We start from the raw sequence: 144,179 nt of genomic DNA, 5'->3' as shown, positions 1-144,179 counted from the left end.
GAAAATACGGATGTATATTTAATTGATGTGATAAATTTTAGAACTTCATTTCAAAATAAAGGATTTTCTCCCTCATGCATAGCTCTTGTGCTTACACGAATTTGACTCCACTTTTTTGGCACACCGTTTTTCCCTATAATAGTTCTAAAACTTCATTGTTATTTCGGATTTCAAACATTTCGGTTGAGCATCACTGAAGAGACATTATTTGTCGAAATGCGCATCTGGTGCATCAAAATTGGTACCGTATAAAATTTTATATTACCCTACCCCTCTTTCTATTGTCAAACAACCAGCCATCATGTTTCTTTGTGTTTTTTATTTCCAAATTATGACGTCATGATGACATCAAAGATTGTCAGCCATGTATAGTGTCATAGTCGGGTCATTGATGTCCTTAGTTACCGTCTCCAAGGAACCATCCGTCATCCGTACCTCGCACACTGTCCCGGTGCCTTAAATAGATTGTAAATACGGGGCATTATTTTCAGGTATTCCGTGTACCGCAATTCCTATAGCTATGAGGATTTTTGCTGTAATTCTTATAGCTATGAGGATTTTTGTTGCAATTCTTATAGCTATGATGATTTTTGCTGTAATTCTTATAGCTATGAGATTTTTTGCGTTTTCAACAGGAGTTTGCAGATTCAAAGTGAAGCACGGTTATATCGAATCATTATTGCATCATTATACCTTAGTATGTATCATAATTTTGTAACTGACCTGTGTGTAATATGTATACATTTTGTAGCCCTTCACCAGCAATGGCGACGTTTCCAATACACACCCACGCACGCATGCACACAGAAACACACATACATACACACACGCACGCACACATACGGGCGTATACACGCACACGTATGTATGTATGCACGCACACACATACGGAATGAAACAGTTTGTGTATAAACAAAACGTGTAGAAGAGCGAACAGTGAAACACAGGGGGAAACTTATCCCGCATGTGCAGTTGTTTTATCTTACTAAAGTCATTGCAATGAGCATACCTGAACTGTTTGGTACAATGCTTTGTACTATGCCTATATGTCGCTCATTGTTCTCCTCTATAATCTTGACCAAATCACCGACATTGTAACTGGCCTGTAATATTCCATTTTATATTCTTACTTTAAATTCTCGCACAAAATTTAAGATTTCACATAGAACGTGTTTACTTACCCAGACTCCTGAAATAGTATTTAAAAAGAACATAACTAATATCACATAAGTGAAAGGATCATTGCGCTCTCTGTTCATGTCTGTCAGTTATAACCCAGACTGAGCACACACTTCTCTATATCTGTCAGTTATAACCCACACTAAGCACACACTTCTCCACAATTGACTGTTCGGTTGACCCGGGAACTGACTAACAAACAAAATCGGATTAATCAAACATACATGAGTTTTGCGTGTCCTAGTTTGTCAATATATGCGATTTTACTTTGCTAAACAAACTCTCATTCAACACCACATACCACTACCTACAAGGCAAAATATGTATGTGTGTAAGCTTATAAATTGTTCAATACTATTTGATATATGTTTTTTCTTTCCCAAATGACTTATTAGTAAGGGATGAACATTTAAATGACTTATTAGTAAGGGATGAATATTTAGATGACTTACTAATAAGGGGTGGACATTTAGATGACTCATTAGTAAGGGATGGACATTTAGATGACTCATTAGTAAGGGGTGAACATTTAGATGACTTACAAATGTATTAGTAAGGGGTGAACATTAAGTTGACTTATTAGTAAGAGGTGGACATTTAACATACTTATTAGTAAGGGATGGATATTTAAATGACTTATTAATAAGTGATGAGCATTTAAATCACTTATTATTATGGGATGGACATTTAGATGACTTATTAGTAAGGAATGAAGATTTAGATGACTTATTAGTAAGGGGTGGAAAATTAGATGACTTATTGGTAAGGGATGAACATTTAGATCACTTATTAGTAAGGGATGAACTTCAGCCCCCTCTCTGGCCATAGATAGCCTTTGAACCACTGCACTCACTGTAGATTGTCCTATTCAGGACGTACAGTGAGCACAGCAGCTTGGGCGATGATCCGTTCAGTCATTGCATGCATATACTTCAACGATACTATTTTTACACCCTAAAGAATAAATAAAAGCCATTTATTAGATAACTGATATACAATTTTCACATACAACAATCACAGTGAAGACTTGGTGATCGTCCTGAAACATGTTTCAGTGAGATTAAAGAAAAATAATAATAAAAAAACTAGAAATATATTCATAAAACATGAATAAAGGACATCACAGAGTCGTCCACTTCTGCTTTATACTTAGATATCTTATTGAAAGTAGACATTAACGGTAAACTGACAACTCAACTCTAAGACAAACGGAATGATTTCAGCGTAATAGTCAGTTTTTAAATCGAGGTAAGCTACTGACAAACAAGTTGACAGTACTGGGATTTCAACAGTCTCAATTTAAATCAGCATTTCGCAACTTATATGGTCGTTATAACGATCTAGTTCGTGAATACGACCTATCATTGGGTCAAATGCTGTCTGACGTGTTTCATACCGATTGTTAAGCCGTTCTTGGCACACTGGTTTTGACTGCGGATAACTCCGTTTACCTGATCAGGATATATGACTCACGGCGGGTGTAACCGGTCGACAGGGGATGCTTACTCCTCCTAGGCACCTGATTCCACATCTGGTATGTCCAGGGGTCCGTGTTTGCCCAACTATCTATTTTGTATTGCTTATAGGAGTGATGAGATTGATCACTGATTGTTATCTTCACCTTGAATGAATACCCTATCCAATGTGGAATTTGTAATGCAGTATGAAAAAAAAAAACCCGAGGGATTTATTGGTACATTCTCATGGCCCGATATTCTGCTCCATTCACAATTGAAAATAGGTAGATCTCCCCCCCATTTTATGGAAAGCAAGAAATGTTTGTAAAACATATTATCCATGGTGCAAAATTGAAAAAGGGTAATGCACAAGCATCATTTAATAGATAGTAGTGCAAATCAATTCAAAATATTGAGCAGACAATATTTTCCTATATCAAGAGTGGATTGATCATATGACCTAAAAATCAATGGGGGTAATCTACTCCTGATGCTGTATCAAGATTGGTGTCAATCAAGCAAATGATTTTTAAAATATAGGAGATAATGCATACCCCTTACCGTTGACCATGTAGACCCAAATTGTATAAAGGTCATCTACTCCTTATGATGTACCAGTCTGCCAAGTTTGATGTCTCAAGTAAAGGGTTCTGAAAATACTGAATGGACAGTATATTCACATGTCCAGTTTGACCCTTGACCTTCAAACATATGACCTCAAAATTGAATGGAAACATCTACTCCTGAAGATGTACCAGTGTACCATGTTTGATATTTGTCAAGCAAAGGATTCTCAAGATACTGAGCAGACAATATAGCCCTATGTCCAGCGCAGATTGACCCTTGACCTTTGGTCAAAGCAAAGCAATATGCCCCTCTTCTTCTAAAGAGGGGGTACATACAAATTAGAATACTGAACCTCCCCTTTTATAAAAAAAATAATGCAGGTTAAAGGTGACCATAGGGGGCGATTGAGGGAAAATGTCTCCTTCATGTAAAAAACTGTATAGCTTTTCAATGGAGAGAAAAAGTTGTTGCATACTTTTTTATTCATCTTATAAATGAATTATAACAGATATGCACTGATTTCTCAATAAGGAATTCACTTTGTTGTGTTAGTATCAGGGTTTAAACCTTTATTGAGACTGGTGTAGGGGTAGCTTTTTATATACAGGTAAATCTGAATTGTGTTCCTGCATATCAAAATGTATACAAAATAAAGAAAACCTTCGAAACGCCCTTTACTATTGTTATTTATTCTAAAAGTTTTAATACAGTTAATATCACACAAAAATTAAAAGAAAACCATTCAAACACTGTTCCTTATCAAAATAATGCATTATTTCTATAGTAAAGTGAACTGTTCTAATTAAATCATGTAACATTTTCTCAAAATTTTTCTTTTATCTTTAACCTTGTTGATTAAATATCATCCATTAATTTCACTCTGAATATCATTCAAATGTACCAAAATTGTAAGAAAATTGTTCCAAAGACTATCAATTTTGCATCGGTTAAATGCTGCCTAGCTATAAATAGAAAGGTTATCATTATCCAAAATTATCTTTAAAAAAATTATCTTCGCATGGAAGGCAGATTCTCATCTCTATACGTGGGTATCACAAACGGATATAATAATAATGATAATAATAATAATAAATACAATTTATAAAACGCCTTACATAGAACATATTACTCTAGGGCGCTTTACAAGGGTAGCGGCAAAGAAAGCAACAGTAATAAAAAAACCCAGAAAAACCCCGTTAAATGAAATTAAACGAGAGTATGACATACAATCTTACATCTATAAAACTGTTAAAATAAAACATTATTAAGATCGATAGCTAAAGATTTTTTTTTTGGTAGAACATAATGCTAAGTATATAGAATAATTATAAAATGTTAAGTCAAAAGCTAACATACTATTGACATAAATGTTCTAAGTAAAAAGTAATAAATACAAATAAAACAGAATCACAGATCACACACTAAAAGCAAGACGAAAATTGGTGGGTCTTTAAGTTTCTTTTAAAACAGTCGAATTTCTTTACATTTCTAAGTCCACATGGCAGACCGTTCCAGAATGTCGCTGCCGACATGTCAAAACTCCTCTCTCCATAAGTCTTACAGGGACTGTAACACGACAGGCTGAGTCCGATCTTAGCGATCTCGCCGGTGTGTATGGTGTTATCAGTTCTGACAAATATCTAGGAGCCAGGTTGTGAAGACACTTGTAAACATACAACAGAATTTCGACAAACATTATATTTCCCGGCCATATTCAGAGTTAGGCAAAACAACTTCATTAACTAATTTGAAACTAGGCTAATCGCCAAATATGGAAAAACGAGGTCAAGGGAACATCAATGTCAAAACATAATGTCACAAAAGAATAGTTACAACTATGTATCAGTGTAAGAAATTTCATAAAAATATTTCAGTGGTTGCTTTGATACTGAGCTAAACAGTAAATAGGGAAAAGTAAGGTCAAGGTGGAAGGAAAGGTCAAGGCCAAAACATATTGATGCAGTTAAATATATGTCATCAATATGCATCAGTATACTAGGTTTGATAAAAATATCAAAATATATTGAATAGTTACTTTGAAAGTGAGCTTGATGCAAAGTGTAATAGAAGGACAGACGGAAGGACGGACAGACGACGGACAATAGGCGATCACAAAAGCTAACGCGACCTTTCACTCAGGTGAGCTAACAAGAGGCCCACAGGCTTTATCAGTCGCCTGAGTACTAGTGAAAAAGTATCACTACTCTCAAGGGCCATGAAATCTAGGGAAAAAATCCGGTTCTGAATACCTATGCTAAATGTTCAGCAAAAGTATAAAACAAAATGTGTTCTTAAAACTTCAATGCCTTCAAAAGTGCATACACTGATGAAAGGCTTTACATAATATAATAGGTGTCTTAACATTAGAAGATATGACTGATTTGGACCCATCCTAAAGTCAAAACCCTGGATTGTGAAATTCACCATTTTTTGCACATCCTTTTCCGCTATTCCTAAGTATGCATTTAGATTTTATACAGTATCAGCAGACTTGTACATAAATACTTTATACTAGTTTTGGCCCCACCATGGGATCTATAGCCCTACTCCAGGGATCATAGAATTTACAATTGTGGTAAAAGACTTCCTGCCCTTTTTAAATATTCATTTAGTTTCAATTTAGTATCAATAACACTAACGGAGATATTATCTAAGTGTTTTACACTGTGTACTAAGTTTCGCCCCACTTTGGGGTCAGAACCTCTGCCCCGGGGATCATGAAATTTACAAGTTTGGTAGAGGCCGTCCTGCTCTATATCACTATGCATTTAGTTTTTCTTACATGTCTGCGGTTCTTGAAAAGATTTTTGAAATTTGGTCAATTTTGATCAGTTTTTGCCCGGCTCCTAGGGCCCAATGGGTGCTGGAGTTTTGAAATTTAAAATCCATGTCCCCCTTGTCCTAAAGATGCTTCATACCAAATTTGAAAAGAATTGGAATAATAGTTATGAAAAAGTTAAAAAGTGTTCAATAGTTACTGCACGACACGTCGCACAACGACAGATGACAACCAATTGCAATATAGGTCATGTGAGTAAACTCAGGTGACCTAATAAAAGATAAAATACATGTTTGCCTCATCAAAAATTGAAAATTTTGGCCTTAGAACCTACTTATAATTTTTGTTGGCCTTATATAAAATAAACGTTTGGCTTCTTTACCTCATACCCTATCATTATCAATCTGTTGTATAACTATATAAAGAGCGTAGAACAATATCTTTAAATGAAAGATTTTAAGGTCATGTTTATAAAGTATTATTAAAGGAAAAGTATTGCTGGGTTTATGATACTTTCCGGTTAAGATGTCTTTAGAAAATAACAACCACATCTAACAGTTAAAGTATTTGTTAAAGACTCTTTACGAGAATACACACCTGGTTAGATAGCAGAGACGCATTGTTTCTGACAACAGTAACAAAATAAATTCAAACAAGACTTGATTTATACGTGGTGATATTATATTCTGGTGTAACAGTCTTTAAACAATGCAATGTTAAATAACATCTTTACAAGAAACCGGAGATCCAAGTGTATCAAAATTTCTCATACAAACATCGAGCTAAATGCACTACATAAACAAAATGTAGTAATATAAAAAACTATTGACACAAACATCAAACTAAATGTAGTACTATACAAAACTTACGATACAAGCATCAAACAAAATGTTGTGAAATACAAAATTTCTGACAAACATCAAACTAAATTTAGTAATATACAAAACTTCTGATATAAAACTCAAACTAAATGTAGTACTATACAAAGTCCTGATACAATTATCACACTAAATGCAGTACTATACAAAGTCCTGATACAGTTATCAAACTAAATGTAGTACTATACAAAGTCCTGATACAATTATCAAACTAAATGTAGTACTATACAAAGTCCTGATACAATTATCAAACTAAATGTAGTACTATACAAAGTCCTGATACAATTATCACACTAAATGTAGTACTATACAAAGTCCTGATACAATTATCACACTAAATGTAGTACTATACAAAGTCCTGATACAATTATCAAACTAAATGTAATACTATACAAAGTCCTGATACAGTTATCAAACTAAATGTAGTACTATACAAAGTCCTGATACAATTATCAGACTAAATGTAGTACTATACAAAGTCCTGATACAGTTATCACACTAAATGTAGTACTATGCAAAGTCCTGATACAATTATCAGACTAAATGTAGTACTATACAAAGTCCTGATACAATTATCAAACTAAATGTAGTACTATACAAAGTCCTGATACAATTATCAGACTAAATGTAGTACTATACAAAGTCCTGATACAGTTATCAAACTAAATGTAGTACTATACAAAGTCCTGATACAGTTATCAAACTAAATGTAGTACTATACAAAGTCCTGATACAATTATCAAACTAAATGTAGTACTATACAAAGTCCTGATACAATTATCAGACTAAATGTAGTACTATACAAAGTCCTGATACAGTTATCAAACTAAATGTAGTACTATACAAAGTCCTGATACAGTTATCAAACTAAATGTAGTACTATACAAAGTCCTGATACAGTTATCAAACTAAATGTAGTACTATACAAAGTCCTGATACAATTATCAAACTAAATGTAGTACTATACAAAGTCCTGATACAATTATCAAACTAAATGCAGTAATATAAGAAAAATTCTGATACAAACATGAAAGTTAATGTAGTAATATACAAAATGTCTGATACAAAAATCAAACTAAATATAGCATAATACAAAATTTCTGATGCAAGCATGAAACTTAATGTCTATACAAATTACAATAAAAACATAATTGCAAAACTAAAACTGTATATTAAACAGTGGTTTTGTTTTCCTTACTCTCATCAACATACACTAAAGACGATTATGGTTGTGAAGTCTGACCCATGTCCATAAATAGATTTTCTCAACTTAAAATAAAATTCCAAACAGAAATCTGTTGTCTGCCCGTACTACATAGCAATGTTAAAGTCCAAAGCTTTTGCCCTTTCAGTTTATGATAGGACATCATTTTCTTTTATGGTTCATGATGAATTTTGGGACACAGGTGGAGAGAAGAACATTATATGACGACGAAGTGGTGGTGGTCTGTTAACATCAATATCTCAGTTGTAAATGTCAGAGGTGGAGAATGGAACATTATATGACGACGAGGTGGTGGTGGTCTGTTAACATCAATATCTTAGTTGTAAATGTCAGAGGTGGAGAATGGAACATTATATGACGACGAGGTGGTGGTGGTCTGTTAACATCAATATCTCAGTTGTAAATGTCAGAGGTGGAGATTGGAACATTATATGACGATGAGGTGGTAGTGGTCTGTTAACATCAATATCCCAGTTGTAAATGTCAGAGGTGGAGAGTGGAACATTATATGATGACAAGGTGATGGTGAACCATTAACATACTTTTCACAGCCATCTCCTTGTTGATGATAGTAATTGTGAAATTTACAAAACAAGGACAAACTATCACATGTCTGTTTTGATTCAAGAAACAGCAGTATCACCTACTCCATAAAACACATTGAAGAAAAATCACGACCTTCATTACATAAAATTCTAAAAGAGAAATACACTATTGATTTCAGTTTCTGACTAAGTGAATTTGAAATTACTGTATCTGATAGACAGAAAATAATGCTTGAATTTCAGGACCAGTAATGACACTTATTGGACCTTGTCCATTTCTTCTGACCGATCTGTATTATCTCACTGGAATTACCCAAACACATTTAATTCAGCTTCATTCTCACTGATCTCTGAATTTTCATCATCACTGTTTTCCTCTACATCATTATCTTCTGGTCCCTGATTCAGGATTGTCGTCGTCATCAGGGTCAGATTCCTCGCTGCTATCCTCAGACTTCAGATTTTCGCTGTTTTCTTCAGACTCGTACTCTTCACTGATTCCCAGCTCTCTTCCAGATTCCTGAACCTCCTCATAATTTGAGGATTCTGTGATCTCTTCATCTCCGTCTGGGTTATCTGAAGTTTTAATAGAACAAGGAGGGTGATCAATCAATCATAGATCCTACATCAAAATAAGCCTTAATATGGACAATGAAGCTTTTTATCTAGTGTACGTAGAAGTTTGAACCAGTTGTACAGCATAGAAGTCTCTAGAAGTGGACCTAGTCTACCACACTGAGTTCTGTATGCTTGTAACATTGATTGTAAATGACATGCATTACGTGATTTGAAAGACTTTACAAGATACCCATTTCACTAAAGTGGGCCAAGTCTGTTACACATAATAACATTAGTTCTAAATACCCATTGTATGAATTGCCACTTGATATGTCAACTGATTATGTATATCTCTGAGAGGGAGGACCGACACAATTTTAGGAAAACACCTGTATTCATATCATAAAAAGACTCACAAAACAAAAACAATATTTTCCGACTATGTGACACTACGATCTTGAGCTTTGACCTTGACAAATAGTAAACATCCTCCGCTTGAGATAAGATACATGTGAACTAATTTTAACGGTCCTAGTGTCAAAGGTACAGTCTGTATCCTGCCTACAAGGTTTTCTTATTAGGTGATACTGCAACCTTGACCTTTGACATTGAAGAACAAAAGGTTTCCACCACTTGACATGAGGAGTATGTGTACCTATTTTGACGGACCAAGTCCAATTAGTTTGGTCTGTGTTCTGCCTACATAGATTTTTATTAACTGATACAACAACTTTGACCTTGAAAAGCAATACACATCTTCTCCCGTCATGGTGATTAAATACACTACTAAGTTGGAAGATCCTAACTCCAACAGTTTGATCTGTATTCTATAGATTTACAAGCTTATGGATTGATAATATGACTTTGACCTTTGACCTCTGACATTGGAAAAAAACAATAGGTTCATCAAGGTGATGAAACGTACAAAGTCATAAGATCCTGGAGCTTACGGTTCATTTTGACGATGATATATCACGCATCTGGTGCATCAAAACTGGTACCGTATAAGTTTTACATACCATGGTACACGGTCTTTGACCGGTGTATAAAAATGTAACAGTGACATTTATTCCCGATCCAGGAAATCGTTTTCCAGTTTGCAATATTTTGGACAAAGACAAGAAATGTAGAACAACTATGGCAATGTCAGTATCAGACGTTTTTCTAGGGTGACACCCCTTTGATCATAAAACATCTTTTTCACTACTTCGTGAAAAATGGTCCCAACGTTGAAACTGAGTTTATTCCGAATTTTTCTCATAAAACACTGAACAATCATTAAATATTCTACATAATATTACACTAGTAACTAGTGTCATCCATTTTCAATGTGAAAGAAGAAGAAGAAAAACATAAGAGTTTTGAAACAGTTAATTCATGACTTATTGATACTTCATTGATATTTTATTTGTAAAAGATAAATTATGATTCTTAATGTAAATAGAGTTAGACTATAAACCAAACAAATTAACAAGCATTAACACTGGTGTTTGATGTCGGGGTACACTCACTCCTTTCACTCTCAACACAAATTTACATGAATAAGCAACTGGCAATATAGATATCTGATACGTTGTAAACAGTTCTTTTTAAAAGTTCGATAGTGCGTATTAACTTTTCAAGTTAAAACAATATTCAAAAGTAGTATAATTTAGAAAAAGTTCCAATATTCAATTCTCCTGTTCTGTGATATAATATTCTTTGGTTTTGTTTCTAAATTTCGAGTTACTTTAACTTTATAATGTAACTAATCTTCACTCTGAAGACAACTGTTCCGGTTTCCCTCCAAGTTGCGATAAGCACACCCAGAACGGAAAACTACCCACCACCATGCAAGCCTTGCACGAGCTATCGTCAATTCCTGACAATACACCAGGGTTCCGATGCCTCCCAAGTATCGGGTTATTCTCTACGGAGCTACAGCACGCCCTTCCATATTGTAGCACAATATCTGCATGGACCTCTGTATATCTGAATCCCGCAACTCTCTGCCTGCCTTCGGGTTGAAACTGGTTTTGTTAAACACCCATGTACATGTACTAGTTATATTTCTCCCAATGTCCTACATAAAATATGACAGGAAAATAGCCATCCCCTGAACTTCTAGGACCTGTCAACGTGGCACCCAGCTGATGTCGTCACCGTGCCCTATTTAACTTACAGCCAGCCAAACCGGTCTCTTTTATACTAGCAACTAAAAATAACTCACACCCGACTCACTCTTACGATAACCCATTCGCATCAAAATCAAAACAAACGAAAAATACAAAACGCTAAATCAGCAAAACTGAATCAACTTCATTACACCCACATTATTATAACTACACACTACCTTTAATCACCATCCATATCTTGATAAAATCACAACTCCTCCAGTTATAATCCGTGTTGGAATTAGAAATAATTACTAGTTCTTGTTCAAAACCAACATTGTACTCAAAATAAAAAAATACCTCTGAGCATAGCCCACATCGCAATAGAAACAAACATTGTAATTCTTCCTGTAATTATAACTTATGCTGTAATTTGAATTAGTCCCTAGCTCTAATTATAACTCACATTTTAATTAGAATTATTCCCTAGCTCTAATTATAACTCACATTGTAATTAGAATTAATCCCTAGCTCCAATTATAACTCACATTGTTATTAGAATTAATCCCTAGTTACATCTATAGCTCACACTGTTATTAGAATTAATCCCTAGCTCCACTTAAAACTCACATTGCAATTATAATTAATCCCTAGCTCCAGTTATAACTCACATTGTTAGAATTAATCCCTAGCTCCAATTAAAACGCACGTTGTAATTAGAATTTATTCCTAGCTCTAATTATAACTCACATTGTAATAAGAATTAATCCCTAGCTCTAAGTATAACTCACATTGTAATTATGATTGATCCCTAGTTCCAATTGTAACTCACATTTTAATTAGAATTGATCCAAGTTCTTTATTATCCTTGAGTCAAACGGCTCATCAGAAGCAGAATATCATAAATATGGTATATACAGACATCACACAGGAGAGTATACATAAATAGAACAAAAGCTAAATTAAACATCTCTTTTTAAACATGCTAAATACAAGTATTTACCTAAATTAATCATTCTTTGACATTTTGAACACTTAGTAATTAAAACAGTTTGAAAGAACTTGGTCTTTGATAACAATATATTTTTATATATTTTGATCTCAGTTCATAAAAGAATGGACATTGAAGAATGAAATGGAATTCGTCTTCCACAACAGACAAGCTACATGTTTCACAAAACCTATTGTTTTTGCAATGCCATAATGTCTTCCCTTTTCAATATTTAGATTATGAGATGAAGTTCTGAATTTAGTTAAATATTTCTTATATTTGCTATCGATAGGTTTACCCAGGTAATATTTAATATGGAAAGTGTCAATCAGGTGTTGATATAAAAAAAAACCTTTAGACATTTTACAAATAGCATTAACTATATGTTGTTTTGTAGTTTTTGTTCAATAATAGAATATATAATTTTATCAGGCATACCACTTTCAAACATATGATTTAATCCCAAACTACTTAATCATTTTTAATATTTACAACCCATTCATCATTATCTGACAACATATCTTCGTAACGTGACTTAATAATACAATTATCGCTTCTTCTGATTTTCAACAAATATTTAAAAATCCTGAATAGCTTATAAATTGTCGGTGGGAATCTCCCCAATTCACAAAAAGTTACAAGTGGATTTTTTAACACCCAGCAAATATTTTACAAAATATTAAATGTAGTTTTTCAATTTCCGGGGCCTTATGAAAACCCCAAACTTCTGATTTGTAGGACAGAATACTTTTTAACATATGTATCAAAAAACAGACAATTGTGTTGTTACATTGAAGTTATGGTTATTTAATGTTGACGTTAACGCAAACAATGCCTTTCTACCCTGATCTGCAACATGTTTCTGAGTTTGACTAAATTTACCAGTGTAAGATACAGGCATGCCCAGGTAATTGAACCCTAGTTCTAATTATAACTCACATTGTAATTAAAATTAATCCCTAGCTCTAATTATAACTCACCTTGTAATTAGAATTAATCCCTAGCCCTAATTATAGCTCACATTGTACATGCTGCTATTAAAACTAAACATTACCGATAATTCTAACCAACTTTTAATGAAAAATTAACTCCTCTCCTAGATATAACCCGCATTGTAATTAAAATCAATCACTACCTCTAATTATAGCCACACTGTAATTAAAATTAAATCTTACCTCTAATCATCACCCACATTGTAATTGAAACATCACTATCATAATATCATAGCATAAAACTGAATTATAATGTATCCCTGTGTAGAATTTGATGCTATTTGTAATGACTAATAGAGTCCAATAAACTACAGTACTACTAATATTTGTAATGACTGATATAGTACAATGAAGTACAATATTACTAGTGCTTACCAGTCAGAGAGTACCTCATCTGCATATACCTGATATAGTACAATAAACTACAGTACTACTAGTACATACCAGTCAGAAAGTACTCCCTCTGTATATATCTGATATAGTATAATAAACTACAGTACTACTAGTACTTACCAGTCAGAAAATACCTCCTCTGTATATATCTGATATAGTACAATAAACTACATTACTACTAATACTTACAAATCAGAGAGTACCTCTTCTGTACATTTCTGATATAGTACAATAAACTACAATACTACTAGTAGTTACCAGTGAAAAAGTACGTATTCTGTATATTTCTGATTTAATACAATAAACTACACTACTACTAGTACTTACCAGTCAGAGAGTACCTCCTCTGTAGATATCTGTATACAGACACTGTGTTGGTGTACCGTGATCCTACGCGGAGGAGGTGAGTTTTGTCGTCATAGTTCAGGCTGTGTGGTCTGTTTATCCCGTGTTGTGGTGTCAGTAACAGAGACAGGAAGTGACCGTCCTTGTCAATCATCTGTACTGTGTCGGTTTTACGATCACACACCAGAATGTGTGACAGCGCGTCTGTACAGATTCCACGTGCATATAGTGATGATCCTGATGGAGGTCCTTTGTAGGAGAATCGATGTCTCCCCCCGCGCTCTGTCACAACTACACGGTCCAAGTTAGACACAATCACATCACCGTTCTTGTTCTCTGTGATATAACAAGGCTTACTATACAGCGTGTTACGTTTGTTGCCGTCTTGTATGGTCAGGATGCGTTGACCACTACTGGTGTACCGGGTAACCTTGCCTGTCTTTGTATCAGTGTTAAACATCCCGACCATCAGATCTCCACTGGACGGGGAGCAGTATACACATTGTTGTCTCCATGGTGATGTTCTGTGCAACAATGTGGTGACCGTTTTATTATCCGCAGACAGTTTATTGATGTTAAGTTTCCTGTCTATATAAATCAGTTCACCAGAACAGTTCACTGTGTGTCTTCCTTCTTCATACAATGTTGGTATATCTGTCACACGATGTATAGTGTCTCCTGTTTTGTCTGTCAAGATGAGATTGTCTTCATCAGAGACCCAGACCCGATCTAACATCACACCAGATATGTGTCTTGCACAGCTAACACCTATCACACGGACAGACGTGTGTAATACAGGTGTGGACATCAATTTCAAACACTCGTCTATTCCTATTTGTCGTTTTCCTGTTGTCATTTGGATTTCTGGGATTCCCCTCAATAAGTGATTGACAGCCTCCATGTTGAATCCCTCAGTCAGGAACAGCAGCAGATGTTGTGGAAGATTAGGGGTGTCCTTTATCTGAGGGACACGACTGGTCTTTATAAACAATAGGAATTGTACCGCTCTTTTTTGTGATTGTTCATATATGTCTTCATAGTTCTGTAAATGGGTGATGTGTCTGTTCATTTTTCTCTTCTGTTCTTGTATTCTATCAATCAATAAACCTTTGTATCTTGTTTTAACATCACATACCGTAGTGTCAATCAGATCCTTTAGTCTCTGGGCTTTTGCTGACATCTGTGATTGGCGGTGACAGATTTGCGGGGAACAAGTTTGGATATCAGTTTGGATTCCTGAAAGGAGAACACGACGGTTATAGAGAGTCTCACTTCTGATGTTGTCAATGATTTCTCTGTGTTGTTGTCGCTTTGTTTGATAAGCTGTTCTAAGATCCACCAGCACATGTGTTCTATGGTCTGTACAGCGCTTACACACGGAATAGTTACACTGATCACAGAACATTCTGTATTTTCTGTTTGGATGTCTGACACAGGTTGCTCGTAAAGGGACACGTTTAAACTTCTCACGGTAAACCACAACATCATGGTGCTTGGTATCTAGATCAATGACATGTTTCTCTTTACACTGTAAACACATATCACGTGTACATGTGCTACAGTAAAACTCAGTGTTCCCCTGACATCGGGAACATTGTCGAACTTTTAGCTGAGTGCTGGGTCCTAGTGTGTCCATGATATGGAAGGTCTTGGTCTTTAAGAACACAATCTACAGAAATGAAACAGACAATATTATGTCAAATCACCAGGAATGTTGCATGCATTAAACCTAAATATATTTCTTTATCTACAAAGGTTTATATCATTTTAAATATCGACATATTCACAAGATACAATTAGTGGTATTTGAGAAGATGTCTCGATATATTTCTATATAAAACTTTCATCCCCGATTATGGTCCCACCCTACTCCCAGAGGTTATGCTTTTAACAAAATGGAATCTGCACTATATCCGAAAGCTTTCATGTAAATTTGAACAAATCTGGTCTAGTTATTCTTCAAAGAAAAGATTTAAATATTTTCCCTATATATTCCCACGTAAAACTTTGATCCTTTATTGTGGCCCAACCTACCCCCAGGAGCCATGATTTCAAAAACTTGAATCTGTAGTATGTCAGGAAGCTTTCATGTAAATTTGAACGTCCAGTCGTTCTTGAGAAGAAAATTTGTAAAGATTTTCAGCTCAGTTAAGGCTCTCCGAGAAAAATCCCAATACTGTTATAAATGTACTTCTGTGCACTTTGCACCATATGACGTCACAATGAAAAAATCCGTCAAAACGTACAGGTTGTTTTAGTTATATCGCAGGGAAAGTATCATAATATTTTATTGTTATTTAATACCGTTATCACTCATGATTATAATACATTTTAATATGGAAGCCCTTAATCTAGTTGCGTTTTCCCTTTATATTTCTATGTAAAAATATAACACCCTATTGTAACCCCACGTTAACCTTGGGAACCTTAAATTAAAAAACCTTGAAACTGTACTATGTCAAAACGTTGCTAGTCAAATTTGAACTTTCCTGGACCAGTGGTTCTTGGGAAGAAGGTTTTTAAAGAGTTCCCCATTAAATTCTGATCGAAAGCTTTTATTCCCTACTGTGCCCCCACCAAACCCCCCGGGATCATGATTTTAACAAACCTGAATTAGCGTTATGTCAGAAAGCTGCTATGGAAATTTGAACTTTCCTGGCACAGGAGTTCTTGAGATGAAGAGTTTTAAAGATTCCCCGATATATTTGTATGTAAAACTTTAATCCCATATTGTGATTCAATCCTACCCCCGGGGACCACGGCTTTAACAATTTTAAATTTGCACTATGGAAGAAATACGTCTGAATAAGAACTGAATGAGCTTCAAATTTGATGATCAATCATCACACATCTGTTCGAAAGCCATGTTTGTCATGTTTTTTATTGTCTTTTTATAACAAAGTTGTCCACTAGATACAAAGTAGGAGAGATGGACAGAAGATGGCTGTATAGACATACACGGTGATTTTTGCATACCATCTAAACATAACGTGCAGGGGATAATTCTTTGAACTTCATTTTGTTTATTCTATGTTCAGTTTGAAAGATAAAAGAAATAGTAATAATTTGTTTTTTAACTAAAGTTGTTTGCTGCCTAGATTGTATGTCAATAATTTTATTGAAGAAACACTGCACATTTAATATACAAAACAGCTCTATCCTAATACCCAAGTTCCTGAACCCAAAAATGAATGGTGGAAGATTCACTCCTCAATATCAACGATCACGGTAGCTCAGTGGTAGAATATTCACACTGTGATCCGTAGACCAGAGCGTGACAAGGAGGTCGTTGGTTTGAGTCTCACTCGTACCATAACCACGTTAAACTGAAGGCGTAAACATAAGTAGGGATTGCTCTTTTCTCAAACACTCTTGTGAGGTAGGAGTTATTCCAATTTCCAGATATGATCTTAAAAACGGAGATCCCGTGTTGTGATATACATTGACATATTAAAGAATCATTACTGCCACAGCAATTAAATATACATCCGTATTTTCTAGCTAATAACGAAGTACTTAGCTACTGTGCTGTAGAGACCTCTGGGGACTAACACTCCACCAGCAGAGGCCTCGACCCAGGGGTCATAATGTAAAAAATACAGGGTACCAATTTTGATGCACCAGATGCACATTTCGACAAATAGTGTCTCTTCAGTTATGCTCAACAGAAATGTTTGAAATCCAAAATAACAATGAAGTTTTAGAGCTATCTTAGGGGAAAACAGCGCATTTCGACAAATTATGTTTCTGCAGTTTAAACTCTGGATATTTTACTCACAAACTGGTTAAAAGTGCACTTTTATGTTAAATTTTTGAGTAAAATGTCCTGAGTTTACAAATCGATAAATTCATCAAAATGAATGTTTGATTCTTATAATTCCAATTCGTTCCCTGCATTATCAATTTCAAAAATTTAAATAGTTTCCGTACTTAGCCTAATCTTTGTCCAATCAATAAATAACATGGGAATTATACAAACGTATTGTGTAACAACACAGATGTTACACAAAGTGCTTTGTGACTTGGCGAAGAGAGATGGAGGTGGTGAGGGGTGCACAAAGGTAACTTTCTCACACTGTTAAAATGAGCATCTTACACTGAAAAAAAAGAGAGAATAAAACACGAAGAATTAAAGACATGTTAGATGATGATAGACTGTAAATGAATTCAGGTGTCAATATCATTAAAACAGAGGAAACGGTAGAAATGAAGTATCATGTTAGTACCATACTATGTAGAATACATTCGTCAACGTTACAAGTAAGCTTTGAAAGACCACTGCAGTAAATATCCAATCAAAGTGAACTTCGTCAGTCTTGAATTCATGTATTATGCGCTGTTTTTCTCTTTTCACTGATTTCTTTCTTTTTTAATTGCTGTACCCCTGATTAGGAAATTTTTGGCAATTTGTAGAAATAACCAATTATCTACATGGGAACTTTTGGATGTTAATAACTTGAGGTACTTTCTGAGGTGCACATCAGGCTGTTTACACACATATGATAAACACTTGTACTTCAGGGGAGTCTTGTTTGCTGTTTAAAATTAGAAATAGCTAAGTAGAGTGCTGTTTTCAGGCGTCGACAGACAAGACAGGTAATCTAAAATGTCTCAGAGTGCGTTATTGGGCATCAATTCACCAAACCGATTTTAATGATTCTTATCTATCGGTATGATGCCAATACTATTATTAATGTTTTAATATTGTATTGCACATATGAGTAATGAAGTTTGAACAATAACTTACCTTAAATAGTTATATACATCGCTCCAGTACCTTAGTGTTTCATTGTCATTGTATTAAAACATGTCATAAATTGATCACAGCAAATATTGATTGCTCTTTAAATTGATTTAAATGAAACAGCTGGGTTTTTTTTCCTGCATACACATAGTTTTATCCATTCAATACAGTCAAAAATCAGTGTTTTGAGATTTTCATTTCTTGCAAATAAACCTATCGTTCTGGGATATTTCTAAATAATTATTTATATGTGCTGAAAAGACGTCATTTAATATCTCATAATGAAAATGATCAAGTCAAATACTGGCCTGTGTAATCAATACAGAGTGAAAATCAGTTTTTTGTAAGTTTCGCGTTACTTCTACCAAAGGAAACCTATTGTGGATTAAAGTTTTGAAATAAGATTTAAACAATATGTTATGATCAGAAGAAAGAATCGATACATACCTTAGAATGGCGATGTTTAAATCAATAGAAAAATTCTACCATCTTTAAGCGTTGTAGTGTGATTACTATTGTTCTCTGTTTAGTTTATGCATTTGGGAATCGTCCTTGAATTACACATATAAAGAATAATGTCCTTACAATGAAAAATGAATAGTTGGCATTAAAATGAATTTCATTTGAAATATACATGTGTATACATAGTATATGTTATGATGCAATATAGTGTTCATTCATTTTGTTTTCATTTCCACTTTATTTGAATGTTTAAAAATCGCCTTCACTCTTCGATACGTTTGTACCATTTAAAAGGTGATATGATAATTAGATATTATTTTCATTAGGATTTATAGTTTTATGGAGAATTCGTTAGGACAAATAATCCATAGTAACTGCCGTTTTGTGCAAATGTTGAATGCGAAGAAGTTTTTGAGAGAAGTTCATTATAGGATTAAGCTTTCTTTTTTGAAGAATTTACAGATGTGTAAACTCTAGAAATTTTACTCACAAACTGGATAAAAGTGCACCTTTATGGTACATTTGTGAGTAAAATGTCCAGAGTTTACAAATCGATAAATTCCTCAAAAAGAATGTTTGATTCTAATAATTCCACTCCGTTCCCTGTATTACCAATTTCAAAAATTTAAATAGCTTCCGCGCACTATGTTATATGTTTTTAGGCGTGTCTGTATACATAGCGGTTTTGGATTTATTGATGTGTAACATTGTTGCTTAGCTTCATCTTTGTCCAATCAATAAATAACTTGGGTATTATACAAACGTATTGTGTAACAAAACAGATGTTACAGAAAGTGCTTTGTGACTTGGCGAAGAGAGATTGAGGTGGAAACGGGTGCACAAAAGTAACTTTCTCACACTTTTAAAATGAACATCTTACACTGAAAAAAAAAGAGAGATAATAAAACACGAAGACCTAAGAACATTTTAGATGATTATAAATTGTAAACGAATTCAGGTGTCAATATCATTAAAACAAGGAAACTGTAAAAAGGGAAAATTCATATCGTAGTACCATACTATGTAGAAGATATTCGTCAACATTACACGTGAGCTTTATAAGATCACTGCAGTGAATATCCAATCAAAGTGAACTTAGTCAGTCTTGAATCCATGTAATCTAACACTTTTTATGCGCTGTTTTTATCTTTTCCCTTACTTTTTTTTAAAAATTGCTCTACCCCTGATTAGAAATTAATTTTGCGTTGGAATTTTTGAATGTTGATAACTTGAGGTGCTTCTTGAAGTGCACATCAGGATCCGGGGTCATACAACTTAGCTAGCTCACTTCTGAGATCAAAATCTGAGACCGTCTCAGATTTCGGTCACAGTCTCAAGTTTGGTGTGCCATAAAACTTCTCATCTCAGTCTCTGATTTCTAGTTTAGTCTCACTTTTGATCTCAGAAAGCTAGATCGCTAGAAAAGTGTCTAACTCCGTAATTTTTTGCTCACTTCCAATACGGCTTCCGCAATTCCTCAACTGAATCGGTACATCACCTTCCATAGCAAAAGGAAAGTACTTCAGTCCCAGATTTTTCAGAACAAGTTCAATTCTCTAGAGGATTTGGAAGAGGACAAAGTTTCATTTTATGAATTGTTGACTTGGTGTCCAATGAGGCACATACAGAAGGAGCGGAATTGTTCCCTCCCCCAAAAGTATGTTTTCTTGAAATGACACAATGCAAGGACTTTTCACGACGGAAAAATTAGTAAGCCTATTTTGTTACCAACGAAATATACAATGCACATTAACCCTCCCCCCCGTATATTTTTTCTCGTTAGAATAATCCACATTGTAAAGTATGTACAATGCACAGTATTTCGAAACATGATTGCATTATAATATAAATTTCATTGATAACTTGATCATCTGATAGGAATAAATACATTTCAGTGAGAATGAGGTGCCAAAGTGTGCCACAATGAACATTACGCACTACTAGGTTAGTGTGACGTCAGCATTACTGTAGATAATGATTCCGATATTTTATGTTAGGCGGATCTTTGTGTTTTTCGATGAGAAACTAGTGTTCTATGAAAAAAATGTATCCGATCTTATCAACTCTTGAATTTCTACAATGTATCTTCAATATCGCTATTTTTTCTTTTTTGGAATTTTCTTTCTTTCGTGCAAACTAAAACACAGCGCGGTATGTGTGTGTGTTTGGGGGGGGGGGGGGTAATCGTATAATAACACATAAAAATCAATAATATCAATCTGACTTTGGTTTTGGGACATATATTTCCTATAACATAATATCTTATTGTGGTATTTATTTCCTTAATTTATTTTTCATGAATTGATTGTTATCCTGTTTTGGAAAACTTTGAAGATAAAACAATATTATGTCATTGGAATTAGGCTATATTGCAATTTCATGACAAACAAAGTAATGTGTAATTTTTGGTTGAGTTTACGACGATAGGCGATATCGTTTTCAAATGAAACCACGTAATTTAGTAAAAACCGTAAACTCTGACGCAACAATAAAAAAGTTATAAAAGAAAAACAGCAAAGTATTTTGTTTGTGCAGGATGTTTTAAAATTCTCCATGCATTGCGCAATATTTAGTGGGCGTGCCATTGCAAAAAAAAATAATGCAAACAAAACATCCCATATTTCAACTCATTTCCTGCTCAGTTTCCATGGTTTTGGTCTCAGTTTCTTTCTTAAGTTAGAAAATGCTAAATGATGGCACACCAAAAGTTAGACGGTCCAAGTTGAGTTTAGAAAGTGAGATTTTTTTTTAAAAAACTCAAATGTGAGCTAGCTAAGTTTTATGACCCCGGAGCCAGGTTGTTACACATATATGATAAACACTTGTACTTCAGGGGAGTCTTGTTTGCTGGTTAAAAATAGAAATAGCTACGTAGAGTGCTGTTTACAGGCATCGGCAGACAAGAAAGTAACCTAAAATGCCTCATTGTGCGTTATTGGGCATTAATTAACCAAACCGATTTTAATGATTCTTATCTATCGGCATGATGACAATATTATTATTAATGTGTTAATATTGTACTGCACATATGAGTGATGAAGTTTGAACAATAACTTACCTTAAATAGTTACATACATCGCTCCAACACATTAGTGTTTCATTGTCATTGTATTAAAACATGTCATAATTTGATCACAGCGAATATTGATTGCTCTTCAAATTGATTTAAATGAAACACCCGTTTTTCTCCTACAGACACATTGTTATATCCAATCAATACACATTCACGAATCAGTGTTCTGAGATTATCATTTCTTTCAAATAAACCTATCGTTTTGAGAGGTTTCTAAATAATGATTTATATATTCTGAAAATACGTCATTTAATATCTCATAATGAAAATGATCAAGTCAAACACTGGCCTGTGTAATCAATACAGAGTGAAGAATCAGTTTTTTTTAAAAGTTTCGCGTTACTTTTACCAAATGAAACCTATTGTGCATGGAGGTTTTGAAATAAGATTTAATTAACATGATAAGGTCAGAAGAAAGAATATATACATACCTTACAATGGCGATGTTTAAATCAATAACATAATTATACTATCTTTCTGGGTTGTAGTGGAATCTCTACTGTACTCTGTTTAGTATATGTATTTGGAAATCGTCCTTGAATTACACATAAAAAGAACAATGTCCTTACAATGAAAAATGAATGGCTTGCATTAAAATATATTTCATTTGAAATATGCATACAGAGCATAGGTTATGATGTAATATAGTGTTTTATTCACTTTGTGGGGGCCTCCGTGGCCGAGTGGTTAGAGCATTGCGCTCAACATCACACGGCCTCTCACCTCTGTCGGGGCTGGTTCGAATCCTGCTCGCGCCGGTAAGTGAAAATGTTTCCCAGTTTACTTTCGGAAGGTCGGTGGTCTCTTCCCAGGTGCATTGTATCTGGGTTCTCTCTTCCACCAACAAAAGCTGGGCGCCACAATATAGCTGACAAATTGTTGAGTGTGGCGGAAAAAACATCAAAATCAAATCGAATCCTTTACTTTGTTTTCATTTCTACTTTATTTGAATGTTTAAATATCTCTTTCACTATGCCATATGTTTTGTCTCATTTAAAAGGTGCTATGATAATTAGATATTATTTTCATTAGGATTTATAGTTAAAAGCTATGTGTGGTTTTCAACGAAGTGAATTTAGTTAATTACTGATAACGCTATCCCGACAATTGCCCGGAAGTACGATTTCACGTTATTTCTCGCGAGTAACATGAAGAGACTTTCCGATCCTATAAACATGTTGTTAAATATGTTCAAACATTTCGGTTGAGCATCACTGACTAGACATTATTTGTCGAAATGCGCATCTGGTAGATCAAAATTGGTACCGCATAACTTTTACATTATGACCCCTGGTTCGAGGCCTGTGCTGGTGGACTAATAGTCCCCGATGGTCTCTACAGTCCAGTAGCTAAATACTTCGTTACTAGCTTGAAAATACGGATGTATATTTAATTGCTGTTATAAAATTTAGAAATTCATTTCAAAATTAAGGATTATCTCCCTCACGCATAGCTCTTATCCTTAAACGAATTTGACTCCATTTTTTGGCACACTGTTTTCCCCTATTATAGCTTGAAACCTCCATTGCTATTCTGGATTTCAAACATGTCGGTTGAGCATCACTGAAGAGGCATTATTTGTCGAAATGCGCATCTGGTAGATCAAAATTGGTACTATACAAGTTTTACATTATGGTCCCTGGGTCGAGGCCTCTGCTGGTGGACTGTTAGATCCCGAGGGTCTCCGCAGCTCAGTAGTTAAGTACTCCGTTGCTAGGTTGGAAATACGGATGTATATTTAATTGCTGTTATAAAATTTAGAAATTAATTTCAAAATTAAGGATTATATACTAGTATGTGATACAGTTACTGTATTGAAACATATACATATAGGTGTATATTTCATTTCTGTTATAAAATTTAGAAATTGATTTCAAAATTAAGGATTATCTCCCTCACACATAGCTCTTATCCTTAAACGAATTTGACTCCACCTTTTGGCACACTGTTTTTGCCTATAATAGCTCTAAAATTCCATTGTTATTTCGGATTTCAAACATTTCGGTTGAGCATCACTGAAGAGACATAATTTGTCGAAATGCGCATCTGGTGCATCAAAATTGGCACCGTATAAGTTTTACATTTAACAGAGAGAGTTACAATGCAAGGACAGTCTTTGAAAATCCCTGGAGACTGATGCCCGTGACTTGGTAAAGTTAGGAGCAGAGACGTGAAACTTGCATATTCACAAGTCCAAGCAGACAATTACTTTGATTAAACAATTGTCTGTGATGTTTCTTTTTTGTTCGATACAATAAGTTCATACAAACGATGGATGCACCTACCTGAAGTGCATGTGTTAAAACAAGAGACCGTGGGCCACATCGTTCACCTGAGTCACCTTGGCTTATATCTAAATTTATTTCCTGTATAATGGCATGTAAAACTCTGATCCCTATTGCGGCCCCAACCTACTCCCGGGGGTATGGTTTTTACAAACTTGAATCTGCACTATGTCATGAAGCTTTCATGTAAATGTAAACGTTTCTGCCCAGTGACTTTTCAGATGAAGATTTTTAATGATTATTCCTATAAAGTATGTAAAAGTTTGATCCCCATTTTACCACTTGAGACCATGGTTTTTACAAACTTGAATATGCATTATGTCAGAAAGATGTCGTGCAAATGTAAACTTCTTTAGTCCATTGGTTTTTATGAAGAGATATTTTAAAGATTTTTATTTATTTATTAGTTATGTAAAACGTTGATCCCCCTATCCTGGCCCCATTCTAGCCCCAGGGGTCGTGAGTTTAACAAAGCTTGAATCTGCACTATGTCAGAAAATGTTCGTGTTAATCTCAGTGATTCTTGAGAAGATGTTTAAAGATTTCCCCTATATCTGTGTATGTAAAACTTTGATCCACTATTGTAGCTTCATCTTACTCCCAGGGGCCATTATTTTAACAAACTTGAATATGCACTGTGTCAGCAAGTTTTCATGTAAATATAAGCTTTTCTAGCTTAGTGGTTTTTAAGAAGATTTTTACTATATATTTGTATGTAAAACTTTGACCCCATGTTGTAGCCGAATCCTACCCCCGGGGCCATGATTTTAACAAACTTAAATCTACACTATGTCAGAAAGTGTTCATCTAAATTTCAGCTCTTCTGGCCCAGTGATTTGTGATATTTTTAAATGATCCAACCATTTTTTGCATTTTGTGATTATACCCCCCTTAGAAGGGGGCATGTTACATGTTACACCCAAAATCGTCGCCCCATCTCAAATCGTCGTCCCGGCCAGGATTTGGGATAAGATTGCACTATAGTGTACCCCAAATTGCGACAGCTAGCTCTTCATAGCTGTGTCTCACAGCAGGGTGGTCCAACAATGTTATTTGTGAATTTAAGAAGATGGTATGTATTCTTTGCACTCTGTGACAGCGGTACAATGTGTTGAGAACATTATATTCTAACCAAAACACAGTCATATCTACGTAACATAATACATCCTACGCGTCCTATTATTAGCAATGGCGTGATCTAATAACAAACTCACGCAGACGCAATGCACCTTGTTGGTTTTAACATAGCATTAAATCATTTAAGCAGACACGCATCCACAAATTGGCATTGACCGTAAAATAGCACAAATTAATAATCACGAACCTGGGCAAACACAGCTACAAACAAAACGTCGCTGGTTTAACAAAAAATAACTTATAATTAACACAAAATCATGCTGACACAGATATACTCAAGTCGCCGGTGGTCTAACAAGAACATAAAAATATCCAAAATGTAAGTCAAGCTCACACACCTGAAATCAACAATTAATGTCACTCAGTAAACAACACACCTACGGTACAATAGTCTATGTTCCATGGTTTAACATCACTCAGTAAAATACACTTTAACAGTACTACATTCAACGCTCTTTGGTTTATTATCACTGAAAGCAACACGCTATCGATACTACACATACCACTACATGGTTTAATGGTACTGTAAACCACACGCAAATGGTACTACACTCAACATCCCATGGTTTAACATTACTCAGTAAACAACACGTTAACGGTACTAAACACAACACTACATGGTTTAATAAAATTGTAAACAGCACGCTTACGGTACTACACGAATCGCTCCAATGTTTAACGTAACTCAGTAAATAACACGCTACCAGTACCACACACAACACTCCATGGTTGAACGTCACACAGTGACGGTACAAAACACCCAATGGGCTATTATCACCCTAAACAACACGCTAACGGTATCACACACAGCACTACATGGCTTAACGTTACTGTAAACAACACGCTAATGGCACTGCATAAAATGTGTCATAGTTTAGCAGAACCCAGTAAACAACATGTTAACAATTTTACACACAACGTTCCATTATTTCACACCCCATGGTTTAATCTAACTGTAAACAACACGCTAACAGTACTACAAACAACTGTCCATAGTTTATTGTCATTGTAAACAACACGATAACGTTATTGCACACAACACTCCATGGCTTATCTTAACTCTAAACAGCACTAACACAATTCCATACAACATACAGTCGTTTAACGTTACTCTAAAAAACATTCAGGTACGCGCATTAAAAATACCTAGCACAGTCACGCTAATGCAGCTTCACATACGTAACATAGCATGCAGTAGCTAATGTCATTTACGAAGTCGTTGACCTAACACAGCACGTTTTAGACAGTACACAAAATCATACAACCGACACATCCATACGTTCTCATTACACCAACGACAATTTGTGTTTCCTAAAGTAAATAATTAGAAAATATGGCATGCAATAATGCTATCCTGATTTCAACAGTCCGAATATATGACCCAACAATGATTCTACGAAGTATATTTGATGCGCATTAAAGTTTGAAAATTTTAATTCAAAATATGAATTAAAACCGCTGTTTGAACAAGGCATAAGTATCATTTTAAAGTTACATATGTACGCAAGTATCTTTGCTAGATATGATGTTCAAAAAGATTAATCAGTTTTTTTAATTACTGATTAGATCACCTGAGTGGGTATAAGGATTGATAAACTAAGATTTTGAATTTTTAAAAAAGCTAACAGACAGATGAAAGAGCTTGATAAATACCATAATACAGTCCATCATAACATGGGTGCATGAAAATCAGGTTCTAGAGCAGATATTAATATATTAGGTAGAACATTGATGATACGTCTTATCTGGTATATGTAAGTTGTAACACCCTCTTCATTAATACTGTGCATTTTGACAAAATAGTATATGAAGTCCAGTGGTTCCATTGAATTTGAACATATGTTGAATAAATATATAGTTAGTAGTGGTAGGGAACAGGTATTGCTTGAATGTGTCTACTAGATTTCTTGTTAAATAACCTTCACTTTAATTTCAGTCAAACATAATTTTGCATCAAAGAGAAAAAGTGGCTTTGATATAACCTAGAAAATACAATATTCATTAAAAAGAGCATGGCACCAGGATAGCTAGATGCCCATATTCCCAGCAAAATGAGCCAGTCCTAAAGATAGTCCACTAGAGATGAAATAAAACTCATTAAAATGTATTGAGAAAAGGTATATATATATATATATATATATATATATATATATATATATATATATATATATATACAAGTTTTGATTTGCACCTTAAGAGTATATTGATAATTTGTATTTTGACAGCCTCCAACTGAAATACAGTGAAAATATTGCTGCAGTACTGTAATTATGTCTCCCCTCTTTCAGGGGAGACATATTGTTTTTGTACTTTCTGTCCGTCTGCCACAAAATCTTGTGAACACTTCTCCTATATGGCTTATCGGATAGACTTGAGACTGTGTACAATGCTTCATTGCCATTTGTAGATGTGTATATTGGGGGGACGGAAGGATCCAATTATTTTCCTAAAAGTTAATAGTAGATCTAAGAGGGGTGGAGGATGTAAAATACCTTGTCAACACTTCTCCTCCTATATGGCTTATTGGATAGATTTGAAACTTTGTACAATGGTTCATTGCCATTTGTAGATGTGCATATTGTCGGGACAGGAGGGTCCAATTATTTTTCTAAAAGTTAATAGTAGATCTAAGAAGTGTGGAGGATGTTAAAATAGCTTGTGAATACTTCTCCTATACGGCTTATCCGATAGACTTGAAATTTTGTAGAATACTTCAATGCCATTTGCGATGTGCATATTGCAGGGACAGATCAAAGATCCAAATGTTGTCCCTAATATAGTGGATTGTAGGGGTGGAGGGTGTAAAATAGTTTGTGAACCCTTTTCCTATGTGGCTTAATTATTGGAGTTCATAATGTCTATGTTCCTGCTCATGCTTTATATTCCATACCATGCAGTACATTAAGGGGTTGGAGGTTTCATTTGGAGCACTTCCAATTTGGGGAGCTGGGGATACATTTGTTTTTCATAAAAACAATCTGAAGTTATGATATATTTGTCATAAAATGTTTCTGATATCTGTATCACATTGAAGCTTTAAAAATGATAATTGATATGTGAATTAATATTTACAGCTGATCATTTGATAAACACTTACTTTGTAGAAATAGAAATTATGATTTTGATCTAGTTGTACATTTCTTGCTACCTTTTACGAAGACCTTTTACTAATCACTTCTCTAAATATTTTTGCAGATTTGTCAGAATGTTATGCATCATGATCAACAGAAAAGAACTTCACAGGTAGACCAAAGCTGACATGGGATGAGATCATAAAACGAGACCTAGAGTTTAGAGGATTGGATAGGATCAATCCACTGGGTCGTCAAGTGTGGAAGTACAAACTTCAACCTCGACAGGACAGGCAGGCCTCACCCTTGCAAAAATATTAATTTGGCCTGGATAGTCAAAATGAGTGAGGATGATGATGATGATATCAAAGTCTGACACTGTAAGCTCAGTAAGGGTAGATGCTGGCAATGGAGCTGTTTTTTAAGGAATACAACAAACAGGTTTAACATTGAACATGTTTATATACTTTTTTAGCTCACCTGAGCCAAAGGCCCAAATGAGCTTTTCCGATCACCTTTGCCTGTCGTCTGTCTCTCTGTAAACTTTTCACATTTCCATTTTCTTCTCCAGAGTGAACCACTGGGCCAGTTTCAATCAAACTTGGTATGCATTATAAATAGATAAAGGGTATGCAAAAATAGGGTGGGATCATTTAAAAAACCTTTTCAAGAACCACTGGACCAGGAAAGTTGAATTCACATAAAAGGTTCCTGTTTTGTGCAAATCATGGTATCCGGGGGTAGGGTGAGGTCACAATCGAGGATCAAAGTTTGACATTCATATATAGTACAGATTCAAGTTTGTTAAAGGTCATGGCTAACAGGGGTAGAGTGGGGTCACAATAGGGGATCTAAGTTTTATATGTGAAATATATACAAGGACAATCTTTTAAAATCTTCTCCTAAAAAACTAGATGCAGAACTAAACCCAAAATCGTAGCTCTTTGAGAAGATATTGGGGAAAGTCAGAGCGCTAGAGCTTCAGATGAACCCCTTATTAAAAATCTTCAATTTACGGCACAGAAAAAAAGCGCATGGTTAAGTCCCTCTATCACTGCATTCCTGCATCGCTGTCTCATGAATTTAATATTAAATAATTCCTAACATATTTTCCCACTATACTTGTTTCCAAGCATACTTTCAAATATTCCTTAAATCCACATATAACCTAAAAACTCACAGCTTCAAGTGATTTTCTTTGTTGATGTAGCCATGTTAGGTATACGTAGCCAGTCAGTTTGAACCCCAGTTCATTTCCATACTCGTACTCATTTTGAAACATAATGTCTGTGTGAACTAATATCCCCACAAATATTTTTAGTGAAATATTTTGGATGAAATCATCCCAGTTGGGTTAAATACTTATTATTCAAAACCTGTAGGTTTGAATATTGAACTAATCTCACAGTTTTCTCAAGTTTGGTCCCCATCCACTCCAGTCTGTTTTTTACGCTTAACTATTGAAATGGAGTGTAAGGGATCAGACTAGGCTTTAATAGCATTATCAATTTTCAAAAGCTTTAGAAAAATTATACAATTTTAGGTCACTTGAGTAAACTCATATGACATATTGCTATTGGTCTGCGTCCGTTGTAGTCCGTCGATGTTAACAATTGAATATTTTTAACTAAATTCTATAACTGAAAGGTGAAGATAACGAACAGCGATCAATCTACGATTCGAATAACAGAATTCTTTTCAAATTTAGTATGAAGCACACAAATTTACATTAAACCTTCCTGACATAGTGCATATTCAAGTTTGTTAAAATCATTTCCCGGGAGGTATGGTGTGGTAACAATAGGGGATCAAAGTTTTATATGCTGATATATTTAAAGGAAACATCTTTAAAGATATCTCTTGAACTATTTAAGCTAGAGCTTTCATATATTGAATATACAATTTTTATGGCAAACAAATCTGACCTATTCAGTGTGTCCTGAACTACATTGTGTTTAAGGTAAAACTTATACGGTACCAATTTTGATGCACCAGATGTGCATTTCGACAAATAATGTCTTTTCAGTGGTTGGCGTGGGTTCGAATCCTGCTTGCACCGGTAAGTGAGAAAGTTTCCTAGTTTACTCTCGGAAGGTCGGTGGTCTCTTCCCAGGTACATTGTATCTGGGTTCTCTCTTCCACCAATAAAAACTGAGTACCATCAGATAACTGAAAAATTGTTGAGTGTGGTGGAAAACATTAAACCAATCAATCATATTATGTTCTTTGACCTTGTGACCCTGAACTCTGAGTTTGACCTACTTTTAAGAAAGTATAACTTATTAAGTATATCCAGGACTATTTTAAATAGGGCTTTCATGTATTGTATATAGATTACTTATGGCAAGGTCTTTCATATCATACCAAGACCTATGACTTCATACCTTGGTCTTATCCAGAACAGCAATATCATGCTTGTCATATCTTTGTGTTATATGATTTCATTTTAGTAATGTTGTGTTCTTTAGAGCTAGGTTTGGGTCACATTATTCATGAGAATAAAGATTGATAAAAAAGCATTTAAAAATCAAAACAGCAGGGCCAAGGTGACTCAGGTGAGCGATGTGGCCCCTGGGCCTCTTGTTGATTTTGATATTTGTACAGATATCATTTGTATGAGAAATGGAACTCTTTTTTTCTTCTTTTACAAATACATGTATTATCATATGGATCCATCTGTGTTGATTATTTAATCAAAGGACTACATGCAATGTATTAAATGCAAATTTATTGATATGTTTGTGGTTGAATTACTCATGTATGTATACATTTTTTGGCACATGCAATTACATATATAATATATATATATATATATATATATATATATATATATATATATATATATATATACTAATTGTACATATAATATCCCCTGTAATATAATAAAATATATGACTGAGAATAAAAGACCTGCTGTTTCCATTGGTACCATGAAACATTAAAAGATTAGAATAATTCAAATATCTTAATGAATTCTGTAATATATGAATTTGATATTTGTATACAATTGCCTCACTGGTGTTGAATGTGAACTTTGGTTTATCATTTCAGTTTGCTCTTTATATCAAATCAAAATTTAAGACAAATAAGGAATTATTTCCGAAATTGGTTAATATGGTACATTGTAGTAAAATAATCAAAAGTTTATTCATATGAAATAGCTAAATTCCACATGGATAACCAGTGACTGATTCTTAATTGTCAACATTTTCACCAAACAGTTTAGAAATTACCCCGGTACATACTATTAGGGGATTATAAAATTCCTTAAAAAGTGACATATTTTTAAATATCACCTTTTCAAGGAGAAAAATCCCTTTAAGTATATGAATCCTATGAAGAAATTAAAAGAGAGGTGGCTATAGGTATATGCGACCCACCTGATCTTTATTTTTCTGCAACATATTCAAGTGTGTTTTTATCACTTGTATGGTGAGATTCATTTGTGGCAAGAGCTGTTATGATGTCTCGAGTCAGAAAGCACCAGAATCCACTAGGAATAGTTTTAGATCTATGGAGCGCCAAATTAACAAACTCAAATATTTGAAGATATCTTTAATTATTTGAAGATATTATCAATTCATTTCATGCACGCAACATTGCAATCAAAGATCTCTTCAAATAATTAATATCTTCAATTCTGCATTATATATATATATTGCGAGCATGAATTGAATTATTGATATCATTATTTATTCTGCTGAATTGATGCACGCAATAATTTAATTGTTGCTCTACTCAAATGAATTATAATTTAATGATACCAACAATAGAATTAATGCATGCTACAATTCAACTAAAGAGAGCAATAATTCATTAATGCTAACATCACTTAATGTGCACAATAATTGAATTATTGCTCTCTTCTATTGAATTAATGATATCATTAATTAAATTGATGCGTGGAATAATTATTTTAGAGAGATTATCTAATTGAGATATAATCTTCAATTCAAGATATCCACAATTGAATGATTTCTTTAATTGAATTGTTGCTCTTTTTAAAAAAAATGATGCGCGCATTAATTGCTTATGAAATAGCCTTGTATATATAATTAAAAAGATCCTTCATTGAATTAAAAGAGATAATCAAGTCATTCATACAGAGCTCTAAATTAATTTTTGCGAGCAATATTTCCACCACATGGATGTGCGCATCAATTGAATTAATGAGAGCGATAATTGATTTGATGCGCGTATATTATTGGACTTCAATTTGAGCTTATGTAAAACATTAATAAGATTTTAAAAATCAACCTGGTGAATTTGTATTATAAAGGTCATAAGAGGACACGTCCAGTTTTTGAACAAAAACAGAAGGTAATATATTCCCTTGAATTTGCAATTGGTCATCTCTGTCCTCAGATCGGCAGGGAAAGGAGTGGGGGTCCAAATCACTTTTATGAGGGAGATTATTTCTCATTCGAAGGCGCGAATTGCCAATGTTCAGGGAATATTTTAAATATCTACTTGCCTTTCGAGACTGAACTAAGTTCATCAATAAAACTTACAAATATGTAACTTGAATTTTACCTTTCGTTATAATAGTTCGATTTATGTGCAATTTACCAGGTTCAATTGTCGGTGTGTTTCATACGTGGTTAATGAGGGGGGGGGTGTCCAACACGTAACACGTTTAGGGAAGGGCGTAATGAGTGCCAAAGGCACGAAATCTCTAAACAAAAATATCTAAGATGAAGCAAAATCGTGATTTTTGGGGGTTCTCTATTACAATTTTGTCCTCATATTTCAAGGTGAGATGATAGTCAAAATTGACATAATGTGCGTGTACATATCATAAACATGTAGATATGTGTGTAACAGTATACATAAGGGAACCGGGAACAAATCCTGATTCTGAAGTTATGTTATATAAACTGGTGTTATAAACCGGATTTTCAAAGAATTTATGGTTTTTGCAACGTTTGATTACAGTTTTCTGTAAGGTCACATCTATGTAGTTACATATATAAACATAATGTTCATGAAAATGTTCCCTTTTAGAGTGGAATTAAGATATCGCGTAACATTTCTTTACAAAGATATCTAATTTTTATCTATGTCAAAAGTCAACAAAAAAATTAAAGTGATACAAAAAATGTATATAATTATGAATACTTGTTTTAGATCCTTTAGGCACTGTATTACAGCATTTTGATTTTATTTATCATACTATTTGGTCGAATTACTACAGAGTCTGGCCCGTACAGCATGCATTGGCAAACGAGGGAGTCTATAATCATAGAAGTATATATATATATAATAATGATGATTATCCTAAGTTATTATTACATTAAAAGTCATCATTATGGACACTACTACCCCTCCCCCCGACCGGTCGCGGTAGCTCAATGGTAGAGCGTTCGCTTCGTAGCCGGGAGGTCGTGAGTTCAAGAATTGTTCAGGCGTCAAACCTAAGACGTTAGAATTGGTAGTGTTAATTGCTCCTTCGCCAAACGCTCGACATTTAGAAGTGAGAATCACGGATCTTTTGGATGTGACCTTATAAACGTATATCCCTTGTCGTACATGTAGTAGGTGTTGGCACGATATTTCAAAGAACCCTCACTGCTACGACCCTGAACCCTATGGATACATTGGATAGGTCTAAATTCGTGGTACTCCGCTTAAAGCTGGTTACGTCTCAATATGAACAAAATATTCTCGACGGGACGTAAAATATATAATCAATCATCCAATCAATACTACCCCCCCTTTTTATTTTCTTGCGGCGATAATTTCAACGAAATGTGTGGATTCCCTGTCTATCCCATCCCAATTTCGATTTATGTCATCGTTTCACGCTTTTTTGTAAGCTTTAGAGATTTGGCCTTATTTATTTAGCGTGGTGAGAATGATTGTTTGGATGTTTCAGTATGTTTGATTGCCCGTGTGTATCAGAGTGTTTAACTGGCTGCGTGTATCAGAGTATTTAATTGGCCATGTGCGTCAGAGTGTTCAATTACACGTGTGTGTCAGAGTGTTCATTTGCCCGTGTGTGCCAGAGTGTTCAATTACACGTGTGTAAAGGAAAGTGTTAAATTGACCGTGTATAAAGGAAAGTGTTCAATTGCCTGTGTGTAAAGGAAAGTGTTCAATTGCCTGTGTGTAAAGGAAAGTGTTCAATTGCCCGTGTGTAAAGGAAAGTGTTCAATTGCCTGTGTGTAAAGGAAAGTGTTCAATTGACCGTGTGTAAAGGAAAGTGTTCAATTGCCCGTGTGTAAAGGAAAGTGTTCAATTGACCGTGTGTAAAGGAAAGTGTTCACTTGATAAGCAAAAATTCAAGGAGTGAATAAAACGATATTTCACAAATTTTGACCGCAGCAATGTCTTCTATGTTGTTTTTAGTACCAAATAGTAAATTTTCGTACTAAAATGCCAATAACTGTAGAAGTGTTCAGTTGCAGGTGGGAAGTTAAGGTGTTCATTTGACACGCGTTACACGTATGTGTGTGTGTGTGTGTGTGTGTGTGTGTGTGTGTGTTTAATTCTTGTAAGTTATTAACTGAACTTTTCGCTTTCCATTCTATTTTCATTTAATCACTTATATATGTGTATGAAGGTTGCATAAATTTGATTAGATGTTTTATCTATATGGTATCAGAAAACAAACAAGACAAATATTCTATATATAAATAACAAGAAGATCACCGCATGTGTCAGAAAAGAGGCATATATGAAGGGCGGATCCAGGAATCGCGGTTAAGGGGTGGGTGCAACTTTATGAAGCAGGGGGTCTGGGAGCCGCCTTGAGTCCCCCAGTAGGTCAAGCGCGAATCCCTTGTTGGGACCTATAGGGCAAAGACCCCGGAAACTCCTGTATTTTACAGATTTCATAGCGCTTGAAATATGTCTCTTATGTAGTAATTTTTTGTTATAATTTCTGTCATTTTTACTGAAATTAATAAAATGGCGCAAATGTTAGGGATTTTTGGAAAAATGCAAGTTCTCCTAATAAAAGCAATTCAATAAATCAAAGATTTTTTCATATATATTTCCGAGAGTGGAAGAAATTATTGCTTCTTTTGCTATCCTTATGGACTTGTCTAAGGCTTTTGACTGTCTCCCTCACAACCTCATTCTGCTCAAACTAAAATATTATGGTCTCTCTCCACCTGCCGTAGATCTATCACAAAGCTACCTATTTAGTAGGAAACAGTCTGTCAAAATTGGTAAAAATATAAGTTCCTTTCTTGATATTTTCAAAGGGGTACCGCAGGGTTCTCTACTCGGACCAGTAATGTTTAATATTTTCATAAATGGTATTTTTTATTTTGTCAAAGACTCAGCTTTGTACCACTATGAGGATGACAACACTCTATCCCATTCTGATTTTGTTTTAGACAATGTTATAAATACACTTCAAAGGGAAAGTGGCATTCTCATGGACTGGTTTTCAGAAAACAAAATGCAGGCGAACCCAGAAAAATTTCAAGCAATCTCTCTTGGTAGAAAGGCACATGATAAAAACATAACTTTTAACTTAAATGGTACAACTATTGCCTGCGTGGAAGAAGCGAAGTTGCATTGTGTCACTATTGATTTGAATATGAATTTTAATTCCAATATTTCAAATATTTGTAAGAAAACATCTTGTCAATTAAATGTAATAAAACGTATAGGGAAACATCTTTGTAGGTTGGGCGAACTCATTATCTACCATTCCTTTATCATGTCAAACTTTAGTTATTGTCCTCTGGTATGGTACTTTTGTAGTGAAAAAAATTGTAAAAAAAAAATTTAAAAAATTCAAGAACGAGCCCTATGATTTATTTATGAAGACCATACTAGTACATATAATCAACTATTAGATAAATCAAATCTCCCCTCACTGAAAACCAGGCGTATGAGAGCCATAACCCTTGAATTTTTTTAAATTATAAAGAAACAAAGTCCATTCTTCCTACAAGACTTGGTCCAGCTAAGAAACGTGAGGTATAATTTCAGATACCAAAAGACATTGGAACTTCCAAGACCAAGAACAACTAGGTACGGTAAAAGTTCTTTCAGCTATGCAGCCGCCACACTGTGGAACTCTTTATCCAACCACATAATGGAAATCTCCTTCAATTAATTTAGAACTTTTATAGACGCATGGAGGGGGAAAAGCTGCAGATGCAGCTCCTGTCGAGTACATGGTGTGGAGGTGCATGGCTGAATGAAAATCTGTTTTCAATATATTATATACTGTTTTAGTTTGCTGTTTCCTTTTATGTAAATTGTACAGTCTTTCATCTGCATTACCCCTAATTTTAATGTTTATGTTTGTTGTTGTCTTTTGAAATATTCATTTTTATTTCATCTTTTTAAACCTGTTTTGTTTGTATACCTTGTAACTTATTTACTGTAGACTGCTATATATATATATATATATATATATATATATATATATATATATATATATATATATATATATATATATATATTATTTATTTTATTATCATATGTTTCCTTATTTTACATTTAACAGTTATAGTGCTTCTTAACAGGTTTGAATTTAATGCTTAAATTTTGCAGTGAAAAAACGTTTGTTTGATTTGTATTTAATTCTTAACTTCTGAAACTGTCTGACTATAAAGTATGCGTGTAAATATGTATATATGTGTTGTTATTTTTTGCATGCTTACCTTGTGATATTTTATTTTCTCTGTGATAGTCAGTTTAAGAGCTCTGTAGAGCTCATGTTATTTGTTGATATTGTATACAGTGCCGACTTTAAATAAAATGTACCTACTTACTTACTTTTGTCGTTTACATTTTTCTAAACAAGAGACCCCAATTTACCTTAAATTTGAAACTTCTAGCCCCCACTCCCCTAAATCAACCACTGGATATATTTTTAGATGCATGTGTCAAGATAAATAATACAGTGTAAATCAGCCTTAACGTTGCACAGTTGCATTATATGCTTGTATGTATAATCTACTCCTTGTCGCTTTCAAATAAACACATCTATGAATAAGCTAGCTCTCTCGAATACTTGGAGTACAAGACTGCCAGTCTGATTGAGATGGCAAAGGCACCGTCCCCTGGTACCCCCTGTATTCGTGACAACATTTTATAATATTGTTTTATTTTTCTACCCATGTAACATCCTTGTTAGTAGTATAGGCGTCTGTATAGGAGGTTAAACAAAAGAATGATGACGTCATTCATGGTTCTCGGTGACCTAATTTACGGGTTTATTGTTTACCTGGGTTTTTCCATCTATTTTTAGATATTATATTGTTCTCGAGAATAATAGAAGGGGTCATATTACATCCTTGACCTACTTAAAGGATCGATGGATCGAAGATCAAAGGGGTCATATAGGGGGACTAAACAATAGAGCTGTTGTTCTGGTAACATTAAACCGAAATCATTACGAGTAGTGTATTGGTAGAAATTCATTATGAATTTTAATCAGATTATGTAGTTCTGTAACAAAGGATCCGAGTCTGGACTTTCCGAGTCAGAAAGGATATACGAAAAAACCTGACAAGGGCATCGTAAAATTCAATGAGACATTGTTATGATATGCGAATGGCGTATTTGCAATGGTAAAGACAACGGGGTTACGATAAAGTGTATGCTATTTTTCACGGAATGACAAAAGCTTTCAGTTTCGTAATTTAATGCGCTCAGAGGCACCGATAGATGTAACTTAATATACCTTGGCGCATCGATGGACCAGTCTCTATTCAATCCAATTAACTCCGACTGAAGAAACTTAATACTTACTTCACCTTTATGCATCGATGGATATACCTGTATTTTGCAGATAGTTTAAATGAAAGAAGTAGGTACAGTTTCTACAGTCATCTGGCCCAAAATATTGATGATTTGACTTGGAGCTCAAATCCTGGCATTCAATTAAGGAGTAGTTTAGCAAACCCAAAATTCACTCAGTTTGATCAGCAAAATGACTTGTGTCATATGACGAGAGCTTGAAGTTGGCATAAAATTGCAAAAATGCCATTTTCAATGAAAATATCCACAAATTCAGGTGGTTTTCCTTTTAGAAAACATACAGCGCATGCGTCGAGCAAATTCATATTGAAGCATGTTTTTCATCTCAAAATAATACACAATATATATCATTTTCATTTTGCTCGACAAATGCGCACATCTTTTCCTGAGCAATAATTTGTATGACATTTGACAGTTTTCGGGCTTATTTTGAGAAAAAGGCGGGAAATGTCTTATTCATGATGTCATAATGCTATCCATTTAAAACTATCATTCTGATTTTGTTGACATAGTATACCTGGCATTTATTTTACTTTCTTAAAACGCTGATTAAGGTTAATTCCAGACACATTTTATAGAGAGAAATTTTTTGGGCCTTTTTATGTATACAACCGTACCTTGTTCTTTACCATACTTTTAGCCGGGACAGTGGGAATAAGGTTGACCATAGTTAAAGCTTTTCTATATCATCGTTTAAAATAATTCTTTTTTAATCACCTAAAACCTAAATTTACTATAAAACTTTGGTTAAGTGGGAGTACAGTTACGTTTGAATTTCATCAGTACAGGTACAATAAAAAGATCATTGAATGTATTACTTGACTTCATAACTTCCATAAGGAATACAAATTTAAGAGTTGGGCATGCACGCACGACCCCACCCCCTGGATACACCAAAGGATGGGATCAGGTGCCAAGGAGGAGTAAGCATCTCTCTTCGACAGGTTACACCTACCGTGAACCCTATATCTTGATCAGGTAAACAGAGTAACCCGTAATCAAAATCAGTAATAATGCTTTGTTGCAAAGTCGATTTTTCATTCTGATGGGTTTTTTCACATGTATCATCGAGTCATGTCATGGATTTTCTCATGGACAAACTGTTATGGTTTCTTTAGGTATACATTCATGAACACAAGAAAGATTTTCGGATCTGACATTTTCTGTTGCCAATTCTAAAGTATCTGCTCCGTTGATGATGTTCACCCAGTTACAATTGTCGATTGATAAAGTCATTGATTTCCATAAACACATACTGTACGAGTGTATCAATTTTGTCACATGACAAAATGCACATGAGGTTTCAATATAAGTTTTAATCTTAAATTGCATTACTACCATGGTAGTACAGGACGTACTCATTTGATCTGTTGTACTATTTGCGATTTTGTATCTCTTTCTTCTTCCATACCCGTTCGCTTAAATCTTATATTCAAACCTGATGTGCATTTTGTCATGCGACCAAATTAATATATTTCAGATCTTTAGAAATACATGTACTAGTAGGTAAACCCTTAGCAGTAAACATTTTTAATGATTACAGCCACTTATTTTCAAAGTATATGTGTACCACAAACCAAATAATGGGTGACTCAAGTGGACATTAATGGGATGTAATCGGTCTTTTCTACTCATCAGGCGGGGTATTTACGAAAAACCAGCATCTATTGTGTTGCCATTTACATGTACTGTGCATTTCCTCGCGCATATTTTAAAACTACTCACTCACTGTGTGAAATTCATTAAGCTTAGATATGTGTTTATCAAGTCTTACGTTCATTTTGTGTTGCACATTTCCTTTTGTTAGTTCGCAGCGATGAAGAAATGAGTCCGGGTCCTACTATTGAAAATGCCCTTGACATTTTGCATATAAATATCATAAGCATCAATCACCAATCAGGTCATTTAAATTTTCTAGTTCATGAGATCGATATTTTGTTTTACTGAAACTCATCTAGATAATTCCGTGAGCAACGATAGCTTACTTATTGATGACTTTAATGATATAATCCGTAAATATAGAAATTGTTTTGTAGGTGGTGTTATGATAGGCGAATATAACGACCAGTGAAGGAAATCGTAACTCGCGCAAGGAATACAAAATCAAGAGTCGGGCAAACACGGACTCCTGGACATACCAGCGGTGTGATCAGGTGCCTAGGAGGAGTAAGCATCCCCTGTCGACCGGTCACACCCGACGTGAGCGCTATGTCTTGATGTATATGTCAACTGATGTATATGTCCTCTTTTTGTAAAGGAAGACCCATCGATAGTATCTAATTATAGACATGTCTTGCTGTTATGATGCATTAGTAAAATTATGGAGATACTCGTTTTCAAAACATGTATATAATTATTTCATAGCAATGATTTATTTCATCGATATGAAGACGAATTCTGAACAGAATATTTTACCGTTTATTAATTATTAGAAATGTATCATGTGAGTCGCAGTATCGTACACGGTATTGACGAAGAAAAAAATCATGGTATGATATTCTGTGACCTTTCAAAAGCACTTGATAGAATATGACGTAATGGTTTCATTTTTAAATTACAAACGTATTTTCAAAATTGTAAATAACTGTATCAGGCTCCCACTTTACAAATGTTTTACTATATATAGTAAATTATACTTTTTGAGTAATAAAAGAAAATTAAATCGTATAATTTCAAACAATAATATAGAAGTGATTTCGGTAAAAGAGATTTCCACTGCTCAGACTACTAGAATAGGAAATGTTTCAAAATATCTACTGAAATTGAATAACAATTTAAGAATAAAAACATTTACATAAAAGTTCACAGGTTATTTTTAGATTCATCGCTTAGGTATTTTACATTGTGATGTGATATTTTTTTAAGTCTTTTTTTTTTAACGCAAAAGACGATTTCATTTAACCTAAAAAATTGCATCCGAGGAAAAACATGGTCTTGTTTTTGTGCTCCATAGAATATGACACTGATACATGTCATTTAATTATTCAAGTAAAGAATTGCAAGATTCGATAGAGTAAACCTAATATACGATAGGTAAATTTAAAAGACCTTTCACACATTTTGTATACAGTAAATGATACTGAATTGAGTTTAACAATGAGCAACAATTGCGAAAAAGACCTTTAAATTCTGCTCGACCCAATGAATAATAAATCAAAAACAAGTTGAAACATGTCTTTAAAAAATGAACACGGGTATTTAAATATATACATGCATTCTGACTCTTTCAGTCAAATAATACATATGCGAGATATTCAATCATCTTTTTGTTGTACCTGTACTGATGCAATTCAAACGTAACTATACTCCCACTTAACCGAAATTTTATAGGAAATTTAGGTTTTATGTGATTAAAAAAGAATTATTTTAAACGATGATATAGAAAAGCTTTAACTATGGTAAACCATATTTCCACTGTCCCGGCTAAAAGTATGGTGAATTTCATTTAAACTATCTGCAAAATACAGGTATATCCATCGATGCATAAAGGTGACGTAAGTATTAAGTTTCCTCAGTCGGAGTCAATTTGATTGAATAGAGACTGGTGCATCGATGCGCCAAGGTCTATTAAGTTACATCTCTCGGTGCCTCTGAACGCATTGAATTACGGAAGTGAAAGCTTTTGTCATTCCGTGAACAATAACATTCACTTTATCGTAACTCCGTTGTCTTTATCATTGCAAATATGCCACTCGCATATCATGACAATATCTCACTGAATTTTACGATGCCCTTGTCAGGTTTTTTCGTATATCCTTTCTGACTCGGAAAGTCCTGGCTCGGATCCTTAATTACGGAAATACATAATCTGATTAAAATTCATAATGAATTTCTACCAATACACTACTCGTAATGATTTCGGTTTAATGTTACCGGAATTTTACAAAGACCGTGTCAGGTGTTTCCGTATACCAATATTCACTCGGAATTTCCAGACTCGGGTCCCTTGTTATTTGAGAATAATAGCTCTATTGTTTACCCCCTTCCCCCTTATACAATTCCTTGATCTTCAATCCCATTCGTATACCCTTATTCACTCGAAATTTCCAGACTCGGGTCCTTCATTATCTGCGAACAATAGCTCTATTGTTTAGTCCCCCTATATGACCCCTTTGATCTTCGATCCATCAATCCTTTAAGTAGGTCAAGGATGTAATATTCCCGCTTCTTTTATTCTCGAGAACAATACAATATCTAAAAATAGATGGAAAAACCCATAACGTCATCATTATTTTGTTTACCCCCCCCCCTATACAGACGCCTATACTAATCTTGTTGTACATCGCAATTTCAATCAGTACTATAAGCCAACTCAAGACCAACATCAATGTAGAAATGGTGTACATCTGTATATCGTATTGTGTAGTTTTATTTAATTGTATACAATACTCAAGTAGGCTGTCTTGAATATATAACATCTGTATATGGTATGTATGTGTACATATTGTGGAATCATGTATTTATTTTGTGTATACTATAAATAAGCTATCTTAAACACTTAGGGTACATGACTGCCAGTCTGATAGACTTGGCTCAGTCACCATTCCTTGGTACCCCTGTGCTTGTGACAAAATTTTATAATATTGTTTTACTTTACTTCCCATATAGCTCACTTATTGTACAGTACATTCCCAATCAGTATTGTGATGAGAATCCAGTACCTATGTCAATGTAGAAACCCTTAACGTGTATATGGTACACATGTGTAAATTGTATCATGTAGTTATAATGTTTAATTGTTAATTTGTATATGCCCCCAGAGGGCCCTTGATTGGTGAATAAATAAATATATAGAATGTCACAGGTATTTATAGAGCGTCATAATCTTGATCACGTGACATCTTCCTACCTGGAATCGAGTAATCATGGTGGAATGTTTGAATTTTAAAGGAAAGCACAAGATGTTTACCTGTTGGAATTTTTTCTTTCTTTTGGTTGGAATTTCGAATTTTGGTGAGTTTTATTCATATTTTACGTCTGCTGTTGTTGTTTGTTCTACATGGGATAAAGCTAGAGCTTGCAATATTTACATGTGGTAACACAGGTACGCGGACTGCGAGGTGTGGAACGGAAGTAAAGAAGCCAATAGAAGAAATGGTGATATAAACGTTACATTTGTTACTTATGTAATTCGAAAATTCACTTTCCTGGGTAGTTTTAATTTAATGACCCACAATACGTGTTGATCACTTAAAATATACGTGAATAATAATATTAGCCCCGGCATATGAACATATACTTACAGTAGCGAGAGACACTGAGATGAGAAATATAGTGATATATATATATATATATATATATATATATATATATATATATATATATATATCTGCTTTCAGCATTAGGCAGGCACATCCATAAAATCATACTTAGGCTGACATATATAGTCCATGTTTAAACTTCAATATTTTTCATCATGCATTCGATCATTTTGTTTAGCTATCACCCTATTTGTAATTTTCAAATCAATTAAAGATAATATACCAAGAATGAAAGATATACAATTTATGATGTCTGCCTAAGTTTTCAGATATCCGTAGTAATCCTTAGGCAGACATTGTATATAATTTTATACAATTCCATTGTAAGGTAGACAATATATTTTATATGCGCAGTAGGCCTTGGACAGACATTGTATATTCGTATAAATTTATACAATTCCACCAGAAGGTGGACAGTATTTTCCAAATCAGCTGAAGACTTTAGAGAGACGGCATTTAAACTACAATTATGCAAAAACTGCATGCGATTGATTTCCAGCACAGATGAAATACCGGTCAATTTTCCAAACATCTATAACCTTTGTGTGACTACTGTTTTTTGGGACAACCTATCTTGGAATACGATTTAATTATTCAAGTTTGCTATCACTGAAATTATACCTGACAATGCATATCCATTCAATTTCCACAAAAAGTTGTAGAACATTTGCCTCTGATAAATCTCTTTATCTATTCAACCAGCTTTACTGCAGCAATTTTGACTAATTTATAATCTTTACAGAGTCCAACAAATTATCCATAGCAATAGTAATTAACTTTGATCATGTTATTCGCATTCATTTAAATAACCACCATCTGCACTGTACACGAATACTGTTATACAAAATAATTACTTTCAAAACAGTACATAAAAGACAATTTAAAAGTTAACTTTAACATGAAATTTATTCATTATATAATTGTTACTTTGTAACAAAAACTGGCATGTCATACAAATCATTTTCAAGTATGGTTGCTGGTCAAATATTAATAAAACATACAGGATTTTCATCCATTTCATGAAAAATTACAAAAGACATATCAATCAGAATTTAATGCATTTCATGAAATAAAAGGACCACAGGCCTTATTGGGTACATGATAATTAATTAAAAGTATCACTAGCCCCAAGGATTATGAAATCTTGAGAAAAATTCCTGTTCTGCATACCTAAATTAAATCCTAACATACAAAACAGAATAAAACAAGATGTTTTCATAAAACTTAAATGCCCTGAAAGTGTCTATACAGTCCAGATGATTGATTGTGTATTGTTTAACGTCCCTCTCGAGAATATTTCACTAATAAGGAGACGTTATATATACAACATTAAATAATATGACTACTTTGGACCTGTGTACAGTCAAAACCCTGGGGTTGTGTAAATCACCACTTTGGTATATCCTGTTCTGCTTCTAATAAGCATGCATTTAGTTATTTACCATATCACAATAAAGACAATAGTTGCTACTATAATCTTGGCCTTATCCTGGAAACTAAACCCTTGTCCAGGAAATCATGTATTTTACAATTTTGGTTAAGGACTACCACATATTAATTTAGTTTCATGTTAATATCAACCTTTAAACAAGAGGCCCATGGGCCACATCGCTCACCTGAGTTATCATATATTTACTCATAGGAAATACGGTTTCCCTTATTGTGGCAAAACCTGACACCCCGGGGGCCATGATTTCAACAAACTTTAATTTGAACTATGTCATAAAGCTTCAAACTTGAATCTGAACTATGTCAGGAAACTTCCATGTAAAGTTGAACTCTTCTGGCTCAATGGTTCTTGAGAAGAAGATTTTAAAAGATATTTCCTATATAAACACATATAAAATATGGTTTCCCCTATTGTGGCCCCACCCGACCCCTGGGGGCCATGATATGAACAACTTGAATCTGCATTATGTCAGGAAGCTTCCATGTAAATTTGAACTATACTGGCACAGTGGTTCATGAGAAGAAGATTTTTAAATGACCCCACCCTATTTTTACACTTTTGTGATTATCTCCCCTTTGAAGAAAACCTGGCCCTTAATTTGAACAATTTTGAATTCCCTTCAACTAAGGATGATTTGCATTAAGTTTGAATGAAATTGGCTTACTGGTTCTGGAGAAGAAGAATTTTAAAAATTTTCAGTGTGTTTTTACTGATTTACTATTATCTCCCCTTGGATAAGGGGGTTGGCCCTCATTTGAAAAATTTTGATTCCACTTCACCCAAGGATGATTTGTGCCAACATTGGTTAAAATTGGCCCAGTGGTTTTGGAGAAGAAGTTGAAAATGTAAATGTTTAACAGACAGACGACGGATAAAAGCGATCAGAAAAGCTCACTTGATCTTTCAGCTCAAGTGAGCTAAAAAGATATTTTATAATTGTGTAACGTAGTTCCACTCTCCTGTGATGTCATAAGATTTCGCAAAGTCAATGATTTGATAAGATTTATGCATGATGGGAACATAAATTTTGTTGAAGTCTTTTTCAATAGTTATTGTAAAATATCTTGTTAACCATAAGATATTTCAAAAGTCACGTATGAGTTTCGAAATACCGAATCCAAGGGTAATAACTCCTTTTTCATTAAATTATTTATCAATTTTTTATGCATAGATATCTTTTACTTTTCACAAACATATTGTATATTTTTTTTAAGAAACAGTTTCATGAAATTGTTATGAATACCATTATATCGTGATAATGAAATGTATTTAATGACAATTGTAATTTTCTGACATCAATAACAGGTATATGCGTGCTAATTGATAAATCTTTTTATCAATGCTGCAACATACTTATCTTATCATTTTTATTTGTTACTAAGATAATCATTAATCAAATATAAGATTAAACCTATAATTCTACAGGGGTGGAATTACCTTAAAGGCATAGGGTCTAAGATATTGGTGAAATGTTGCATGTTCCAAAAAGGTGGCGAAATTTAAGATCATATTAACTAGAAAATCACACAAAGTTCTTCAGAATGTTTACAAACACATTGGATAACGATAGTAATTACAAAATAATTCCTTGTTCTCATTTGCATAAATTGGTACCCTGTTGATTTCGCATCTCTTATGTTTGTGTGTAGCCAACAATCAGCGGGGTACCAGTTTAATATATTGTCCTCCTGACAAAAATTTTAAATAGGGCTAAAACGTCAAAATGACTTAAATTTCAAAGCGCTGCAGCTATAGATAACTCATAATTAATACTACAAATTTGTTTTTTGGAGTTCTTGCAAAATATTGTGATGTCATTTTTGAGATACAAGATAGATCCTATGCCTTTAACACATATGCACTATGTATACCAAGTTTGGTCTTACCCCAGAGTCAGAAACCCTACCCCAAGGATTACAACATCTACATTTTTAGTAAAGGCCTTCCTCCTCTACCTGACTATGCATACGTTTTTCTTACAAAATGTTCAATTGTTACCTGAATTTACTCAGAAGACAGGTCACCAGAGATTACCTATATGACCTAAAATTCTTATCAAAAACCAAAATTGTAACCAAATAAAAACATTCGGGTAAGACATCAATGTACATTTGAATTACTGGTGCATTACTACCCTAACAAGTATAGCATTGCCTCATTATTATCAAAAAATATATTTCAATACATTTGAAAATGAATACACTATAGGTCCAACAATTATGCCTTAAAGCAGCATCATTAAGTCAAAGAGCACAATATATTATCTCAATAAGACAAAACGCAAGAGAACATTCTGAACTCAGATAATATACATATGAATCAAACTGTAGTGGTCATTTATCAACATATTTTCAAAACAATTATATTTAAAGAGAAAATATCATAGGCAGTAATGCTCACATGAGATAGTCATAAACACTAAACGAAAATCCTTTAACAATACACAGTTTAAACAACAGAGCACTTAGTTCTATTGCATGGCATATATTATGAACATGGTAAACCAGGATTTACCTTTTATATGTATACCAAAACCAATGACAGTGTATATTTTGTGATCATTTGAACTACATTTCTCTGAACAAAATTCTAAACAAAACATGTCAATAGAACATACTAGGTTATGAATATTCAAAATGGTAATGGATTCGTTTGTACCTTCCAGTTTCAGACCAATTTTTAAATTTGGTAATTATGAAAGGCTTTAAACAAGAGGCCCAAGGGCCACATCACTCACCTGAGTCACCTTAGCTCATATTTAAAGATTTTCCCTATATATTTGTAAGTAAAACTTTGATCCCCCTTGTGACCCCATCCTACCCTGGGGTCCATGATTTTAACAAACTGAAATCTGAAATATATGTCGGAGAGCTTTCATGTAAATCTCAGCTTTTCTGGCTCAGTGGTTCTTGAGAAGAAGATTTTCCTTATATATTCGTATGTAAAATTTTGATCCCCTAATGTGGCCCCATCATACCCCCAGGGGCCATGATTTGAACAAACTTGAATCTGCATTATGTCAGGAAGCTTTCATGTAAATCTAAGCTTTTCTGGCCCAGTGGTTCTTAAGAAGAACAATTTTAAACATTTTTCCTATATATTTGCATGTAAAACTTTGATCCCCAATTGCGACCCCATCATACCCCAGGGGCCATGATTTGAACAATCTTTAATTTGCATTCTGTCAGATAGCTTTCATGTAAATCTCAGCTTTTCTGGCTCAGTAGTTCTTGAGAAGAAAAATTTTAAAGATTTATCCTATATATCAGTATGTAAAACTTTAATCCCCTATTGTGGCCCCATCCAATCCCCGGGGGCCATGATTTGAACAAACTTGAATCTGCACTATATCAGGAAGCTTTCATGTAAATTTCAGCTTTTCTGGTCCAGTGGTTCTTGACAAGAAGATTTTTAAATGACCCCACCCTATTTTGGCATTTTTGTGATTATCTTCCCTTTGAACGGGACATGGCCCTTAATTTGAACAAACTTGAAAGTCCTTCACCCAAGGATGCTTTGTGACAAATTTGGTTGAAATTGGCCAGCGGTTCTTGAGAAGAAGTCGAAAACGTGAAAAGTTTACGACAACGACAGACAACGGACAAATTTTGATCAGAAAAGCTTACTTGAGCTTTTGGCTCAGGTGAGCTAAAACCTGTGTAAAAAATATCATCTGTTTACAGAAATTCCATGATATAAGCACTACATCTGTCTTTTCTATTCATTGTGTGACCCAACAAAAATGGTTTTATTTACTTCAGATATATATTGCTTTTGAAAAAATATAGGGTCCTTGGGGTAATTTATCAAAAATGTATACATGTGTTGGAGATTTAATTTGCCTGAAAAATCACAAAAGACTAGATTTATCAAGATATTGGACTAAGCAGTAAGCATTTTTAAAGTGTAAAATAACCAACATTTGAATTTCCAATTTTCTATATTCACAAGAATCGATCCTGAGGCAACCAGAATGGATGGATATCATAGCTCCTGTGTCCAAACACACTGAAAATTTCATAAATTTCCAAAAATGTTCTCTCTCCTTTGTTCTTGTCTTTGCCAGATGTCTTTCTTCCTGTAATATTATATACATGTACTACATTTATCACACCTAAGTGGCTGTACAATATGCTTAGCACTTTCAAAAAGATGACTTTCCCGAAATCTGAATTGATATAACTACATTACATAATCTATACATGTATGTTATTAAAAGGTAAATATGGGATATCAGAACTAGAAAATTTTGGAACTCTTCAGAAAAAGAAGTTACGAAAATTATACGTCACTTGGGAAACTGTTGTATACAAATTAGTGATGGCTAAAGACAACTCATTTCTGATATAAAAATATATGCCTGGTTTAAAAATTATTTTTCAGAATGTTGCAAGTGAATGTCCTTGTACTAAAACATGAGTTATTGGATTAAATTCTGATGTTTGGTAGCAGAGATAAACACAAAAGAAAAAGTCTATTTCCTACACCGTATGCACTTGTATGGATATTTACTTTATAAGATTTTCTTGAGTTATAACAACCAACCGTTATGAAATGATATAATAAATCACAATAAATTATTTATAAATATATCTCCAGAAATGTACATATACATGCAGCAACATGTAGCCCCCCCCCTCCCCCGTTTTCCTGAGATTGCGTTAAATTATCACATACAATATTAAAGTTTGTTATTAGTACATGCAAAGATCGATTCATTAGCTGGTCACTTGATATAGTAGCAGTGAATAGTACTGGAAATGTAAGGCTAGATTGATTTCAACTCATGAACAGAAGAATACCCCCCCTCCCTTGAACTGTGATTAAATACATTGGTATCATGTCACAAAGGGTGCAACGATTAACCAAGACACGGTATATCACTGTAATATTATGCAACGGTTCGATTCACGATATTTTACACTATACTGCATTTTGGTATTCTCTATCTGGATTAATTTGAACTGTCCAATTTGGCTTTAAGATTACATGTATGTTGTAACAAGAGTACCACCAATGGTTCATAATATGCCCGTGAAAAGCTAATATAAGGTGTTTCCTTACATTATGATTTGTAGAACATGGCTTCAAGTAGTATCAACAATCATTGTCAGGGTGTGACATACTTTCTTTCCATCATAAAAACAGATCAATCATGTACTCTCTATGTAATATTTTCATTTGGCATAAGGTGTATGTGTACCAAGTTTGATGGTACCAGCTCCAATGGTTCAGTCTTTATCCTGCTACTACTATCTTGACCTTTGATCTTGAGAAACAATCGACATTCTCCACTTGGCAAAAGGTGTATGTGTACCAAGTTTGAGTCTTAGCCCCAACAGTTCAGTTTGTATACTGCCTACAAGGTTTTCCTACTAAGTGATACTGTGAACTTGACCTTGAAAAACAATAGACATCTTCTTCTCATCATGGTGATCGAATGTACTAAGTTGCAATATCCTGGAGTTTATGGTTTGGTCTGTATCCTGCCCACAAAGTTTTCCTACTTAGTGATACTACGACCTTAACCTTTGATTTCTGACCTTGAAAAATGTTAGGCATCTTCCTCTCATTATGGTGATCAAATGTACCAAGTTGCAAAATCCTAGATGTTACGGTTCAGTATGTATCTTGCCCAAAAGGTCTGGACAGACAAATGGACGATGGTTACCATAATACACCCTGTCCAAATAAAGATGCTTTCCGGAAATGGAAAAATGTGGTGCCAGTGAATTATTTCTCACCCTGTGAACCATTAATCCCAAATACAGGAGCATTTTGGACATGCAGTTGTAATAGTAAGGTGCAATTAAATGATACCAAAACCAGTGTCATTGTTCATTAGTTATCATTCATATTGATACACTTGTAGCATGTTAAAAGTATCGTGATACGTATTGTATTGTCAAGTCTGTATCATACAACGTATCGTATCATGAGGCAAGCATATCGTTGCACCCCTACATGTTACCATGTTTAATACCAGTATTGAATATTAGTATAATAGTTTGATCTTTCACAGTTCATACAGTTGTCTCATATAGTTTTTTTTAAAGGAATAAAATAATCTTATTCAAAACTCTATAATTTTCAGACCTCTCTCACCGAGTACAGAAAAATACTTGTGTGATTAACAGATTTCATTCATATTTTTAAGGCTTTCCATCTTTCTGTTGAAAGTCCTATTGTCATTGTTCTGTTTATTATTTTCCTACCGTCAATTTTTTTTTCATCTTCAGACTTATCGAAAACTTTAAAGTTCATGATATAGCACTTTTTGAGAAACGAATACATTTCAACCTGCGTCATGGAACTTTGACCCCTTACGGAGTTATCTGACCTTTGGCAGAAATCATTGTTATCGCTACTACTTTTTAACTGTAAATGATAGGAGGATGAAACCTTTACAGGTCAATTAGTAGAATCGAAGAACTTAAAATGAAGGGATTAGCTGACCGTTAAAAGGAGTTAATGCCCCCTTATGTTTCGTGATTTCTACCTAAAAAATTGACGACTCCTAAAGTATTCGTCATAGAGAGACGGAACACACTGGAATGGGTTGTGTGACCTTGACCTTGAAAAGTAGGTCAAGGGTCAAAGGTCATCCAGAATGGCGAGAAAATGGCACTTTTTATACTCTCTTTCCCTCTTCAGATAGCATCGAAATATCACATGGGTCAGCAAGGAATTCTCGATTGGTCTCGATATCATGAATTACAACTCTAAAACTTTGACCACACTGCGAATGTCGACGACTCGCATCGAAAACCCTGTTATCACTACTCTTACTAGACCGAAAGTCGTGGGGATGCGAGACCTTCACCGACGAATTCACAATAAAACACTCCCCCACAGAGAAGTTGACACAGGGAAACCGAGAACCCTGAAGCACAGTTCTCGCCCCGAAAGTCTCTGACGTTGTCATTCGAGCCCACAACTTTTTCACGGATCTAGATAGAGACGTGGGACCACTTGTGCGAAGCCCCGTGACCTATCTGACCTTCAAAATGAGGTCAAGGTCAACCTTTCCCTCTCATGGAGTTTTCGAGGTTTGACCTTGAAAGTGGGTCAAGTTCAAAGGTCAAAGCCACACATCAAGGGGCCAGTCTCCACGAGCAAGGCAAACCCACACATCACGCCTATCGTCCCAAAGGAAGAAATTCCCAACCCTTCAAGTGATCTGTATGTTAGATCAGCTGTTTACACCATTTTGACCGGTCACATGCCCAACAACAGGATTCTAGCTAATCTGACCTACACATACACATCTGACCTACACCCATTTTCTCCATTTCTTGACTGTCTTGTAAATCAAATATTTCCATTTGCATTCATGAAAAAACATGTGCCAGATTCCATTAATGTCTGCCTGCATCAACATAAAGACTAAGTTAAGTTTTTTTTTTATGATGATGATGCAACGGTACTCGACAATTGAACTCCTTGACATTCCATCCCGACTGTCATTGTAAGCAAATAAACACTTACCTGCAGGGTCAGATGGGATGCAGTATTCCTATTCTCCGTTCAGATCCTACACTCAGAAACTTTATCTAATTCACCAGCCGCCATTTTGTTTGGGGTTCTTTTTCACAGCCTAAATCCATATGCATGCCTCCTTGGGTGAAATGACTGAAAGACATTGTCTCCATGAATTAGAACACATAGGATGAGCAATTACAAACTGTATATCAAATTCCACAATCCATAACACACATGGTAAAATCCAGTGCACATACTCCTACCATCTTCTCAACATGAGGCTCATAGTCCCAGCATGCATGAGCAGAGTTTCAGTACTACATGTGTAATCTCTGAAAATGTAACTTCCGGTTTCTTTACACCTCCAAATATCATATCTAACAGGTCTAAAGTCACCCCCAAACACCTGCACAAGTCCTATTACACTTTTATCCGATATGTGCCGGCTATCCAACACCCACACCCCTTTTTTTCAAATATTTGACCGGTACTATCGTGCAAAACCAAGGCCTCAATCTCCAACACTTCAACACTCAAGGCGGCAAATTTGAATTTCTTTTCTATCCAAATCAAATTGTCTAGCATTTGAACACTACTGAAAAACCGGTAGAAGGTGGGAAGCCCTCTAATTGTTCGTGAACAATTAGGATCACTAGTTATTGATATTTTCCTTTTGCGATTAATGAATTTGAAATGTGGAATTAATTAAAAGATTATTTACGCAACCCCAGCCTCGATCTATTCAGATGTCCTACTTTTACAGCCTTTCTATTGGAACACATCCCAATCTTGATCAATACAAAGACATAACAATATAAAAATTAATTTCTTTCACAATTATGCATCAAACGATATGAAACTTGAACTCAATCTGTAGTTATTGCACTACAAGTTTCAATGAATTCTCACAAGCATTATGCAAAAATATCTGGAAAACCAATGGGACAGACTGATTGACAGAGAGACGGACAGAGAGGAAACCTAAAATCCACTTGACTTTCGTTTTATAAACCGGTAGGGGACTAATAACTGGAATTAGTCTTTGAACTTTATATGGTTATTTTCCTTGATTTTTTTTAATTTTTAAAATATTTCTTTTCAAGCTGTCTGTTGTGATGTAATGGTGATATGTGATATATAACCTTTTAGATGTAAATTATGTTCCCTACCTGTTCTGCCTCTAACTCTTCCATTTCAACTAATGATGTTCATGATTGTTCCTCCTAGAAACAAAATTTTACACATCAAACACATACATGTACATAATGCATTATACAGGTTTTAACACAGTAATGTTACAATGATAAGCAAGAGCCTTGGCTACTATCTCCTAAAACATACAAGATTTAATCAAAAGTTATTTTAGTTTTTGTCTCTGTGTCATATTCTCCACTTTATCTTATATGTTACCCCTCTTAGGAGGACCTCATTTTATTTTGTATGTATATATGTTACCCCACTTAGGAGGACAATATACACTTGCACACATACAATTACAGACCACTTTCTTACAGACCCTGAAACGTGCTACTACACCTTAAAAACGAACCGAACCGTTCCGTGCAAGAAACGAACCGTACCGTTCAAGAAACGTACCGTACCGTGCAAAAAACGAACCGTACCGTTCAAGAAACGTACTGTCCCGTTCAAGAAACGAACCGTATCGTTCAAAAAGCGTACCGTACCGTGCAGAAAGCGTGCAGGATAATATTATGCAAACCCCGCCCCCAAAAGCCCGAAAGCGTACCGTACCGTGCAGAAAGCGTGCAATTTATGTCACGTGACCCACTTTTTCAGCCAGTATTTCAACAATATATAGAAAAGGTATATGAAACATTTTTATTGCAAACTATACACTTGCCTTACTTTTCTGTTAATTTTTTTTAATTCAATTTTCAGTGATCAAAAATAAAGTCAGGGAAATGAAAATCGGACTTCGCGTGATAAAGGATAGGAATATATATGTATTATCATCATTTTATTTGATTCAAAGACAAATGCAACAGATATCTAACATTATTAATTATGAATGACTGAATGCTGACAAAAAAGGACGTACAAACTTCACGTGCAGATATCCTGGATCTTTCATAATGCCGATGATAAATCACAATAAATGTGAAGTGCAGAAAATAATCATTGTGTCATTTGCGACAAATCCTGCAGCCAATAATCAAAGAGTCGAATAAGACCGATCGAGTGAAAACAAACTATCGAAACGTACAATTTATACGAAGTCAAAGCGTTCAGGCCACGCCCACCTCATTAATAAAACGTGCAAACCGTTCACAAAGCGTGCAGCTATTTTTAGCAAACCGTACCGTGCAAGAAGCGAACCGTACCGTTCAAGAAGCGTACCGTACCGTGTAAGAAACGAACCATACCGTTCAAGAAACGAACCGTACCGTTCAGAAAACGAACCGTACCGTTCATAAAGCGTACCCAACCGTACCGTGCAACTGGTGTAGTAGCACGTTTCAGGGTCTGTAATATCATCAACCTATTTTTTCAATGCCATATTTTTCATCTTCCAAAACATACATGCTTATAATATGTATGCATATATACATGTATATACATTTTCTACTTTAGGTAGACTTGTCATTGATCCCCAATTGTCACTTCTGATTGATTTCAAAGAGACTGTTGCAATGTGATGGTGAGGTATAATCTTAGATAAAAATTATGTTCCCTACCTGTTCTGCCTCTAACTCTTCCATTTCCACAAATGATGTGCAGGATTGTTCCTCCTAGAGACAAAATTTTACAAATCAAACACATACTTGTACATAATGCATACTACAGGTTTTAACACAGTAATGTTGCAATGATATGCAAGAGTTTGGGCTACAATCCCCAAAAACACACAAGATTTAAAGTCCTGTTTGTCTTTGTCTCCATGTCATATTCTCCATTTTATTTTACATGTATATATGTTACCCCTCTTAGGAGGACAATATACATTTGTACACACACATGTACACAGATGCTGTTTGTGCCCTTAGTACTTTCAACATTGTCACTTTTTCTTAGCCAATAATTTTTTTTTAATTTATCAACATTTTATTTGTGAATTCCATTTCAATCATCTACCAAAACATATCCAAGCATCTGCATTTTCCATTTTTGGAGGCCCGGCTATGTACATGTGTGTGTTTGTTAACTATTATAAAACGGTTTTTTTTTTAAATTAATTATTCTGTAAGTACATGCATACTTTAGACAAGATTTTATGTAAAACAGACACTAGGAAAACATAAAGACAGCAATCACAACCTGAACACGAAACAAGAAATCAGTGGAATGTATACCTGCATACTGCATGTTTAATACCATTTATGCAGATTCAAGGTAGCTCTACCCTTATGCGACTTATCAATATTAATGGTTGAAAGTGGAAACACTGTATTAATTTCCACTCGGTATAGTTTGATTTTATTAATAACCAAAGCAAATGTATGTGTTGCCACCTTTTTTAAGATGTCAAACATATAAGAACAGAAGTATAGGTCAACATAAAAAAACACACATTTTCGTAAAGCAGAGTAATAAAACATGAGAAAAATGTGTTAAAATGACAAATTTTTAATGTCAACAGTATAGACAAAGTTTATTTATAAATAGTTGACCTATTGAGTGCCCCTACCACCCCTAAACCCCCCCAGGGCCTTTTTCAACTCTCAAAAATTAAGCCCCCCCCCTTGAAATACAGTACTACTCACCTTTCTGATAACAGAATTTTTGTTTTTAATCTTTCTAGCAATCTCTTGGTTCCGCACTGAATTTAATAATACATGGTATCTCTAGTTCACCAATACCGGTATCTTAGGAGTAGTGATAGTCTCCATTTACAATGCATTTCAAAGCCCCCCCCCCCCTCCAATGTTGTTAAAAAGAATGCTACAACTTTACTTATTTTTCGAGGCACGTGTCCAACTACTGCACCGTCCTTTACAACAGCAATCGCATATTTATGCATAGGATTGTTGATTTCTATTTTTTAAGAGTTTCTCCCTGGAATGGATCCCAGATTATAGATATCTCTGTAAACATGAAATTTCCTAAACTATATTCATACTCGGCCATATTTGTGCTGCGAAAGTGAAACCGAAAGTTTAGTAAATCGTACGTGGTATTAGTCTATGACACAAACGGTTTCAAGTGAAATTGAAAATAATAGCTACTACTGTATATTTTAATGTAGACAAGAATGGATTAATTATTAGTGTTAGAAGAAATGAAATAAAATTTATGTGTATATCTAATGGGAATATTTCAGCATAGAGTACTAAATAACCACCACCCCCCTCCAATTTTCTAAGCACCCGGGTTGCTCAATAGGACGAATATGGTATGTATAAACTGTTAGTTGATATTAGGGGAATCTTTGTATAATAGACACACAGTAGAGGAATTCCAGCATAGGAGTTATCGCCCTTTACCAACTGGGCTATCGGGCCATCGGTGAGCAGCCCGATTGACTGCTGCTGGATATTGTACATGTGTTTTCTATCCTGAAGCCTTCACAAGGACAAAAAATAAAAACAAACAACTTGTTGGATAAAAACCAATCACAAATTATGGAAGATCTTTTTTAAACATTTTTATCTACTCCTACAGTTTTTATTCAAATGTTGCTGAAATCTTTCTACTTTCCTTTACTATGTTTATCCAACATAATATGTAAACAATAATAAGCTTCAAGAAATAGTATAGCAAATAAGAAATGAAATGTGCCTTTTTTTTTTTTTAAATGAATCCATTTAATTCATGAAAAGAAAATCTTTAAAAACAGATAAAATTTCTTTGAATTTTAATTATAACAAGAGAAAATTAAAACAGTTCATCATTTCATATGATTGTGATAGCATCAGTTATCTGATCCAATATTTCAAAGATTGCACATGGAATTTTTTAAAGGCAGATTTTGAACAGTCATGGACACAATGATTTTGGGATGGTTACATGCACATTTCTATACCTCAGGATGTTCCTACTGTAATTTGAGATGCTAATTCATATTTCTTCTGCAATTTGTTTCAAATCGACAGTATATGATTAATCAAAATGTAAATGATCACAGGTCGATCCTTACAGTATATGACTACAGTATATGCATTTTAATGCAACCCATATTTCTACACTTCTTTCTAAATCTAGGTAATTTATTATAAAATATAACAATACTAAATAGTTCATGATATCCATAATATAATCAATAGATAGATTATTATAGGTCATGTTTTGATTGCATTTTGTATCACTCTAGAATAAATATATAATTTATCATATCATTCACTAAAAACCCATGCATGTACCCAGTGTTAAAATAAATCAGAATGGTATATTTTAATCATTTACTATCTATTATCAATTATAGGAACTCAATATGCTTACCATTGTATTTTGAAATGTGTCCAACAGAAAGGCCACTTTTGTACAGATCAGTCTTAACCCAATCGACACTTTCCTCCTCTAAAACAATAAAATATATGTACATGCAATCATTTTGGATGCAGAAAAAAAATGTCATAAATTCTTATTACACGATTTGTTTTATTTCATAAATCTCTAAGAGCAATAATTACTCCTACTCCTTGAAGATTAATTGTATATTGTTTAATGCCCCTCTCAATAATTTTTCACTCATATGGAGACATGCATCACCATTGCCGGTAAAGGGCTGCAGAATTTAAAGGCCTATGCTTGGTGCTTACGGCCTTTGAGCTTTAACGTGCCACACCTGCTGCGACACCTCTGTTTTTACGGACTTGTCTGAAGGACCCATTTAATCAACTCTTACGACAAGCAAGGGGTACTGAGGACCTATTCTAACCCGGTTTTTCACAGGAGTTATGAAAAAGATGACAGATGTCATGTAATTGGCACGTTTGGCAAGAGATACATCAATTTTTATGTCCCAGAATTAAACAATTTTTCCACAGCTATATCACAGAAGAAATTATCAAGAACTAAATATTTCAGTAGAAAGTCATAGAAAAGCATATGCAGTCACAGGAACCATATAGGCGATTCAATATTGAATCAGTGGGACAAAATATTTTTAAAACGTAGATAAATTAGTATTATGTGGTAATGACACATTTAGCTAAGATTCCTAAAACATGAAAATGAAAAACGTAAAAAGGGACAAAATAAATTGGTGAGAAATACATGTAGTTATATCTTTCGAATTTCCTCCATTGTTTACAATAGTGCAATATCTTTGAAAGAGGCGCCTATGACAGGAACCAGTCATTTTGTCTGTAGTAATAATAGTACGGAACATAATGGGGTGGTATACTATAGACCCTACTATTATTATTGCAGACAAAACTACCGGTTCCTGAGGTGCATTTACGTACACAATCAAAATAAGGACAATGCACATTGCATTGAAAACTGCACGGCGTCTCCTGCATTGTGTCGCTAAGTGTAGGGCATAATGACGACACATTTTCGGGATTCTCTATATCCTAGAAAATCTTTATATCAATGCTAAAACATAGTAAACGACAAATATTGTCCTAGTCGTGTGTCATGGCGTGACGAGACTCGGAGACGGTAGACCCCTCTTTCGCTGCCCACTGAAGAAAACAAACGCAGTCCGGTTACTCGTACTAGTGGGGGAAATTGTAATAGCCTAAAACCTAACAATATATAATTTGCGAGAAATGTGCCTTGAAATCATTTTTGAAACCAAAATAAGAAAATTTTACTTACACGTGACAACATCTTCGCAGACGCTGGATCCTTTCCGGGTGTCTCCGAAGGTTCCCGAAGTTCATTTCCGTAACATGACAGCAAAACAGCACGCAACAAAAAAATCACGGTGTTGGAAAATTCAAAATTTTTAAATATCATCTTTAAAAATATTAATCTAAATAATCTGACACCTAGTGGTTCAGAATATGGAAAAAATCAAACGAAATTTAAATATATTTCCGCTTTCGTTTGTGATGCCCATTTGAAAAATGTCTACACAAGTCGTGAAACGTATATTGCCAAAATAATACACGCTAGTTTTTAACAACTCTAGAATTTACACTTTTATGAATAAAATGAAATCTTTTTGCCCGAAATGTAAAGTTTAGATTCTAAATTTAAGGAAAGAAAACACATTTTACTCAAAAGTTAAGTACATAATTTCATTTTACAAGTAGAAAAATGGGCAGACTTAAAAACGTCAGCCTAATTTTTACGTCTGCCTAACGCTGGTCTATAAATATTTTGCGTCCGCTGAAGTCTTATAATAGGTATGTATATATATATATATATATATATATATATATATATATATATATATATATATATATAAGACATGTACACTTCTTTAAAATGTCTGATCACTTTCAAAAACACATGCACATCTGCAATGTTTTCATAACAACTGTACACAGTTTGAGGAATTTCAAGTTAGAGGTACATACGAGGAGTTGATTACACAAAATAGGTACTGTCGATTAAAGAAATGCTTCAAAATTACGAAGTTCAACTACATGTAAATGTTTCAAAAAATGTCTGATCACTTTCAAAAAGGCACATACACATCTTAAATGTATCCCTAAAACTGTACAAAGTTTAAGGAATGTCAAGAAAGTAGGTGCTATTGCAGGGACGCTACTGTCGCTTGCCCACCAATCATTCACCATTTTATAAACTGTTTTGCACATTGTACAACCCAACCAAAATATAAAATATAATAACAAGATGTGAGAGAAAACTTAAAGAAACTGCAACATCTTCTAATTCAGAAATAATGCATTGTGCAATGTTAAAAAGTTATCGGTGAAGTCCCACCCTGGCCATGATAGTACATTTTATTTGGCAGTAATATTTAAGGCCCATTTTGGGTCCGAATGTCGGCCCTTTCCCCTCCTAACAATTGCCAATTTTCCCCCAGTTTAGCTTGTATTTTCCCCAATAATAGAATTATGAAAGGAAAACGTATTTGAAAAAGAATAAACATTCGATGTCAATTATATACATAAGAGGTATGGGACTGTTGATTTGGATAGAGTAGATGTCATTTTAGAAGTTTAAAGAAAATTAGACATGTAAAATAAAGATAACATAATTTTTGATATGATTTTAAAACTTATTTACGATAAAATTGATTTTTCCCAATTTGACTGAAATGCCGACAATTTTTCCAAATTCGAAAGCCACAGGACCCTTGTTTTTAAAAATATTAACCCAATGGCACTTTTCTGACCTAAGGTCAGGTTGTGATTTAAATATATTTGTGAATTTTGGCTGTTTTAGATCAATCATGTCAAATGAAGGCTTTTAGAAATGAAAATCCTTATTAAACTATCAAGTGCTATACAAATGATGCTATAAATGCTAGAATTTTGTATACAATTAGTAGAAAGGAGTTGACATGATCTTAAGTACATGTAATTAAAAAGGTGGTCTAACATTTGCATAACATGACTATGTGCATTATGGATCAATAACAGCAGGTTTCGGCAACATTTGCAGACAAGGATAAAATAAATTCAAAATTCACACATGTAAACTATGCACCTTTCCTCAGAAAAATCTGGAGACAATCTACATTAATTTTAAAGTCAGTACTGTAAAGGACTTTATATTCTGATAAATTAATACAGACGTGTGGGCACTTAATTATTAGGGAGAACAAGTTGTAAACATTTACACAAGTTTCTCCATCATAGCTGAACGGGAGAATAATAGGACGATCTCCATGCTGTCTGCACCTTAGAATCAAAAACATGATTGAATTCTTAACCTTCTAATCTTCCACTTGTTCAGTACTTGGTCATCACAATCACATATTGTCCGCAACAGCTCTACTGTCCCATCAATTTGTTGTGATAAACTGTAAATAGTTTTCGGTTAAGACAGAGTGCCTTTACTCACAAATACATGTAGCAGTCTCATCAGATTCACTGGGCAAGCGTGTATAGATTAAAATGCCATTCTTTTTTTAAAAACTAAATAAGACGAAGTAACTTCATTAGTGATTTATACACATTAATCCAGGCCTGTATGTTGGAGCTCTCAGATATGGCAAGATGCAGACAGCCTATCAACACACCATCACAACTTTTGAATCTGCACGACTATCATGACATATATTCTGAAAAAGATATAAAATTGTAAATAATTACGAGATACCATTGGCCCCTCCTATATACAAGTTTGCAAGACGTTTAATATAGGAGGAATCATTCAGGGGTGTGTGCATGTAATTACCGTCGCCCGACACCTGGGGCAACCGATTGTCAAAGCCGAGCAATAATTATTGTTGCGTTATAGCCCATTGGGCTAATAAATGCAATAGTTGATGTACAACTGTTAATATCATCCTGACCCAACTTTACGTACAAATTAACTTTATTGCCAAGACAAGATTTTCAATCCATTTTAATAACGTGTATGCATTGATGGAGTGACAAAATTAAGATTCTGGAGGTCACATCCCTGATCATAATGCAGTTTAATTTTTCTAACTGGACATCTGGGTTCAAATCATAAGCATTTGAATAAAAAAATAATCAACCATTTATTAGAAAACACAATTTACTTAATTCATATATAACCCGAATAGAAAGGAAACAAAAAAATAGCATAAGTATTACAGAAATATGCCTAATTATTTGTTTATTTTTCGGCCTTTTCCCTCTCTCTCTCTCCATTTTTGTAAAGTGCGTATATGGTCCTGTCCAAATAGATCAGAAAAATAATCAGCGAGGGCTACGATAATTCAACTAGACGGAGTCTAATCTCGTAGAAAAGAAATTTAAAAAAAATTATTTCCACATAATTTCAAAGAAAGCATGTAAATTTATGAACGTAAACACTGACTTGCAAGATTTGACGGAACAACATACAATGAGCGATGGTCAGTTTCGTTTTGAACAATATAGCAGAGAGTTTATAACTATAACATATACAGTAATTCACTTACTCAATGACTGGAATATTCTCCTCAGAATATCTGCATCAACTCCTCTTCTCGATTTATGTTTAAGATGTTGTTTACCAGTATAACATTATGGCGTCTGTTAATATCAACTTTCGGGCTCAGCATATCTAGTGAATCCCACACCCGATGCATTGAACCCGATCTCTATTTGCGATGCATAGAGCCGTAAAGCCCCATAAAGACCTACTTTGGTATACAGCTTAGATTATTCTAACTTGGTATCAATTAGCATTCCACACACCAGAGTAACGTACCTGGATAAAATCCTGATATGTAAAGTATGCGATATAAAGGTGAATTTTTACCACTCTCATATGATTAATTTCAACTCACAAACCCAGTATCTGAATTGTAATCAAATGATACACTTGTAAATAAAGAAAAGAAATCCCCCTCTCTCTCTCTCTCTCTCTCTCTCTCTCTCTCTCTCTCTCTCTCTCTCTCTCTCTCTCTCTTCATTTATTTAGATATAGAAATTGTCCTCTTCACATTTTTTTCTAAATAGATTAAAATTCAGATAACTGCATGTGCACTTACATCTTACTTTAAAGAAGCATTAGCTGTGAATGTGATGACAACCATTTTTTTCTCCTCAAAATATCTCGATGATATTGAAATACATATTGATGACTAATAAGAACATTTATCTTTTATTATGCAAAAAAAAAAAAAAAAAAAAAAAAAAAAAACCCCAAAAAACAAGAGAGTTAACCCTAATAAAACTACGTTAGGTAACCGCTTTTAATGTAAGGAGATATATATACTACTCAAAATATGATAAGGATCACTAGGTTATATGTCTGTAATTTACCACTAACATAACAAAAGACATAAATTTGACTCAGAAACGTGTTTACTCAGGTTATGAATGAAAATTCATGAACGACATGAACTTTTATCAATAAGGAATGCTTGAAATCTGATAACAACACCAAAAGCATTTCATTACAAAACGTTAACAGCAAACCAGAGAAAGAATTACACAGTTTCTGGGGATAGTCCATCATTACACTTAGTCGATGAAGTGTCAATACCGGGTATGGCCTCCCTTTGCATCGATGACGGCTTGACAACGTCGAGCCATGCTGTCAATAAGCACCCGGATGTTTCCAATGAGAAGGTTGTTCCACTCTTCCACGAGGGCGTTTCCGAGTTCTGCCAAAGTCATGGGTTGTGCTCTACGGCGTGAAAGGGCAACCTGTAGCATGTTCCATACATGTTCAATCGGGTTCAAGTCCGACGAGCGCGATGGCCAGTCCATACGGACAATTGTCTCATGCTGAAGGTACTGCTCCACCACCCTGGCACGATGAGGACGGACGTTATCATCCATTAGGATGAACTCAGAGCCAACAGCACCAGCGTATAGTCTGACGTAAACATCAAGGATCTCATCTCAGTACCGCACCCCCGTCATTGTTCCTCTCTCCAGGACATGAAGATCTGTTCTTCCATCCCTGCTGATTCCACCCCAGACCTTGATGGAACCACCACCATAACGGTCATGTTCACTGATGTTGGCATCATGGGAACGTTCACGTTGTCGTCGCCACACTCGGTGCCTCTTGTCTGTAAAGTCCAAACAATACCTGGACTCATCGGTGAAAAGAACTTGAATCCAATCGTTCTGGGTCCAAGTGACATTATCTTCAGCCCAGTCCAATCGCTCTCGCCAGTGTCGAACAGTCAGAGGGATTCGAACACATGCCCTTCTCGAGTTGAGAGCTGAATTGTGAAGCCGATTCCGTATCGTCTGAGTGGACACATTCATCCCTGAGGCGTTCAGGAGGTGATAACGTAGGCTGGTTGCTGTCCAGAAAGGATGTCGTCGTACCTGAAGAGCCACAAAATGGTATTGGCGTTGGGCTATTGACCTTTGACGACCACCCCCATGTCGGTGTGCTGCTGTACCAAACGTGTGCTGTCGGTTCCAGGCCCTGTTTACGACGCCTCGGCTGCCGTTTAGTGCATTTGCAACGTCACGTTGTGAATAGTCAGCGTCAAACATTCCAATACATCTGCCCAGTTGGTATGTCGTGAGACGACGCCTTACACGTTGAGGGGGCATTGTGTTGATAAACGTAGTGTAAACACTCAAGTGAGTTTGAATGAATCAGACACTGATGTTTGAGTGAAAATCGTGAATGGTAACAAAAGCATAAACTGTGATGAGAAACGCGTTTCCCATGGCATGAAATGCACGTGCAAGTTTGTTGAAGACGTTCTTGATTTCACTTGGACACAATATTGCCAGTTATGCAGGTATTATTTTTTTTAAACATAAAAATATATATGATCCTTATCAAATTTTGAGTAGTTCGTAAGAAGTATTCACTGCACCCCAATCAAATCATTTCTCAAATAAAATCAAAAACAGCAAATAAATTTTGCTGACAGCATGCAAAGGTAACTAGAGAATAATTATACTCTCTTGCAAGACAATGATATTCAATCACCAAAATCACATATTCATTTTCAAGAGGTTAAAAGGTGTTTGAAATAATTAATTGCAAGTGTAATTATTACTTTAATATATACTATCTATTATAGGGCATATTTCATTGAATTCAATATTTAGTGACAACATGATCACTAATTACCATTAAGACAAGAAGATGGAAGGTGTGCAAGAAATGTTGCATATATTCTATTATAGAAAATGTTGTGATGTATATTTTGAAATGGCTCTTTTATTCTAAATATTCAAGAAAAAGTCATGAACTTTGGTGTCCTTGCTGTTTCAGTTCTGAAATTTTAAGAAAAAAGTTATGAACTTCTGGCACACGATTCTGAATACCAAAGAAAAATTGTGGTGCACTTCTGGCACACAGCTTTGATTCTGAATCCAAAGAAAAAGTTATGGTGCACTTCTGGCACACTGTTTCATTCTGGAAAAGTTATGGTACACTTCTGGCACACTTTGCCACTAGTGGTACACTGTGTGCTGCTAGTGGCACACTGTATGCCGCTAGCGGCATTAGCTGCACACTTCTGACAAACAGCTCTGGTATATTGATTTGTTTGCCCTAAACTTGCGGCAAAGTTGCAGCAAACTTTACATTTTGGTAAGGGTGATTTAAGATCAACTTTTATGTTCGAATACCGACCCTTTCCCCTCCCCAAAATTACCGTTTTCTCCCCAATATAACTGCCACTTTTGCCAATAATAAAAACTGGTGAAAAACCTAATTGTTTAAAAATAAGTTCAATGTGAATAGCTTATGTCGACATGATAAAGACACATTAATTTAGATTATTTAATAGAAAGATAATAGTCGAAATTTTTAAGAGCCAGAAAAGAAAATTTAAACAAATCGAGCTCCAGATAATTTTTTACCACAAAGAGTATTTACCCCCTTAGATTTTCAAATCAATGAGTATTTTGCTTTTCAGCTTTTTATTTTTTATTTTTGCCACTAATAAAGAATTTGATCACTTAACTAGTTTATAATTAATATAGATATAATGTGACCGAGTGTCTGGCATATTGAAATTTAATACCTCAACAATAAATTTCAAAATTCCACAGACAATGAAGAGTTTATATCAATAAAAAAAACTACAAATTTAAGGATTCTCAATAACTAAATATACAAGTATTTATTTTTATAGTATTGAATAAATTCCATAAACACCAAACAAACAACAAAACTAATAATTTGTCATATTGTAAATTAAATTGTTATAACCGAGAAACTAAAATCATTTTAAACCAAAACAATATCAGTTTCAAAGTCAATTTTTGTGTGTCTAATTTGTATAGCATTTTTAAAAAAAAATAATTAAACGAACTTACTTCTGCTCATATATATTTTTGCACTTTAATTTGTTTTCACTGCAAATCACTGTCAGATTCCCCCCGATCACCTTGTACCGTTAACCAAGAATTCAATTGGTTGTCCATGTACCTGTAAAATGAGTGCATGTGTGACAGAAGTGCAGTAAATAAATGCACGACTCCCATTCTTGCAAATACTTTCAAATAGTAAGACAATGCTGCAGGAGCGACTTTTCAGTAAAAACTTAGTTTTAGTTAAAGTTTAACATCGTTTGTCTGACAACATTTTCTGTGCCATGTCTATAACAACAATCAATCGTATACGATTGATGATATAAGTTATTTATGTGCTTTCGACTGCACCATTTATGACAGAAACTGTAACAATTAGGCTTATACAGTTGTTCTGAGTTATCTCTAATTAAGCCGTCTTTCATCTGTCACCTAAATGTTTTTCATTATATGTTTATTTCATGTAAGATCAAGTGCTGTGCTAACCTCAATTCATATGAATAGATAATTTGTACTGCAACATATTATACTATCACAAGTACGCATCACTTTAGGAGTGTAAAGCAAATTTACACTCGCAAATGCGTAATTGTTAAACTTTAATCCATATTTGGTAAACATTAATGAGTATTTACGCTCATACGCACCTAATCTGAAGCTTTGGTTAAATATGTAAATTAGAAAAAGAATGACATCAATTTGTGTTTGATTTAGCAATTTCTTGTTTGATATGATATATTTAGCATGTTTACAATAATGTCTAAGTGTTCCCAATTTGATCAAAATATTGACATTTTTTCCCAATTCAAAAGCCACAGGACCCTTTTGAAAAATATTGAAAAATCACTGATAATGAACTTATGATATCATATATATTATCTTGATCATCTATATTATAACAAGATATTATAGTAATGTGCATTGATTATGGTTTACGATTTTGAAGATGATTTTGCTGATTTCAGTTGATGCGCAAAGACCAGATATTGTGGATGAAATTTTACCCGAGGTGAAACAAAAAAATCAGACTGGGTACTTGAACTGTACGGTAGTCAACAAGGGTTCTGAATCAGTGGTAAGTCATACATGTTCTGATTTTTTAAATGAATAATCACATGCATCTGAAGTATGTATACTACTAGTAACCCCCTCCCCATTTTCTGACTTTTTTTTTTAATTTGGGCGACAATAATTTCTCTGGAATGTGTGGATTCCCTGTCAATCTCATCTCAGTTTCGATTTATGTCATTGTTTCACACTTTTTTGTATATAAGCAGTAGAGATAATCTCAGATATTGGTATACCTCCTTTACCAGTATAGTAAAATACATTTGTTAACAAATTTTTACCTCTTACCTTTTAAGCTCACCTGAGCTGATTTTCGAAGGCTCAAGTGAGCTTTAATTTCTGATGAAAATTTAAATTGTCCATTATCTGTCGCCATCAGTGTAAAGTTTTCCCATTTTTGTATTTTTCTGCAAAACCACGGGGCCAGTTTTAACCAAATGTAGCACAAAACATCCATGGGTAAAGGGCCTTCAAATGAAGGGCCATGCCCCTTCAAAGGGGATATAATTACAGAGTGGGGTCATTTAAAAATATTCTTGTCAAGAACCACTGGGCCAAAAAAGCATAAATTACATAAGCTGAATTTATACATGCGAATATTTAAAGAAAATTAAAAAAAATATTCTAATAACAATTGGGCCTGAAGAGTACAGATTTACCTGAAAGCTTCCTGATATGAAGTAAATTCAGATTTGCTCAGAGCATGGCCCCAGGAGGTATTGTGGAGTCACAATAGGGGATGAAAGTTTTACATGCTGATATTTAGGAAAATCTCATCCAGAACCACTGGTCCAATTTCATTCAAACTTTTAACAAATCATAGTTGAGTGAAGGGGATTCAAGTTTGTTGAAATGAAGGATCATGCTCCCTTCAAAGGGGAGATAATCACAAAAATGCAAAATTAGGGAGGGGCCTTTGAAGAGTCTTCTTTTCAAGAAACACTGGGCCAGAAAAGCTGAAATTTACATGAAAGATTTCTGCCATAGTGGATATTCATGTTTGTTAAAATCATAACCCATGGTGGTAGGGTGGGCCATAATAGGGGATCGAATTTTACATGCGAATATATAGGATTTTTTAAAAAAAAAATCTCCTCTAGAACCACTGAGTCATATGGGTATAGAGACTTAAGTGAAAGATTCCTAATTTAAAGGAGATTCAAATTTGTTCAGATCATGGCCCCCGAGGGTAGGGTGGGAGCACATACGGGTATCAAAGTTTTACACGCTAATATATAGGAAAATCTTCTCCAGAACCACTGGACCAATTTCAATCAAACTTGGAATAATTCATCCTTAGGTAAAAGTGATTCAATTTTGTTGAAATGAAGGGTTATGCCCCCTTCAAAGGTTAGATAATCACAAAAATGCAAAAATAGGGTGGGGTCATTTCAAAATCTTCTCAGAACATGCACTGGGCCAGAAAAGCTGAAATTAACATGAAAGCTTCCTGACAAAGTACATATTAGAGTTTGTAAAATTCACGACCCCTGGGGTAAGGAAGGGACCACGATAGGGGATCAAAGTTTTACATATGAATGTATACGGAACCAAGCTTGGCACAAATCATCCATAGATGAAATTTCTTAATATGAAAGGTCATACCTGTCTACAAGAGCATATGATAATTGCTGAATGTGTAGTCAAGTTTAAAAATTAAGTTTGATAATTAATAAAGTTTTAGTCGTTACCTTTGAAAATTTTATTTCTCATCCAAGCTTTTTGTATAATGATAGTTTTGCTCAAGCTTAATTGTTTATTGCTAAGAACTGCTTAGGTAAGTGATGTGGCCCATGGGCCTCTTGTGTACAGTGCTCTCTTGATATATTGCCAACTTTTGTTCAAGACCAATTTGGGCAATAAATTGGGATGGCAATATAGCGAATTCACCATTAATGGCAATTGACTGAGCACTCAAAAGAAATTCAATTCTGTAAATTTATTTGGGTTCCTTTCTGTATCAACATTTAGACAATCTTGAGTTTAATTAGTTGTAATTAGTCTGACCACTTGGCTACGTTGTCCTGCTTGTCACACTTCACTCCACTGCTCTCAAAGTACAGGTGTGATTACCAATGGGTGTTAGGTAATTGGCATTATTATCAAAGTAAACTCTATATGATTTGACCATTTGTTTGTGGAAATCAGTGGCATATGGCATGCAGGGGTCGCATTATAATGGGGGTGTTAAGATGGGGAGAAATCTGTTCTTTAGGATTTTCAGGTAATAAGCGGGGGTGGCATTATAAAGGGGGGGGGTGGCAATATATTGAGGGAACACTGTATTTTATTTTACCAGTAGGAGGCCTGTAAATTTCAAATCGGAGAATGTTTTTTAGAAAGGGTGCACGGATGGGTATACTTTCTATAGTTCAGGTGACTGTAGATAATCAATGATAAGAACATTTTAATAGCCTTAGAAGAACTAAAAATAAAGTTGTCAACAATGTCAATTTTGTTTCTTATACAAATATAATACATGCAGAAACATTTTCTGTGATTTGATCTTTAGGTACTATGGACACGGTCTCAGACTGTGAATGGAGGAAATCCAATTTTGCTCAGTGAGGATGATAAAATAGTATATCAAGGTAATAAGAGGTTAATATTTGAAAAACATGAAGAATAAGATTTATATTCAAATCTTGTTAATGTAATTATTTCTTCACTTTTTACCCAATGCAGATTTTTGTGATAATTAATTTCTTTGAGTTTCTGCAGATTGAATACTGATGCATATTACATACTTACTGGAATAAGATAATTTTTATGTCTCCTTCAAATAAGAGGGGTATATCGGTTCGCACCTGTCGGTTGGTATCTCGGTCGGTAGACCACATGTTGTCCGTTCAATATCTTGAGAACCATTCACTTGATCGTAATGATATTTGATATGTGGGTTGGTTATGAGTAGAAGAGGACCCCTATTGTTTTTCAGGTCAAAAGGTCAAGGGTCAATCTACTCTGGAAATAGGAATATACTGTCTGCTTAATATATTGAGAATAATTTGCTTGACAGATGTCAAACTTGGTACACTGGTACATCCTAAGGAGTAGATTACCCCTATTGATTTTGAGGTCACATGGTCAAGAGTCAAACTGGACAGCGGAATATACTGTCTGCGCAATATCTTCAGAACCCTTTGCTTGAGAGACATCAATCTTGGTACACTGCTAAATCTTTAGGAGAAGATGACCCCTATTAATTTTGAGGCCACATGATCAAAGGTCAAATTGGACATAGGAATATACTATCCGCTCAATATCTTGAGAACCCTTTGATTGACAGACATCAAGCTTGGTACACTGGTACATCTTCAGGAGAAAATGACAACTATTGATTTTGAGGTCACATGGTTAAAGTTCAAGAGTCAAAATGGACATAGACATATACTGCCTGCTCAATATCTTAATTGAGAACCCTTTGCTTGACAGACATCAAAGTTGGTACACTGGTACAACTTCAGAAAACGATGACTTTATTGATTTTGAGGTCACATGGTCAAAGGTCAAGGGTTAAACTGGACATAGTAATATATTGTTTCCTAAATCTAAGAATTATTTGATTGATTTACACGAAACTTGGTACACTGGTACAGCATAAGGAGCAGATGACCCCTATTGCTTTTTAGGTCACATGGTCAATCCACTCCTGGCATAGGAAGTCATTGTCTGCTCAATATTTTAAATTGATGATACTACTATCAATTAAATGAAGTGTGTGTATAACCTTTTCAATTTTGCACCATGGGGACATATGTGTTTTACAAGTTTATTTTTACATTTCTTGGTTTTTAGCTCACCTGAGCTGAAAGCTCAAATGAGCTATTATGATTGCCTGTTGTCCGTCGTATGCCCGGCTGTCTGTCTGTCCGTCTGTCTGTAAACTTTTTACATTTTCGACTTCCTCAGAACCACTCGGCGAATTTCAACCAATCTTGGCCAAAAGCATCCTTGGGTAAAGGGATTTTCAGTTTGTTCAAATGAAGGGTCAGATTCCTTTCAAAGAGAAGATAATCACAAAAATGCAAACATAGGGTCGGGTCATTTAAAAATCTTCTTCTCAAGAACCACTTGGCCAGGAGAGACTAAATTTACATGAAAGCTTCCTGACATAGCGTAGATTCAAGTTTGTTCAAAGCATGGCCCCAGGAGTTTGATGGGGCCGCAATAGGGGATCAAAGTTTTAGATACAAATATATAGGAAAAATCTTTTTAAAAATCTTCTTCTCAAGATCCACTGAGCCAGAAAAGCTGATATTTACATTAAAGCTTTCAGACATAGTGTAGATTCAAGTTTATTCAAATCATGGCCCCTGGGGTGGGATGGGGCCATAAAGGGGATCAAAGTTTTACATACAAATATATAGGGAAATCTTTATAAAAATGTTCTTCTCAAGAACCACCAAGCCAGAAAAGCTTATATTTACATGAAAGCTTTCTGACATAGTGTAGATTCAATTTTGTTCAAATCATGGCCCCCAGGGAAGGGTGTGACCACAAGGGGGTTCAGAGTTTTATATACACATATATAGGGAAAATCTTCTTCTCAAGAACCACTGAACCAGAAAAGCTGAATTTTACAGGAAGGCTTTCTGACATAGTGCAGCTTTAAGTTTATTCAAATCATGGCCCCCGGGGGGTAGGTTGGGGCCATAATAGGGACTTAGGTTTTACATGCAAATATATATGGAAAGTCTTCAGATATGGGCCAAAGTGACTCAGGTGAGCGATGTGACCCATGAGCCTCTTGTTTTGTGGGTTGTTTTTTTTTGTATCTCATAGACTCATTTTCCATTATCCTGCAGATCTAATATTTAGTCCCCTACAGACAAAGTAAAAGGGGTCTTTAGTATTGAACTCTGTCAGCCTGTCCGGACAATCAGTTTTCCGCACTTTTTTCTCTGTTCTTGCAGATATTTATTGTATATTTGGTACATGACTTTGCCATTACAACTTACAGATCAAGTTCGAATTTCATCTCAGTCCGTTGATTTTTCACAAAGTCATGATCCCTGGATTTAGAAAAATAGCATGAATTATCAGTTTTCTGGACCTTTTTGTTGTGTTTACATTGTTTTGCCATCACAAGTTAAGATCAAATTTGAATTTAATCTCGGTTCCTTGATTTTTAACTTAGTCATGATCCTTGAACTTAGAAAAATAGCATAAATTATATGATTCAGTTTTCCGAACTTTTTTGTTGTGCTTGCATATATTCATTTGATATTTGGTACATTGCTTTGTCATAACAATGTTGTCGGTTCCTTTTTATTTCCGTGCAGAATTACGCGTAATGTCCACACTAGTGGGTCCTCTTCCAGGTATCTGGCTAGCCGCACGCATGGCAGATATCACCTCAGACCTCAAATAACAAGTTACAGATAAAATTAAATTTCTATCCCGGTCCTTTGATTTTAAATACCTTAAGTTATGGGCATTAGATTTAGCAAAATCGAATTAATTATCAGTTTACATCCAAGTTTCTTTTTTCTGTATAGATACTAGTAATACACTCCTTAATACGTTCAGCATTAGGCCACACCAATTTGTAAACTTTCAAACCAAAAAAGTGAGGCGAGAGGGCGAAATTATTTTACAAATATTATTTTTTATTCTGGAGATAAAAATTATGAGGTGAGCGAATACAAATAATTTTAAGTTTGATTTTGAAAAGCGAGCGCTTAAAAATAAAGATCTAAAATCATCATATATCATTTGTTTACCATTTTGCAACTTTGTTGCTATGGTTTAAAATAAATAAGACGTATTTTAGGTTTCAAAGATTTCATTTCTTCATACCTAATACATGTACTTTGCAACATTAACTAATAAGGTTTGTTTAAAGAATTTTATGTTAGTTTCATTTCTACAAAGTTTCGATTCAGATTGATGAATATTGCTACAGGGACAGCATGTCCGATTTTGAAATCTTCAATGTATCGCTTTTAGCATTTTCTTGAATTTTGATAAAAGTAAAGCAATGTGATTTTTTTTAAGTCGGCACCATCCAAATACAATTAAGCTCTGTAGAGCCTTTTAAGTATAATAGAACACACATAATCAATAATCACCAAAAACATTTGTGAATTTGTTAACTCAGTCCGTCTGATTTAGAATAGTCCTCAGTACCCCTTGTTTATCGTAAGAGGCGAATAAATGGGGTGGTCCTTAGGATGAGACCGCAAGAACTGAGACCCGTGTCACAGCAAGTGTGGCACAAAAAAGATTGCTCCCTACTCAATGGCCATTAGCGCTGAGCATAGGCCTATATTTTGCAGCCCTTCACCGGCAATGGTAACGTCTTCATGTGAGCGAAATATTCTCAAGAGAGACTTTAAACAATATAAGAGTCTGCATGCACATGTATAATCAACCAATCGGTGTTCTATAAATAATGGTATATATAATAGCGCGCTTCAAAATTTTCATCGGCTTCCAGTTCGATTGCCGTATAAGGAACATTCCAATCCAGTGCTATGATCAGATGAAGTATCGTAAATATTAAGAAAGATATCAATAATAACTTAAAACACCATATTACACTGTTTCGATTTTTCTCGAAAGCCCACGATTCTGTCATTTTCCAGCCACATTCACCAAGGCCTTTTGTGAGCTTGTTGTAAAAAGTCGAAAATATTTTACGTACGCAGATACTTTTGGACACACGAGCGGATATTATTTTTTTAATAATATTATAATTTGGATTTATTACAAATGGAAGCGGCGTATCCGACGAACTAGAATACAAAATGGCATGGTCCTAGTAATTTTGCAGCTAAATTATTCATATACCCGTTATCACCTACACAGTTCATTGACTTGGTGAAAGACCTATAAACCTAATTATAGATTTGTTTATTTTCCTGGTCTAGTCTTTATACTTGAATAAGTAGTTGATATCCAACCATTTTTCTATCCTGGTTCCCCACTTTTCCCCTTTACCATAACCCATACATAATGAACTTTGAATATTGTTGTGGTCCAAGCATTCTGCAACCGGTAGCTAGGGAACTATGTATTTCCATGCAATACTCTCAATTTGCTTGATTTGAAAGTTTTCAGCATATCTAGTAAATGCATGGATGGTGAGATTTAATTTGTAAACATATCATTTTGAAGACCACCATAGGAATTTTAAAAATTTTGTTTACTGCTTGATTTGATTATTTCACCTACAATTTAACATCTATGGAAAGAGCATGTTCTCTTTAAATATTTTTGAAAAAAAATGTGTTTTATATGAATCTCTTGATAGAAAGTATGTACGTTACATACACATTCTCGTTATGAAAATATGAAATAAAATTATTTTCCACACACATTTTTTGAAAATTAGATTTTCTTATTTTTACAAAGGGCAGCTATATTTTAAAAACTTTCACGTGCAAAAAGGTCAACTTCTACTCATTTACCAGTCATGTGAATTTCATCTACTTCACTTTCATCATTATTTACCAAGAAACATTTATGTTGATTTAAATCCTTCAAAATTGTTCATTATCCTTTCGTTATACATGTAAAACTTATACGGTACCAATTTTGATGCACCAGATGCGCATTTCGACAAATAATGTCTTTTCAGTGATGCTCAACCGAAATTTTTGAAATCCGAAATAACAATGAAGTTTAGAGCTATTATAGGGGAAAAAAAAACCAGTGTGCCCGAAAAGTGGAGTCAAATTCGTATAAGGATAGAAGCTATGCGTGAGGGAGATAATTCTTAATTTTGAAATTAATTTCTAAATTTTATAACTGTAATTGAATACATTAATTGTAGAAAACTCCTTTATTGAAGAAATCCTCTACATAAGATTGTTTATGAACTTTAACATTTTTTTATATGACCCCACCACCAAGTGGATGGGGTATAATATAGTTTTAATCTTGTCTGTTCTTTAATGACACCCAGTTTTCTAAACGCCCTGAGAAATTGATTGAATTGATATTTTGTAGGCAAGTGTATATTGTTGAGTTACAGATCGGGTTTGAGTGTTGCTCTGGTTCGTTGATTTTTGATAAAGTTGTGTCCCTTCAACGTAGAAAAGTCACTGTTACGATCAGTTTTCCAGACCTTTTCTCTAAACTTCTTGAGATATTTAATTGATGTTTTGTATGCAGTTGTATACTGACAAGTTACAAATTGAGTTTGGGTTTTGTTTTGGTTCGTTGATTTTTGATGGAGTTGTACCCTTTTAACATAGAAAAATTAATGTTACGAACAGTTTTCCGGACTTTTTTTCTAAATGCCTTGAGATATTGAATTGATTTTATGTACGCAGGTGTATATTGATGACTGAGAGATCAAGTTTGAGATTTGTTCCGGTTCGTTGATTTTTTTATGAAGTTGTGCCCTGGCCTTTAACTTGCAAACACTAACGTTGGGACCAGTTTTTCTGCTTTTTTCTTTTAAACCCCTTGAGATCAGAAACTGATTTTTTTTTTGTGTACATGTAGGTGCATATTAATGAGTTACTGATCGAATCTTAGTTTTGTTCCAGTTTGTTGATTTTTGAGATACCATTACTTACAATATATTGCGTAAACTGCCCCAACTTACTTTGATTCGTAAAATAAGTAAAACTTACTTCCACTCCTTAAATCATTCACCCCTTTGTAACACATTTTAAAATGTTCCAAAAAATCACTTGGTCATAAGTTCTAAGATGCTTTTGTCACTGTCACTCAGAGTAACATTAGTACAGTCAAACCTGTATTTAGAGACCGTCCAACGGAGAATGGAAAAAAGGTCACATATGACAGGTGGTCTCTTAATACAGGTTGCCTATTTTCCGCAGTTAATGGATAAAATTTCACAAATAATTTATACAATGGAGTAAATGACTACATGTATTTGGAATTTATCATTAAGAATATCAAGTACGGTTTTAATAGTTGTAAAATAAAATTAATAATACACTGTAGTTAAAAATCTAGAATACAATGTGTTGTATCATAATTTTTTATTCATCAAAATTACATTTAATCTATTTAAGAATGATAAACTTTTCATGCATTTCATATTACACATTTACATGAGATTTAAAAATTATTTATGAACTGCATGTAAATTTTCTAAAACTTATAAACACTTTGTTGTAAAGGGTATTTATGTATAGCCAACTTATAAACACTTTGTTGTAAAGGGTATTTATGTATAGCCTACTTGTACAGTGTAACTAAAAAATGCGGTACTTGTGGTAAGAAAACAAATGGTGAAGTGTTGCGTCTCCTTTTGTACAATACGTGCTGGAAAAATGTTATTCAATTTGAGAAACATTAAATAAATCACTATATATCCATTGTATATGCACAGCAAATCTTTTAAGCTTAGAACTAATGCAGGCAATTTTCTTGAACTCGGACATGTCAAATACTCGGGACATTTCGAAGTGAACCGCTAGTTCCGGTTATTATTCTGGAAACCTCTAGTATCTCATGCAGGTGTAGTGGTTTGGATTTTTATTTCCATAGCCCTGGTTTCGTAATTTATATTTACTTATTATTTGCTAGTATTTCAGTATGATAATGTTATTTACATTGAGTCTTCAGTTATTACTTACGTAAAACCCCTTTATTGTTAGTCGTTTATAAGCTAGGTCATGTGTTGACTTTCCACATGTTTTACTTTTAAAACAGGAAGTGTCATCCATGTTGGCAGTCTTTCCGTAGTACTTTTGATAGCTGTGTTCTAATTGGCTAAGTTAGCTTTAGGATCTTTGATATCTATTGGCGTTTATTTTTGGGCATAGCTAGGGTATTTAAAGCCGTGTTCGTGTAGTTTTCTTCACTTGGTTGGGGATAAGCCTCATGGCACTTTATCTCTGCTTTTAATGCCAACCTCAAGGTACACGGCATTCTAGGTTTCATTTAGCACGTGCTGAGCGAGCACTTTATGATTAGAGTTAGGATGTTAGGATTTTTATAGATAAGTTAGGTTCCCTTTCCAAGTCCAGCCTGGTTTTAGGAGATGTAGATAACAGATGTTAATTCTAGAACCACTATTCTTTATTATTTTGCCCTTTATATTTTTGGTGTAGTACATTTGCTGGGTTAGTTATTTTTAGAGCCCAGACTTTTCAGTGTTTTTCATAGTTCAACTCTAGAGTGTTGATAGAGTTCATATTGGGTGATGTAGCTCATTTTCCTTACATTTTCCAATTCAGTTATTTATAGTAGTGTTTATTCATAGAGAGATTTTTGACCATTTTCATTAGTATGGAGGCTCAGTAGGGACATATATATATTTTTATTTAGTCTCTCATATTTTTCATAGGTCTTCCACATTCCTGCCAATTTCTATTATTTATATATATATATATTTTTTTTTCACAAACTTCCTATTTATTTATTGAGATTATTGCTGTTCATTTGCTAAATTAAATCATATTTCTGATATAACTTTATTTGTTTCTGTGAAATTTCCATATACTTTACTATTTGTTATATTTTGATCATTACTTATTATTTGTTATCATTTACAAAGGTTAATTCTCACTTTATTAAATTCATAAAAACTTTAAACAGTGTTTTCATTTAGCGTTGATCATAGTTCAGAAATCCCCTTACCTGGGTTGATCATTGTAAACTGGAGGTAGTTTACCACTTTAAGCCAAGTTGGCTGGTAACTTTCATATTTTATCAGTTAAAGAGTTCTACTTTCCGGTTACTGAGCTAACTGGCCACCTGTGATCGAACCCGGCAGACCGCTACATTCATCCCTCCTTAAATATCTTCACACCCTGAAGATATCAACCCAACTTCTTATTTGCCCCTGGGAGGACTTTCACCTCCGAGTCCCGATCTAGTCCGTTGCATTTTCTCCCTTCCTGTTACATTTGGTGCCGTAGACCAGCCCCTAGAACTGACAGGTGAAAATGCCTGCCAGGGGATAAAGATCCTGGGTTGATGTCTTCAGGTGTGAAGACATTTAAGGAGGGAGGAGTGTAACGGTCAGCCGAATTCGATCGCCGGTGGCCAGTTAGCTCAGTTGGTAGAGCACCTGACTAGAGATTCAGGGGGCCCGGGTTCGAATCCCGGTCTGGTCCGTTGCATTTTCTCCCTTCCCGTTACAGATTTGGTGGCGTTGACCACCGCTGGACTTGGAGGTGAAAGTCCTCCCAGGGGCAAATAAGAACTTGGGTTGTGTCTTCAGGGGCGAAGACAATTTAAGGAGGGAGGAATGTAGCGGTCGGCCGGGTTCGATCACAGGTGGCCAGTTAGCTCAGTTGGTAGAGCACCTGACTAGAGATTCAGGGGGCCCGGGAATCGAATCCCGGTCTGGTCCGTTGCATTTTCTCCCTTCCCGTTACACAGGAAAACTGTGAATACTCCGTTTAAAATTTTAGTCCTGAGCACAATATTTACCTGATTTATATCGCAATCGGGCAATTTTTTACTCTGTTGATCATAATGGTATAACAAGTGGTAGATTTTCATTTCCGATCTAGCCTACCCGGCACTTCTTAAAGTTTGTCGAAATTCACACCTTCAAATACACTGCCCTTGATTCTCTGATCCTTGATTTTGTTAAATAAACAACAAAGCGGGTTATATTAATTAACCACACAGGACACTGCATGTTGACAGCTTAGGTATAATGATTTATTCAGAGGGCCGACTAATCAAGATCATCGCAAAACTGCGTATTAAAACGAAAGTATTAGGGGCGATAATTCCCAGAATAGTCGGCTCAACCGAAATCGAAAGTAGTAATCACGTTGTAATCGAAAAATGTACAGTCGTTAAATAGAGGTAAAATTTCGTTAAAATACACGAAAAGGTTGTAAAAATCATGGTCGTTGGTTGCGTCAGACAGGTGGTCGTTTAATACAGGTGCAATATATAGAGTAACGTCTTGGGGGGAACTTTTTATGGTCACATACGACAGTGAGTCGCTTAATACAGTGGGTCGCTATGGCAGTTTTGACTGTACTTATATAAATGATTAAGTTTCTGTATTTCAAGTTATTTCAAGATGACTCAAGCTCAAATATGCTCGGAATATTATACATGCTGTAATTTAACACAGTATTTCAGTACATATATCTTAACAACCATAATTATGAATTTAATAATGATACTACATATCGTTTTGTCACATCAATTTTGTCTATTTTAGGTAACGATCAAGGCATTAATGAGGATTCAGGGCTGAAAAAATATGATATACAGAGTCGAATAAATGGACGTCGAATTACGTACATGTTGGTAATTCGTTATTTAGCAGAGGAGGATGCTGGAGATTATCTGTGTACTATCAAAATTCAAGGTATTGAGTGGGTCGAGTGGCCCAAAAAGATTGGAAAACTCACAGTGCAGGGTGAGTACAGAGATTTATTGTATTACTATGATGAGATCAATGATGCATGAGAATGGCCTCAAGGACAGTGATAATGAGAAATTTATATTAATTGGAATGCTATTTATTCTTTTGGATATAGTTACTTGCCCCTTCATTCACTAATGTGTGCTTGTGTGCAACATTTAAGGCATATATATGATGGTTATCACGGTCTGATATTTATTAGGACTGATGCCTTATATAAAGACCATGGTTCCTCATGGTTTTCAAGGTTACAGAAGAAAGGTAGAGGTCATTGGAAGATTTTGAATTTTAATGTAAACGATTTTTGTTACATTTTTCATTCAAATTTGATCAGACTTGTAGGAATGGTACAGCTCGGTGCTTATAGACTTTTCTTTCTGTCGGTTTTCAAGGCTAAATATAAAAGGTGAAGTCATTGACTCACTGTATGTGAGAGAAATTTCAAAATTCTTTTATTTGATTTTTAACAATTTTAATGAAATTTTAAATAACGATTCAAGTCCCTTTTGCTTTTATAAAGGTCTATGGTATTTGTTGGAACAGCTAGTAGTTTCCGGCCTTGTGAACACGTGTTTCATGTAATGCAGTTATATATGTCCCCCCTTTTTCAGGGGGAGACCTATTGTTTTTGTACTTTCTGTCTGTCACAAAATCTTGTGAACGCTTCTCCTCTTTGGTTTATCCAATAGATTTGAAACTTTGTACAATGGTTCATTACCATTTGTAGATATGTATTTTGTTGGGACAGGAAGTATAGTGTATCTGATGGGTGGAGGGTGTAAAAAAGACTGTGAACACTTCTCCTATGTAACTTACCGGAGTTCATAATACATGCATCTATGTTACTGCTTATGCTTTCTCCTCCATACTATATGCATGCAGTACATTTAGGGGAGGAGGCTTCATTTGGCGCACTAGCTTCAAATTTGGGGAGCTGGGACGATATCTAGTTTGTTTTTGATTTCAACTGCACTAGCAATAAGGCTGGTATCTTACATCAAGATCGTTTGATTCCTTATAACTGGTGTTCAACTTCACGTATAAAAGCTTAATGTCACTAGAATGAAAGTTTCCCAAAATGTCCTTGTGATTTAAATAGAATTTTCTGGAATGCTCAACTTTGCAGAGCCTTTTTTTATGTATCGTCCTCTTCACTTTGGACTGTTTTATCTAGACAGTGATATCAGCTTTCTTTGTTGTTTGACTAGTTTATGACGGTTAGCAAACACGTACTGCAGCAAAAGGATTACACATTTTTTTTTCTGCAGTGATTGATACATGTACCTTCATCACCAGATAAAACAACAAAGAAAGATATCTTATTTATATCTTTATGCATCATTAAAAAATATCAATCAGATTTACTACATTTTCATATAGCACTGACTCATTCATTATACTTTTTAAAAAACAGAACTCCAATTGACCTTGGCAATGCTCCATATTTGGTAATGAGTATGTGGACAGGTGATGCTAAAACCTAGCTATCGAACTAGATTGCAACAAACATGTATTCATTTTTGAGGGAGAAAGCAATGTCACTTTCAAAAGAAACAACAGAAAAGATTCATTGAATGTAAATATTATTTAGTGAAGCCAAGGGGGATGAACTTCTTTTTATGTCAATCAGTTTGTCTCGATCACTTCATTTCGACATTATTGAAATGAAACTTGCTGTTAAACTCTCTTATTAATTTAAGCAACTGAAGATCTGCATAATTTCTTCTTTTGTTTTATTAACTGATTTTTTTTCTGTTAGAATGGTAATATGAGATATTGTTATGAGATGACATGTCATGCAGTGCAGGCTAGGAAACAACTTTTGATAAGTTCAACTGTTGTCACAGTAGGGACTGAGGAACCTGGCAAATGTTGTGTTTTCAATACTTTAAGAATGTCTATTGTAATGTGGACATCTTTCTTTTGAAAAACTGATGAACATTTTATCAGAGATACTTTCAGTGGTATTTGTAATTTAAATCTATTTGTAATGTGATATTCTTTTATGAAGAAAATTTTTTACATACTATTGCAAAATTGCTAATAAGTGTATATTTTGTATTCTGCATCAGTTGCTCCCAAAATCCAGCCTGGAATGAACTCGATTTACGAACAGAACATTGGAACTTCCCTTCAGCTGAACTGTGAGGCTCATGGCAATCCATACCCAAACATTACATGGAGGAGGGAGGATGGACAGGAGCTACCAATGGGAGGATTCCAGTCAAGGGTAAAATTAATATGGTGCATATTATGCCATCATTGTAAAATACACATAAATACAAGCTCATAGCAAGCAATTTCAAAAGGAGGGAGAGAAGTTTTCGATGATTTTTTATGTGATTTACTTTTCAATTATGAGAAGTGAGGGAGCTCAATTAATACATGTATCTCTATTTGGACAGTTTATGGTTTTCTCTTTCTGTTGTAAGTTTATATACAGGTGACTCTCGATGGCTCAGACTTCAATTTTGCAAAGTGAAATAGCGCTCCTGATTTTTTTCTATATATCAATTAAATTCACTATCAATTTCTCGTTTGATCTCTCGAAGTGAATTTTATGGCCCCAGTAAAGCATACGTCCATGGCACGCCAAATTCACAAAAATGAGCTAAATATAGTTTCACAGTTGATAAACTAGGTCTATCGACTGTAAACTATAGTTTATTGACCGTAAACTATAGATAACGATTCGTTAACTATAGTTTTCATCTATAAAACTATATTTAACGGTTGTAAACTATAGTTTACAAATGCTAATCCAAGTTTATCTGTCTTTAAATAAACGTTAACAATAGAATTTGCTGATAAATACAGATTCACATTTGTAAACTATAATTTACATTCGTTAACTATAGTTCACAATTGTTAATCCTAGTTTCACAAATTGTGATACTATATTTATCAGATAAACTATGTTTAATATTCGTTAATTATAGTTTTTGATCGTAAACTATAGCTAACTGCCATTATTACTCATAAAGTATATTAAACAAAACTCTGTGTATCGCTTTTTTCTGAATTCGGCGCATTAAATGACTATAAACTATATCTTACAAACTGTAAACTATCATTTACATTCTTTAATAATAGTTTAGACTTGTAAACCGTACTTTACAATCGTGAAACCGTATTTATCAGATAAATTATGTTTTGCAATCGCTAATGATTGTTTTCATTGTTAATTATAGTTTACGCTTGTGAAACATAGATTATCTGTTAACTATGGTTTACGGATGTGAAATATAGATTGACGTCGTTAACAATAGTTTACGGTCCGTAAACCATAGTTCACGGTCCGTAAACTATTGTAACAAGTCGAGCGGACTCTTGTCACAAAATAAAAAAAAAACTCTTTTGTCAGACATGACAAGTATTTATTGAGGATGGCAACAATAAAAAAACAATAACAACGAATGCGATGCTGACACTTGAGACAGTATATATGTGACCCAATAAAAAAAGGGGGGGGGGTGAACTTAGATATCATTCTACAGTTAATATATTTAACAAGTATCTGCAAAAGACCATCGTTCTCGAACTCAATGTAAAACAACTTTGCGTAAATAAGATCATAAATTATTGCCATCGGAGTCCATCAGGGTTCTATATTGGGTCCTTTGTTTTTTATTCTGTTTGTAAATGACTACCCAACATGTCTCAAGCACTCTACAGTCAATATATATGCAGATGATACCACGCAATATGTTTCTGATAAATCCTTAGATGTAATTGAAAAAAAAAATATAGGATGATCTTATAAATTCTATGGAATGGATGCATAAGAACAAATTGACAATAAATGTAAAGAAAACACAATATATTTTAATAGGAACGTCACAGAAATTATCGAAATGTAGAAACCTTTGTATTAATGTTGGTGAAATATTTATAGAAAATGTCAAATGTGCCAAACTTTTAGGTGTTTACATCGATGAATGTCTTACGTGGTCTTATCACACACATGCCTTATGTAAAAAAACTTAGTCAGAAACTAGGTGTTTTAAGGAGATTGAGTACTTTTTTGTCAAAGGAGGCACTACTCAAAATTTACAATACTATTGTTTTTTCTCATTTTAATTATGGTTGTACAGTATGGCAGGATACAAAGAACAAGACAAATATTGATAGGCTTTTTAAATTACAAAAGAGGGCAGCAAGAATCATTTTAGATATCAAAGTGCCTCATTCAGTGTCAACTTCTTGCATGCTATCACATTTGAGATGGATGCCTTTGATTGACTATTTTATTTATCGAAAAATTATTCTGATGTTTAAAGTTGTACATCATATGACTCCAGAGTATGTACATGTTTTTAGATTTGTGAATGAGGTAAACACAAGAAATACAAGACAGAGCTCTACAAATTTTATCTATGTTACAAGAGCCAAAAGATAATATTTTAGAAGATCTTTCATCATTTCAGCAGCAATTTTATGGAACTCGTTACCAGATTTTATAAGAAAATGTACAGCTACCATATCTTTTAAATCAGCCTATCTAAAACATTATTTTGACACTCAATGATACTCGTGTGTTTATTGTCTCTTTTCATTTAGTTCTTATCTGTATGTATATAAATTGTGATATTTCCATGCTTTGTGATATATTATGTTCTCGATATGTATATATGTTATAGACAGGACCACAATGTAAAATAGTTTATACAACTAATTGTGCAATCCTGTATAAATAAAGGATATTATTATTATTATTATAAATTATTGCCACTTTCAAGAACTTATTACTCAGGTTTTGCCGAAAATAATTTAACATGCGTCAATCCGGACAGTCCTAACTATAAGGGAATCTAAATCTTGTAAATAAACTATAGCTGACACTAACTTCTTAAATGCCCTTAATATTCTACTACGATACCTCTAACTTATAAGACAAATCATTATGAGTAGCCTAAATTATTTCTAACAGGTATATTCCTAAAATGACTTTATTTTAGCTAAAAGCTTATCCGAACAAATAACGCTGAAAATCCGGACAACTCATTCCGTACAAGAATAACCTATGTGAACCTAGCTTTGTAAACTACTCTGGAATCCGAACAACTTATCCGGACAACTATTAAGACATAGACGTTACTTAAACTAACGAATAAACATCTGCCCTTGGAGACCATTAACTCTTAGAAATGTTCCGGTCATAAGCCCTAATTAATAACTCGAACTATAAATAAACAAACTACAACACTACATGACTGGAATTTTATCTGTACTCGAAAACTGTCCTGTCCGGACACGCAAAGTCCTTATAGAAATTAGCATCAAGATTTAATGACCATGGTATTACAATTTGCTCAGCATCATAGGAAAAGGAAATTTGTCATTTTGCATAATACGTGAATAAGTTATGAATATATACTTGGACTAAACTGACCTCACAATGAATTTTATAAAGTTTGTTTTTCAATAAAATATTCAGTATATAGTTTCCTTATGGAATTTTTTTTATTAAGTCACATGAGTAAACTCAGGTGACCTATTGCAATCGGTCTGCGTCCGTTGTCATCCGGCGTACGTGTGAATTAACATAAGCAATTGAACATTTTTATCAATCTCTACCCAGAGTTATCGTTCCCGCTACGCTCCACTAATACCTCTGTCAACGTCTAAAAAGTTATATCAAAATGTACAAAAACTAACTTAGCATATCGAACTGTTATGATAATATCTGAGCAAATCAAACACTTCTCTGAATGGTAAATATGAGGCACCTGAGCGGATTAGAAGGTTTATATAAATATTCATTCATTCAATAATACTAGTATAATCATGGAATTCGTTATTTTTGTGAACCTACTTTAAGATCTAAAGCATAAAACTTAAACTTATAAAATTATTAGCCATGATGCTATAGGTATAGGTAAGTTTTGCCAAGAATATTGACATTTAGACGTTGACAGAGGTGTTGTAGCGCAGCGTAATGCGCCCTCTGGTGAGAGATTGCATTTTTATATAAACTTCTTGATAACTACCATTCCGATTCTTTTCAAATTTGATTTGAAGCATGTTTGAGACAAGTGGGACATAATTTGTAGTTTTCAAGACTCCTGCACCCTTGGGGTCTTATGGGTGGTCAAGTGAATATTTTCAAAATTCACCAATTTTCAAAAAAATTCTCTACAATTGCAACAACACATGTGTATAAAAAAAAAAACCAAAATGCATCATGATATAGAACAGGAAGGCCTGTACCAGAATTGTAAATTTCATGATCCCTAGGGTAGAGGTTAATTCTGACTCCAGGGCAGGGCTAAACTTGGTACACATAGTGTATATGTGCAAAACATGTAAATGATGCGGGCTTTGATAGTATAGTAGGTTGTCCTTTACCAAAATTGTAAATTTCATAATCCTAATTGGGTATATTAAGGGACTTTAAGTTTATTTACTGGCATAGTATGCATGTTTAGGAAAAATAGAAAAGGGTGTACAAAAATGTTGAATTTTGCAACCCCAGGGTTTTGACTTTAATTAGGGTGGGTTTAAATTAGTGATATTGTTTACTGATAATGTATGTATATTATATTTCTGCATCCAGTATATGTACTTTTGAGGGCATTGAAGTTTTAAGAACACATCTTATTTTATACTGTGTTGCTGAATATTAGAATTTAGCTATTACTAGATATTCATAACAGGAAAAAAAATCTAGTTCTTTAGCCCTTGGGACTAGCGATAATTTTTACTAGTACTCTGGTGGCTGATAAAGACTGTGGGCCTCTTGTTTGATGTTTGATCATGTGATCTTGGCCTCAAACGTATAGATCCAAATTTTTAAACTTTCACCGAAACTTAATTAACCATGTTCTTAAGGTTTGAATGGTGAATGATAAATCTTTCATATTTCATGTAGGAAATCCTTGTGACAAGACCTTTATTTTGGTACCAGTTTTTGGCCATTTAACCTTAATTGACTTTGGATTTGGACCTATTTTTAAAAAAAAAAGTTAATGTAGGCAATACCCTATGTACTAGTTATTTAAGATAGGGACTTCATATTTTGTATGTATATTTCTTATGGCAAGACCTTACATTTTATACCATGATTTGTTATATCTTGTGACATTGTATCATGGTTCTATCATGCCCCTATGGGACTATAGGTTGGGACCAGAGTATTGGGTCAAAAATTATGATAGGAATAAAGATTGCAAAAATGTTTTAAAAATCACAGTAGTGAAACAGTAGGGCCAAGGTGCTTCGTGTTTCTTTTGTTACTTGAATTGATCCTGTAAACTCAAAAGTACTATCAATTAAGAAAAGTACTACATTACCGTCATAATAAATGTGAAATAATCATTATAATTCATCACATGTTTTGGCCATGTACCATGATGATATAATGAATCCTGCATCAATTGATTAATATCAAACAGGACAGACAAAGGTACATTGTAATTAAATTGACCTTTGTAATATACAATTTTATATACTGTATTTTGCAGGGGTCACAACTGAGCTTAACAGATATCCAGAGAAATGATCGTGGTAACTACATCTGTGTGGCTGACAATAATGTCAAACCGCCAGACAACTTCAAAGTGGAACTCATCGTCTTCTTTGCACCGTCATGTAGGCCTGTGCAGTCTTCAGTGGGCCAGGCACAACACAGAAGGCTTAATGCCAAGCTAGAATGTATTGTTGCAGGTAAAGATACTTAACATTGTAAAAAAAGTATAAATGTATTATAAGCATGGAATTTGTTTTATTTTATCATGCACATGGTGTCAGTCCATCACCATGCCTGTTGTTATAAACAGTTTATCTGTAGTGAAAGGAAGGGAACATTAAAGTTTTCCTGTCTTTGCAAATAATTGTATTTTAAACAATGTCCCCATTATGATGCATATGTTTTGCTTTTCACAGGATATCCCCAGCCAAGTATGGTTTGGATGAAGGAAGGTGAGAATGGAAAACGCATTGATATTCAGGACGATGATAAATACGATATCACCCAACAGTTTAGCAGTCAGCTTCAGAATGACGAGTTCTGGTATACACTTCTTGTGAAGAATGTTCAGGCTAAAGACTACACTAAATATTTTTGCGTTGGAAACAACAGCTATGGAAGTGGAGAAACGACTATCCGTTTGTATGGTAAGAATATTTTGGTATTCGTTGAAAGGTTAGCTTATAATACCAGTGGATGCAGAAGGACTATTGCTGTTGCTCTAATGTCGGTAATTTGTGTGACTATCACTTGTGTCGAAACAAGTGCTTCACCTTCATATATTTGCAGTAATTTGTAATGAATTAAGATTGTGTCCATTTGTTTTATCGGTTCATCATAAAACATAACATCCCTTACCAAACTATACAGTATGCGGCAACCTTATGGCAAACTTACAGTAAACTAGCGGCTAACTATTTTGTTCACCAAAAGCTTAAACACTAGTTCGCAGCCATTCGCCGGTAGCAGTGAACTTGTGGCGAACAAACATGAAGTTCTCTGCAAATATACCAGAAATCTTTCTTTACCATATTTGTATACCACAGGAGATCCAAATACTTCCTGGTAGCGGTGAACTTGTGGCAAATGAAATTACAGTTCGCTGCAAGTATAACAATTATCTTAGATTTTATTATAAAGTGCCTCGTAATGTAGGTGATATTGTCATTTTGTATTAACTGAATTCAAGATTAATCCATAGCAAGTTTTAAAATCTTACAAAGGAATTATTCTTTTTGTTGATGCACATTTGTTTTTTTTTAAAATTGATATTATGCTTAAAGCATCAATGATTCTATAACAAACTTCAGCAGCTATAAGCTAAAATAACACTAAACATGCATGCAGGTTAAATTTTATACAATTTTAGCCATAATTTATTTACAATACAAAAATTCAAAAGAAACAGAATACCTTCGGAGTGAAAAGTATATCAATGGAACTATAAAAATATACATATATAGATATGTAGATAAGAAGAGAGCTACGTGGGACTAGCAGACACCGAGTTCAAATTAAGATACGCCAACCACACTCATTCATTCCGTAATTCCACGAAAAAGAATACCACCGAGCTCAGCAAATTCATATGGACATTGAAAGACAAAAATATTGACTACAAAATCAAGTGGGAAATTTTAGGAAAAACATCATCATACTCAAACATTTTAAAAAAAGTGCAACCTTTGTATTCTAGAGAAATTCTTTATAATATGTCGTCCCGAAAAATCTTCATTGAATAAGCGTTCAGAACTTGTCAGCACTTGCCGTCATTCCCATCAATTTCTATTTACTCAATCCTGTGTGTAATCATGCTTAGTAACTATCCAGTATGTTTCTGTGGAACATATTCTCAGCCACGCGGATGTTTTTCCTTAGATGTCATTTTTCTCCCGACGAGTGAGGGGAACCCATCCCCTTACGAAACAGCCTGTAGAGAAATAAATGTTATGTGATTGAACTCCATCTGATCGTCAATAGATATGTGTATTATATATATATATATATATATATATATATATATATATATATATATATTCTTTTAGATTTGGTACTATACAAAGAGAATGAATTTCAGATTTATCATCGAAATTAACATTCACTACTGTACAACTGACATTATTTTTGATAATTAGTCATTATTTTAGCGATACAAACAGTGTTTGTTATCTTGGTAACTTTGACCTGGTCAGCCTTCACTGACAGAAAGTTAAGATTCACTATTGAAGACTTCGTTTCTTCAAATTTGTTTAGGACTGCAACCAAGTTTAAGTCTCAACCGCATATATATTTACCAAGCGTTCACATGTTTTGGCATGAATGTAATACAAAATGGACCCATAGCAGAACACTTTGCTTTCAGATTCCCAATATTTCACAGTACAGTTGTTCCTTACACTCACTGGTATATGCTTCCAAGTGAATTGTGAATCCATGAAGACAAATTCTCTGATAGAAGAAACATTATGTTTGAATTGCACTGTTGAAATAAGTTGCACATCCGATATATATCATCTGTAGTGAGAAATGCATATTTATGTTCCATTCTTTGTGAAAAATTGCCTAAACGTGTACATGCTTATAAGTCCTAGATGAGGATTCGAACAGTGGATACTAATTATTGTCAATAGGGCACTACTGATGCTGTGACATATAGAATAAAGTAGAATCGGTACCATGCTTGTACATGTATAGACTGTCAAATGGTGACCATATGGTAAATAGTTTGAATTCCTGTCAAAACCATCAGTTTGGTATTTTTTTTTCAGAATCTACGTTTTCATCTGATTCATTCAGTTTAGAATCATCATCAGCTACCATTTCTGGTAAGTCCATTAGATCATGCCATTTTTCATTGGAAAATAAATCACTGTCATCATCTTCACTGTAAAATATTACCTCTTCGATTAATCGTTTTACCGTCTCAACATTCGCAGGTTTTTCCATACGTTCTTGAATATTATAGGGTTATTGAACTTATATTGGTGAATATTGGCACGAGTTGGTTGTTAAAATGCACGAGCTTGCGAGTGCATGTTGACAGCCAACGAGTGCCAATATTCACCTATATAAGTTCATAACCCTTTTATTATATAGCTAACGTATTTAGTTGTTAAATTATATCCCTTTCACTCAAACTACTCTAAAATAGATGGAAATTCATCAATATTGGCAGTGTGCAATAACAGCATGCATTTCTTAACTGTTCAATATTAACCCGTCATTAATGCGTGAAGCAAACTGATTTTGTGAATGGAGACATCATAATTTATGTACAGTAAAACGTTTTGCTTAAGTATATATCAAATACCGCCTCTGCCAGATTTGGAGGACCGTCGTCTGCCATTTTGGCTTGTTTACATCGTTACGGTAACGCCAATATTGAACGCTCATATTCGGAATGTCTCGGGCGCATACAATTGACGCAAAGCAAACTTAGTGTTCAATAAATTCTCAGAATATTGAACGCTAACATTCTTTAGATTTTACGCAGATTTTATAGTAGACTATTTATTACCTATGTAATAAAATAATTTATTGAATCGCCAGCATCTGATGAAACTTGTGACTGGGCTTCTCAAAATTCTGGTACATCAGCTGACAGCTGGACACTTTGCTTTCTTTGTTGAATTTTTCTTTTCAAAGTACTATCTAGGCCTAACTCTTCCAAGTTTGTCTACTCTTTTTTCTAAATACTTGTCACTATTGCCATCGTCTACAGAAATGATTAAATATATAAAATCAATATATATATGATTTAATTATATATAAATACATTTAGTCAGACTGTTTAAATCAGCTAATTACACTCCTCCAATGGTTTGCCTTCATCATTAATTACATTGCATGGGTATTTCTTTAGTAGCTTTATTGTGCTGAATAATCAATAATTAAACGTACTATCTAGTAGTTATACCATTCACCTCAACACATATTGGCCTGCAAAATATTGCATGCACTCACCAGCTGCAAGGCGCATGATCATTAACACCCAAGTTTTGACACAATCTGAGCAAACTGGTAAATATAGTATAATAGCTCACTATTGTACAATATATACACCAGTTTGCTCAAATTTTGTCAAAATCCTGTGTCATTATTTGATATCGTCACCCGTATTATCAGTTTCTACCTCATATCAGTATGAGCAAATATATTATAACATTACAGAATACAAGAAACATCTGTACTTACCTCGCAAAGAACCGTCCATTTTAAATGTTTATAAAATATGTTCTCGAATGCCTCGCAGTCACCAACTACTAGCTGAACTTACTAGCAACTGCCTCACGTTTCCAACACGTTTGAAACCGAAAGTAAACACGGGGCGAAGAATTATAAAAGTTGTAAACCGAATACTTTGAATACTTAAGTTAGATTGATAATAACACCATTTTATAAAACTATTAGATATTTTATTGAATGTAGACATTAACGGCAAACTGACAACTCAACTGTATGACAAACAGGGTGATTTCAGCTTCTCCATCATCAACTTCCCACATTTATGTAGCAATATTTCATTATCACCTGCATATGGTGTTTATATATCTCAACTGATTCGATATGCAAAGAGCTTGTTCTGGGTATAGTTAGTTAAGTAGACATTAACGGCAAACTGACAACTCAACTGTATGACAAACGGGATGATTTCAGCTTCTCCATCGTCAACTTCCCACATTTATGTAGCAATATTCCATTATCACCTGCATATGGTGTTTATATATTTTAACTGATTCGATATGCAAGAGTTTGTTCTGGGTATAGTCAGTTTTTAAATCGAGGTAAGCTACTGACAAACACGTTGATGGTACAGGGATTTCAACAGTCTCGATTGAAGTCAGCATTTCGCAAATTCTATGGTCGTTATAACGATCTAGTTCCTCAATACAACCTCGCATTGGGTCAAAAGCTGTCTGACGTGTTTCATACCGATTGTTAAGCCGTCCTTGGCACACTGATTTGACTGCGGATAACTCCGTTTACCTGATCAGGATATGGGGCTCACGGCGGGTGTGACCGGTCAACAGGATTCCTTACTCCTCCTAGGCACCTGATCCCACCTCTTGTGTGTCCAGGGGTCCATGTTTGCCCAACTATCTATTTTGTATTGCTTGTAGGATTTATGAGATTGATCACTGTTCGTTATCTTCACCTTGCATGCTGATGATCAAGACTATTCAAATTGACGCGCGCTACCAATTCGAAGTAGAGAAAACCTCGAGAGAAAATCAGCATGTCGAGAAGAAGAGTTATTCTCCCAAGGAGATTTGCCGACGAAAACAGTAAGTTCATCATAGATAAGAACATGCATTGGTCGCCTTTGTTAGTGTAAAAATACATTTCAAATTTAACATAACCATCGTGTTATTGGGCATTCACTTTACATGATACGACGTAGTCTGCTTTATGTAAAACCATACGCCTATGTATTTTTGTTCTGTATATATCTGTGTGTATACGTCTGAAAAGTTCAAAACTATTGAAATTGTTTTGTTTTCTAAGAGTGGTATGTGATACGATTCTCGACAGACAAATAACTCAGCCCCCCTGGTATAGGCCTAGTCAAATCAAATCAATTAGAGGAGACAGGGGAAACGGGGGAGGAGAAAGTCCAAGCACCTTAGACAGATGGTGTCATGTATCATATGGAGATATTAAATTTGAAAGTGGTATGTTGATCATGATAATTATAATTATTTTGTTTGTGCCAATAAATATTTAGGCCTATTTATATTTGTATTATAATATTCACAAATATGAATTATAATTTAATCAATGAAATGGCATTTATGTTGCTATGGAAGTTAATCAAAATATTGACAATAATAATTTAATTGATATATACGTGTGGTAATTAATTTGGTTAGCAGCTCGGGGCTCGACACTAAGGCACAACAGGCACACTCAGACTAGTAAAAACTTGGTGCGGTCTAGTTTATTTTGAATCATGGTAGCCCATGTCGGTGTGTTTATACAACACATTTAACAATAAAACCAAAGTATATCCAACTGAATTTGAAATTTCTATAATACCATTAATATTGACAATAACTTTAATTTACAGTACTCATTGCGTTTCGATCAATATCTTGATGTTCTACCCAGATTTATCCTTCCTATCGTGCTCTCTAATGTACTATGTCCTCTGGAAGCATACTTTACGACTACAGGGAAGACACAACCCCACTGTTTAAAATAAGTTATGAATGTCTTGTATGAACCAAGAGTTGCAGAAAAAACTTGCAATGATTTGGTTGCAGACCCCTCTTGGTCATGCTTTGAAAGATGAAATCAGAATGAAACATATTTTAAGAAATTAACACTATTCTTGTAATTTGAATTATGTTTATTCAAATTTGATTTATCTTTGTAATTCTTTTTCTTACAGCATTTACCATTACAACATTGGGGATGGACAACACAGACATTCATGATTGTGAAAGCCATAAACACAAAACCCGGAACCATGCACCGTGCTGTTAAAGAAAATAGACTATCTAAGTAGACGTCCAGTGCATTATTTCATTTAATTCAAAAGACAACATTGTGTAATTTTTTTTGTGGATGACATTGATTATTTGATCTGAATTTGCAAAAATTGGATTGAGTGCGAATAAGTGCTGTGATTTCAAATGAAAACCATGATAGACACATTGTTTTTTCATCCAGATGTAAGTAAAATCATAAATGCATGTTTTCAATTCATATATTGAAAATTCAGTTTATTGGAAATGACTGTGACTTGTGGGTAATTTTTTTTTTATATTTATAATTAAAAAACTTATCTTATTGGGAACAGTATAAATATATGGCTAATTCTCTAAAGGACGAAGACCATGCTTAGCTATATCGGCCCTGTGGTGTGTTAAAAAATAAAGCAGAATGAATTGAAATAAAATTGTTATCATTTGATCATATAATCTTTATACCATCACGACGTGCCAAGATTTCCCCGCCAAGACGTTAGCTTGTGGAATTCTATACAAGACAAAACCGGTATCGGTCTGGTTTTTTGCAGAAATCTCCACTTTTTTCAAATTTAGTTATATAATTCATATAAAACACGACCTTCGATCCAGAAACTGACTGTAGTCTATCAAAATCTATCACTACAAATAAATTTTGCACTAACGATTTTTTGGATCGAAAGGTGTGCTGTTGATGAATATCAACTTTGAATTAAATCGAGAGCAATCCGGAATTATTTATTTTTATGAGAGTTGTGTGTATTTTATTAATTATGTTGCTTTGAAAAATTAAAACAATATACTTATGTGGAGTCTACATCATTTCCATGCAGAATACACCCCTATGTGGTGTTTTTATCACAAGTTTGTGCAGGAATTCTAAAAGCTATAGAATTTTAATGCGTAAACAAACGAATCTGCTGTCCGACAAATCGGACCTTCAATGCTATAGAAAGTTTTTATTTAGACGACACCAACAGAATTACTAAGATCAAAATGAAAAGAATTTATAGAACATGCATTGATATAACTAAAATTATTGGCGACATATCGAAAGTATAACGTTAACGAGGGCAAGTAAATGTATGAAGGATTTTTGAGCGAGTGACGTCATAGACTTCGTGGCTTAGTGGTAGAGAGCCCGTCCTTCAATCGGGAGATCCGGGTTCAATTCCTACCCGTGTCACTATTTCTTTTTTGAATCATAATGTTACCTACATTTTTTCTTGGCGTGATTGAAAAATTTCTTTCTTTCCAGACACTGAAGATGAAATTATACCTGAATACAAATAAAAATCAATAGGCCTATGCAATCACAGAACACCAAGAAAATATGCAAGGATTACAGATTACATTTTTTAAAATTCATTGAAAAAAAACAACCCCAAAATACTTTATTTTCGGACTTGATTTTATTTCAAAGTATGAACCAGCAAAAGATAATGGAAAGGAAAGTTTTTCCAATGCATCTAATGTACAGAAGGAAAGTCAGAAAAAATGTGAATCCATTAGCTATTCGTCATTTCCTGCAGAGTAAGAACTTTCTTGTTGAAACCACCACATGATATATTGTGTAGCAAGTGTAGACATGTGTGTCAGTAAATTCACATCCAACAAAATTGTCACAATCAATCTCGGCCACTTCCTGAGACAAAGTCTCTACAGACAATGTCAATACCTCTCGACAAAACCAGGCCTGGGGTAATGGTAATTAAATGACAGCCAGTTTCAATGTAATGGGGGTGTAATGGACCATTTTTGCATTACAAGTAATGGTAATGTAATACATACTGTACTGCACATTATTTTCCATTACATTTACACTACTTCAAATATTTGATGATATTTTGAAGATTTAGAATAATTCATTATATTAGTGATTGACTGAAGCATTTGAAACATTGATGACAATCAAATGCAATGAATAACTTAATAGATATGTTTCCTAACATTGCTGAATATTTTGTGTACTTATGTTAATGTATAATTAAAAATCATAATACAGAAATAATTTTTCTGCCATTTCTTTAATATCTAACAGTATGTTATGTAAATGTGTAATGTAAATTCACTCTCAAGTAATGTAATACATTATATTTCAAAATAGGAGTAATGTTAATGTGAAATTTTCTAGGTAATGTAAGGTGTTACATTGCTATGTAATTGACGTCAAGCCTAGATAGAACACCTTCTCATGCATATATGCAAGTGCCTTGGACCCCAACTTGTCATTTCCTCTTTTGCAAGATTTTCAGCATTTCTTCATAGAGATCATAATTCCAACTGCAAGGTATCCAAGATGATGAATCCAGACCTGACCAGTGTTTTTGACAATTTGTTAACTTTTGACTCTGCACTTTTCATCAGGACAACCATTCTTGAACTCATTCAAAAAGTACATTATGACATTCATAATTCAACATGCAGATTTTCATTTGAATCATCAAATATGAATTCTTCCAATTAATAGCACCCCCCCCCCCCAAAAAAAAAAACACTTTAAAACCTCCACAGGTATATTTCAAATGACATAGAACCATGGTATCAGGATGTCTCTGGAAGTGCCATGGGTTAATAAGGGTTAAACTTCAGAGTCGACATGTTTCTTCCAAGCAATGTAGTCTTGTTTGGATCCAGTTTTTTCAGTTCTGATATAACTGCCTGATACTGTACAATGTAGGTGTCAATCTGGTCCCCCTATTGTGGGAATATGTTTCCACATAACTGCTGTATAATCTGGTACCTTGCTATTAGCAGGCACAACAAGGAAGCTATTCCTGCAGTGATGTCCAACACTTATCTGCATGTGTCACTGATGCCATTATCATTGATGAATCTGATAGCAGTGATGATAGCATTATTGAGGAGTAGGAATGTGGATTCTTGTCAATCTGATTCATGTCACCCTTGCCATCAATTTTTGCTGAACATATTATATCATCCTGAAATTCAAATTCCTCCAGTATTATATCATTATCAAAACTATATCATAAATGAAAGGTGAAGATAACAGTGATCAATCTCATAACTCCTACAAGCAATACAAAATGGAGAGTTGGGCAAACACGGACACCTGTATTATAATATTCATATAAAAGTTGTACTTTCATGCCCTCATGTATTTTCATTGATATAGAATTCAGAAAAATTACATTTATGTATTCGGTGGGAGATTGACATGTCTCCAACTAAACAATAGAGGACAGTTTAGCTACATGTACATTTCTGCATAAATAATTATATACACAAACATTTCATTTGAATTTGATTCCCCATCTACTAATTTTTGTTTTAGGTAATGTTGACATATTATCTTACTTCACAATTATCAGCAAATTCACAAAATATTTTTATCTTTCATACTCTTTCTTGTGGTAGATGTATGGAAAAATTTAATATTCAATAATATAAAGGAGATAAGCTAACAAAAAATTATATGCTTAAATCATGGTAGTACCCATGAAATTCAACATTCTCTGAGTGATTCTATATCTAATCCTAATGCAGGCATGTAAGTTGTAAGTGTAATTGTTGAAATTAAGTTTGACATGTTTACAATTTATCTTGAAATAAGGCATATTTAAATTAGAAAACCAAACTGTTCTTATGATTTACCTGGCTTAATAGTGCTTTTAAGTATTTAAAAATTATTGAATGTAAAAATCATTCCGACTTTTCTAATCCATGTTTCCGCGTAAGGCCAATATATATATATATATATATATATATATATATATATATATATATGTTAATTGCTTTCCACTTTCCCGACCTGCCCTAATTAAACATTTCTGTTGACCCTAACACATATTTTTCTATATTCTCACAGATTTTGCAAATGTCATCACTACAACAAGAATATATTTATTGACTTATGAAGTTATTTATTATGCACTAATACCACACAGATTCCAAAACACAGAAACAGTTTTTGTTTACAGTAAATTGAAGAAATTTATCGATTCATCATATAACTTTTATTTGATTACTAAATAATCACTAAGTTAAGTTTAAACATAGTAAAATACTAGAATACCAAATCATTCGAAAATTATTCAACCTATAACCCCCCACAGGCCTACATGTTACCCCAGTGACCTATACCATTATGGAAATATACATCTATATACAATTATATGTCTCTTTAACCTATACAAATACTTTTTAGACCATACAATGATACATGGAAAGTTCAAAGTGTAAAGTGAGTCAAACATCATGTAAGAAAATTCAAATAGACACGAGAAGGCCATGCACTCGGAATTCAAAATGGCATGATCGTGAAACAGCTGATTTTTCTGATCAGCTGATATACATACAATTTTAAATCTTAACAATATATAATTAAAATAGATAAGCAATTAATCTATGTTGACAACAGTTAACAGATTTGTTCTGGGATTTTCAACAGCCCAATGCGTGAATATTATGAGTTTATGTCAACACACCACAGGCGCACCATACTATTCGTTCCATGCGACTTGTTTATTATTTTTAAGAGCAATTGGTACACCTATTTGGTTATACAGTTTAACGAGTAGAGGTGAAGTATATTCATATTTCTAAAACTTACGTTGAAATGCGATGAGTACATCCTCTGCAACTTCCACGAACAGCGCAAACAGGCTAACGGCGCGGCGTGTGAAAATGGCCGAATGAAGGATTGAAAAATATGGTGTGCCATTCGGGCTATAAGTAAAATAACCTTATTGCGTATTGGGAAAGAAAATTTCTTTTTCAAGATATTATTATATATTAAACCACTCATTGCATAATTATATTTTACAATAAGTTACCACTTCTAATAATATATAGCGACGTTGTATGACGCAATCTTAATAAGTAGAGTAAATTATAGGATTTATACTAGTAATGTAAACCTAAAAATAGTGTTCTTTCACCAAACTCTACATATGAAAACCAGTACATTATAGGAAAAGAACATGTTAGAGAATATTTCTAACAAAACATTATTCACTTTGGACGTTAGGCCGAATTTTGATAAACATGGTCTTAGTCCTTTGATGTGTTTTTTATGCATACTAAATCAAATATCAATTGATTTATTTGTTGTTGATGGTGTTGCATATAGTCATAAATTATATTTTAACTTGGTCTAGTGTGTAGTTTTTAGCAAGGTAAAAGACACTTTTCATGAAAGAAGGCTACAGGCTACTGAAAAGTATTATCCTTTTAGTCACTAGCTGACTAGCTGTAATTTTATTCTAAGTAATACTGGTAGAAAGTGGTGTGCTATACCAGTTTACTTGACCATGGTGATAGTCCTTATGGTAATTAAGAGCCATTCTCTGTAACCACTTAAAAAAATTCGGCACGCATAGTCACCGATTTTCACGAAACTCACCTGAATGAAACATCTATATAACATATTCAAGAAAATATATTTAAAAATTAGATAGTGATCATGGTTGCTATGGAAACAGGTACAATTTTATCAAGTTTGGCTATTTTTTAGAATTTGGTAGTTTTGGCACAAAAGTTGAATATAAAAGGTTATGAATAGTCTTAAAATTCTAATTTTCATATTAAATTATTAAACAGATCCCATATTTTTCATTTAAGAAAAAAATGAATAATGGACAATCCTAGGTGATTTTTATAATTGAACAAATCTGTAAAATTGTGTTTAAATTCAATGGTTTTTATGTTTTAATAACTTTTATTCGCATCCACCTCAAATAAAGTGACACAAGTTTTTAAAACAACTAATCTACTTTCTTCATAAATCTAAACTAAAACTTTTGGGAATCTACCTATTTCATACAATTTGAAGTGAATTATTTATGGGGGGAAATGCATTCTATAACCAAGAGTTATTCCCCTTTGAAACTCTTCAACGTGATAAGGCAGTAAAATTACATAGAAACACAAATAATATGGCGGGATAATGTCTTACTGCATGCTGACAGAAGTTTAGACGAAGACATGTGGCATTCAAAATATTCTCTCCACTCAACCACACGAAAGGAGAAGGTGTGAGAGACATATCTCCGAGTACCAGCATTCTAGTAATACAGGTGATTATTCTATTTACTTTGAAATCCATTCACAAGCTTAAAATTAATCAACTTGATCACAATCATTTGATGTCAAATGTTTTCATAGACATTGTTTTCTCTAGATATGTCAATAGCATGATACATATTATGTGCGTGCGTGCTAAATATTCACCCTTCACCTCCCCACTGCTTCAGTTGTATTGATATGACGTCAAAATGTAGACTGTGGCGTCACACATTACAGTACTTATACTTAGGCCTAATGCAGCACACTTTATTATGTAGGGGATCGTATGGCTAGGATGAAATTGAGATAATAAATGCAAAATCTTTTTCATCACATGTTTTATAATAGAATGAAGTAATAGAATCATAAAAAATAATCATAGATATTTATTCATTTGAAAAATGCATGAGCTTTCGTTATTATATACATATATTACATAAAAGAAAAGAGACGCCCTGTTTAGATTAAGTCATTACATACTTTTTTTTCCATTGATACACGAGGAAACATTGAATAAGCTTTCCTTCGTGAAATAAAGTAATGGGTCATAACATTGAATTTTATCTATAATCTTTTCTACTTGTATTAATTCGGGGGGGGGGGGGGGGGAGGGGGTATACATGTACAGATACTCAACTAAGAAGTGAATTGAGGTAGGGACAGTATTCAGTTTTAATACACATCCATGTATTAATTATTCTTTACTTTTGATGATACTTAAAAAAATTATCAATTCTATGAATAAATTCAATTAGGGCCTAATTAAACAGAATTGAAATATTGTAGAAATACCAATACTGATACACCTTAGCCGATACATGTTATGCATGGGAATTTACTCTATTTTTCATTTTTTGTTCATCTTGATTTTGTTTTCATTTTACACATGCCACTAACAAAACAAAACTATTTATTAAGGACATACAAGCAACATTTCTGACATTTTCTCTGGATTTTTATCCATCTTCTTGATATAAAGAGCTATTGTATGATATCGGGAAATAAATTCAAATTTTACAGGCCTGTCCTTATATAATACAACCTGCTGTAATACATAACCTTTGATTTCAACAATTAGAAACTATCAAAATACTGAGTACCAGTATGCTCTCTCTAAAACAGACATGGTAATACAACGTACCCCAAGATTTCTATTTTATTTTTATTTTTTTGTAGAAACGAGACAGAGTGCACATTCATGAAAATTGATATTATATAATATGATTGAGAAACGTCGCATAAGTCCTCAAGTGATAAAACACCGCAAAACAATTCTCACTGTTTTGAATATTATAATTAACCCATGTGTTGATTAATTGAGGTCATACAATCACCTTAGAGTTTAGATAAAACTAAACCTAGATAATAATACATGTATTTAAGTAAGTTATTACTTACCGTAAGAAAAGGGTTTGAATAAGATTTCATTCAAGCATATAATTTAAGGAATACATATTGCAGCTACATGTAGTAGTAGATGCAGATGACATGGGGAGAACAAATAATACATTTTAGATGGGACATAAAATTTTGATATGCTTGCATATATTTATCTTGGTATTTCTCTTAAAATTCATATTGTTTATTGATTTTGTAGGAAGTGTCATATTGTCATTTTTGTGGGGGCCAAGTCAAGCATCAGTGTATGTTCGATGCTTATGTTGCCGCAAAGGATATGATAGGGTGTGGTTAATTTAACCGGAAAGAATTTCTATCAGGACAGCAGATCACATTATAGTTTAGTTGCCTCTATGCCATTCAGGAGACGATTAGCTATGATTACTATATATGCGCAAAATTAGACAATGAAAAAGATTGTGTGTGCTTATCTTGTCTATTTTGTAATATATGATTCTAAAATAAAGGTATACCATTTATAATAGAATAAGATTATGAAATATTCATCATCGGAACCCACTGCTCAAAGGCCGTAATTTAAGTGCCGAGCATAGGCCTAAATTTTGCAACCCTCACTTACAATGGTGACATCTCCATATGAGTGAAAAATTCTTCGGCGGGACGTTAAATGATAAACAATGAATCAACCCGTGGGTTCCAACGATGTCAGATATTAAAGATATTCACTTTCCCAGCATACTAAATGACTTCAATATGACCATCATTGCTGTGTTACAGTTACAAGCAAGGTCTTCTTATGATGTTGAAATATAATTCACATGCCTATGTTTAAAAAAGATACGTTAAATGAGTGACAATGATGAACGTCCAGACTCTAGAAAATAGAGGCCCTCAATTGTTTTGAATCAAATGCCAAGGTCACGAGTCAAGGACAAATACTTCCTCATAAATAACTGTAAATTGTCAAGTCATGTATTAAGAAATGTTAGTTTAATATATTTCATAGATGGTACTGGCATAATATTTCTTGCACATACATGATAAGCAGAGCTAATATTGAACTGCAGAGGCGGGGGGGGGGGGGGGGGGGGGGGGAGGTCCTCATGAATCAATGATAAATTACAATCTTTTAATATGTATCCTATTTAGTTTATTTAACTTGAACAATTTTTAAGATCAATAATTCAATTTCAATGTCACACTTAATTCGATTGGCAAGGTGAAAAAATGTACATGATAGTTTGAAATGACTGAAATATTCAAATATGCATTTTCTAAATATGGTAGTTATTTTGATGAATTCTTAATATATACAATCCAATTTGTGATACATGTACAATACACAAATAGAAATCATGCACATTTGAAGAAAAAAATAAATAAATTAAAAAAACAAAAACTATGCATTGATTTAATTATCTGTTACAAATTAAGAGTTTTTATGATTGAATAACATGCATGATGTATGACAAAATGAGATTTACTTGAAAAGAATGTGAACATCAAGTTTGCTGTTTTGTGATATTTTGTTACCATAGCAACAATGTAATATGAATTATCTATCAGTATTAATATTTTATCAACTATAACATTGACTTCAGTTGAATCTGTCTATAAAAGCATTTTTTTTTTGGTCTAAAATTTATTCATTTTGCATGGATTTCGAATTTGAAAGGAAATAGCAATTTTCGTTTCCATGGCAACCAACATGAATTCTCGTATTAAACTTGTTAAAATTTAAAATCTAACATCAGCAGCAGTCGGTTATTAAGATTATATACTTTGAATACATAGAAAATTGTATTTTGAATTACATTGAAATATGCATCTCTACTGTCATATGACGAAATGCATCATTTTGTTTCCATGGAAACACAACTTAGATGGTAGATTCCAAAACATGTCTCATTGTTATATGATAGTATTAGATCTAATGTATGTTGTACAAGCATTTATAGACTCAAGCTGAATGAGGGAATCTTTATCCATCATTCAAATTTGCTTCTAAATTAGCTTTTTCAGAATGCATCAAACAACCCTCTTTTTCAGACAGAATGAAAATATAACAGAATTATTCAAACCTTTAACTAAATATCAAACTAAATAACAAAAATGCTATATAGTATCATTTGTTAATGGTTAAATAAGAACTCAAACAGCTTAATCCAGTATAGTTGAATAAAAAATGTCATTTTCATGTGAAACTTGACTCTTTTGTGACCTGAATGGCATGCACGTGTTACAATGGCAACAGAGTTGCATAGCAACCAAATTATGATGGTTTTACATTACTTATGCCATATTAAGTCGATGTGCCAAATTTGAAAAAAAAACCGGTGACAGTGCGTGCCGGAACCCTTATATCAATGTTTAAGTGGTTACAGAGAATGGCTCTTGATTTACTGCTTTCAGTGGGTTACAAGCATGCATGAGCTATGAAGAAGCACCAGTGATTACATTCTTTTAAGAATAACCATTGATATTTTGGAAATGAAATTGTCATCAACTGATTTTCTATTTCAAATAAATCATGTAAATGCAAGTCATTCCTCTTTTAATTAACTGATATGAATGCTAGATGCAAGTTCATAATTAATGTGTTCATATTTAATGTATTTATGGCCATTGGGAGTTTTAAGGAGGTATATTTGAAAGCTGCCAGAGGTTTGCCACAAACTATATTAGGCTATCTGAAAATGTTTGTCAGAGGTTCTCCGCAAACTGTATATATTGCTATCAGAAGTTTACCAAAGGTCAACCGCAAAACTTCACCAGAGGTTCACCATAAACCATTATAGCAATCTCAAGTTTGGGGCAACTTTACCGGAAATTTCATTTGCATGGTAAAAAGTCGCCGTAATGTTGCTGTATACAATCTGCCGTAACATTGCCACTAAGTTTGCAGCAGATTCGCCACAGTTTTTCGCCAGAAGCCTTATTTTTTGGTAAGGAATAACATCCCTTACCAAACTATAAAGTATGCTGCAACCTTGCGGCAAACTTACAGTAAACTAGCGGCTAACTATTTTGTTCACCAAAAGCTTAAACACTAGTTCGCAGACATTCGCCAGTAGCAGTGAACTTGTGGCGAACAAACATGAAGTTTGCTGCAAATATACCAGAAATCTTTCTTTACCATATTTGTATACCACAGGAGATCAAAATACTTCCTGGTAGTGGTGAACTTGTGGCAAATGAAATTACAGTTCGCTGCAAGTATACAAAATATCTTAGATTTTATTATATACTGCCTCGTAATAAAGGTGATCTTGTCATTTTGTATTAACTGAATTCAAGATTAATCCATAGCAAGTTTTAAAATCTTACAAAGGAATTATTCTTTTTGTTGATGCACATTTGTTTTCTAAAATTGATATTATACTTAAAGCATTAATAGTTCTGTAACAGGTTGCAGCAGCTATAAGCTAAAATAACACTAAACATGCATGCGGGTTAAATTTTATACAATTTTAGCCAGAATTTATTTACAATACAAAAATTCAAAGAAACAGGACACCATCGGAATGATAAATATATCAATGGGAATACACACACATATATATATATATATATTCTTTCAGATTTGGTACTTGACAGAGAAAATAATTTTCAGATTTATCATCAAAATTAACATTCACTACTGTACAACTGACATTATTTTTGATAATTAGTCATTATTTTAGCAACACAAACAGTATTTGATATCTTGGTAACGTTGATATGGTTAGCCTTCACTGACAGGGAGTTAAGATTCACTATTGAATACTTCGTTTCTTCAAATTTGTTTAGGACTGCAACCAAGTTTGAGTCACAACCGCATATATATTTACCAAGCGTTCACATGTTTTGGCATGAATGCAATACAAAATGGATCCATAGCAGAACACTTTGCTTTCAGATTCACAATACTTCACAGTATAGTTGTTCCTTACACTGACTGTTATATGCTTCCAAGTGAATTGTGAATCCATGAAGACAAATTCTCTTATAGCCGAAACATTATGTTCGAATTGCACTGTTGAAATAAGTTGCACATCCGATATATATCATCTGTAGTGAGAAATGCATATTTATGTTGCTTTCTTTGTGAAAAATTGCTTAAACGTGTACATGCTTATAAGTCCTAGATGAGGATTCAAACAGTGGAGACTTATTATTGTCAATAAGTCACTTAGCTGGGCACCACTGATGCTATGACATATAGAATAAAGTAGAATCGGTACAGACCCTGAAACGTGCTACTACACCTTAAAAACGAACCGAACCGTTCCGTGCAAGAAACGAACCGTACCGTTCAAGAAACGTACCGTACCGTGCAAAAAACGAACCGTACCGTTCAAGAAACGTACCGTCCCGTTCAAGAAACGAACCGTATCGTTCAAAAAGCGTACCGTACCGTGCAGAAAGCGTGCAAGATAATATTATGCAAACCCCGCCCCAAAAAGCCCGAAAGCGTACCGTACCGTGCAGAAAGCGTGCAATGTATGTCACGTGATATGCTGAAAAAAAAATAATAAAATAAAAATGATCTGCTAGAAAAGCACAGAACCATTTTATTATTTGTTTAAATTGAGGAATGTTTAACATATTTTTCCTAGCGAATATTCAAAAAATTAAAATAGTGCGTAATTTAAAAAAAAAAGTGTGCTAGAATGTATGAGAATGGGGACTGACTGCTTTTTTTAAAAGACAAAATATCTAAATACATGCAATATATTACGTCTGAATTCTTCAAGTTTTCGTCTTCAAGTACAGGTATGAGGTGAACTATCCAGGTTGTTGCTACAGTTACGGTGTACCTCATCATGGATGAAAGAATACAGGTATACCACAAATACACAAAGGCTTCGGTTTTTTTTGTGTCCCTATTACCACTGATTACAGCATTTTGAAAGCACCCTTTACAGCGACATGGGATGAAATGTAGGTGTTGAAGTTGTCAGTGAGAAAATGAAAATTCACAAGCACCCGACGGAAGGGGGTTATATCGTAAATTAGACAAGTGGAAGCCATATGTGCGGATGAAATTGATATGTGTAGCGTTAATGTATTCAATATGTACTTTCCTACGCACAGTGTCTGAATCATATGAGAAATTTCTAGACCGATTAGAAAAATTGCCACGTTCTACTCTGTAATATTTTCATTACTTTATTAGCAATAATTTTGACATATCTTTTTCTCTTCTACATTGATAACGACCCATATAGATAGATGTAGATTGGCGGATTTATTATATACACTAATAAACAATTTTTAATTACATCGACAGAGAAATAAATAGATACATGCATGTGTAAAAGAATGTAAACAAGTTATTATAAATTGATGCAAAGCATCAAATCGGCCGCAAAAAAATATTCATTTCAGCATTTTCAAGTATTTCAACAATATATAGAAAAGGTATATGAAACGTTTTTATTGCAAACTATACACTTGCCTTACTTTTCTGTTAATTTTTTTTAATTCAATTTTCAGTGATCAAAAATAAAGTCAGGGAAATGAAAATCGGACTTCGCGTGATAAACGATGGGAATATATATGTATTATCATCATTTTATTTGATTCAAAGACAAATGCAACATATATCTCACATTATTAATTATGAATGACTGAATGCTGACAAAAAAGGACGTACAAACTTCCAGTGCAGATATCCTGGATCTTTCATAATGCCGATGATAAATCACAATAAATGTGAAGTGCAGAAAATAATCATTGTGTCATTTGTGACTTTAGAGTATTCAAAACAAAATTCACTTCTTCTTAAAAACTTTTCCAATTTAGGCACTGTAATTTATATCCGGAAACTTAATACGCTTTGTTTTTACACTTACGCACGCCCATGTCGGGGAGCAGTTCATGTAACAACTTTTTATAAAATCGTAAATTAATAAATGTCTGATGAGAAATGAAAAACAAATTGAAACGTAATAACAAGCATTAAGACTTAGACTTAAGCAAATTCTAAAAACTTTTATTCATAACTTTTATGTACGTTATCAATATGGAATTATTCCACCGATGCAATAAAAAATAACGTCTCATTTCCCCATGTACACATTCTAACACAACCACAAATCCTGCAGCCGATAATCAAAGAGCCAACTAAGACCGATCGAGTGAAAACAAACTATCGAAACGTACAATTTATACGAAGTCAAAGCGTTCCTTGCCACGCTCACCTCATTAATAAAACGTGCAAACCGTTCACAAAGCGTGCAGCTATTTTTTAGCAAACCGTACCGTGCAAGAAGCGAACCGTACCGTTCAAGAAGCGTACCGTACCGTGCAAGAAACAAACCGTACCGTACAAGAAACGAACCGTACCGTTCAGAAAACGAACCGTACCGTTCATAAAGCGTACCGAACCGTACCGTGCAACTGGTGTAGTAGCACGTTTCAGGGTCTGTACCATGCTTGTACATGTATAGACTGTCATATGGTGACCATATGGTAAAGAGTTTGAATTCCTGTCAAAACCATCAGTTTGGTTTTTTTTTTTTCAGAATCTACGTTTTCATCTGATTCATTCACTGTAGAACCATCATTACCTACCATTTCTGGTAAGTCCATTAGATCATGCCATTTTCATTGGAAAATAGATCACTGTCATCATCTTCACTGTAAAAGATTGCCTCTTCGATTAATCGTTTTACCGTCTCAACATTCGCAAGTTCTTCCATACGTTCTTGAATAGTATAGGGTTATTGAACTTATATTGGTGAATATTGGCACGAGTTGGCTGTGAAAATGCACGAGCTTGCGAGTGCATTTTGACAGCCAACGAGTGCCAATATTCACCTATATAAGTTCAATTACCCTTTTATTATATAGCTAACGTATTTAGTTGTTAAATCATATCCCTTTTCACTCAAACTACTCCAAAATAGACGATAATTCAGCAATATTGGCAGTGTGCAATAACAGCATGCATTTCTTAACTGTTCAATATTTAACCCGGCAGTATGTATGAAGCAAACTGATTTTGTAAATGGGGACATCATAATTTATGTACAGTAAAACATTTTACTTAAGTAAATATCAAATACTGGTACCGCCTCTGCCAGATTTGGAGGACCGTCGTCTGCCACTTGGCTTGTTTACATCGTTACGGTAACGTCAATATTGAACGTTTCTACTCAAAATGTTTCGGGCGCATACGATTTATGCAATGCAAAGTTAGCGTTCAATAAATTATCAGGATATTGAACGCTATTATTCTCTACATTTTACGCAAATTTTATATGAGACTATTTATTAGCTATATAATACAATAATTTATTGAATCGCCATCATCTGATGTAACTTGTGACTGGGCTTCTCAAAATTCTGGTACATCAGTTGACAGCTGGACACTTTGCTTTCTTTGGTGGATTTTCTTTACAGAGTACGATCCAGGCCTAGCTCTTCCAAGTTTGTCTACTCTTTTTTCTAAATGCTTGTCACTATTGCCATCGTCTACAAAAATGATTAAATATATGAAATCAATATATATATATAATTTAATTATATATAAATATATTTAGTCAGACTCTTTTTATCAGCTAAATACTCCTACCATCACCACAATGGTTTGCCTTCATCATTAAATACATCGCAAAGAACCGTCCACTTTAAATGATTATAAAATATGTTCTCGAATGCCTCGCAGTCACCAACTACTAACTAAACTTACTAGCAACTGTCTCGCGTTTCCAAAATGAAACCGAAAGTAAACACGGGGCGAAGAATTATAAAAGTTGTAAACCGAATACTTTGAATACTTAAGTTAGATTGATAATAACACCATTTTATAAAACTATTTATTTAAAACAACAAAATCCTTTTGTAAAGTAAAAGAAATTGTTAAAAAAAATGCGTATCAGCATGCTAAACTAATTTCGTTTTGTTTAAAATAGTACCTGGAAACTTTCGATTTCTTCCGTCTCGATCACCCAGACGCTTATTTTTATCAGATGTACGTACGAACAAGTCGATACATCTTAATGATAAAGACTCTTTAAATTGACGCGCGCTACCATTTGGAAGTAGTGAAAACCTCGAAAGAAAACCAGCATGTCGAGAAGAAGAGTTATACTCCCAGGGAGATTTGAAAACGAAAACAGTAAGTTCATCATAGATAAGAACATGCATCGGTTGCATTTGTTAGTGTAAAAATACATTTCAAATTTAACATAACCATCGTGTTATTGGGCATTCACTTTACATGGTACGACGTACTCTGTTTTATACAAAAAAACAGGCCTATGTATTTTTATTCTGTATACATCTGTGTGTATACGTCTGAAAAGTTCAAAACTATTGAAATGAATACAATTCTCGACAGACAAAGAACTCAGCCCCCTGCTATAGGCCTAGTAAAATCAAATCAATTGGAGGAGACAGGGGAAACGGGGGTGGAGAAAATCCAAACACCTTAGACAGATGGTGTCATGTATCATATGGAGATATTGAATTTGAAAGTGGTATGTTGATTATGATAATTGTAATAATTGTGTTTGTGCCAATAAATATCTAGGCCTATTTATATTTGCATTATAATATTCACAAATATACATTTAATCAATAAAATGGCATTTATGCTGTTATGCAAGTTAATTAAAATATTGACAATAATAATTTAATTGGTATATACGTGTGGTAATTAATTTGGTTAGAACATCGGGGTTCGACACTAAGGCACAACAGACACGCTCAGACTAGTAAAAACTTGGTGCGGTCTAGTTTATTTTGAATTATGGTAGCCCATCTGGTCATGTTTATACAACACATTTAACAATGAAACCAAAGTATATCCAACTGAATTTGAAATTTCTATAATAACATTAATGTTGACAATAACTTTAATTTACAGTACTCATCGCGTTTCGATCAATATCTTGATGTTCTACCAAGAGTTATCCTTCCTATCGTGTTCTCTAATGCACTATGCCCTCTGGAAGCATACTTTACGACAACAGGGAAGACACAACCCCACTGTTTAAAATAAGTTATGAATGACTTGTATGAACCAAGAGTTGTAGAAAAGACTTGCAATGATTTGGTTGCGGACACCTCTTGGTCATGCTTTGAAAGATGAAATCAGAATGAAACATATTTTAAGAAATTAACACTATTCTTGTAATTTGAATTACGTTTATTCAAATTTGATTTATCTTTGTAATTCTTTTTCTTACAGCATTTGCCATAACAACATTGGGGATGGACAACACAGACATTCATGATTGTGAAAGCCATAAACACAAAACCCGGAACCATGCACCGTACTGTTAAAGAAAATAGACTATCTAAGTAGACGTCCAGTGCATTATTTCATTTCATTCAAAAGTCAACATTGTGTAACTTTTTTGTGGATGACATTGATTATTTGATCTGAGTTTGCAAAAATATGATTGAGTGGGAATAAGTGCTAGGTGATTTCAAATGAAAACCATGATAGACACATTGCTTTTTCATCCAGATGTAAGTAAAATCATAAATGCATGTTTTCAATTCATATATTGAAAATTCAGTTTATTAGAAATGACTGTGACTTGTGGGTAATTGTTTTTTTTAAATTTATAATTAAAAAACTTATCTTATTGGGAACAGTATAAATATATGGCTAATTCTCTAAATTTGATGTGTTTTTTATGCATACTAAATCAAATATCAATTGATTTATTTGTTATTGATGGTGTTGCATATAGTCATAAATTATATTTTAACTTGGTCTAGTGTGTAGATTTTGGCAAGGTAAAAGACACTTTTCATGAAAGAAGGCTACAGGCTAGTGAAAAGTATTATCCTTTTAGTTACTAGTTGAGTAGCTGTAATTTTATACTATGTAATACTTGTAGAAAGTGGTGTGCTATACCAGTTTACTAGACCATGGTGATATTCCTTATGGTAATTAATTGACTGCTTTCAGTGGGTTACAAGCATGCATGAGTTATGAAGAAGCACCAGTGATTACATTCTTTTAAGAATAACCATTGATATTTTGAAAATGAAATTGTCATCAACTGATTTTCTATGTAAAATAAATCATGTAAATGCAAGTCATTCCTCTTTTAATTAACTGATATGAATGCTAGATGCAAGTTCATAATTAATGTGTTCATAATTAATGTATTTATGGCCATTAGGAGTTTTAAGGAGGCATATTTGAAAGCTGCCAGAGGTTTGCCACATACTATATCAGGCTATCTGAAAATGTTTGCCAGAGGTTCTCCGCAAACTGTATATATTGCTATCAGAAGTTTACCAAAGGTCAACCGCAAAACTTCACCAGAGGTTCACCATAAACCATTATAACAATCTCAAGTTTGGGGCAAGTTTACTGCAAACTTCATCTGCATGGTAAAAAGTCGCCGTAAGGTTGCTGCAAACAATCTGCTTGCAGTGTTTCGCCAGAAGCCTTATTTTTTGGTAAGGTATAACATAACAACCTTGTGGCAAACCTACAGTAAACTAGCGGCTAACTATTTTGTTCACCAAAAGCTTAAACATTAGTTCGCAGCCATTCACCGGTAGCAGTGAACTTGTGGCGAACAAACATGAAGTTTACTGCAAATATACCAGAAATCTCTCTTTACCATATTTATATATCACAGGGGATCCAAATACTTCCTGGTAGTGGTGAACTTGTGGCAAATGAAATTACAGTTCGCTGCAAGTATACAAAAGATCTTAGATTTTATTATATACTGCCTCGTAATAACGGTGATCTTGTCATTTTTGTATTAACTGAATTCAAGATTAATCCATAGCAAGTTTTAAAATCTTACAAAGGAATTATTCTTTTTGTTGATGCACATTTGTATTCTAAAATTGATATTATACTTAAAGCATTAACAGTTCTGTAGAGAGTGCAGCAGCTATAAGCTATAATAACAGTAAACATGCATGCAGATTAAATTTTATACAATTTTAGCCATAGTTTATTTACAATACAAAAATTCAAAAGAAACAGGACAACATCGGAATGATAAGTATATCAATGGGAATACACACACACACACACACACATATATATATATATATATATATATATATATATATATATTCTTTCAGATTTGGTACTTGACAGAGAAAATAATTTTCAGATTTATCATCAAAATTAATATTCACTACTGTAGAACTGACATTATTTTTGATAATTAGTCATTATTTTAGCAACACAAACAGTATTTGATATCTTGGTAACTTTGACATGGTTAGCCTTCACTGACAGGGAGTTAAGATTCACTATTGAAGACTTCGTTTCTTCAAATTTGTTTAGGACTGCAACCAAGGTTGAGTCACAACCACATATATATTTACCAAGCGTTGACATGTTTTGGCATCTATGCAATGCAAAATGGATCCATAGCAGAACACTTTGCTTTCAGATTCACAATACTTCACAGGATAGGTGTTCCTTACACTGACTGTTATATGCTTCCAAGTGAATTGTGAATCCATGAAGACAAATTCTCTTATAGCCGAAACATTATGTTTGAATTGCACTGTTGAAATAAGTTTCACATCCGATATATATCATCTGTAGTGAGAAATGCATATTTATGTTGCTTTCTTTGTGAAAAATTGCTTAAACGTGTACATGCTTATCAGTCCTAGATGAGGATTCAAACAGTGGGGACTTATTATTGTTAATAAGTCACTTAGCTGGGCACCACTGATGCTATGGCATATAGAATAAAGTATAATCGGTACCATGCTTGTACATGTATAGACTGTCATATGGTGACCATATGGTAAAGAGTTTGAATTCCTGTCAAAACCATCAGTTTGGTATTTTTTTTTTCAGAATCTGTGTCTTCATCTGATTCATTCAAGTTAGAATCATCATCAGCTACCATTTCTGGTAAGTCCATTAGCTCATGCCATTTTTCATTGGAAAATAGATCACTGTCATCATCTTCACTGTAAAAGATTGCCTCTTCGATTAATCGTTTTACCGTCTCAATATTCTCAAGTTCTTTCATACGTTCTTGAATAGTATAGGGTTATTGAACTTATATTGGTGAATATTGGCACGAGTTGGCTGTGGAAATGCACGAGCTTGCGAGTGCATTTTGACAGCCAACGAGTGCCAATATTCACCTATATAAGTTCAATAACCCTTTTATTATATAGCTAACGTATTTAGTTGTTAAATCATATCCCTTTTCAGTCAAACTACTCCAAAATAGACGATAATTCAGCAATATTGGCAGTGTGCAATAACAGCATGCATTTCTTAACTGTTCAATATTTAACCCGTCATTATGTATGAAGCAAACTGATTTTGTAAATGGGGACATCATAATTTATGTACAGTAAAACATTTTGCTTAAGTAAATATCAAATACCTCTACCGCCTCTGTCAGATTTGGAGGATCGTAGTCTACCACTTGGCTTGTTTACGTCGTTACGGTAACGTCAATATTGAACGCTCGTACTCGGAATGTTTCGGGCGCATACGATTTACGCAATGCAAAGTTAGTGTTCAATAAATTCTCAGGATATTGAACGCTAACATTCTCTACATTTTACGCAAATTTTATATTAGACTATTTATTAGCTATATAATACAATAATTTATTGAATCGCCATCATCTGATGTAACTTGTGACTGGGCTTCTCAAACTTCTGGTACATCAGCTGACAGCTGGACACTTTGCTTTCTTTGGTGGATTTTTCTTTACAGAGTACGATCCAGGCCCAGCTCTTCCAAGTTTGTTTACTCTTTTTTTCTAAATGCTTGTCACTACTGCCATCGTCTACAAAAATGATTAAATATATGAAATCAATCTATATATATATATATATATATATATATATATATATATATATATATAATTTAATTATATATAAATATATTTAGTCAGACTCTTTATATCAGCTAATTACCCCCACCCCCACCCCAATGGTTTGCCTTCATCATTAAATGCATCGCAAGGAACCGTCTATTTTAAATGTTTATAAAATATGTTCTCGAATGCCTCGCAGTCACAAACTACTAGCTAAACTTATTAGCAACTGTCTCATGATTCCAAAATGAAAACGAAAGTAAACACGGGGCGAAGAATTATAAAAGTTGTAAACCGAGTACTTTGAATACTTAAGTTAGATTGATAATAACACCATTTTATAAAACTATTTATTTGAAATAACAAAATCCTTTTGTAAAGTAAAAGAAATTGATACAAAAAAATGCGTATCAGCATGCTAAACTAATTTCGTTTTTTTTAAAATAGTACCTGGAAACTTTCGATTTCTTCCGTCTCGATCACCCATACGCTTATTTTTGTCAGATGTACGTACGAACGAGTCGATACATCTTAATGATAAAGACTCTTTAAATTGACGCGCGCTACCATTTCGAAGTAGAGAAAACCTCAAGAGAAAGCTAACATGTCGAGAAGAAGAGTTATACTCCCAGGGAAATTTGCCGACGAAAACAGTAAGTTCATCATAGATAAGAACATGCATTGGTTGCATTTGTTAATGTAAAAATACATTTTAAATTTAGCATAACCATCGTGTTATTGGGCATTCACTTTACATGATACAACGTACTCTGCTTTATACAAAACCATAGGCCTATGTATTTTTATTCTGTATATATCTGTGTGTATACGTCTGATAAGTTCAAAACTATTGAAATGAATACAATTCTCGACAGACAAAGAACTCAGCCCCCTGCTATAGGCCTAGTAAAATCAAATCAATTAGAGGAGACAGGGGGAACGTGAGAGGAGAAAATGCAAGCACCTTAGACAGATGGTGTCATGTATCTTATGGAGATATTGAATTTGAAAGTGGTATGTTGATTATGATAATTATAATAATTGTGTTTGTGCCAATAAATATCTAGACCTATTTATATTTGTATTATAATATTCACAGATATAAATGTATTCAATAAAATGGCATTTATGCTGTTATGCAAATTAATTAAAATATTGACAATAATAATTTAATTGGTATATACGTGTGGTAATTAATTTGGTTAGCACATCGGGGCTCTATACTAAGGCACAACAGGCACACTCAGACTAGTAAAAACTTGGTGCGGTCTAGTTTATTTTGAATCATGGTAGCCCATGTCGGTGTATTTATACAACACATTTAACAATAAAACCAAAGTATATCCTACTGAATTTGAAATTTCTATAATAACATTAATGTTGACATTAACTTTAATTTACAGTACTCATCGCGTTTCGATCAATATCTTGATGTTATACCCAGAGTTATCCTTCCTATCGTGCTCTCTAATGTACTATGCCCTCTGGAAACATACTTTACCACAACAATGAAGACACAACCCCACTGTTTAAAATAAGTTATGAATGTCTTGTATGAACCAAGGGTTCCAGAAAAAACTTACAATGATTTTGTTGCAGATACCACTTGGTCATGCTTTGAAAGATGAAATCAGAATGAAACATATTTTAAGAAATTAACACTATTCTTGTAATTTGAATTATGTTTATTCAAATTTGATTTATCATTGTAATTCTTTTTCTTACAGCATTCGCCATTACAACATTGGGGATGGACAACACAGACATTCATGATTGTGAAAGCCATAAACACAAAACCCGGAACCATGCACCGTGTTGTTAAAGAAAATAGACTATCTAAGTAGACGTCCAGTGCATTATTTCATTTAATTCAAAATTCAGCATTGTGTAATTGTTTTCGTGGATGACATTTATTAGTACCAAATTTTATTCACTAGGAAGAAATTTGCGTGAAGTTTGTGAGAACCTCATTATCGTGAATTATTTCGTTTCGCGAAATAGTACTTTAATGAAATCTTGCATTTGTTTAAGATGAAAATATATAATCTTGGACATGAAAATTAATTGCCACAAACCAGTTTATTACTGGTAAATTGTTGAATACAGTTGTCCCGAGTAAAAGTTAATTTTGACGTATAGCTAGACGGAGCGAGATCACAAACAAACATTTTCTCTCAGATAATTAGGATAGAAGGAATGTTTACCAACCAGCTCAGCCAGTCCGAATCTGTTGGCCACATCCATTGGACCGGGCGATGCAGTCCTCAGTGTTGTCATGTTGCATTACATTCTCTTTCCTGCTACTTCTCATTAGAGAATACTAATTAAGCTGGATGTTCAGAATAAATTGCAGACAGCCGCTATCTCTAATGTCTAGTGATTTGCAACCATTTTTATGAGCTTGATTTTGGTCTTTTTCGTCATACTCTGATATTAGTTTGGATACAAAAGAGGTGATTCAGTTTTTGGGGGGCAACTGCACTTCTATGAAAACATGTTGTTAAGATTTTAATGGTCAATTCAATGCTGTTAAATGTTTTGTAAATTTTAGAACGATGAGAAAATAAAACGGACTTGCTTTATTTAGTAAAACACGGAGTAAGACGTGTAGATTCAAAGAAATTATCTCTTGTGATTAAAAAAATGTAATACTGACAATTGGAAGTTCAGTTTTTTCACCATTTTAAAACGGACATAGACAGTTCGTTTTTCTTCAAACAATGAAGATCTGCTAACTCTTAAACAGCTCTCGTACACCTGTATGACTGAAAAATGATGGTTTGTCATTTTGTAGATTGCATGTTCGGAGACCGGGTTCTAAACTGCCGGGTCAGTGAGTGCGCTACCTACACCGCCGCAGGTATCCTCAAGGACTGTTGTGAGACATGTAAAACCTATACCGTGTCTACACCAGCTCCCAATTCTAACAGCACTGCGCTACCTAGTAAGTTTATTGTATCCAATCAAATTTTACGTGTAAGTCCAATCATAAAGATCGCTGTGTAAAGTAGATATATACATTGTTTGAAGAAAACGAACTGTCTATGTCCGTTTTTAAAATGGTGAAAAAACTGAACTTCCGATTGTCAGTATTACATTTTTTTAATCACAAGACATAATTTCTTTAAATCTACACGTCTTACTCCGTGGTTAAGTAGAATCATCAGTTTATCTAGTGTATCTGCGGTTAACGATTATTCCGCGTGTTTCAGGTTGGGTTATACCGGCGGCTGCGGGTACTGGTGGAGGCCTGTTGGTCTTCATCATAATTGTTGTTGCTTGTTGCTGTTGTCGGAAAAGTCCCAGTGAAGAGGATGCATTGACATATCAGCCTCAAATGGTACACAGAGATAAAAACTACTCATGGTGCTGAATGATATCAAGTAAAAAAGAACTGTCGCCTGTTATGTATACTAACTGGACGTTTTTCTGTAGAGGAACACTGTTCCAAGGCAGCAAAGCAGACTTAACCAACCAAATTCCCGCTACAAAAGTGAAATTCGACAGCCAAATTGGATGAAATACATGGTCCATATCAGTGCTGGGTAGGTATTATCAGGATGGGACGGACTATGTGGTTCCTATCAGTCCTGGGTAGGTTATCAGGGTGGGACGGACTATGTGGTTCGTATCATTCCTGGGTAGGTATTATCAGGGTGGGACAGGATATATGGTCCCTATCAGTGCTGGGTAAGTATTATCAGGGTGGGACGGAATATATGGGCCCTATCAGTCCTGGGTAGGTTATCAGGGTGGGACAGAATATGTGGCTCCTATCAGTGCTGGGTAGGTATTAACAGTGTGGGAGGGAATACATGGTCCCTATCAGTGCTAGATAGGTAGTCTCAGGGTGGGATGGAATAGTTGAGTCCTATCAGTGCTGGTAAGTTATCAGGATGGGACAGAATATGTGGTTCTTATCAGTGCTGGGTAGGTATTCTCAAGGTGGGATGGACTATATGGTTCCTATCAGTGCTGGGTAGGTATTCTCAGGGTGGCTTCATCCATGCTGTTGCATTTTGTTTTCTCACAAACATTGAAAGTTATATGGGGAATATGAATTTACAAAGATACCTTTTCTCACATAATCACTAGTGTGAGGCCAATATTACTTATGTGAGACAGCCATGCAAGGTTTGTCCGTCCTACACTGTTAAAACACCATTGATTATGTCACAATATATTGTCTTTGATTTATATTACTTATTGAAAAAAAATGCATTGATTTCTCCAAAGTTTGATTTGATATTAATAGCTTTTTGTGGAACAGCTATGAGTTTTGTATTTTACACAAATGTATAAACCATTTTGGGTATACTCTTTCTGACTGTCTAAATTGTTTTTGCATTTAATTTAAATGAGGTATTTGATCATTTGATCTCAAAGCTCCTAAACTGTGGAAAACAATAATCATTCATTATTTCATTTGTGGGATTGGGAAATTTCACCTCTGGGACAAAATTTGCTGTGTAATTTCCCAGATATCATATAAAAAAGTATTACCAAAAGTGAATGGCATTATTTATCGGAATTTAATGAAAGACAACATATCAGCATAATGTATAGAAAGGAACAGACACAAATAACTGGAATTGAGGTAGAAGGCACACACTTGATCATCGAATGTTGACTGGTTTCATTGACAATATGTATGTATAATGTATAAAAAGGAACATTAGACACACAAATTGGGATTAAAGCAGTAGAAGACACTTTCTCTACTGAGAGAGAAGACATTGCTTGATTATCGAATGTTGATTGGTTACAGGGACAATACACACATGTACGAGCGCCCACTCCCAATTAGGCCTATTCAGCAGCAGATGTCAGGGCCAAGTCGTCAGATGTCTACAAAATTCAATGTCTACATGAAGTTGGAGCACGATCCCAACTTCCCCGTCAATGTCAGCTCAAGATATGTTGTCTCAAGTACGCACCTAATACTCCGATTCCTTCAACATTTTTACAATAACCTCAAATTGTTAACTGTCAAGGATTCCTGAATCGTAGATAAACTTAACAAACTCCACGGACTCTCATTGTTGTGTGTTTCTGAAGTACTTGCTTTGATGTATATCTTCATTTTATATTGCAGGTAATCAACAATATACCAATGCTGGATATTCCAAATAGTAAATTTTAAGAAGAATTTCCAAACTCCCAGTGCTGGATTTTCCAAATAGTAAATTCTAACAAAAATGTCCAACCTGCCATTGCTGGATATTCTAAATAGTAAATTCTAACAAACATTTCCAACCAGAACGTTGTTGATCTTCACTTGTTTCATTATAACCAAACATTTTCAACACGTGTAGACCCCTTCATATTAACTGTTACTCGTTTATTTTAACTATTAAGTTATTTGTTTATTTACATGCCTTACCTGTGATTGTGATCAATCAAATGGTTTACTGAATAGACCAAAACTCAAACAAGTGAGTATTTTACCGGATTTGTACAATATATTATATAGCTTTTACATTTTTCTATGGTACTACAATATTGATGTCATATGATTATAACTACATTGCCTTCGATATCTTTACAAATTATGATAGGCATTTTCTCACGAACACACTGCAGTTGTTAACATTAGGCGTATGAATCTCAATAAATGTAATTCGTCTATTTTATGACTGGGAACAAAAAATAAAAGTTGAATGTAAAATACAGATTATGAACTGCGCTAATGCGCTTCATAAAGTGTACTGTTGTGAGGCATCACAATTCAGTTCCTCATATACGAGTATTTTCAAAAATGAAATTAATTTCGTAAGTATCCCACATGTACATGAATTAGCATCATTATTTCTATTTGATATACAACTGTTACCTATACTAGGATTTTTATCCAGTGTATTAATTTTTCTTTTGTATACATGACCCAGCATAAACAATTGTGTTCACTTGTTAACAAACTGTATCTGTGCTCAATGCCAATAAAATCAAAAGAAAACAGAAATAATGCGATGTTCTTTCATTTGTTGTTTACAGTGATAAATCACAATAACGAAAAGACGAGTTCCATGAAACACATTTAACTTTATTGTGACAATCAAAGGCTTATATGCTTATAGCATTTCACAGTGCAGACAAGAATCAAGCAGTCACTGTTACTGTACCAGGATCGTATTACAACATGACATTATATCTTGTTTGTAGTCAGATATACTACCGAAAGAAAGCAAATTGTAAAGAAAAATTGTTATGATTCTTTAAACCACAAAATATAACAAATCTGTACATGTAAAACTATTTTGATATATTGCAATGCTGAAAGTCCTGAATACTTGAAGTAAACTACATGTACAATAAATTGTTAGAACTTATATACACCAATACAAAGTTAACAAACATATAACGTTTATTCACATTTCACAATAACAGCATTGACAAATATGACTGGATCACAGAAAGCAGAGTTAGGGCCCCAAGTGTCAAGCAAAAAATGCTTCAGATGAGAGATCTTCATACATAGTTCTTGTGGAGTACTGGTGAACCAATTAAGCCAGCTTGACGAATATCGAATCTTGGCCAAATGAGCATGATTTTTTTCACTAAGCTTTGCTCAGGGCTATCAGCGTAAAGTTAAGCTCCTCCGGATCTCTCGTCAAAAACTCTTTAACAACTTTTGCAGCATCCTTAAAAACAAATAGCTATATTACTTTTTTTCCCGAATATTGTGTTATAACAATACAGTAAAACACAGTTCCAGGGTTAGCAAAAAAAAAAAAAAAAAAAAAAAAAACCAAACAAAAAAAACAAGAAGCCCATGGGCCACTTCGCTCAACGGAGTCACCTTGGCTCATATTTAAAGATGTTTCCTATATATTCGCATTTAAAACGTTGATTCCTATTACGGCCCCAACCTATTTCTTGGGGCCATTATTTTTTTATTTCTATGTAAAACTTTGATCCCCTATTGTCGTCTCATCTTACCCCCAGGGGCCATGATTTTCATAAACTTGAATCTGCACTATGTTATGAAACTTTCATGTGAATCTTAACTTCCCTGGCCCAGTAGTTGTTGAGAAGATTTTTAAAGATTTTTAAAGATTTTCCATATATATTTGTATGTAAAACTTAAATCCCCTATTGTGGCCCCATCCTATCCTCGGTGGCCATGATTTCCAAAAACTTCAATCTGCACTATGTTAGGAAGCTTTCATGTAAATTTCCACTTTTTTGGCCCTGTATTTTTTAATAAGATTTTTAAAGATGTTCCCTTTATACTTGTATGTGAAACTTTGATTCCTATCGTGGCCCCACCATACCCCTGGGGGCCATGATTTTAACAAACTTGAATTTTCACTATGTCAGGAACCTTTTATGTAAAGCTTTTCTGGCTCAGTGGTTCTTGAGAAAAAGATTTTAAAAGACTTTCCCTGTATATTTGTATGCAAAACTTTCATCCCCCTTGTGACCCCATCCTACCCTCAGTTGCCATGAGATTAACAAACTTCAATTTGCACTAAGTCAGAAAGCTTTCATGTAAATTCAAGCTTTTCTGGATCAGTGGTTCTTGAGAAGAAGATTTTTAAAGATTTTCCCTACATGTATATATTTGTATGTAAAACTTTAATCCCCTATTGTGGCCCCCATCCAACCCTGGGGGCCATAATTTGAACAAACTTGAATCTGCACTATGTCTGGAAGTTTTCAAGTAAATTTCAGCTTTTCTGGCCCAGTGGTTCTTGAGAAGATTTTTACCCTATTTTTGTACTTTTGCAAGGGACATGGACCTTCATTTGAACAAACTAGAAAGCCCTTCACTCAAGGTTGCTTTTGGCCATTTTTTGTTGAAATTAACCTAGTGGTTCTGGAGAAGTCGAAAATGTAAACAGTTTAGACAGGCAAACAGACAACGGACAACAGGCGATCAGAAACGCTCACTTGAGTTTTCAGCTCTTTGTTATATCCAATGAAATTTCATTTTCTTCTCATAGGAAAATATATATCACTTCGCAATAAGCACGAATTCTTAATGTGTGTTCATTATAAGCATGTTTTACTGTACCAGGTAAACAGCTTGTTATGTTCATACTGCTAAAATCCTGTTTGTGTGTCACATACTTACACAGGAGTCCTCATTATTAACTTTTTCTCTAATTTTGAATAAAACATGCTTAAATTGTGCATTTAAACATATCCAGACATTTAGATTAATTATATATTGTTTAAAGTCCCTCTCGAGAATGTTTCACTTATACGGAGACATAACCATTGCTAGTGAAGAGCTGCAAAATTTAGTCCTATGCTCGGCACTTACGACCTTTCAGCAGGGAAGGATCTTTATCAAGTCAAACCTGCTGTGACATGGAACCTCAGTTTTTGTGGTCTCATCTGAATGGCAACCCCGTTTAGTCGCCTTTTACAAGCAAGGGGTATTAAGAAAGTGTTCTAACCCGGATAGAAAAAAAGATGATTTTGTAATATTTATGAATAACATTTGTGAGGATATAATGGAACACAGGTGTTTGTCATTATTTGGTCCCATTTCGAAAGTATCTCCACTAAATTTTGAACCCTGTACAGTACCTAGTGTATACTTACACAGTGACACAAAATACCTGGTCCTCTTTTTTTGATAATATAAAGTGCATGCACTACACTAATCCTTTCCTTTACCCAGATTACCTCTAACAACCAGACATTTTTTCTAACAACCAGTCATATTACCTATATTACAACCAATCAGATTACCTCTAACAACCAATCAGATTACCTCTATTACAGTCAATCAGATTACCAATGAAAATAAAAACCAATTAACCAAGTGGATATGAATATGATTATGCAGTCTATGGTAATATTGTATATATATATATATATATATATATATATATATATATATATATATATAGTTTGTAAATAAAGAATTCGGTATTTAATACAGTAAATACATCCACACCCAAAGTCAATAAAAGCGTGCAATCGATGTCGCCGGCACTTTATTAGAAAATAAGCTATACCAAATCATATATTTTGTGTGTTATACATTCATGGACCCATAGCCTCCCTAGGCATGGTCTACTTTTTATTTCCCCTTTACTTATAAACTTGGTAGGAAGCGTAGATACCCTAATTTTGTAACGTACGTGACTGTCGCCGACTCAATTTTTAAAATTGAACAAGCAAATATAAAAATCTGAGAGCGTGTTTTTAAATTTTCTTTGCGTTAATATCATTTGTATTTCCTAAATTTTCATTCAATAAAAGTTTAACAACTTTTGCGTATGATTTTAAGTAGTGGTGTATATATTACTCCATGTCGCCAGATTATATTATGTGATCATAGGGTCAATTAAACACCCAATGTATGGACAAAGATTTCGTATTATCTTTATGTTTTTGATCTATTTTGGCTCTAAAATATTCAAAAACTGTGTGAAAATATTCATCAAGCGATATTTGGATGTGACATTGAGAAGAAGTCATCATATTCTCAAAATTTTGAATTCTGATTTTAGAAATGTAACATACGATACACTATTTTTTTTTTATGAAAACGTATTTGCAGAGCAAATGTTACCCCTTTTATGAAAATCTCGTAGTGTACAGAGAATGAAAATATAAACATTTCTTTTGCAGAAGTCATTGGTTGGTCTGAAATTTGACAAACGTGTCAAGATGTAACATTCGTGATGTAACATTCGTTACCGAAAAATTAATTAAAGGGAATGATAGAACAATTTCCAGCGTATTTTTGCTCTCTCTCTGCATGATGTGGTATACGACATGAACGTCTACTATGAACATTTGAGTTTGAAAGTCAATACGTGTTAAACTTTGAGAATTAGGATTAATTTTCTCTTACGGTAAGTACTGTTACAACAACTGCAATGTTTGATATACAATATTGATTAAGCAGATGAAATGTTTTGGTCTGAATTTGTTCTTCTGATATCAAAGAATGTATATCGTATTCCAAATATCTCGAAATTCTTCTGGTGTAAGAATTACATTGAGTAGAATGTTGGTAACATACGTTACTCAAAGTAACGTATGTTACTTAATGAAATGCTTGATTCGACATCAAATATTGAACTACATATTGACAAAATATCATCATTAATGATATGTTTGTTGAATATCAACTATGTTATGAAGAAACAAATGTGTTATTGTTCCCGTATTCACTAGCATATATACAGATATCCTCTGCAAGAAATACAGGCCATGTTTTCCTCTGCTCCTGTCCTATTTATGATACATGCAACTATGCAACTCTACATTTATCAATTTGCTAGAATTCAGCATCTTTTCATAATATATTTTAGAAATGAAGGGACTAATCTCTGATGATTGTTCTATGCAATCTTATAGAGAAATCATTCAAAAATATTTTATCTGAGTGTAACATATGTTACCACAAATTCCGTTACGTAATATTATTCTACTTGTTTTTAATTTTTTATTTATTTTTGTCAGAAATGGCGCTTGTGAGAGTAGAAGTACAGAATAACTACCATGAAAAAAAATGTATTAAAACGTAAGAACAACCATGAAAAAATGTTTTAGAAATAATATTATATGCTCCCCTTGTGGCAATACTGAAAAGGTAGAATGTCTGTATAGACAGTGAAAATAAAGGTTTAACTACCGGTCATTGCACGCTTTTATTGACTACCATAATGATACATGTAAGTTTTGTCTCTCAAAATACTTATAAGCACCTGGTCATTTGAGTAATTTTGTATGACCTTTGACCTTGTGACTTGGAATCCAATGGGGGTCATCTATTTATAAGGGGCACCAGTGTTTCAAGTTTGATGTCTATCAAGGAAAGATTTCTCAACGGACAATAGCGTATGTCCAGAGTAGTTTAACCGTTGTCCTTTTGACCTCAAAATTAATAGGGGACATCGTTAAATATTCATTCATAACACCGCGTGGTGGATTATACTGACAGTTTCTATGGAAAGGTATTCCAAAATAAGCAACAAAAACATAAGATTCGGTATACATTTAATTAAAATGTTGGGAAATTAAACATTTTCTTTATATTATTATTTTAAACAGATTGTTAGAAATGGGTACATATGATTCTTTCCATTTTTTGAATAGAAATGATGTGTTTATAGTAATGAAAGGAAAAATAAGAAACATACGTTACTTTCATTGTTTATTATAACAAAGAGCAATCCAGGTTTCAAAACGTGTCTGTTATTTCTATAAGAATCATGAGCATTTAAATAGCGAAACATTAATCTATCACTTTTGTTGTAATCGCACATTTATTGCAAATTAACAAATTCAGAAGAAAAGACACATTTGGTAAAAAGTTTTGCTTGTCTACGTTATATTTCTATTAAAATTGGTATTTCCATTGAATTAAGTGATGTCGTTATGATTTTGCAACATCAATCGTAAAGAATAACTGATGGTGGCATCGTTTTGGCACAATATTTTCATGGATGTACTGTTGTGTAAGTGTTGAAACATACGTTACATAATTATAGCGCTACTTCATTTACATACAAAAAAGCTATCGTTCTATATCTATTGCTAGTCTTTTGTTTTCATGTTTCATACATATTGAACTGTTCGAGAATATTTGTTAATCAATTTTATTTTTTGCCATTTCAAAGATATTGAAAGTGATATCTAGTCGTTTATTTTGCGCTCTTAAAATCTTATTGCTGACTTTTACAGCAGATAATTTCTTGTTGTGTTGATTAAATATTTTCTTTGAAAACCTGTATTTATTGTCTTTCGCAAATTAGAAAAATATATGCTCAGTCAATTCCAATACAAATTATGGAATAATACATGGGAAATTAATGTTTATCTTAAATATTATCATGTCAAGGACTCAGTAACGAAGGTTACATGTGAGAAAAATCTCGAAAAATATACCATACTTTGACCTACTGTAAAAAAAATCTGTTATACTTAACTTGAAACAATTTGAGGTGAGTGTTCAACAGATATTTACCATTAATAAACGCATGTTACCATATATATTTTGAATGGTCGATAAACTATGATTTTGAAACCCTCAATTGCACGCTTTTATTGACTTTGGGTGTCCAATAATAAAAGTCAAGAAACACAAAACTCGAATAACATTTCACTGTTAGCGCTTTCGGCTTTAATGCCTCTTCAGACAGTTATAAAATGAAACAATATTGCTAAGTAACGTCAACATATCACGACGTAAGTAATTGTCCTTTGTGACGTCATAATAAATTACACTGGTAGCGGTATAATACACACAATATTAGACAAAACTTGGAAATCAATTACAGATTTCAGTTCAATGTAGTTTCAATTTTACTCAGTTATTTTCTATTAAGTTTGGGATTAAACAATTTTATAAAATATTCATCCTTTGTAACTCAGGAAATTTCGCAGTCATTATACATTTTATAAAATGGAAATATGTTGAAATCTCCATGACCACGAAGGCATATTTACAGAGATGCACTAAGGAAGTTTGCTTTGGAAACTCCTTGTGATAAGAAAAAATTAAATACTGTTCTTAATGAATCACAGAAACTTGCAATGTAGGTCAGATGCAGCATGCAAAGCACGCATTCAAATGATCATCGATATGTAGATGCGCCTCAGGAGTAAGTTTAGTTTGTGTTCCGCTTTTGACAAGCTGAAAACAGACCAAAACGTAGTCCTTAACAGGTGTTAAAGATCTGAAAAACATCTTTAGATGCATCGTCCAAGTTTGGTTTGTATATCTCCAAAGATAAGCTGGACACAGAGGAGAACACTTTCTTTGAACCGGTGTTACTTATTTGTAAACGGTAGGTCAAATGCGGCATTCGAAGCATACATCATACAAAGCAGCCTTAGATACACCATACATTTCATTTTGGTTTCAATACTTATTGATATATGTCAAGAACTGCCCTAAATGTTGTCCTAAACCGAAGTCACTGCCGTGTTATATGTAGGCAAGATGCAGCAATCAATGTATGCATTGGTCAAGGCATATATTAATAAACTATGATTTATGCAAGTTTGATTTGAATACTGCTTGTGAAAAGCCTGGATCAGACCAAAACACTGTCCTTAACCAGACGTTAATTCCAGTATGCTTGGGAGGCGGGGGGGGGGGGGGTAATAGATACAACAGTATGTAAACATACATGTATAAAATAAACAGCAATTACATAGTGGGTAGGAACACACAAACCACACCACGTCAATATATACATGTTTCCCCCTTTTTTTCCCTGGAATTTTCTACAAAGTAACCATCATTACATTAAAATTGTTCAATCAATCTACATGTAACATTAGAATATTATCTAAAGTAGTCAAAGAAAATTAATTGAATTGCATGATTTTTTTCCTTTCAAATAAAAAAAATCTTTAAAAAAAATAGAGACAGTAGAATTCAGAATTTTATGGCAAACAAGAAAAATACAATTTCAAAAAGTTAATGACCCTGATACTATCAATACAATTCATCAAACAGATTCTGCATGTCCAATTGACTCGTGTCAGGTGCAGGACAAACCCTCAAGTCATGAGCCACTATAGTGTCAATAGGATTATTAAATTTCTGTTACACAGAAATGGCCCAGCCACAGTTTATCACCCCACCCCTCCTTCATCAAATGAAAATGATCTCAAGTAGTGATGCAACATTAGGTTTAAAGTAACCTTTGCGTCTAGTTAGATTCTTTTCTATGTTATAGTTATGGCCCACACAAAAATTTGATACATTTTTCTCCTTGTGACCTTGTCTAAATAAAACCTGATAAAGGTTACAACACACAATATTTTCTCCTGGTGACTGTGTGTAAGTAATACCAGGTCAAGGTCATGATAAATCCATGGTCAAGTTCATCTCTGTGTCATATAAGCAGCAGCCAATGTTTTTTTTTCTCCAAAGCTATGACCATGACATGGCAATCCCACCTCTAGAAACGCAGATAAACAGACAGACAAGGGAATTCCTATCTACCAGGCTAACTTTATTTGCAGGGGAAAATAACACTAATAAGGTAACACTTTATCAGTTAAAGATTATATGTTATTTCTCAAAGTTAGGAAAATGTTTTATGCATCATTTCATATACATAATCAATAGATGTGAACTTTCTTGATATCGATAAAACACTACATCATGGTTATTAATGTTTTTGCTTTTTTAAATAATAAAATAACACATTAGAATAGATTTGCTGAAAATTAATATGTCATTGAAAAAAAAACACCTTAGGTGTTAAATTTGAATTCTTTCTTCTTCATTTTATCATATAGTTTAATTTGATTCATGGTATAATTATAACGAATTCTCTAATAAGGCTATAGCTCTACTGGTGTGAACTTGTAAAATTCAATTGAAATTAGGTCAAACCTGTGGAATTTTTGTAGCATTGTGAAAGAATTTTATAGATTCTTCTTCTTCTAGTAACCATGGCAACACCATTTAATGTAATCAAAAACTAATAAATAGAATTATGGATTTTGATGTAATTTACTTGTGTACAAAATTTTATCTAAATCACACCAAAACTGTCGTCGGAGTAGTTTTTGGAAAGAATTTCTGATTATTCGTTTTTTGTAAGCATGACAACATCATTCATTGAAATTAAGAACCAATGTACAGAATTGTGCATCTTGATGTAGTATACCCATGCACCGAGTTTTATTGAAATCAAACAAACTGTTTAGGAGTTGTAGCATTTTAAAAATTGTTCACATACAGAGAGACAGATGGACGGAAAAAGGACATTTTACCAAAACATAAGCTCTTCTGGTCTAGTAGAGCTAAAAACCGGAGGTACCAATCACCTTGTGCTTGCCTGCATCAAGTGTTTGATTATAACCCCCCCCCCCCCGAAGGGCAGATATAATAACCTTTTTAATAAACTACCCATTAGATATGTAACATGACTGTCTTCTTAAACTATAAGTATTTCTAAAATGCATTTGTAATATACTTGTAAAATATATGCAATAGATGCAATAATCATAGCAGTTAAAAAAAATATATCTTTACACTACTGCAATTCAAACTACACCCTAGGGACAAAACATGCAGATACAATGTACTTATCATAGGGTGTGTACTCACATAATATTTCAATCATGTTCACTTAACATTAAACAAAAATAGCAACAAACAAGAGGTACTGTGAGTAATGCTCACTAAGAATACCCCCGCTTACCCCAATCTCCCAAAGGGTGTTGGTAATAGGTATAAACTACCTCTTTTCTGAGTGTAAAAAAACAAATGACATGACAAACCGAACCATATTGCTACTTCGATGTCCAGTGCGCATGACCTTGACCCTTTGACCCCAAAATCAATAGGGAACATCTTCATCCCATTGGTAGTCCATATGTATGATATGGTGACAATAGGTGGAAAGGATTATGTTTTCGAGCCAAGAAACCATTGTGTCTACAGACGGACAGACGGACGGACAGACAGACGGACAACCCGATTCCAGTATACCCCCACAACTTGTTGAGGGGGGTATAATAAAGTATTGTATCAGAAATTATAACATCTTAATGCTGACATTATGATTTTAAAATGACTAAAAACCCCAACCATGAGGTCACACTTCAGGGACAAATGATGCAGACAGGAAGCAGTGAGTGTATACAGGTATAATGCATATAAACATTCAATCTTCAATCTAAAACATGAAGCATTCTCTTGTTTATCTACCTCTAAGTTAACTCAGGTGATCAAAAAATAAGTCCAACGTATTTTTTTCAGGAGTTACTGTTCTAGTTTCAAGATGTTAACACAGCATCATGTTTGACTGCATGACAAAAGTCTTAACTTTGTTAGCTCATTTACGTCTTAGCATATTTGCACTTTACTCTTTATCTGATGAATATTTCTATCAGCAAGAAATTTGTATTTGGTTTTTTACTTTCAATGCTTCTGCATTTCTTGGTATGATTTTATCTTTAAAGTTCTTATTAAATTCAAATCTAAGGACATTCTCCTCATCCACTGTCCATCTTTTTCTCTTTGATGGAAATGTGGTGCTTAATGGTTCTTCCGACGATTCTTCATCAGTTGGGACATAATCCTTGTCTTCTTCACAAGAATCTGTAAATCAAATATAAATGGAGTTCAGTGAATAAAATGCTACATTTGTAAGTTACAGCTTCAAAAATATGTGCACAAGCACTATGTGAGGAAAATTATTTATAACCTCTTAGAATACTTTTATTTAAAAGCATGTGAAATGGGATAAATTGAAAGTTCTAATTGCCTTGAAACTTCCCTCACATAAAGTTTATCCCCTTGGATAAATTTCTCAATTTAATCAGAAACAATTTCATTCATACCTTGATCTATTTCTGTATTCAAAGCAACCTTCCTTTTCCTGTTTACATGTTGGTTTCTTTAAAAAAAAGAAACATTTTCAAAGGAGATATTCCTTTCATATATAATACAATACATATTTGCACTACACAAACCTTTCTTTCACTGAAGAGGATTTCAATATTGATATATCAATAAACAAAAGTAGCATATTCATCATGATGTTGACACTGTCGACTGTTTTCTTTGTCAAGACAGTCTTGATGCTCTCGTCGGTGGACGTGTTTACCGAAATGTTCGTGGCATATATGCAGTGATGTTTCTCACCGCAGATTTGCATTTTTAATGTGAGGAAATGTAGATGAAGAAAACAAATAACGTATAACATTCAGAGTTAAGGATGAAGATTAAAGGCCTAAAGGAAAAAACAAGAAAAGATGAGAGACTAGCTACAAGGCATATTCTAAGCAACTAGCTGACATAAAACATCATAAGATCACCACAAAACTGGACCAATATATATATATATATATATTAAAAGAGAAAAAAAGATTTGATTTAATAAAATAATCATTGTTTCCATGTATATTCTTTACATGAGACGAAATGCACTAGATAGGCTGGTCAATGTACATATTGTAGATATTAATGCTCCGTATGATTAGGTTACGTAATGACCTATGAACTTTGGAAAACTTCATATAAAAATGAAGTTTTTCACTCTTTGAATGTTTATATAGCAGAGAGATACCACAAATGCATATATAAAGAAAACAAAATTAATAGTCTTTTTTTTTTTTTTAAAAATCACAACTCTGTTGCATAAATTACATCATTACAGAATGATTGTGAAAGCATAAGGTAGCCTTAACAACTGACATTTGCATTTGCATATGCTATCCAGGATAATGCAACTGAGAGAGTAACTTAATCCTTCTGCAAATATGACCATATTCTTTAAACCTGATGCTGATTTTACACAGTTTTAGTTAAATTATATAATATATGTATTGTATTGATGCTCAGAAAATGTATTGATATTGTATCAAAACATTTCAAATTGATGATGCATCGAGATCAAATCCATGAACAAGATAGTAACTGTTAGTGAAACTCACAAGGGATACCCCCCGCCACCCACAGATTTGTATGCTGACCGAATGATTTTGTCTAATGGAGACTTAAACATACAGCAAAAATGAAGTCTTTATCAAAAGAAAAAATGGTGGTGCAGACACGAATCTATGGTATAAACCTATGTTGATCTTGAGGTCAAAAGTCAAGGTCATATAGAGTTCATGAATGTACTGGACACACTGGCTCATGGTAATACATCCATGTGCCAAATATGGTATGCCTATATCAAATAACAAAAAAAGTTATGCCTCGGACACGAATTTATGGTAAAAAATATAATATTGACTTTGATGTCAAAGGTCAAGGTCATACAGAGGTCATGAGGGTACTCGACACATCGTCTCATGGTGATACACCCATGTGCCAAACATGATATGCTTATGTCAGAGAACTAAGAAGTTAGAGTCCGGACACGAATCCATTGAAAAAACCTATGATTTTGACCTTGGGTCAAGGTCAGATAGGAGTTCTTTATATATTTCATCCTGATAATGGAATGTAATTGTTTCTTCAGTCCTTTTATACAAGGGATAAACTTTGCGACCATAACGTCCGAATGACATTTTTATCATTTTTAGATATTGTGTGATTCAATATAATATTTTTATATACATGCACTCTTTCCAAATAGTTTTGGAAATCTGTTAAACTGGTTGACAGTACAGCTTCCTAGGATGTCTAGTGTACTTTCCGTAAATGAGACTTCTTAAGATCAGTGGTTTCTTTGCTTTGAGTCCCTTTGAAAATTGTTGAGATGACACCGTTTACCTGTGAAGGGCTGCAAACCTAGAGTTGTGCTCGGCACTTATAAACATTGAGCAGTAAGGAATATTTTTTTCATGCCGGCATACACTGTCACAGTGTATGCAACTTTGTGCAGTCCCATCTGAAGAACCTGTCTTCACGTCCCGCATTGAGATTTGAACCTGCGACTTGAGGATTAAGTCCTTACTTTCTGACTCAAAACGAAACGCTCTAGAACTACTGTGCCACACAAGTTACTTGAAGTACATTGCTTCTGAAAGCACTGGATGCTAACAATAGGTATGAAAACTATAACTGGATGACCACTTGTTTGGTATATGACAATCGTGTCTTTCTGTGAATAGCCGAATTCAATAAATTACACTGTTGTGAGACTTTTCATAAGTTCAACTGAATAATGGTTGTTAATCTATTTGCCTTTAAATTTTGTTTTGAAATTCCATTTGTATGATATTCAGAATTCTTTTCTTTCGTACAATTTTTGTACTTTTCTTATTTATAAAGGTGTGAATTTCAAATTGCAGAATATGTTTTAAAAATATCTGTCAAAAAATATTTACCTACTTACCCAACTTAAAAATTAAGAGTCAGGTTAGGGGAAATAAAGATATTTTTAATGATGGCCTAAATACACTTTTATTATTTCATTTCTGACATTTGGATCTATATTCTATTGTTCAACATTTAGTCAGATTTCTATAACAGTATATGAATTCATGAAACTAATTTTTTCAAGAATTAAATCTTATAAAGTCATGTAGAATTCCATTATTATATTATACATATTATTTGCTATTTTGAAGAGAGTTTAGATAATTGATATTAAGAGATTTTGCCAAGAATTTCAAAATTGTTAGTTTTTATACGGGCTATTAAAAATCATTACAGGCCACTACCATTTTGGAATTAGTGTCCCCATGGTCCACCAATTTTATAGACCCGAAATTTTTAACCCTACAGTTTTCTCAGGTGAGGGAAGGGACTTAGTTTTACCCCGAGGCAATGACATCATGTATGGCAGAGTTTGACATTAAGGCACGTCCGACCGACCGAGTCTACTAAATGATAGGTTCGGTAGGGTAAAATGTCGATTTACTAGTCCGACTGGTCGTGTTGAAAAAATAAACAAATTTAAGAAACTTTACTTTAAATCATTAGATATTTTGTTCTTTAAAAAAAAATAACTGTAAAGAGTTTGCGAACAATTTTGAACCACAAGATGGCATAATCTCTATTTTTAGTTCTAATAAATCGCGGTCGGAAGTGATGTTCTACGCATGTACACATTGTTAATGTTTGTAAAGTAATGTTTTGGTTAAATAGAATTATATAATTCATTTTCATTAAAAGAAACAAAACAGTTCATTTGAATTGAATATAAGAAAGTGTTTATCAAATTGATGAATTACGTTGTAAACAGCAATTTTTCTGTGTTTATATACATATGTGCAGGAATGTCTATATTCAAATACGAATTCTCGTCCTCAAGGAAAGCAAAAGATTTCCCAAGAAAGAGGAATAAAAAGAAAAATGTTGGGAAGAAACAAAGCAGGGCTTATGAAATAGAAATTTGCAAAAAATATTGAGGTCATTTTATTCTAAATGGATTAAAGTATTTCCGTGCTGGTAAGAATTTAGAAACTGAAAATATGTTTGAAAGTAAAAGCATCAAATTGAATGACGAGACTAAAGATTTTTTTTAAAACAATTAAATGCATTTTAGTTCAAACTTAACGTCTGTCATTTAAATTAAGTATTTAGATATGGATAATCTATCATATTTTTTTTCTGGAAAGTTGATAAGGGCTAGTGGATGTAAGGACAGTTGTAGCAACAAATCATTTGAAGTAGCCCGATTGGTCTAGTGCTCAAAAAAGTTAATGTCAAACCCTGTATGGCAATAATCCCAATACACACACAGTATACATATGAAGTATGTGTTACATGCTGGGCTTTTATACCTACATTTTACACAGAAAATATTTTTTTTATCATAAGCCTGCTTATTGTGAGGAAATTCATAGCGTTATAACTGACATACTGTCTTATTTTGTGTATTTAATTATCAATGAAACAGCATATCCTTTCCACGGCCATAGCATAAAAATTTGTAATGACCAAAAATAGAGATTCTTACCCCTTTCACTGGGCCCCAGGGAAGGATTTTATAACATATTTGCTATGGATCCTAAGAGAAAGTTGTATTCCATCAGTTGTCAAAATTAAAAAGCCCTGCCTCTATTCTGTCTAATCTTATAAATCTTCAGATACGCGGCAGGCATAGTGGTTTCGTAAGAACATTTTTCCCGATTTCCATACCCTTCAAACTATTGCTGTTATAGGTCCTGCTTAATAGGCAGGTACACAACCTAGGTGTCAAATGGAAGAAAAAACTCAGTAGGTGACAAAGAAAAAAAGAAAAGAGAGAAAAATTGCACCCTAAAAGCAAAAAAAAAAAAAAAAATAGAAGTATTTCGTGCATACTTTTTGGAGCCTGACCCCCTGCGCCGTGACCTTTAGGCACTGTAGGATTGATCATCATCTCTATTCTTTAGCAAATTCAACATACATACATTTTCTTGATGTGAAGTATTTATTTACACCATGTACACAGTGATTTATCTTTTTATCATGATTTTTTCCACTGACCACCCTCCTTGTGTCCAACATTCTTCACAAGCTCTGGCCGTCGAAAGGATAAAGACCTCAATAAATACAGTGATATTTACAGCAATGTGTGGACACAAGAGTCTGATTATAGTTTGATTTATACCATTTGTACAATATATCATTAAGCATACACACAATTTTGAGATCACTGTTCGTTATCTTCACCATTTCATTAAGTAAATACAGTCTGATAAATGCTGATTTTGATTACTGCATAATATGACCGATGTCAGTGTTCGTTATCGTCACTCTCGCAGTAGTTCACTTATTTCAAGCTTTAATTTTTTTTGTTAATTTCTTTGTCGAAGGCCCTGATTAAATTTCCCATACCGATGGAAGTTTTGTGGCAAGTTTGCCTGAATTCAAAAACAATTTAAAACAATTTACAGATTATGATTAGAAAATTATTAGATCGTCTAATGAATTAGCCAAACAAAGCGGTACAAAGGCTGTCATTCCGTTACATATTTCTTTGAGACGTTTTAGAACTAACATAATGGATTTTCAGTCCCATGAGGATCCGGGTTAGAATAGATCCTCAGTATCCCCTTGTTTGTCGTAAGAGGCGACCAAATGGGGCGGTCCTTCGGGTGAGGCCGCAAAAACCGAGGTCCCGTGTCACAGCAGGTGTGGCACAATAAAGACCCCTCCCTGCTCAATGGCTTTAAGCGCCGAGCATAGGCCTAAATTTGAAACCCTTCACCGGTCTTCGTGACATCTCCATATGAGTGAGAAATTCTCGAGTGAAACGTTAAGCAAGATAATCTGGTAGTTTGGGTTTTACTTTTACTTTTATTTTTGGATTTCGATCCCGATGTAAATTTTTCGCCCGTTGTATTTGACCACGCCAACTTTATCTTTTAGCCAATAAGTTTAATGACAGTTTCTATTGTTTAATTTGCTATACAAAGACATGCAGCGAACAATTCGTTGAAGCGAGACAGCTGGCCTTGCTAGCTACACTTTTCCTTCCATTCTTCCTATTTTGGAATTACGTTTTGCTCGTCTACTTTGCCCCTTTTTACTTACTAAATTATCATTACCATTGGGTTGGGAGAATTTCTTGGTAGATTCTAGGCTAAGTTCTACGCTTTAGGAGTGTGAGTTTGTCACATTTATACTGGTAATGAATTCGTAAAGTGTTATTTCTCTTATTTTCTTTTCTATTTGAATTTATTTTCAAGTTTCTAATCATAGTGTAGTTGGGTCGTTTCGAAGTTACCACTATTAAAATAAAATAAAACAAGTACAACGCGAAGTACAGTCTATACGAACGCCAGACCTGCTACAATACAATTAATTAATTTTCACCTGTTCACTATGGACATTAACGAACAGTCTTGCAGTTTGATTACTTATCAGAGTGTCTTAAAGATAACAATCTGCATTGCTAAAACATTGCATTTACTTGAAACTGGTCCACTCTAATAGCTGCAAAGTCCATTCGGCCATTACTTAATATAGAACTACAGTCTTGCGTAATTTTACTGGTTTGATGTAACATGCTGATCGTGAAGTTACTATAACTCGTAATCACCTCCCTATCTACCGTCCTCATTTATGATAGGTCACGTGGGTGTCATTATATCATGGGAACACAATCCCGGGACAGTACTATATCCATGTATGAGCTTTGACTGTGTGTACTTCAGAAGTTTACCTAACGTTGTTTGTGCAACATATCACAATGTATACATGTATTAGATAGATAAATATTGAATCAGGGGAATGACGCATTAGCAGATAAACATACTGTTATATCCGCGTCTAAAAAAAACCAAACGAACATTGGCTGTTGCAATGCTTTAATAAAAAAATTCCACTAATCGTAGTGTCTTAATTTAACTGATGTGATACGTAGTAATTGTTAGACCGTTCTTTACAAACTGATTTTGTCTATGGGTTACTCCTCTTACCTGATCAAGATACTTACTGTTTCCTCTAACCATGTGCAAATGAATTGTTCATCAATGAGTTATAAAATTCTTACAGCAATCTGAAATCTGTGAACATTTTTTTTGTATACCAATTACACGTATAGCCTTGAATATCCTACTTCGATATAAAAAGTACCATACATATATTTGTCATATATATAAATCTAAAATATAGGAACTTTCAGATGACTACTCTGTACTAACTCTATACGCTATGTTCTCTATTTATGTACAGATATATGCGTCATCAAACTATTACGCCAATCGGCGTGTTTTGACTCACTGGTTCTGACTACAAATTACTTCGATTACCTGATCTAGATATAGTGCCCAAGGCGGGTGTGACCGGTCGTCAGCGGATTCCTACTTCTCTAAGATATCTGACCCCACCTCTGGTATACCCAAGGATCCGTATTTATCCAACTTTATATTTTGCATTCCAGTTATGAGATTGATTATTGTTCAGTATCTTTATCTTTTCTTGTGAAAACGGTCACACCCGCTGTGAACCCGATGTTTTGATGTTTAGTTCGTTATTTTCACCTGTTCATTTAACACTTTGTAGATATGTAGATATATAATTATCTACCTTAAATTGTCCACTCCACTATCATTGAACTGTCGCTATGTTCTCTGTAGAGTTAAATGCATCTCTTCAAGAACTACATTGATGTACAATTCGATCGGATAGGTGTACGATTGCGTCCGTGAAGTTTGGAGATGTGGTGAGTGAAGCCGCTATCAAAACGCAATCACCACCCTGTATAACGTCGTGAATGGTATCATTCTGGGGATGCACAAACCCGGTCTTTACCACTTCAGTGAAGTGTCGCGGTAGGGGTTTGCAAAATAAATAACTTGTATATTTACGACTGTAAACAACACGTATAGATAAACATGTGAGGTTTGATTATACATCTATGATGGATGAGTTGAGACACCTGATAGGAATCCCTTTAATTCAGTCACGTGTTAATGCTTCATTTTCAACATGTTCGACATCAAGTATCTTGTACAGTGTGTTATCTTCTAATTCTTGCTCTTCTGTCATGTATTGTTTAAAATAATCCACATTCACGACAGAGATATTCATGTTTGTGTGTTTTATAATAAGGTACATGTACGATCAGAGATATGCTTGTTTGTATTGTTTATAATGATCTACATGAACGTTCAGAGAGACGCTTGTTTGTATGGTTTAAGGTCGAACCTGTATATAATGGCTCGTTAAAACACCTCTTGTGAAGTATGATTTCGCCATCGAAAGAGGGACAGAAGCTCTCAAGTACTTTGTATGATTTTTTGTGATTTATTCCGGAATGATAAAAAGGTGCTTTGTTTGCAAATAAGAGATCTAAAACTTCATTGTTATTTCGGATTTCAAACATTTCGGTTGAGCATCACTGAAGAGACATTATTTGTCGAAATGCGTATCTGGTGCATCAAAATTGGTACCGTATAAGTTTAACATACTAGAATTCAAATATTGCTATGATTTGATGGGTGATATGAGTATCTAAGAAAACGTGCTTGGATGACTCAGATAGACGTTTAAACTTTTTAAAATAAAAAATACTTATGAAAATTGAAAACGTTATTTCCTATTTTTTTTTTAAATCTTCAACAAAAAAACCCATGTCAATTACAACTAAGATATATCAGATAAATATATTGTAAAAGCAAATTGAAATGAAATGGTCAAAATTTATAAACATGACGATTTCTCAAATTTTAACCAAGCCCGATCGGAATTATAAAAAGTTGTCACAGAGAACATTGCAAAAAAACTATATTCCTTTCATGTAAAATGATTTACAAATTAAATGAATTGGTAAAGGAAACCAATTTCTTGAGGAAAGGTGTACACGACTAGCAACATTATGATTATATTCGTAATTTCTATCAATTTTGATCGGGATGGGTACTTTTTTCCTCTAGTTTGAATATAGTGCTTAAATCTAAAATTTGGTCATTTGGTTTCAATTTCTTAGATATATTCTGCTTTACACATTTCTTCTTACACGTAATTAGGCAGTTTGCCAGCAATAACATCAATATGAAAATCTGTCCCAGCCCTAGCAAAAGTAAATATGAAAACTATTTAGTAAGTCATCATTTCGTATGGCAAATGGTTATTTCAATTATCCCTATGCTTGCCAACAAATAATGAAAGCATAATCTATGGTGTATCCAGGACCCGTGTTTGCCCAACTCACGGTCTTGTAATCCTTATAGAACGTTAGCAATTTCTTACTGTTCGTTATTTCCACCTTTCTCTATCGTATTTACCTGATCAGGATATAGGGCTCACGGCGGGTGTGACCGGTCAATAGGGGATGCTTACTCCTCCTAGGCACCTGATCCCACCTCTGGTGTGTCCAGGGGTCCGTGTTTTCCCAACTATCTATTTTGTATTGCTTATAGGAGTTGTGAGATTGATCACTGTTTGCTATCTTCACCTTGCAGGTATACGTTTGATTATTCACCATAACGCGCTACCTGGACCAATATAAATGACAACCACAGTCAATTTATTGTTGTCAGCATTCATCAGACAGGCATTATCTATTGTAGTTTTTAAATGGTCCTGCAATGAAGTATTTCTCTTCGCGCTATTACCATCTGATTGATCTCCCTTTTCAACAAAGTAGAGCTCTTTTGTAAAGCTCTGAATTGTGTCTGCAGGAATGTTTTCCTAGAATGTAACAGATGGTGAAGTATAGAAAATGGTTAACATATTGTCTGAAAGGTGACGATAACGAACATTGAGCAAACTTGAAACTCCTATAATCAATACAAATTAGATAGTTCGGCGAATACGGGACCCTGGGTGTAGCATAGGTGGAATAATGTGCTTGGAGGAGTAAGCATATCCCCTGTCCAGGTAAACGGAGTTATCCATAGTAAAAATCAGTATGCAAAGAATGGCCTTACAATAGGTGTGGAACACGTCAGATAGCATTTGACCTTATGACAGGTTGCATTGACAAACTAGATCGTTATAACGAGAATGGAATTTGCGAACTGCTGACTTCAAACGCGACTGTTGAAGCCCCTGCACGATTAGCTTGTTTACCAGTAGTCTGCCTCCAATCAAAAACTGATCATACACAGAATAAACTCTTGCTTATTGAATCAGTTAAGATATACAAAAACCATAAACAGGTGTTAATGAAATATTGCTGCATAACTATGGGACGTTGACAGTGGAGAAGCTGAAACCATTCCGTTTATCATAAAGTTGAGTCGTTAGTTTGCCGTTAATAAATATTTATAGAAATCATAAACCAGCAATATTTTACATCCTCTAATGATTTGGGATTCAGGATTTATCTCATACAATAGACACTAACATATTCAACTGTACGCTGAACGTTTGAAACAGGATTTCCTTAATGTTCATTCTACAAAGGTCAAGGATGGATCGGGAAGGACTTGAGGAAGGTGACATTTTGAATGAAATTTCTTAATTTTGAGAAAATCATTGCTTTCTTTTCCTAATTCCTGAATTTTCAAAATGAAAAATCTGAACATTTGGGAATCACATGGGGATCCGTGTTAGAATAGGTCTTCGGGAGAAACTGCAAAAACCGAGGTAACGGTACCGTGACACAGCAGGTGTGACATGATAAAAATCCCTCCTGTTAGCGCCGAGGATAGACCTAAATTTTGCAACCCTTCACCGGCTTCCGTGACTTTTCCATGTGAGTGAAAAATTCTCGAGAGGTGCGTCTGATATTATTCAATCAATCAATCAGTCAATCTTTATTTAAGTAAAACGTATAATTTGTTTACCCAAAGTTTATCATAGATGACATATTGTATAACTATGTAAAGAGCGTAAAATGATATTTTTAACTTGAGGATTTTAAGGTCATCACTATAAAATATTATTAATGGAAAAGTATTGCGGCGTTTATGAAACTTTCCGGTCAAGATGTCTTTACAAAACAACAACCACTTCTAACAGTTAAACATTCATTAAAGTCTCTTTACAGCGATATACGCCTAACGTCATAGCAGAGACGCATAATGTGACAAACTGAATTCAAATAAGATTGATTTTTACTTTACAAAAATATATTCTGGTGTGATATTCATGAAACAAAGTAATGTAAATAACATTTAGATCAAAATGTATACAAAATTTATGATACAAACATAAACCTGTTTTTACAACAAGACTATAACAAACAGGGATCCAGGTTTCTAAGGATATATAATGTGTTATAAGACCTATACCACATATAATGTATAGAAACGTTATGGTATAAACATAAAACTATTTTAAAATCAAAATTCCACACAACATTCTGCTGTCTGTTCATATCATACCGAAATGTCAAAGTCGACAGTGTCGAGTTTTTTAGGTTATAATAATTGATAACCCTCTTCTACGGTTACTTCAGGGATTTTGTCTGGAGACACAGGCGGATAGTTGAAGATTTCGTGGTGAGAAGGTGTTCATGATCTGAAAACATCAATATCTCAGGTGTAAATGTCAGAGATGTAGAGTGGAAGACTGTATGATGACAAGGTGTCGATGAACTGTAAAATAAATGTCACAGCAATCTCCTTGTTGATGATAGTAATTGTGAAATTTACAAAACAAGGACAAACCATCACATGTCTGTTTTGATTCAAGAAACAGCAGTATCACCTACGCCATAAAACACATTGAAGAAAAATCACGACCTTCATTACATAAAATTCTAAAAGGGAAATACACTATTAATTTCAGTTTCTGACTAAGTGAATTTGAAATTACTGTATCTCATAGACAGAAAACAATGCTTGAATTTCAGGACCAGAAATGACACTAATTGGACCTTGTCCTTTCCTTCTGACCGATCTGTATTATCTCACTGCAATTACCCAAACAGATTTTATTCAGCTTCATTCTCACTGATCTCTAAATTTTCATCATCATTGTTTTCCTCTACACCATTATCTTCACTGGTCCCTGATTCAGGATTGTCGTCGTCATCAGGGTCATATTCCTGACTGCTATCCTCAGACTTCTGTTCCTCACTATTGTCTTCAGATTCGGACTCTTCACCGATTTCCAGCTCTGTTCCTGGTTCCTGAACCTCCTCATAACTTGAGGCTTCTGTGATATCAACTCCGTCTGGATTATCTGAAGTTTTGATAGAACAAGGAGAGTGGTCAATTAATCATAGATCCTACATCAAATGAAACTTTAATATGGACAATGAAGCTTTTTGTCTAATGTACGTAGAAGTTTGAATCAGTTGTACAGAATAGAAGTCTATAGAAGTGGATCTAGTCTACCCCACTGAGTTATGTATGCTTGTATCATTAATTGTAAATGACATGCATTACGTGATTTGAAATACTTTACATAGAGACTCAATATCACTAAAGTGGACCCAGTCTGATACACATAATAACAATGATTCTAAATACCCATTGTATGAATTGCAACCTAACATGTGAACTGATTATATATATCTCTGAGAGGGAAGACCGACACAATCTTAGGGAAATACCTGTATTCATATCGGAAAAAGACCCACAAAACAAAAACAAGATTGTCCTACTATGTGCCGCTAGGGCCTTCAGCTTTGACCTTGACAAATAGTAAACATCCTCCGCTTGAGATAAGATACATGTGAACTAATTTTAACGGTCCTAGTATCAAAGGTAGTCTGTATCCTGCCTACAAAGTTTTCCTACTAGGTGATACTACAACCTTGACCTTTGACATTGAAGAACACAAGGTATCCACCACTTGACATGAGGAGTATGTGTACCTATTTTGACGGACCTAGTCCAATTCGTTTGGTCTGTGTTCTGCCTACATCAATTTTTTTATTAACTGATACAATAACTGTGACCTTGAAAAGCAATACACATATTCCTCTCGTCATGTTGATTAAATATACTACCAAGATGGAAGACCCTAACTCCAACAGATTGATCTGTATTCTATAGATTTACAAGTTTATGAACTGATAGTATGACTTTGACCTTTGACCTCTGACATTGGACAAAAACAATAGGTTCATCAAGGTGATGAAACGTACATAGTCATAAGATCTGGAGCTTACGGTTCATTTTGACGATGATATACCACGCATCTGGTGCATCAAAATTGGTACCGTATAAGTTTTACATATCATGGTACACGTTCTTTGACCGGTGTATAAAAAATGTAACAGTGACATTTATTCCCCATCCAGGAAACCGGCTTTCATTTTGCAATATTTTGACAAAGACAAGAAATGTAGAACAACTATCGCAATATCAGTATCAGGCGTTTGTCTAGGGTGTTTGATCATAAAACAGTTTTTTCACTACTTCGTGAAAAAAAAATGGTCCCAACCTTGAAACTGAGTTTATCTCGAATTGTTCTCATAAAACATCGAACATTCATTAAATACCGTACAGAATATTACATTAGTTACTAGTGTCACAAATTTTCAATGTGAAGGAAGAAGAATAAAAAACAACAGTTTTGAAACAGTTCATTTTTGACTTATTGAGACTTCATTAATATTTTATTTGTAAAAGATAAATTATGATTCTTAATGTAAATGGAATTAGACAATAAATCAAACAAATTAACAAGCATTGACACTGGTGTTTGTTATCGGGGTATGAAAAAGATCCGAGAATTTTTGACTTGAAAACAGTAAAACAAAGTTAATTTCAAAGAACAACTCAAATTGGAAGAGTACAATCATAAATGAAAATAAAACTATTCTTCCTGAAAGAGTGAGATAGAAGGAGAGGTAGATGTTGCCAGTGAAATGGCTAGATATTCAGACAACAGATTTGATAACAATATATGAAATTGGATTTCTAAATAAGCATTGCTTTATTTTCTTTGCAATTCATTATTTAAAATTTAACATAGTTATTTGAGCTGATGAAACAATATTCGAGCTGACAAGATTCAGTGTTACCAGTCTTAACGTTTGACAGTGAAAGAAAGTTTCCAAGAACTCTGGTGTATCAATGACTTTTAAGAGGGGGGGGGGGGGTTCACACATGACATTGGATTTTTGTCAGACATTGACGTTTGATACAGACCCCTACGTTCATGACAGAGACTGGTGTAATGTACACACTCAGTGTCAACCCAGTTCTCAATGTAAACTTTGGCCACACCTGCTACAGAAACATACATCACAGAACTAGAGCAAAGCTCGTTGCTTTGCAACGAGAGGTCTTCCGTCGGAGCTGTGTGACATAAAACGCTTGAACTTGACCATATGTCCTTGGGTCAAGTCCCAATGCAGCCTCAGTTAACATGAAAATCTGTTGTAAGTATGAAATCTAAATGTTTCTTCATTACTTGATATGGCCAGGACAGGGTTTGTATTTTCTAAAAAGTGAACTTGACAATGTGACCATGGGTCAAAGCCAGGACATATTCTTTGATCATATGGAAACTTTTTATCAGTATTAATTTTAACAAAATGCCATTAGTAAGATGTATTAAG

At 34.1% G+C, this 144,179-nt stretch overlaps 2 protein-coding genes and 2 long non-coding RNA genes across 6 annotated transcripts; 1 reads left to right on the top strand and 3 right to left on the bottom strand.

Annotated features, from left to right (window-relative positions):
* Positions 1–3,871: 3,871 nt before the first annotated feature.
* On the bottom strand, positions 3,872–23,309 carry LOC125661048 (uncharacterized). Its single transcript, XM_056148150.1, has 2 exons — positions 13,985–23,309; positions 3,872–9,206 (listed from the first exon to the last, which is right to left on the bottom strand). The coding sequence occupies exons 1-2, from the start codon at positions 15,636–15,638 to the stop codon at positions 9,016–9,018; spliced, it is 1,845 nt and encodes a 614-aa protein (XP_056004125.1). The 5' UTR covers positions 15,639–23,309; the 3' UTR covers positions 3,872–9,015.
* A 20,045-nt stretch (positions 23,310–43,354) lies between these two features.
* Positions 43,355–119,902, top strand: LOC125661059 (lachesin-like). 2 transcript variants are annotated; one of them, XM_048892940.2, is made up of 15 exons: positions 43,355–43,456; positions 67,407–67,516; positions 70,022–70,100; positions 79,631–79,831; positions 81,910–82,067; positions 87,301–87,502; positions 87,722–87,952; positions 90,074–90,130; positions 107,671–107,727; positions 112,956–113,012; positions 116,735–116,884; positions 117,153–117,280; positions 117,376–117,485; positions 118,709–118,869; positions 119,036–119,902. In XM_048892940.2, the coding sequence occupies exons 1-15, from the start codon at positions 43,369–43,371 to the stop codon at positions 119,071–119,073; spliced, it is 1,827 nt and encodes a 608-aa protein (XP_048748897.2). In that variant the 5' UTR covers positions 43,355–43,368; the 3' UTR covers positions 119,074–119,902. The 2 variants fall into 2 exon arrangements, with proteins under 2 accessions (XP_048748897.2, XP_048748898.2); XM_048892941.2 differs by lacking the exon at positions 107,671–107,727.
* On the bottom strand, positions 49,142–59,292 carry LOC125661123 (uncharacterized). 2 transcript variants are annotated; one of them, XR_007364671.2, is made up of 6 exons: positions 59,062–59,292; positions 58,094–58,171; positions 55,393–55,446; positions 53,866–53,919; positions 52,703–52,846; positions 49,142–49,292 (listed from the first exon to the last, which is right to left on the bottom strand). It is a non-coding gene; the product is annotated as an uncharacterized LOC125661123 (long non-coding RNA). The 2 variants fall into 2 exon arrangements; XR_008798281.1 differs by lacking the exons at positions 58,094–58,171; positions 59,062–59,292 and adding an exon at positions 56,609–57,535.
* Positions 94,540–98,512, bottom strand: LOC130049916 (uncharacterized). Its single transcript, XR_008798285.1, has 2 exons — positions 98,349–98,512; positions 94,540–96,717 (listed from the first exon to the last, which is right to left on the bottom strand). It is a non-coding gene; the product is annotated as an uncharacterized LOC130049916 (long non-coding RNA).
* Positions 119,903–144,179: the final 24,277 nt, after the last annotated feature.

The sequence above is a fragment of the Ostrea edulis genome, chromosome 8 (assembly GCF_947568905.1).
Source record: "Ostrea edulis chromosome 8, xbOstEdul1.1, whole genome shotgun sequence".
Taxonomy (NCBI): Eukaryota; Metazoa; Mollusca; class Bivalvia; order Ostreida; family Ostreidae; genus Ostrea; species Ostrea edulis.
This window is presented reverse-complemented; position numbering and strand designations above follow the sequence as displayed.

Bases quoted from the DNA above. Each gene is read 5' to 3' on its own strand.
- LOC125661059 (XM_048892940.2), top strand. From the start codon at position 43,369: ATGGTGGAATGTTTGAATTTTAAAGGAAAGCACAAGATGTTTACCTGT. The intron at 70,101-79,630 runs GTAATAAGAGGT...TGTCTATTTTAG, and splicing joins TGATAAAATAGTATATCAAG to GTAACGATCAAGGCATTAAT. The intron at 116,885-117,152 runs GTAAGTTTATTG...CGCGTGTTTCAG, and splicing joins TAACAGCACTGCGCTACCTA to GTTGGGTTATACCGGCGGCT.
- LOC125661048 (XM_056148150.1), bottom strand. From the start codon at position 15,638: ATGGACACACTAGGACCCAGCACTCAGCTAAAAGTTCGACAATGTTCC. The intron at 9,207-13,984 runs GTAAGTACTAGT...TTAAAACTTCAG, and splicing joins GAGGAGGTACTCTCTGACTG to ATAACCCAGACGGAGATGAA.